At 40.1% G+C, this 144,179-nt stretch overlaps 1 protein-coding gene and 2 pseudogenes across 1 annotated transcript; all 3 read right to left on the bottom strand.

The window, feature by feature from the left end:
* Positions 1 to 31,409: 31,409 nt before the first annotated feature.
* On the bottom strand, positions 31,410 to 32,108 carry LOC142433290 (protein enabled homolog; annotated as a pseudogene).
* A 364-nt stretch (positions 32,109 to 32,472) lies between these two features.
* On the bottom strand, positions 32,473 to 33,126 carry LOC142433289 (uncharacterized; annotated as a pseudogene).
* Positions 33,127 to 37,012: 3,886 nt separating this feature from the next.
* Positions 37,013 to 135,179, bottom strand: PRRG1 (proline rich and Gla domain 1). The gene is made up of 4 exons (XM_075538917.1): positions 135,059 to 135,179; positions 87,632 to 87,682; positions 60,216 to 60,376; positions 37,013 to 41,020 (listed from the first exon to the last, which is right to left on the bottom strand). Exons 2-4 carry the CDS (start codon positions 87,639 to 87,641, stop codon positions 40,535 to 40,537), a joined length of 657 nt encoding a protein of 218 aa, XP_075395032.1. The 5' UTR covers positions 87,642 to 87,682; positions 135,059 to 135,179; the 3' UTR covers positions 37,013 to 40,534.
* Between the last annotated feature and the right edge of the window lie 9,000 nt (positions 135,180 to 144,179).

Genomic DNA, 144,179 nt, shown 5'->3' with positions numbered 1-144,179 from the left:
TATAATATTCAGATATGACCTTTGCTATATAACTTTACCCTGAAAAACATCTTTTTCTGTTTCTGACAAAAGCAATAATATATATATATTTTTACTGCATTTAAGAACTGCTACCACAATTTTATTTATTTTATTTCCAAGAATATGGGAGAATGGTTTTATGCAGAGAAAACATATGTGTTATGTTTAAAAAAAACCCAACTTTTTGTTGACTGAGTAAGTCATCAGAAGCCGGATGATGGGAGGAAGAAAGCCTCATCAGGATTGGAAGAAACCTTATTAACAATCAGAGATGGGTAAATGGTACACCTTCCTTCTTGAAAGTGAGGAGGACTTGAAGCACTTACTGTTCATTATCGAGGACTTCAGCCTTTGGAATGTATTATAACTCAGAGTACAGAAAAGCAAACTCCTCACAACTAGCCTAGTGGATAATATCATGACAAATGGAGAGATGATGAAGGTTGTCACGGATGTTGTCTCGCTTGGATCCACAATCAATGTTCATGGAAGCAACTGTCAAGAGATCAAACAACACATTACATTGGGTATGTCTGCTGCACAAGACCTCTTTAAAGTGTGGAAAAACAAGGGTGTTCATTCAAGGGCAAAGGTGCATCTGACCCAAGCCATTTTCCGTCTTCTCATATGAGGGAATATATTGGACATTGAGCTGCTCTGTACTCCTTCACCTAAATCATAATTTTCAAAACAACACCCCCTCAAAAAATTTGTTCAATTTCATCCATTGCAGTCCCTTTGGTGTCCCATCACTTATTCCACTTTCTTCTTGTGTTTCCTGTTTCCATTCCCCTTTGCTTCCTAACTCTCTGAAATGTTATCTTGGGTAAATATTACCCCTTTGATCTTAAATAGTTGGCTATTCTACCACAGGGATGAGTCACTGAAGGGTGACTAAGGGCTGTAGTCTCAGGAGTCCCACCTGTTTCTATCTAACTAGTAAGCCTGATTGCTTTTATGTTTTGAAGTTTGTCTCACATTTTTCACCCACTCTATCCAGGACCTTCTAATGTTATCTTTTCAAAGCAGTTGGTAGTAGGAGGCAGCTACAATCTAGTTCTTCTGTCTCACGGTTATGAAAAGTTATGTTTGCATTCCCAGCTATTCCATTGGACTAATTATTTCCATATATCTTTTGATTTTTATAACTTTTTTCTGTTTGATGGGAAGAGACTTATTTTGCACCTTAGAAGTTTTACAAACCCAACTTGCAACTCTGCCAAGTAGGATGTAGAACATTGTCTTTGTGAACAATGTTATCCACTAGACTCTGGTGTCCCTGGACACTGTGGTCCTGATACTCATTCCCTGAAGAATTTGTTTTAGTTGTGCATTTTTAAAGAACTATTAATTGACTGTATTGAAATTGTTTACATTGCACTTCTAAAATTAACTTTATTTTTCTTGCTAAATGCCATCAGGTCCGTTCAGACTCAGAACTACTGTATATACAACAGAACCAAACACTGCCCAATCCTGCGCCACCCCCACAATTGCCCTTATATTTCAGCCCATTGTTGCAGCCACTGTCTTAATCCATCACATCAAGGACCTTCTTTTTTGCTGCTGCTACATTTTCTACCATGTTGTAATCCATACTGAAGGCTGCAGTTCTTGATCATCATCAACAAGTGCTTCAAGTCCTCCTCCCTTCTCAGAGGGCAGGCTATTGCTCTGGATGGCCTAGGGTGGTCTAATCAGTGACCCAACTGAGGCAGTTAGTGGAGTGCCTAGTTTATCTACTACTTAAGTGAGAGTTACTTGAGCATTGGATCTTAGGGCTTCATTGCAGGCTGAAGGGATGCTAGGGCAGGAATGTCGTCAGTTGGGGACCCTTATTGTGGGAGGAGGGAGGTGAGAGGATTGGTGCCTGGGTGATTGCCTGTCCAGAGGCACCCACCTGCTGAGGGATGTCAGAAGCGTGGGTAGTCTGGAGGCCAGGTTTGTGTGGCTTATACCTGGTGGTTGTTTAAAGTAAATCTGAAGTCTATCATGAGATGGGTCAGGCTAGTACTACAGCTGTCAGCTTGCCCTCTGTGTTGCTTTGCTAAAGTGTGTGCTGTCTGGGGGATGTGGTCAAGGTCAGGTGTAGAGTACTGGAGAACAAAGTGGGGAAAGAGAAAAAGGAGAGAATAATAAATAAAGAAAAATTGAAAAGTAAAGTTTGGGTAGTGGTTTTATCTACACCAAGCTGCCCATGCAGAGCTTTCTGCCAGAGGCCAGCGAAGCACTAGTCCTGGCTGACTGTATTACCCAAGGGACTGTTCTGGGCAGGAATGGAGCCCACAGAAGCTACTCCTGCTAAAAGCCTATTGTAAATGGAGTCTGTGGGCAGAACTTACTGCTCCCCCACTTTAAGAAGCATAGGTCTATTTCTCTTTATGTTGGAATTCTTGCTCCCAGCAACTGCCTCCTGCATTGAATGAAAAGAGTCAGACCTCAGCGTGTGACAGGTAGGTTTATTGTATCAACCTGGCCAATAGAAACATGTGGGATTGATAAGGTTGCAGTTTGGTTGGAAGGCAAAGAGATACATGATTCTGCAAGGCCCACACCTCTCCCTCTTGATGGCCATTTTAGTTAGTTCACGGCCTCAACTTATGAGCTACACTATCTGTGAGCTACACTACCTGTGAGCCAGCCAGCCCATGAATCTTTTCTCTAGAGCTGGAGGTTCCTTCGAGGCCTGCTTCGCCATGCTGCTGTAGTGTACATTGCTTGAGCTTGAGGCTGGTGGATCCTGTTGTGCATTGCTTGAGTTTGATATTCCATCTGGGCTTGCTTCCCTAAGCTCCTGAGTTGTTGACTGTTGGTGACCTGCCCTGCTGTTTGCTGCCTATGGGTGGACTGCCTGCATTGCCTGAGGGAAGACTCAGCTTTCTCCTTCCTTGACCTTGGACCCAGAAGTGCTCATGAGTTGAAGGACTTTGAGCATATTAACTTCTAAGGAAGTGAGTTGAACTGAGCCCTCTGTGCTGCTGTGTGGACTAATTAGCTATTATATTCCTTTGTGCTGTATCAATCTCTATATATGCATAGTCATAAGTGTCCTGCTTTTGTTTCTCTAGAGCAGTGACTCTCAACCTTCCTAATACCGCAACCCTTTAATACGGTTCCTCATGTAATGGTGGCCCCCAACTATAAAATTATTTTCGTTGCTACACTATAAGTGTAATTTTTCTTCTGTCATGAATTGGAATGTAAATATCTGATATGCAGGATGTATATTCATTGTTACAAATTGAACATAATCAAAGCATAATGATTAATCATAAAACATTATGTAATTATATAATGTGTAATATTTATTTCTAATGACAAATAAGTGAAATTTTGTCTTGAAGCATAGTGAAGCATGGTGTAGCATCTTCACACCATACTCATGTGGGCACATCTGCATGTGAGTGCACCTGCCTGGAGACAGATAGAGGAGCAGTGTCTCGGTTCTTAAGACCATCAGAATTATGTGTTTTCCGATGGTCTTAGGCAACCCCTGTGAAAGGGTCGTTCGACCCCCCAAAACGGGTCACAGCCCACAAGTGGAGAATCATTGCTCTAAAAAACCTACCTAGTACGCTTGGTACCTGGAGTGGATCTACAGCAGTGGTTCTCAACCTTCCTAATGCCGTGACCCTTTAATACAGTTCCTCATGTTGTGGTGACCCCAAAAATATAAAATTATTTTCGTTGCTACTTTGTAACTGTAATTTCGCTACTGTTATGAATTAGGTGACCCCTGTGAAAGGATCATTCAACACCTAAAGTGGTCTACCCATAGGATGAGAAGGCTGATCTCAAGCAACAAGATCATAAATATGGGCTTCTCAAATTGGCTCTCCAGCCTGATTAGGCTTAACAACACTGACAATGCTGTCTGTCTCTACCCCTAAAGGTATGGATAAGTCTGCCACCCTTACTAGAGTGGGTGGTGTTAATCCATGGTGTGACGTAGCAAAGCTAATGTCCACAGTATCACCACCTATAGATGAAGTGATGGTGAGCAGAGAGATTCTGGGTGATTGTGTGTTTGATATCTTCCAGCAGTTTTGTCAGGATGAGAAGTGTAGCTAAGCTGGTTGGCTGGTCCTCCTTACAATAGAAAATGTGGTCAAGGAAAGGGATCATCTCAGAACCTCAGAAGGATGTCTCCATGCCAAATAACAGACCTAAAAGCTTCTGCATGTGCTACAAAGGAGAGTCTTCTCTCCTCTAGCAATTGAGCTGACATTGCCGAAACCCAAATCCAGAGTCTCACATACGAGTAGCTGAATTACAACATCAGCTGAATTGCAGGTCTAGAATAGGGTCTGATATTAAAGTAAGGGCATTAATCAAAAAGAATTGGAAACCTGAAACATGGCATGGAAACATATGAGCTGATGATCCAGAAAAGGAGGACATTGAGCCCCTAGAGTCAACTGAGCCACGCCAGTCAATAGATCCACCCCTCCCACCTAAGAGAATGAATCCACTATTAGTAAAACAACTCACACTTGAGCAAATTAACCAAACTGTTCAAGCTGAAAAGCCAGGTGGCTTTGTAGCGTTGCCCAGGGGAGATACTTTACAAGAGGAAACATGCCCACAACCCATTATTTCCTCTACCTAGAACTATGATTAAGTCTCAGAAAGTTCCTAAGGGAGGTTCAGATGATGACTCAGTATGCTCTACTCATAAAGATCTGCTCTAGTTTTCTAATGCATACAAGCAAAAGCCTGGGGAATGTTCCTGAGTTACTAAGGGTGTGGGGTACTGGTGAAATGAATGTAACATTAGATCAGTCTGAGTTTCCTGATATGGGACCCCTAAGCACAGATTCTTCCTTCAATGTCTCAGCAAGATAGGTTATAAGAAAGATCTAATTGCTTATTTGGTTGGTTAACTGAAGCATGGGCTGCCAGATGGCCTAGATTATACAACTTCAGGTACCTGACCTACCTTGGTACACTGTGGAAGAAGGCTTCCAAAAGCTAGGAATTTTGGTATGTTGGAATGGATCTAGCAGAATAATCCCATAGACCCAAAAAAGGAGTGCTCTGAGGATATACCTTTTACCACAACCACTCCTGTACTTGATAGTTTATGTACACGAGGATTACCAGTGGGAACTTCCCTAAGTGAACTCTGACATTTGCCTACAATGGGGCTAATTGGGCCACTGTGGTGGTAGGGGGCATGTGTCAGGACTGAATCAACAGAGACATGGTAGACATGGTTATTGTAATGGACAGCAAGGCTTCCATAGTAACCAAAGCAACCTGTCTCACGTGGACCTGTGGCATTGGCTACTTAGCCACAGTGTTCCTATGAGTGAAATACATGGGAAACCTACCAAATATTTACATGATCTATACAGCAGAAGAATGCTAGATCAGGTGAACAGCAGAATAGACACCCATGACTGCTCACTCAGTTCCCAGACCTAAGCCAGTTTACAGACTTACAACCCCTTTGTGTTAGTCTGGGTAGACTAGAGAAACAAATCCATGGACACACATGTGTATAAGAAAGAGATTTATCATATCATTGAGTGCACACCTCCATAATATCACTGAGGACAAATGGGTACATAAGCAAATATGGCGAAGAAAGCTGATGGTGCCCGGCTATCAAAAGAGATAGCATCTGGGGTCTTAAAGGCTTGAAGGTAAACAAGCAGTCATCTAACTCAGAAGCAACAAAGCCCATGTGGAAGAAACTTACTAGCCTATGCGATCACGAGGTGTCAAAGGGATCAGGTATAAGGCATCATCAGAACAAAACAAAAAAATCTTACCATAGTGAATGAAGGGGGAAGTGCAGAGTGGAGACTCAAAGCCCATTTGTCAGCCACTGGAGATTCCCTTGCAGAGGGGTCTAGGGGAGGAGATGAGTCAGTCAGGGTGCGATGTAACACTGATGAAGAATACAGCTTTCCTCTAGTTCCTAAATGCTTTCTCCCCACCCCCCCACCCCACCCCCCACTATCATGATCCGAATTCTACCTTGCAAGTCTGGTTAATGGAGAGGGTGTATACTGGTGCAGAAAGGAGCTGGAGGCACAGGGAATTCAGGGCGGATGATACCTCCAGGACCAGCTGTGTAAGTGGCAATACTGGGAGGGTAGAGGGAGAGTGGGTTGGAAAGAGGGAACCGATTACAAGGATCTACGTGTGACCTCCTCACTGGGGGATGGACAATAGGAAAGGGGGTGATGGGAGACATCAGACAGGGCAAGATAGGACAAAAATAATAATTTATAAAGTATAAGGGCTCATGAGGGAGGGTGGAGTGGGGAGGGAGGGGGAAAAAGAGGACCTGATGCAAAAGGCTTAAGTGGAGAGCAAATGCTTTGAGAATGATGAGGGCAATGAATGTACAGATGTGCTTTACACAATTGATGTATGTATGGATTGTGATAAGAGTTGTATGAGCCCCTAATAAAACGTTTAAAAAAAGAGATAGAGATTTATATATAAGAGCAATTGAACATTGAGGAAACATCCCAGCCCAGTGCAGATCAAGTCCATAAATCTGATATTAGCCCATATGTCCAACAGCAATCCGCAAAGTCCTCTTCAGACTCACGAAACACATGCAATGATGCCGAATGCAGGATGATCACAGGCCAGTGGGCAGAAAATCTTTGGATCCAGTGGCATTGTAAGCATCTCAGTGCTGGCAGGGGTCACTATGTGGCTTCTCCGGCTTCAGAGGTCTTGTCAGCTGCCATGTCTCCTAGGGAGTAGCAGAGAGAGAGAGGTGTCTTCCACCTCCAAGGATTAAGTACCAGATTGCCCAGAATTCTTAGGAAAAGGCCATGCTCACACAGAAGTCTCATTGGCTATCTCTAGATTAACAGCCTAGACTCCACCCCTGCCCTCTTAATCCTTAAATTGACACCAGATTAGGTGATTAACACACCCTTGAATGAGGATAAGGCCAGGTTTCTTTGAAGAAGGACCTTGCTACATAACTGAAGGTTTCTACTAGTAGTCTTTCTTCTGGTCTTCCCTCAAAGAGGCTTGCGGTCATTCACAAGAGTGACTGTTCATTGGGGGAAAGGAAATAATCACTCTTTTGGGGGATTACTGGACACTGACTCTTAACTGATACTAATTCCCGGAGACCCAAAATGTTTCAAAAGCCTGCCAGTCACAGTGGGAGCATATGGAGGTCAAGTTATCGATGGAGTTTTAGTTCAGGTACACCTCACTGGCTGGTCCAATGGGCCCCAGAAAACATCCTGCTATTATTTCCCCAGTTCCAGAATGCAACATTGGAATAGACATACTTAGTTACTGGCAGAACCTCCATATTGGATCCCTGAAATGTACAATAAGGGCTATTATGATAGGAAAGGCCAAATGGACACCACTAGAACTGCCTCAGTAGGACAATAGTAAACCCAGAGCAATAATGCATTCCTGGAGGGATTGCAGAGATCAGTACCACCATCAAAGACTTGAAGGATGCAGGGTTGGTAATTCCTTACATACCCCCTATTAACTCACCTATTTGGCCTTAAAAAGTTAGATGGATCTTGAAGAATGACAGTAAATTATTGTAAACTTAACTAGGTGATGACTCCAATTGCAGCTGCCATTCCAGATATGATTTTCATTGCTTGAAGAAGTTAATACATCTCCTGGTACTTGGTATGCAGCTATTGAACTGGCCAATATCTTCTTCTCAATACTAGTCTCAAAGTACCACCAGAAGCAGTTTGACTTCAGCTGGTTGGGTCAACAATATACTTTCACAACTCTCCCCCAGAGGTACATCAACTAATTCACCCTGTGCCATAATTTAGTCAGAAAGGACCTTGATTGCATGTCTCTTCTGAAAAAATGTCACAGAAGTCTATTATATTGATGGCCTATGCTGATTGGACCCACTAAGGAGGATTATCAAAGACTCTAGGTTCATTGGTACAATATCTGCGTACAAGAGGTTGGGAAATGAACCCACCAAAGATTCAGGCACCCTCCACCTCAGTAAAATTTCTGGGGATCCAGTGGTGTGGGGTATGACAAGACATTCCTACTAAAGTGAAGAATAAGCTATTCCATCTACCCACCGCCCTTCTCCAACAACTAAACAGCAGGCACAATACCTAGTGGGCCTCTTTGGATTTTGGAGGCAACCTATCCCTCACTTGGGTGTTCTACTTTGACCTATTTATCAAATAACACGAAATGCCTCCATTTTTGGATGGGGCCCAGAAAATGAAAAGTCTCAGCAACAGGTTCAGGCTGCCACGAAAGCTGCTTTGCCACTGGGATCATATGATCCAGCTGACCCAATGGTGCTAGAGGTGTCAGTCGTAGAATGAGATGCAGTGTGGAGTCTTTGGCAGGTCCCTATTGATGAATCACAGCGTAGACCATTGGGATTTTGGAGTGAAGACCACTATTCTCCATTTGAAAACCAGCTGTTGGCCTGTTACTGGGCCTTAGTGGAAATTGAACACCTCACCATGGGCCACAAAGTCACCATGAGGCCTGATCTGCCCATCATGAACTGGGTATTGTCTGACACACAGTCATAAAGTTGGATGTGCACAGCAACACTCCATTGTTAAATGAAAGTGGTATATATGAGATCAGGCCAAAGCAGGACCTGAAGGGACAAGCTGCATGAAGAAGTGACCCAAATGCCCACAGTCTCCACTCCTGTCACAGTAACTTCCTCTTCCCAATCTGTACCTATGGTCTCCTGGGGATTTCCTTTTGATAAGTTAACTGAAGAGCAGAAAATTCATGCTTGGTTTACTGATGGTTCTGCGCAATATGTGGGTGCCACTCGTAAGTGGACAGCAGCAGCACTACAGCCCCTTGGTAGGATCTCCCTAAAGGAGAGTGGTGAAGGGAAATCCTCCCAATGGGCACAATTTCGAGCAATGCACCTCGTCATTCAGTTTTCCTGGTAGGAGAAATGGCCAAATGTGAGATTGTACACTGATTCAATTAGCTGTGGCTAATGGCTTGACTGGATGGTCAGAGAATTGGAAAGACCATGATTGGAAAATTGGTGACAAGGAGGTGTGGGGAAGTGGTATGTAGATGGACCTCTCTGAATGGGCCCAGGAAGTAAAGGTAATTGTGTCTCATGTGAACGCTTACAAAAGGGTTACCTCTGAAGTGGAGGACTTTAACAATCAAGTGGATAAGACTACAACGCCTTGTGGAGACTAGTTCTCCTTTTTCCTCCACCACTTCTGTCATTACCCAATGGGCACATGAACAAAGTGGATATGATTGCAGGTATCAAGGTTATGCATGGATACAGAAGCATGGGTTTGTACTCACAAAGGCTGATTTGGCCACTGCCACTGCTGAGTGCCCCATCTGCCAGCAGCACAAGCCAACATTGATTCCTAGGTATGGTACCATTCCTTGTGGAGATCAACCAGCAACCTGGTGGCAGGTTGATTACATAGGACCACTTCCATCATGGAGAGGTCATTGTTTGTTCTTACTGCAACAGGCACCTACTCTGGATATGGATTTGCCTTCCCTGCACATGATACTTCTGCCAAAACTACCATTCGTGGACTTACAGAATGCCTCATCCACCAACATGGCATCCCACATAGCATTGCTTCAGATCAAGGAACTCACGTCACAGTAAATGGAATCCACTGGTCGTATCATGTTCCTCATCATCCTGAAGCAGCTGGCTTGATAGAAAGATGGAATGGCATCCTAAAGACATAATTACAGTATCAGCTAGGTGGCAACACCGTGCAGTGCTGGGGCAATGTTCTCCAAAAGTCTGTATATGCTCTACACCAGTGGCCAATATATAGTGCTGCGTCTGATATAGCCAGGATTCATGGGTTCCAGACAGAAGGGGTAAAAGTGGAGTCGCACCACTCCCTATTACTCCTAGTGATCCACTTGCAGCATTTTTGCTCTGGTCCCAGCAACCCTATGCTCTTCAGTCCTGGAGGTCCTAGTTCCAAAGGAATGAATTCTCCCACCTGTAAACACAGCATGGATTCTACTGGGCTGGCAGCTGAGAATGCCCGCTGGCTACTTAGGGCTCCTTATCCCTTTGGATCAACAGGTAAGGAAAGGTGTCACTGTACTGAGTGGTGTGATTGATCCTGATTACCAAGGAGAAATTGGACTGGTGCTACATAATGGAGGTAAAGAAGAATATGTCTGGAATCCAGGAGACCCCATAGGCCGACTCTTAGTGCTACCATGCCCTGTGTTGAAAGTCAATGGTAAGTTACAGCAACCCAATCCTGACAGGATGTATGATGACCCAAACCTCTCAGGAATGAAGGTCTGGGTCACCTCACCAGGCAATGAACCATGGCAAGCTGAGGTGCTGACCGAGGGCAAAGGTAATACTGAATGGGTAGTAGAAAGTAGTCTTACCTATCACTTACAACCATGTGATCAATAGCACAAGCAAGGTTTGTGATTGTCAGTTTATCTTCTTTATATGTGCTTATTGAATGTCTTTGTTCATGTATGATGTACTAGAAAAATTAGATTCAGTATATTTTCATTTATATGTATGATAGATATATGATTTTAGGTGTAAGTTTGATTCATTAATGTCTGAAAATGATATATGGCTAAGGAATTATGTACAGATACCAAGTAGGCAAGGATGGACTGTGATAGATAGGCTTACTGTGACAACCTGGCCAATAGGAACATGTGGAATTAATAAGGTCAATGTTTGATTGGAAGGCAAAGAGATAAATGGCAAGGCCTGCCCATCTTGCTCTTGCTTTCTGGTGATTGGACCAACATGCGGCTACTTTAGCTAGTTCTCTGCCTCAACTTGTGAGCAACACTACATTTGGGACAACCAATCCGTGGATTGTTACACTCGAGCATGAGGTTCCTTCAAGATTGCTTCCCCACGCTGCTGGAGTGTACATTGCTTGAGCTTGAGGCTGATGGACCCTGTCGTCTTGCATCACTTGAGCTCAGTATCCCACATGGGCCTGCTTCACTATATCCTGAGCTGCTGACTGTTGGTGAACTGTCCTACTGTTTACTTCCTGTGGGCACACTGTCCACATTGTCCATTGCCCGAGGAAAGACTCAGTTGTCTGCCTCCTTGTCCTTGAACCCAGCAGCCCTCATGAGTGGAAGGACTTCCAGTACATTAACTGGTCCACAGAAGTATGTCAAACTGAGCCCTCTGGATGGCTGTGTGGACTAATTAGCTGTTATATCCCTTTGTGCTGCATAAATCTATCTATCTATCTATCTATCTATCTATCTATCTATCTATCTATCTATCTATCTATCTAACCATAAGTGTCCTTGTTTTGTTTCTCCAGAAAATTCCTGCCTAACACACGGTAAATAGGGGTATCTGAGAAGGCAGAATAAAGATTCAATGAGTGATGTTTTAGGGGTAGTTGATTTTCACATAATGAATGCATTGTCATATTGTGAAAGTATTACTTGATATAAAAGTAGTATTGTTTGCCAGACAGTTGTTTAATGCTACATCCTATGTTGTGTAAGATACTTCACAGTATTCTTAGACCTGCTTATGTTACTAGTAAACATTGGGTTTTTAGGTTTAAATGTATAATTTATAGAGCAAAACTTTAAATTTGAAATTCACTTAAAATTCTAAGAATTAGCAGGATTATGCCCACTCTGAAGGCTCTAAGCGTCTCTTCCCTTGCCTCTTCATAGCTTCCCATGACTGCTTGAAATCTCTTCTCTTTCATCTCATTGTCTTCTCTCCCTGTGTATCCCAGTGTATCTATGTTTTCACATGGTTGTCCTATATGGACACCAGTCATTGAATTCAATGCCCACTTTAATACAGGAAAACATTGTTAATTGATTATGTCTGCAAAGAGTCTCCAAATAAAACCATATTTTGAGGCCCGAGTTGGCATCAATTTTGAGGGGCATTCTTCAATCTAGTTTACCTAAACAACCCACATACTTATGAGGGACAACAATTTGTTTTTTTCAGCCATCAAGTTTTGGGATGATTTGTTAAGTAGTAATAGATGGTTGACACCGTGTAATTACACCAATCTAATCTTTACACAATCATGAAGCTCTTAACACTGGTGAAGTCTTAGAAGCTTGGAAACACTACATTGGGTAGCTGTGAGCCAGAATTAAGAGCTACAGTAGCGTAGGGGGTTTGTATTGAACTGTTACCCTCAAAGTTTTCAGCTCAAACTCACAGGCTTCTCCATGGGGGTAGTTCTACTCTGTCCTACAGGGTTGCCATGAGTCAAAAAATCAAGAGCAGTTAATTTGTTACTGGTTTTTGGTATGAGTCAGAATTGAGTTAAGGACAGTGGGTTTGGATTGGATAAGAAACAATGGCAGAAATTAGTCGAAATGTTTGTTACACATCACTCATTTTTTTAGTAGTGGAGTTAGAATCCAAATCCCACATTTCCAAATGAATGGCCTTCACCTTTGACCAATAATATATTGGCCAAACACATCAGTGGCCTCATTTTAGTACAGTAATTTTTATGATTTTCTGTATACTATATAGTTAGCTTCAAGAGTGATTTCTTTTCTAAAAGCTGGTAGAAAGAGACATAAAAGATCATCAAATTTCTCTAGAATTTTTAAGCCCCCTAATTGAGTTATCACTCCTCGTTGAGTTATCAGTTATCACACTGTATCTAGCACATACTAGGCATTCTGTTAAATATGTTCAAAACTAATTGATTTACTCATATCATTTGGGTAAATTTTAGTATGGAAAATATTTGAGCATGAAATTTTGATATGTAGAATTCCTAAAAAAATGTATGAGTTATTATCCTTTCAAACTGGTTTTAATACCATAGAGCAGGTGTTCTCAACCTGTGGGTCGTGACCCCTATGAAGGTTGACCGACCCTTTCACAGGGGTTCCCAATTCATACCAGTAGCAAAATTATAGTGATGCAGTAGCAATGAAAATCATTTTATGTTTGTGGGGGTCGCGACATGAGGAAGGTTGAGAACCACTGCCTTAGAGGCTTCTTATGGATAGAATCTCCCTGCTTCTTTAGTACCTATTCTTTCTTCACTTGAGAGCTTTGAGTTAGGCTGGGAAAACTAGGGAAACAAATACACAAAATCTCATATGCATGAGAGAGTTTTATATAAAGGGCAAGTGGACATTAAGAAAGCATCCCAACCCAGCGCTGTTCAAACCCATAAGCCCAACATTAGCCCATATGTCTGACACTGATCCACAAAGTCCTCCTCCATCTCACAAAACACACGCAATGATGCCAACTACAGGAGGAAAGCTGAATCAGTGAGCATGTAAGCATCTCAGCGCTGGCAGGGGTTTCCACATGGCTGCTCCAGCACCCAGGGCTGCATCGGGGTAGGTCCATGCGGCACATCGTTGGGGATGTCTTGCAGGAAGTGAGCCTTGCCAGTTGAAGCAGGGAACTGGCTAAGGCAGCTGCTGACCATCAGAAAACAAGAGACCCAAGAATTAGAAAGGTGAGGCTCACCAAGCCATTTCCCTTTCCGCCCTTCAATTAATCCCACATGTTTATCAGCCAGGTTGGTGCACTAAAACTTAACTATATCAAACTTCATCACCTAATATGCATGATAAAATGGATCAGTTCAAGGAAATAGAGAACAAACCAAAAATTTACTGCCATGGAGTCAATTGCAACTCATAACTACCCTATAGGCCAGAGTAGAACTAACCCGGTGGGTTTCCAAAATTTTAACCCCTTACAGGAATAGAAAGCCTTATCTTTCTCTCTTATAGCTACTGAGTAGTTAAAACTACTGACTTCAAGAAGACAGAAAAGGTAAAACTTCCATATCTAAAGAAGGACTGCTGTTTCCAGCATTGCAAGACTTTGGAGTGAGAGTATCCCATATCACCAGCAGATGTCACCATAGAATAGCATTTAAAGCGTATTGCTGCTTTGAATGGACTTTTGTGTATGCACTTTGAAATACCACTGGAGTAGAATGTATACATGCTGCATGTTCCAGCACTTCTTCTCCTGGGTATTTATCCAAAGGAAACATATACATCTGGTAATAAAATGTGCACATAGCAAATAAAAAAGGAAACCATTTACATTTTTAATAATCATTTTATTGGGGGCACATACAGCTCTTATCACAATGCATACACGCATCCATTGTGTCCAGTACATTTGTGCATACATTGCCATCATCATTTTCAAAATATTTTCTATTTGACCCCTTGGTATCAGCTCTTCATTTCCCCCCTCCTTCCCCTACCCACCCTCCCTCATGAACCCTTGATAATTTATAAAATATTATTATTTTTTCATGTCTTAAACTGATCAATCTATCCATTCAACCACTTACCTGTTGTCCGGCACCCCCTGAGAGGGGGTTATATGTCGATCATTGTGGTCGGTTTCCCTTTTCTCCCCGACACCACCCCCTTACCCTCCTGGTATTGCTACTCTCGTTGTGGATCCTGAGAGGTGTATCTGTCCTGGATTCCCTGTGGTTCCAGCTCTTATCTGTACCAGTGTACATGATCTGGTCTAGCCAGGTTTGTAAGGTAGATTTGGGCTCATGATAGGTGGAGGGAGCATTAAAGAACTGGAGGAAAGTTGTATGTTTCATCGGTGCTATACTGCACCCTGACTGGCTCATCTCTTCCTTGTGGCCCTACTGTAAGAGGATGTCCAATTGTCTACAGATGGGCTTTGGGTCTCCACTCTGCACTTTTCCTCATTCACATTGATATGATTTTTTTCCTGGGTCTTTGATGCCTGATACCTGATCCCATCGACATCTCATGATCACACAGTCTGGTGTGCTTCTTCCATGTGGACTTTATTGTTTCTCAGCTAGCTGGCCGCTTGTTTATCGTTAAGCTTTTAAGACCCCAGACACTTTATCTTTTGATAGTCGGGCACCATCAGCTTTCTTCACCACATTTGCTTATGTACTGATTTTGTCTTCCGCAATAGTGTCGGGATGGTGAGCATCATGTGATGCCAGGTTATTAGAACAAAGTGTTCTTGCATTGAGGGAGTCTGCTACCCTAATACTTAACATATAAATATATGTACATAGATCTTTTCCCCTACCAGTTTATATAAATATACTTATATATGTGCATGCCTTGTACATATTTAGACTTGTATAAATGTCCTCTGCTTCCTAGTTCTTTCCTCTATTTCCTTTTATTTTCCTCTTGTCCCACTATCATGTTCAACCTTCATTTGGGTTTCAGTAATTCCTCTCGGTTACATTGCCTTTGTTTAAGTCCCACCAGCATCCTACATCCTCCTCACCATTAATTTTAGATCACATGTTCCCTTGTCCCTGGGGTTGTTAGCACCCACTTCCTTTCCCCTGCATCCATGTCTCCCGCATCTCCCGGGAACCTTTGGTCCTATTGTTTTCTCCTCCAAATTGTTTATCCCTCCTATCTTGCCTAGATAGATATGCAGAGACAATAATAAGCACAAAAATAAGGCAGAGCACAACAAAACAACAAAAGAAAGCAAACAAAAATCCCCAAATAACAACAAACAAACAAAAATCCACAACAAAAAAAGAAAAGCCTATAAATAATTCCAGGTATATTTGCTGACCTTTAGGAGTGTTTTCTGGTTTAGTTTGATGGGGTGCCACGCCCTGGCCCCAAAGTATTTTTGGTATTCCCCGAGGACTTCATGGCCTTGCTCCCCTTGCTGTTCTGTTGCATGCCCTTAGTTTTTCATCACAGTGTGGTGGGGTCAGATCAGGCACAATTCTCACACTGCGCCTCTGGTGTTGTCCCTCATAGCACTATGGGTCAGTAAGGGATGTCATGTCGCATGGTGGGTCCAGCCCTTTGGTCCGCTCTGTGCATTGGATGTTCTGAGCAAGAATATCGTCCTCAGGGCTCGGTGGGGCAGGATGTGTTCCACTCTCTCCTTCCTTCTTCATTTTCTCCTGTGTTTTGATCAGATGTGCCCCTCTCCCTGAGCTATAGCTTCAAAGGAAAGCACTGAAACATTTACAGTTTTCATTTTTCTCATTTTAAAATTTACCAATATTTTCCTAGAATATATATTACACTTTAAAATATGCCCAAAGTATACCACATGTTATTTTAATCACATTCTTATTACTCTAATTTGAATATGTGTAATTGCCCCCAAACTGGCAGCATCGGAGTATATTTGAATATATGTGTACATGGTACAGTTAACATCACCTTTGTTTAGTTTCAAACCGCAGACACAACATGCAAAAAAATACAAGAACAGCAGTAATATTCAATAAACCCTAGAATGAAAACTACCCAACAGTAGAATGTATAAATTATGGTATCTTTTTGTATATTCACAGAATGAAATATAATGCGATCTACAACTACACACCACAAAATGCAAGCGCTCATGTTTTAAAATTACTGGCAACTTCAACTTGGCTACAGCAGAGCATTCATACCACATGTTGGATATTGGGCAACTGCCCTAGTTGCTTTCCATGGAGTCAGCATGTTGGTAATGTTTTATCTCGGTTCTAGCTCCATGGGTATGTTTACTTCCTGAATGTTGGGTAGATGCTCTGTCTCCCACATGATCCTCCTAAAAAGAGACTAGAAGAGACCAGAGCATTCAATAACAAGGAAGCTGGGACCTGAGTCTCTTTCTCTTTCTTTTCCCATGTTTCCTCTAAGTAAGGAGCCTCCTTCCCTGCTTAGGGCAGATAGTAACTTTCTGTCTTTCTCATGCATAAACACCATATGACAGCTGGAGAACTCCACTGCTATATCTATTCCCATCTAGGAGGGAGTAGGCTGTGCACGGCAGCACAAGAGTGGCAGGTACATGACACCCAACACCAGCTGCAGGAAGCAATGCAATGACTGTGGGGGACTATTACCCACATTTGCAGCAGATCTCCCTGTTCCTTCTCTATATGAGCATGATACTTAGGTTTGGTATCAACTTGGTTGGGCCAGAATTCTCAGTGGTTTCATAGTTAAGTGGTTTCGTCACTCTATAATGCAATGTAACACAATTTAATCACTTTCATAATGGGATCTTACTATGAGCAGCCAATCAGATGTAAGTAGATTAGTGTTGGATGTAAGTTTCTTACTCAGATCACCGCCCAGATACAATAAATTGAAAGGACATTGTCTCAGAAGTATGACCAATATGAGTGGATACTCTGAAAAAGTTTACTTTGCTTTTTGTTGCCTCTGGATCCTGAATCTGCCTCATTGACTGACATTCTTTGGGCTTGAGCCAATGGCCTGCCGTGTTGCCTGCAGATTCTGGGAGTCATTAGTGGCCTACCATCTGACTTGTCGATCTTAGACTCATTCACCTCTGCAGCTATAAGCCTGGCCTGCTCACTTTGGATTAATTGCCTTGGCAGCCACCAGTTTATCCTCTTGATCTTGGGCTTAACAACTACATGAGTCAAGAGAAGCCTCCAGCATAACATCTGACCCATGAACTTATAACCTTCCTGGACTTTGACTTTCCTACTTCTACAATTCTGGGAGACATATATAAGCTTCATTGGTTCCACTTCTTTGGAGAATCCAGCCCAAGACAAGTAAAGCATTTTTCTACTACCTGTATGTGATTTGTTTCTTTGGTTGGCAACCTTGAACCCAGGAATGACTATGAGAATTCAGTGAGCTGTATGTTTTGATGTTGTTGCTGTTTCATGTGTGCCTGTTTCTAGGTATATGGTAGATATTCTTCAATAAAAAAATCAAAGTATATAAACAAGCAACCAATACCTCTGTTGGAAGGCCCCAAGATAATATTCAGAAATATTCTTTGTTTGGGTACTAGAACACATAGTCATTGATTTATCAGGGAAAGTTAGTTTGTCATATGGATATTTCAAGGACCCAAGTATGCAAGGAACTCTTAGTTGCTTGTTCAATAGCTCTGCACACGCCCCCCCCCCCGGAACTGCATTCCCTTGCAGATCTAAAAAGAACTGAAAGCTAAAGCAGCCTCAACTCTTCCATAATGTTTCTTTGGATTGCTAAAGGTTTCAGTCAAGACAGTATAATATATGTATATCATATATTGGCACACTTGTATTTGTATGTACCATCTTTTCAATATACAGGAAATATATGAATGTTCATCTCAGAATATTTTTTCCTGTTAGTGGCAGTTTTTCATTAAGTAAAACAAATGACAAGAACAAATCTGGGTATATTTGATAGAGACATTTTGTGTTGGAATCTCTTCAGTGGTGGTAGTCACACATTCACTATTGAACATTAAAAGCAAGCAAGAAATACAGAAAAACAAAACAAAACAACTCTCGGGGGTTTCCATCTGTCTTGTGTGACTGCTCAGTATGTACTGAGCTCTATTCTCATATGACGGCAATTTTGCAGTTCCTAAGATGGAAATTATATTTGTACTCTAGCTTCCCTTGCAGCTATAGTAGCCTGTAATTAGGTTCTGTCAATCAAATACAGTCAAGCAAGGCTGATTTGGCAGAGCGCACTGTAAGGAAAGAGCAGTGGAATGGAATTTATTTCTTGTCCGAGTGGCCTTGCCCGACAGTGAAACCTGGAAGCCAGGAGCTCTGCGAATACAATGTCATTCCCTGCCCTTGCCGCACAGTCCAGCCATTCTAGCCTCTCTTGGGCTTTTCTCACATTTCCCACCAATCCTTTGCCCATGCTGTGCCCACCATAGGGGAAGGATGCCTACTAAAAAGCCCAGAGGTGAAAGGAGGCCTTTCCAATGGTTTGTGAAGGTGAAGTTCTTGCTGCCTCGTGCTTCCAGCCTTGTGTCTTTGTTTGCCAATTCTGGGATGTCCTACTCTCCACCCTCTTCATCTGCGTGTGTTGTTGTTTTGCATGTCTCTCACGCTAGACAATGAGCTCCTCTGGGACAGGGACTGTGCCCTTTCCAGCTTTCTTCTCTTGAGGCTCACGAAAAGGTCCAGCACAGAGTAATGTTGGATCAATGACTCTCAGAGCAACAAAACCTATTAATTAACTCCACTCATATTGATTTACGGAACATCAGTGTCAGCGGAAGATAAGCAGGCATGATCCCTGTTCATATTTTTCCAGTGGTTTGGCAACCAACCTAGGAAGTCATGCAGTGGTCCTTACACAGAGAACTCTTAGTCTATTAGTAATGGGCAGAAATTTATAGAACAATTTTCTTCCCTACACCCTAGGAGATTTCTGAGAACTGAACCACATAAAATCATTGCCATCAGTCAATGCCGGCTCATAGCAGACCACCCCCCAAGCCCCCACACCCACCCCCTGAAGTTTCTAAGTCTCCAACTATTTACAGAAGCAGAAAGCCCCAGATTTCTCCCACAGCGGTTTCAAACTGCTGACCTTGCTGATCACAGCTAAGTGCTTAACCACTCACTACACACTGGGATTAATTACATTATGCAGGCAGAATTAATCCCATTTACATGACAGGAAAAGAAGTCCTTTCCTCTCTTCTCTCTAGTTTTTCATCACATGGTAATTTCCTCAGTCATCCCAAGTTCATGATTAATGGAAATTTCCCAATGATATGAAGTTGAGAAATTTCAGACACTCCAGCCAGGTTTATGAGCTAGTAAAACCACAACCCTCTCCAGTAGACTATAAAAAGGTGTCTCACAGCAATTTGCTAACCATGGGTGGGTAGTAAACTTCGGTGAACCTAAGCGGTCACTAGTCCTTCCCTGCCACCGCTGAGGCAGGTCCACTAGAAAAAAGGAAAGCCAGAAAGGAAGTCACAATTAGATATGCATCACAGAAAGAGTAGAGGATGGACATCCTTTGGTAGTGGATCAAAGTAATAAAGAGCTTTGAAGAGTGGTAATTTAGATGTGTGATCTATCTTGCTCTTGGTCTCTAAGCAAAAAAAGATTTCTAGCGGGAGATATCAAAGTCTGGGAATAGAGGAGTCTTGAAGGCAAAAAGAAAAGAAAAAAATAGGCACGGGAAGTCCCACCTTTGAAAAAACTTTCCTTAGACACCCAGGCCTCAGGTTTATCTTATCTCTGAACTCCTAGCAGATATATACCGTACATACTCTTGTATAAGCCATGATTTTCAGCGCAAAAAAAGGGCTGAAAAACTGGGGTTCGGCTTACACACAGGTCAGTGGTACCCCAACGAAGTGTAACATCTGGCTACCCCCGCTCCCCCGAGGTAACAGGATGAGAGCCCGTTATGTCGCGGGTGATTGCCTTTTCTCCGCTGTTCATTCAAAGCCCCGCTGACACTGCAGGGCTTTGAATGTTTGTTTATTCACATCTAACCAATCAGAGCCATCCTATGACGTGTATCTTCAAGACCGTGTGCGAAGGATGTGGCATGAATGGATGTCATCTGGTCAAGGCCGACTAACAAAAGGAGGAAATCTCATGAAATCTGACAGAGTTAATAGCAAAATGGGTTGGAGATGCATGGGAAGACATTCCAGAAGACATGGTGCTACGTGCCTTCCAGAAATGTAGTATTAGTAATGCTATGGATGGCAGTGAAGACTGCGCTTTGTATGAAAATGACAGCAGTGATGATGACGGCGATCTCATTGAGGACAGCGTCTATGATGACCTCACACCAGCTGAAGCTCTGCACTGGGGTACGGATGATGATGAGGAATCCAGTTTAGAGGGATTTTAACTCTTTACATTTTAGCTTGGTTGCTGATTGAGCTCAGGGAATAGTACTCTTAAGGTATCATTGTTGATACCTTATTGTTTTTGTTGAACCTATTTTCCACCTACTGTGCTGGTTTGCTAATGTTAAATGACTTGTCCTTTTATTTCTGTTTTTTATTTAAAATAAATATTTAAGTACATTACCCCACTGATGTCTCAATTTTTAGTAATTTTATTTCCATTTGTTTTCATTATTGAAACTCACCAATAGCTTCTGCACTTTCCACCCTAAGTTTATACTCGATTCAATCAGTTTTTCTGGTTTCCCAGGTAATAATTAGGTACCTCGGTTTATATAAGGTTGGCTTATATTCAAGTATATACGGTAATTCATTCTAATCATGTGTTATAATCTACAGTACACTGTCTCTTCTCATGCTCTCTTAAGCTACTTTTCAACTCATGATTTGTTATGTAAGGTCTTGATTTTCTCTCTAACTACACCCTAAGTTCTTTTGAAGTAGAATAAATTAATAGCAACTACTATTCTTTTCAGTGTGTCTTATATGCCAAACGATACAAAGGTAAGTCGAACGCATTGTGAGTAGGGTTCCAGTTTGTATATGCACGGCAGGCTTATTGCAAATAGAACATGTTTAAACATGACTCTATGATCAGGGAATGGCTGCAGACAAGTTTCCTAAGTAATATATTTATCCTCATCTTCTTAGTGTGTCTACAAAAAAGCAGTGTAATCAAAGCAAAGCCTTCTGAGAGGATCTACTGGGTCCATTAAATTCAAAGCAGAGAGGTCAGCTCAGAAGGTTATTGTAACTATTGTGTTAAATTCCAACAGGGTCATTTTAATTGATTTTTTTCAAGGATACTGGAGGATAGGGGTCATATTAAAAAGAAGTTTTAAGAACATTGAAAACTGAGTTAGTGAGGGGAAAGAGCCAGGAAAGTTGCTATGAGGATTTTTCCACCTTCATGATGACATATGTGCTCATTATTTGAGGACAGCAAGGGCTCCCCTAGAATAATTTCTTTTGGAAACTTTGCCTCCTACAAGCTACAGTCTTGATAGTGCCCCTTCAGTCTTCGTTTTGTTCCCTAAACTCAAAGGATATTTAAAAGGAACCCAATTTGAGTCCCACAAGGATGCAACATCTTCTGCTTTGGCGTGGTGAAATTTGAAGAATGCAGAATTCGTTTGGGGAGGACTTTTCCCCAAAGATACATGTAAACATGGTCTTCAGAAGTGTAAAGGTTGGGCAATGAATGTACAAAGGTGGTTTACACAATTGATGTATGTGTGGATTATGATAGGAGTTGTATGAGCCCCTAATGAAATGATTTTTAAAATACCAATAGCTAAATTCAGAAGCCCTATCTCTGATGTAATGAGCTAGATACATTTACAATAATAATTTTAAGATGTAAAAAATTATCTGGAGAAGTTCGATATTCATAGAATGAAAATAAACCTTCAGTTGACAAAAAAAAGAAGTGTAAAGGTCTAGATGGAGGCTATGTGGAGAAACAATAACTACACACATTTCCATTGCACTGAATATGTTATTTACCTTAATCTAAGTGTTTTAATTATACCAATTTCTTAACTAACATAAGATGTGAGACTCTTCTCTTTTTATATTTTTACATAAATGAGATTAACTAATTTGCTCAAGCCCACACTGAAGACTGACATTCAAATCAAACAAACTGACCGAAAGACTCACATTCTCAATTACTAAAATATCTCTTCCTCCTTCCTTTTCTAGGCTCTCTTGCAAAGGCTATAAGAGCCCCCATGGAATAGATTCATCATACATGTCAATTTGTGATAGGCATGGAAATATTTGCTATCTTAATTAATCATGTTCTTCAGTACCTTCATAAACTGACACTGTGCTACATTATATTTGGGCTATAATATTTAATATCTTTAAAAGGTTAACTATGAATGCTATGCCCACTATTAGTAATCTTTGGGAAGATGACTGCCCAATCATTTGTAAGTCTGGCCCCCCAGTTACTTGGTGAATCATAAAGATGACCAATGATTTAGATATAATTATGACTTAATCCAAAAGTGACTGTGAGCTCCTACTCCTCCCTTCTCATGGACAAACCAACTTTAACATACCAGGAACTGATTTATACCTTCAATCTTTGTCTTGTGTTCTCTACTTCTTCAATCGCCTCTAACGTTACTAAGCTGTTTAAAACCGGGAGAAAATTGCCACATTTTTCCTTTCTCTCTGCACCCTAACACAGTGAAAATTCTCCACTTCTTGGGCATCTACCACGCACCAGGCACTGTTCTCAGTCCTGGGATGTAAAATTAGCAAAAACAGATGAACTCTCCTGCTCTTATAACACTAACAAACAAGATATAAGTGACTACATTCGATTCTATGTTCTGTGTTAGAAAGTGCTACGTGCTACGGCAAGGCAGATAAGTGGTACCAAGGACACAGCTTGTAATGCAGTGGCCAGGAGAAGCCTCCACGAGGAGAAGACTTTTGTGCAGAGACTTGAGGAGAGAGGTGATGGTCTAAGTCCAGCAGATAGCTAAGGAAAGAGCATTTCAGGAAGAGGACATAGCAAGGTCCGAGGTCCTGGGGTGCAACTGTGTGTGACAAGTTTGAGGAACAGTGCGGAGGCCAACGTGGCAGAATGGAGCAAAGGGGAGAAGTGGGAGGAGTTGAGGGTAGCAAGGAGAGGGGACAGTCCGTGCAGGCTATTTTGAACTATAGGAAGGACCTTGGCCTTACTGGGTGGAGTGGGAGCCTCTGAGGGTTCTGATCAGAAGAGGGATGTGATCAGATTCAAGTGTTCGCATGCTTCCTCTAGCTGTTGTGGGCAACTTGACCATGGAGGGTGAAGTCAGGAAGCTGAGAGACCAAAGCACAGGCAATTACACGGGCCCATGTCAGGGGCTATGACTGAGTGATGGGGGCTATGACTGAGTGGATGCTGTGGAGGAAAGAGAAGTGGTGCAGTTCTGGATAGAATTGCAAAGAAGAGTAAAGTGAAATGATATGAATTAAATCTGAATCTGTGTGTATATTCAGGGGTGGGGAGTATAGGACACATCTTTACTCCCTTCTCTTCAGAGTCCATAATGGGGTGGGGTTACCTCTCCAAAGAGCCCTGACCTGTTGGCCCTGCCAAAACGACCTTGAACCTCATAGCTACCCTATGTATAACTGAACACAGAATTTAAAAAATGAAGCATAATTGCCTTATATCATAAAATGGACGCATGAATTTTAGGGAAAAACAATTAATAACAGGCACCAAGCTTGGGAATGTTCTAGCCGCTCTGAATCTGGATGTCTGACTGCTAAGCTAACTAGTGGCTTCTGACTCTCTTTTTGGAAGCAGAAAGGAGAGGCAAAGGAAGAGAGCTTTCTGCTGATTGTCCAGTAATCAAGGTCTACATCTGCACAGCGAATGAAAAGAGCTCTAACGAATAGCATCCCTCTGAACCTCCCACCACACAAGCCAAGTCTTCAGGGTAGCTCTGTGGTTTGCCCTGAGAAGCAGCTGAGGTGGATAAGATGGGACCTTCTGGTCAGAACCTACGGCATGTCCAGAAGGAACAGTTCTGTCTTTTGGAGGCAGATGAATACTCAGTGGGAAGGATGTGTAGGGGTGCTCTACCCTTAAAATGGGCATAATAGGCTGTGCCTGCAGCTGCTGGTTGCATCTGAAATTGTTCCTTACTGTACCCTCTGGATTCTGACTCTGGATTATCACACACTCAGCTTTGCACAGGGCCAATCTTCTTAGGCTCCTGGAGACCCAGGAAGTTTAAGCGCCAAGCACTCATGGCTATTCACACTGGATGCCCATGCTACACCAGAATGCCCTGATGGGTTTGGGAAAGACAGGGACCACTCTGTGCAAGTTGCCTGCCCCAGATCATGTGAGTCTTCAAAATCATGAATTGCTTGACCTTCCTGCTGAGCACCAAGGTGCAGAGACCACATAACTCTTTCTCTGTGTGGACCCACCTGAGCAGAACCAGTGTCACCACCACTGTGCCATGATACCACATCTCCAAGAGCGCCCTGAACATTATACCAGTGTGGAAACTCCACTGAATTTAGGGACAGGAAGACTTTAAAAGGAAACACACAGAAGGATCACCATAGACGTTCTGGGATAGAATGGGAGAAAAGAGTGTAACAATGTCTAAAATCAGGCAAAAGATCGGGCTTACTGGATGGAAAGGGATGGGTAGGATCCTTGATACACTGGTCCTTACTCGGTCATGAACTGAACCGAGCGCTGTGATAAAATAATCAAACATTCAATATCAAAGGGGCAGCATTTACCTAACAATACTGTTCAGAGGGTTAGGACAGAAAGAGCAACAGAAGTAGAAAACCCAGGGAGAGATGAGAGTAAATGATGGCCCACTGAGAGAGTTGAAACAAAATGTGCTTGCTGACTGTAGAACTGCTGATCTGCTCTGTAAACCTTCTAGTTTACAACAAAAGATTTTTAAATCAGGTAATTGGAAAGAAATGAATGCATTGGAAGTCATGTATTTTGTAGTTATTATAAATGCATTAAAATTCATAACTTCATTTTAGTTGATTTTATCTAATTTGATAATTTTATTATTATAGTGAAACAGGAGCTAGTTTGTGTTTATCTGAATTCCCTTGAAGACGGGGGGGGGTACAAAATAGAAAATACACATCATTCATCATACCTTCAGTGAAAATTAAAAATAAAGACCATCTGTTAAACACACGCGCGCGAGCAAAGAGGGCAAAGGAGAGGTTGGGGAGAAAGAAGCAGGACTGCAATAAGCATGGAGGGACTAAGATGACAGGAGAAAAGTAACTTCAGAGACCTGGGAGGAAGCATTATCAGGAGGGTGTCCTCTGAAGAGAAAGGAGCCAGGTAAGCAGATACATGGCGCTGTGCAGACTGCCCACCCGCCATTAGCTAGGCTCTGCCCTTTCAGGGCTGCAGCTGTCCATAGGGAACATGCTTCTCTAGCTGGTTTCAAAAGCTTCTCTAGGACTCTACAAGGAGTCTCTTTCATGTGCACATTCTGTACTAATTCTCCCTTCACAGTGGTCTTTCTGTCTGAGCCTTGCCTGGCTCATGTTTGTGAACAGACCTGAAAATAACCACCTATTTTGGCGATCTTCCAGCAAAAAAGCACAACCAGGACTAGGGCTGGCTAGAATTACTTCTACTTAATGTTGATATTATGGAAATATGAAATTGTGCTTAACCCAATTGGACCATTGTTCGGTCAATCTTGTGTTTCGACAGTAATAAGACTATTTAGTCTGTCGACTTGAGAATGACTTTCAAGATCTTTAGATAACTTAATAATTGGATTTATATTTTGAGTTAATTGATGGAGGTTTATATCACTTAAGCAAGTTAAAAAATTGAAACATTGATTACTAACCATGTCTCTAGTTCACATAGATTTCCTCCTTACATATGCCACAGAAAGACTATCTTTGAGTCTTTCAATGGCTATGTTTATTTTCACCACTTTGAGAAGTTGTACAGAGGATGTGTGCCACTGTAGAAAGTTGGGTTACATTTATTTATGAGCCCTGTTCAGTAAAATAACAAGACAGGTTTCCTTGTCCATACCCCTTAATTTTCTCTAGGGTAAACAGAAGTGACTAATGAAAAACTATCACTGATATGCTTCTATGATTGAGGTATATAAAAAGGCATAAATCTTCTGTCCTGAAGTGAAAAAAAACTTATTTGCAATAGAAAATAGAATATTGAAAGATAAATCTAAGAAAGCATTTTATGCCTCAAGCTGACCTGTGAAATAACTGCTTCCAAAGAGATCCTTTCACAGACATTGTAGCTAATATGCTCCAAAGTGACATTTGCAGGAAACTAGGTGGGGTTCACTTCCCTGTCCTTTCAGAATTTTGCACCAGCATGTCATGGTCTGTCTTCCCCAAGAAAGCTTTGATACATTCCTTTTATCATACATTTCACAACCCTGATGTCTCATACAAATACCTAAATTGCCTCCCCGCTGTTAATTGGTTTCCTTTCATAGGACTGGCTTTTAACAAAAGAAGTTACTAGATACTTTCCCTTGAGTAATTCTAAAGTTCTAATGGAGGTGGGGGAAGCAATGTTTTGGTTTTTTTTCATGAAGGATATGGAAGGAGAAACATTAAAATAGTACCAATTGCAGGTCCTCTTAACTGCCTTCCTTATACATAAACCCATATTCCTAACAAAAGCCGAAAATATAATGAAAATGCTGGACTCCTATCCTGTTCAGACTACCGCTTCTGGACTAATTCTGGCTTTGGTGCTTACTGGTTGGCTACAAAACGTGTGGAAAACGAGAGCCAGAATTATTGGTGCCACTGTGTTTCCACTTGCAGTTGTTGCGGAGAGATCGGCCTGCCAACCCAAATGAATAGAAGAGTTAGGGACTGCGCCTGGCTAATGCTTGGAATACTCCATGGCTCTGTAACAAATCCCAATGTGTGGAGTGCACACCAGCCATCAGGATTCTGTAAACATGACCGTTAATGAACATGGTGTGGAAAGAATATGTTCTAGGATTTGCATGTGTTGAAGCACATGCTTCAAGCACAACCCCATCATGGTTTCCTCCATTCTTTGGACTCTCCTGTGAGGGAGGCAAAGGCACATCCAGATATTTCTTTCCTCAGAGATGGTGGAACGGGGCAGAGGGAGGGAGGACAGAAGGAACCCAGAGCAGGACTGTCAGATTGATGATGGAACTCGAACTGTCCCCTCGACAGGACTCTCTTCTATCTTTCCACAAGGTCCAGAAAGGGTGGGTTTTTTCCACCAGACCTTGACCAAGGTATTCAGTGGTCATGCAAGAACCAGACCCATCTGCATCCAGGGATCACAGCTGTTTGTGAGTGGTGTATTGTGGGCCAGACATGGTGTTAATCAGCAGCTTATAGGGACAAAGTGACTTAAGCCTAATGAAAGTTCATGGATGAGGTAACTTGAATTATCCCTATTTTTTATGGGAGGGAACTGCTGCGCAGAGGGAATGAATGAATGCTCAAGATCACATAGTTCGTTAGTGGAGACTGGAATCGTTAAACCAAGTCATGTGATCCCGTTTTTCCAGTCAGCTAGGCAGCCTCTAACCAGTCCTCCAGGAAAAGACCAGGATACCATAGGCAGTGGCCCTGGAGCATGTATGAGCAGGTGAAATCCTCAAATTCTGAGGTCACAACAGGAAGGTTTGATTGTTACACCACTCGATGTGACCCCCACTTTTCAAAACTTAACCCACAAGAGATTTTATAGACTTGAATACGCTTTAAAGTCAAAGCAACTGGGGCAGAACTCAAATAGAACGGACATCAACCTCTCACAGCATGTGTTTAGTCGCTGGGAACTCTGTTTCTCTATGAGTATATGATTATTAGACAGATTTGGAGTTTCTTCTGAGACTGAGTTTGGCAATTGTGTTTCCAATGAAATATATTTGTAACTAAGTCCAGTGATTTAAGACTCATTGGCCTGAATTGCATGTTGTCTCAGCTCAGGTAACATCATATACATAATATTACTATTTAATGTACCAGTGTCCACGAGAGGACAGAATGATGTATTTCACAAGAATATATAATCCCTAAGGTTTAAACCAATAATAAATGACATCGACATGACAATTCATTTTATGTGTTCTCTCTTTGTTAACCCCATAACTCTTCAAGCTTCATGTAAAAGCCCTATCAAGTTCATGCCACCTGGTATGCCGCCCTTAGAAGCCCATTGCCGTCACTGGCATTTAGAAATACTTTGTCATGGAGAAAGCCATTCACACCCCAGCCATGGTCTTCGGCTTCACGCCAATTCCTAACATTAGTCTGAGGGTGTCATCAAACAAATGAAGCCCCCAGCCAACATCCTGGCCTTGACCCCCTCAGAGTCCATGAGGACTTTTCCTCTACCTCCACCCTTTCCCACCTCAGCCACCTCAGCCCACCCCCCCAGCTCCTCTTCCCGCTCTATTAAACGTTAAAAATTGCTCCTTGCTGAAATCACTGATTCAAACAGCCCACACTAATCACCTCTTTCTATAGCACAGACACCACACCTCTAAGGGGGAAAAAAAAAGAGGAGTCAGAAGATGGTGCACACAAACCCTTTAATTGGGTTTGCTGGTGGTAGCGATAGGGGTCAGGTGCAGTTCGATGTCCTTTGAGGGTGGAATGCGGCGCTCAGGATTCCCATTTGGTTGTGGGGCCATGTTATCATCAGTATTTTCTGGACGGTTCATCTCCTCCATTTTTTGGACGGTCTCACCACCCGATACCTGAGCAACCTTCTGGTTGATGTCCTTTTCCTTCTCCACCCGCTCAGTTGTAACACAGGTTGCACGATGGATGCGACGGCGGCTCTGCTGGCCTGACAGCTCCTTCAGGCGCTCAAGCATCGTCTTAGCTAGGAAATCACAGGTAGATGAACTCAGGAGTTAGACAGAGTTGTTCTCCTACAGGAGATGGTCCCAGCAGTTCATGGAGGAGTGTAGATCACCCAGGTAAGATGTTCCTTGGGTTTGACTTAGGTCAGGCCAGCTTGATTGCCCCACTGACTTGAGCCTATCAAGACACCAGTATTTATCCTTGCCCCCATGCCCCTGTGCTCCCGCCCCTCATTGTTTAGTAAGCTGGCATTGTGATGACTGCACATTGTGATGTTATTGGTGTCCACTGGTCCTGTTCGGGGCCTAGAAAAGTCCGTGGTATAAGTCTGGTCACATTAATAGCTAGAACTTCTTTTTGAGAGAATACTAACTTTCAAAGTGACTATATTACTGTACCCAAAAATGTGTCTTTTTAATGGAAACTTTGCTTTGTGTAGAAGACACCACTCCAGGTTATCTATTTTTAGCTTAGTAGTCTGTGAGCCCTTTTTACAAGTCTTTCAAAGTTGTAAGCGACTGATAGACATGCACAATGTCTTCTCCGTAGAGATTAATTTATAATATTCATTTCAACATCAAATTAATTTGCTTGTATCAATTCTTTGGATACTCTTTTGAACGAGTTCTAACATCTGCCCATTTCTCCTGAGTTAAATAGAATCTCTTAACATATTCATTTTACATTTCTATTGAAAAACCCTACCCAAACCCACTTCGGTCAAGAATAGACCACAGTGACCCTATGGAACAAAGTAGAACAGCTCTGTAGGGTGTCTGAGCCTCGAAATCTTCATGGAAACAAACTGCCACATCTTTCTCTCATAGAATGGTGGGTGTCTTCAAACTGCCGAACTTTTAGTTAACAGTCCCAGCTGAATTCACTGTTGTGAGGGTTTCTTATATCTGTAAGCAAGTTTTTTTTGTTTTGTTTTTTTTTTACTGCTTTGGAGATCACACCAAGATGCCCAGTGAATTTGCCTTAGGGGCCAGTGAGCATCCTTGACAGAGAAGGGTGCCTTGCGCATGATTAACGTTTGGGCCAGTCTTTTTACGGCTGTTTGAATCAAGAACATGAACAGGGCTACGTTGGTTCTGCTTTTCTTATTTTCGTTTTCATCTCCATTAAGTTCATGTTTGATTTTTCTCCATTTATAGGTAGAGTATTCCATATTGTTGGGAACAATGGTCGCGAATTTAGTTTGGGTCTGTGCATTTGAAAACCGCTCGAAATAGAGGATGGCTTCAAGAAGAGGCGATGACCATTTGACCTGGTCCTTTGATCCATTTTGAAGTTGTTCTAGTTCTGAATACTTACGGCTTTCCTTTTGATTGAGGTTTTGCTCTGTTTTATTTTGTTATTAGCTTTTAAAAATTTCTTTGCTTTTGTATGTTTTTCAGTTTATGAAATCCATTATGGGTGAATCTATACAGACAGTAACTAGGTTAGTTGTTTCTTGGGGATATGCCATTGGAGGTGGGGGGGAATTGGGGAGCTAATAACAATGTTCTAAATAAAGTGTTCTAAATTTGATTGTCATAATGATTGTTCCACTCATCTTGATATGACTGAACTACAAAATTATATAATATGTGGATTATGACCCAATAAAACTGTTTTTTATAAATAAAGATTGAGGATAAATTAATATCTTTGGGGGAGGGAAATGAAAAGAGTGGATGATGAACATCAAGCTGAACAAGCCCCAAGAGCCCCAAGCCAGCAAAGGCAGCTGCTCCTATTAATGCAGAGCACTACATAAGGAAGCTTCCCTTGATATTACTCAATTTTATTGCTTCCTATTGGTTAGCTTCCTAATAGAGGTGGGGCTAGTTTAGCAACATGGGAAGTTTCATAAATTGGGGGAAAGGTTTACTCTAGCTGTAAGGTCCGTATGAGTCTGCATTGACTTGGGAGCAGTGAGTTTGGATCGGCTCTAGTAGTAGGGAAGGGCAGGGAGGGAGGCTGGGCATCAGAGATCCTGTCACTCTTGATGTACCAAAACCAAACTCACTGCCATGAAGTCAAGTACGACTCATAGTGACCTGATAGGACAGGGTAGAACTGCCCCCTATGAGTTGTCCAGACGTATATTATTTTTGTTACGGCTTTCTCCACTTTATTTTACCAAAGGATTGTAGGAAATGTGTGATTTTTCTGGACATGAAAATATTTCCATGTACTGTGATCTTGCCTGGTGGGGTAATATTTTTGGTTTTGTTTTAGGGAACTCTGATCCGACTCTCTTCCATCTTGTTGTAAAGATCGGGAATAAAAAGCAGCAAACTAGAAGGGAACTAGCTTATTGCTGAGTGAAAATTTCAGAAACAGTTGGTTCTTCCCTCCTTCCAACTGTTCGTCTCCATGCTGTTCACACAGCTCACGACATGTCAAGATTGGTTGGTGCTGTCCACAATTTTGTTTCTGGATATTTCTTTTCTCCAGTGTAAAGTCCTTTCCTCCTCAGTTTGTTTCTCTCTGTAGGGTTTTGCCTTCTCAGTCCCTGCCTGATTGCATCACTGACCTCTTCTTTTAGTTCTGTTCATTCTTTCCCGATTTCATCTAAAATATCCTGCTACAACCTGTAGCAGTCTAGTCCCTCTGGCTGGACTCTATTGACACGGGGCTGTGATGAGGGGGCAGACTTTGGTCTGTGTAAGGTGCCATAGGACCAGCTTGTCAAAAACAATCTGCTATTTCCTCAAAGAATCCGGTCTGGAGACAGCAGGCGACTTGCTGCCATTCATGGTATTTGTTCTTTCCCAAGGTTTTCTTTTGGTTCAGGTGTATTTGTGGGTCCCTTAGAAGTTACAGGCTCCGAATCTTCATGTTTGTCCTCTTTTTGCGCTGCTTCTATTGCTGATCCCTTTTATCAGTCCTTCTCTAGGCCAGCAGAGCAACCATTTCTTCCATTAAAGCACCACTCCCTAAAGGAAGAAGTCTATTTCAAAGATCTGTTTCTGTTTTAGAGGAAACAAAATTCACACCAATGATACCAATGATATTCCCTTTCCTTGGGAAAGAGGCAGCCTCCATCCATAACACTTGTCTCAGTTTTGCTCCGGCAATTGCAGCTGCAAGTTCAGATAAAGGGAGATTGTCTTCCACATGGATCCCACAAACAATACAGAAGCAGAGTGGAGAGGGGCAGGTTGGGTGGTATTTGGTTGGGAAGAGGGAGTGGGGTGTAGGCACAGAGCATTGAAGTGTAACTGGTGGGGGAGGGGGGTTGGAGAAGGATGTAGTCCTGCAGAAGCCTGAGCAGGACCTCCTAGGAGCGGTGGAGGTGCAGGTGGTCCCAAGACAATGCCTTGTGGGGTTGGTATCTCACCCAGCAGAGGCTGCCTGCAAGCCTGGCTCAGAAGCAGAAGAGTCTCCCAGCGCAGAGTTTAGAGGATTGTCAAAAGAGGCAGGGGAAGCAGCATTTGATATTCTCTGTTCTTCTATTCCAACTGTTCTTTTTCTAACTGTTCTTGCCTTTCCAGGTCAAGTCTCTCCAGTCTCTCCCATTATTTCCACACCAGCTCCAGGGTGCTTGCCGCTCCCTTTCTTCTCTCTCTCTCTCTCTCTCTCTCTCTCTCTCTCTCTCTCTCTCTCTCTCTCTCTCTCTCTCTCTCTCTCTCTCTCTCTCTCTGCTCTTGTTCCAGTCTCTGCCTCTTCAGCCTTTCCTTTTCTCTCCTGGAGCTCTCTCCAACCTCTCCCTGCTCCCTGTTCATTTTCTCTCTCTCTCTCTCTCTCTCTTTCTCATTCTCTCTCATGTCTCCCACTCTGGTTTTTACTCCTGCTGCTCTTGTAGTTGCCATCTTTGAATACCAAATTCTTCTTGTGATAGGCTATTTTGAACTTTGGCAGGTAGCCGTGAATTTTGTTTAGGAATGTTGGCCCTGTTTCTTGTGAATTTAACACTTCTAAAGCATGCATCATGGTACTTGCAAAGACATTAGCATTCTCTTTGCTGCCAAAGTGGAAACCATACACCTGTCTAGCATCCCAGCATTGGTGGAAGGTCTGTGTAGGGTGTACTTCAACCCTTTAGGAATGGCACAATTTTTCAGGACCTCATGGTACCAGCAGCTCCCAGGCTTTTTCAGCAGCATGGAGAAGCAGGAGCCCAAGGGGGTTTCTGTCCTCCAGGGGTTGGGGTACACATGTCCAGCTCCTCTTGCGGTCAGTGAGGAAACTACACCATCTCCTTTCGCACAAAGCCAAGGCGCCAGCCAGAGGGTGAGAGGTGGGCAAGAAGAATGGCTGGAGAGCAGAGAAAGGAAGTCCCGAAGGAGTGCCAGAAATTGACTTTGTGGCCACGGCGTGGCACCCTATCAGACTCAACCAGAAAACGCTTGTAAAGGTTAACAAACAGCCCTTTAACAGGCTTACAGGCTTTTCTTTTACTTTTTTTGGTCATTGGTTTTTGTTGTTGCTTTCTTTTGCTCTGTCTTGTTTTTGTGCATATTATTATCTCTGCAGGTCTATTTAGATAAGATAGGCTGGATCAACAATCTGGAGCAGAAAACAACAGGGCCAATGTTTCTGGGGGACATGGGAGAGGGGGAGGTGGGGGAAAGGAAGTGGTGTTAACAAACCCAGGGACAAGGGAACAACAAGTGATCCAAAATCAGTGGGGAGGAGGGTGTAAGAGGCCTGGTAGGGCTTGATCAAGGGCAATGTAACTGAGAAGAATTACTTAAACTCAAATGAAGGCTGAGCATGACAGTGGGATAAGAGGGAAGTTAAAGGAAATAAAGAACTAGGAGGCAAAGGGAATTTATAGAAGTCAAAATACAGGCATGTACATGTATAAATATATTTATATATGATGCTGGGGAAATAGCTCTATGTGCACATATTTATAAGTTTAGTATTAAGGTAGCAGAGGGACATTGGGCTTCCAGTTAAGTACTCCCTCAATGCAAGAATACTTTGTTCTATTAAACTGGCATCCCATGATGCTCACCTACCCGACACGATCCCTGAAGACAAATGGGTGCATAAGCAAATGTGGTGAAGAAAACTGATGGTGCCCGGCTATCAAAAGATATAGCATCTGGGGTCTGAAGGGCTTGAAGGTAAACAAGCGGCCATCTAGCTCTGAAGCAATAAAGTCCACATGGAAGAATCACACCAGCCTGTGTGATCATGAGGTGTAGAAAGGATCAGGTATCAGGCATCAAAGAACAAAAAAATCATATCATTGTGAATGAGGGTGAGTGTGGAGTGGGGACACAAAGCCCATCTTTAGGCAACTGGACATCCTCTTACAGAAAGAAGGGTCTCAGGGAGGAGACGAGCCAGTCAAGGTGCAGTGTAGCAGCGATGAAACATACAACATTCCTCTAGTTCTTAAATGCTCCTCCCTCCGCTCACTATCATGATCCCAATCGTTCTTTACAAATCTGGCTAGATCAGAGAATGTTCACTGACATAGATAGGAACTGGAAACATAGGGAATCCAGGACAGATGAACCTATCAGGACCAGTGGTGAAAATGACAATGCCGGGAGGTTGGAGGGAAGGTGGGATAGAAAGGGGGAACCGATTGCAAGGATCTACATATGCCCCCCTCCCTGGGGGATGTACTACAGAAAAGTGGGTGAAGGGAGATGTCGGACAATGTGAGACATAAGAAAATAATAATTTGTAAATTATCAAGGATTCATGAGGGAGGGGGAACAGAGAGGGAGGGGAAAATGAGGAGCTGATACCAAGGACCCAAATAGAAAGCAAATATTTTGAGAATGAGAAGGGCAACAAATGTACAAATGTGCTTGACACAATGCATGTATGTATGGATTGTAATAAGTATTGTACAAGCCCCCAATAAAATGATTTTTTAAAAGGGGAAAAACTGTTTGATTGTTGCTGCAATTGTACAGTTTCATATGACTGAACTGTGAAGTAGTATGATGTCTGGATTAGGTCCTAATATAATAGTTTGAAGGAAAAATAAATAAAAATTTTAAAATAAAAAAAAGAAGGCTGGAGAGAGTGTGCAAGTCCCACCATTGGCCTCAGCCTCCCCCAGCTGCCGCTACCTACCTCCTCCTTTAACCTTCTTCACTGGGAACTTCGGCCAGTGCAGCCAGCAGCAGCCATGGGAGGAGTCAGAGTAATTCTTTGCGGGACTAGAAAGCCTCATCTTTCTCATCTATGTGCCCCTACTTTAGAAAAGCCATTATCTCTAGTTATGAGTTTCTATCTCCAGATGGTCTTAGTATAATACATTCTAGAACCTGAAAGAAATGCTGAGCTGATTGGCCGAACTTGTTATCCATTGCGCCACCATTCAATCCGATAAGCAATTAATTATAAAATGAAGTATTCCTAACATTTTATAAAATAAATTGAGCTACTTTTGAATGTGCTAAAAGTAAACCTTGTATATTCTCTCCAGGAACCAACTCAGAACCATTTCAAGAATTCAAGTTCGCATGATGTTTGTAAATATTTGGAAAACAAGACAAGTGTGATATAGTTTGGTTTAATTAAAGGTTTTATTTAAACTTGTCTTCTCTACCAGTCAGTCCCTGGTGATACACATGGGTAACACACTCAGGGAACATGGGGAGAGAGTCATTTAAAATCAGGAGAGGTGTAAATCAGATGGTATCTTTCCACCATACTTATTCAATGTGTATGTTGAGCAAATAATCTGAGAAGCTGGACAATATGAAGAAAGAGCATAGGACTGAAGATGCTTTAACAACCTACAATATGTAGTGGACAGAAGTAGCTTACTGAAAGCAAAAAGGACTTGAAACACTCATGAAGATCAGAGGTGACAGCCTTCAGGATGGATCATCCCTCAACATAAAGAAAACAAAAATCCCTACAACTGCACCAATAAGCTACCAACAAACCAATGGTTCTCAACCTTACTTATGCCGTGACCCTCATGTTGTGGTGACTCCCCCGATCATACAATTATTTTCGTCGCTACCTCATAACTGCAATTTTGCTACTGTTATGAATTGGGCGACCCCTGTGAAAGGGTTATTTAACCCCCAAAGGGTTTAAGACCCATAGGTTGAGAACCATTGCAATAAACAGAGAAAAAAATGAAAATTGCTAAAGTTTTATTATTCTTGGATCCACAATCAGTGTCCCTAAAAGCAGCCGTCAAGTAATCAAAGATGTATTGCATTGGTATATCTACTGCAAAAGTGTCACTTGGAGGACGAAGACCTGACTCAAGCCACAGTATTTTCTATCACCTCAAATGCATAGGGAAGCTGGGCAATGAATAAGGGAGATCAAAGAAAAAGTGATGTCTTCGAATTGTGGTTAGTGCAAAGAACAAATATGATGGACTGACAGATGAATTCACAAATCTGTGTGGGAAGAAGTGCTCCTAGAATTGTCCTTAAAGCAAGGTTGGCCTGTCTCACTGACTTTGCACATGTTATCTAGATGGCCCAGTCCTGGGAGCAGGATATTCTGGGTGATGAAGGGAGGAAGAACATTATGGGCGACAGAAATGAAGAAGACCAGCAAGGAGATGGTTTTTGTAATAACAGGCTCAGACATAGAATTCATTTTGAGGATGGTACAGGATCGGGACGTTTCATTCTGTTGTAAAACAGTCACCTTGAGCCAGAAACACCAGCATCTTACAACAACAAAAGGAAGACTACAATTAATCAGAATTTATGTAGCCTGTTTAGACCGAACCATAATATGGTTAACACACTGCAGAAGAAATCACCTGGGTTTAAAAATAGCTTTATTTAGCATACCAAAAACACAGAAACGTAAGAAAACCTTACCTATTATAAACATAAAAATAGTTAAATACCATAATTTAATGTAAACCAAGTATTTTAAAATATTATAATAAAATGCATGCTATTTACACAGGACCAAGTTAAAGCTAACTCCATATTATCAGATCATCAGTCTTGAAGCCATCATTAACAACAAAACATATACAGCACCTCTATTCGCACTGGTCAACAGACACACCAAAAAAGGAAATAAACAAAAATAAAAAGAGAAATCATTATATTTATTTTCAACAGATACACAACTCATAGTGACATGCTGAGCAGAAAGGCACAAAGTGCCCATTCTAGACTTTCAGACCCAACCTCTGCATATGGAGGCTTGTAACCTACTCAGATGGGGACCATAGTCTATTCTTCCATTTAAATACAAGCCAGGTGAGTCTATTTAGTCACCACATAAGAAAGTTACTAAATATATTTTTCAAAAATAAACCTTTATTAAAAACGATCAAAGGTGAGTGTAATATCAGTCAGGTAAGAAAGACAAAGCATACAAAATATATATTATTCCAGATAAGTCCCTTAATTATAACAAATGTTAAGAGACTCCTTTTATAAAACCAGATGGGGTAAAGATTTTTTTTAACTCAAAATCTAAACCAACTAACCTGAACTAATGTTTCTTAAAGAAAGTGGTATTGTGTTTAGCCTATCACTGTCATATGCAAACCACTGTGAACTTTGTGGCTGATGCCAGTTATCATTATGGGCGAGGCATTGTTCAGTTTAAGCAAGTGCCTTTTGTTTCCTGGACCCACATTCGACTTATGCTGCAATTTAGATATCTCTAAGAAGCAACATTATAGCCAAGAATAGGAGCTTAACATGTAAAAATTGCAAGAATTTAGGAATAGAACTTTCTGCTCCTACATTTCATCCTGTGGGTCCCCCCCCCACCTCTCTATTTTTTTAATCTCCAGACCACTTTTTCATCTTAAAATTTACTGGGGACCAAAACCTCAAAGTGCTTTCTTTTATGTGGCTCTTATTTATCCACAGTTATCACAATTGATAATAAAACTGAGAAAAAATTCAAATTCATTTTAAAATAATAAATCTGTTACATGTTAACATAAATAATGTTATGAAAAATATCTATATTTTCTTTTTTAAAAAGGCTTCTGGAAAGAGTGATAGAGTGACATTGTTTCACATTTTTATAACTTTATTTTGGTGAAATGGCAAATGTCTTTGTATTGTTATGAAAATAGTTTCCATTGGCCATATTTTGAATACTGCTGGTTTAGCCTAGTGCTTGACTTTAATAATAAGAAAAAGTCCATATAATAGAAGTCTTAATTTTCATTTAAAAATAAACAGAAAATCTACATATACACACATAAGTCACTAGATTAGAAAAATCCCACATTCAGCTTTAACTAGGCCAAAATGGCCATGCACTTATGGCCAAGTTCAAAACAATATTGACATTTCTGCTAAGACCAGAGAGAAGACCATAAAAGTCATAGAATCCATTTGTTTAACACACCGTATAGACTCGTATCACACTGTATAGACTCGTGTATAAGCTGAGTTTTTTCAGCACATGTTTAATGCAATTTTTATGGTAAAATTAAGTGGCCCAGCTGATATTCGAGCAGGCTTATAGTTGAGTATATATGGTACATGCCTTGGTTTCCTAACATTTCCTTAATCCTGCTTGGACTGGCTGTCTTCTCTAAATTGGCACAGCACTGATATAAAGAATGATAAAGAAGGGTAAGGGTTCAACTAATAGCCCACACATTCAGATTGTGAACATGTTAGACATTTATGAAGCTCTAATTCTGGCTATATGAAGGATCTGTAAATTTTAGGGAAACTGAAGGGAGAAATTCTTCCCAAAGCACTAGAGTGATAACACTACCACCTTACCCACAGCTAGACTTCACATTTAACCAAGTACTTTCACACATACCATCTCCTTTGACCGTTTTAAGCCCCTGGAGAAGGGCAGGAGAGATGGTAGAGGTGAGGGATTTGAGGCTCAGAGATACAGGGTTTGCCCAAAGTAACATGGCAAGTATATGGCAGAACAAAATAATTTAGGTCATATGACTCTGAGTACAGGATTACCCCCAACAGTCTTCTTTCTTTGGTTCCAGGGTGTAGTGGGGGTAGGGATGGGGGAGAGGGGGTAGCAAGATGGAGGCAGGAGAGAATAAAACATTCAAAACTAGTATTTGTTATTTTGCCTCATAAACCATTTTCTCCCAACACTAGGAAGGTTTGGATTGGCACCGACATTTCCCTGAAAGGATCTAATGTATTTTCTACCAGTGAGTATACTATGGGACCTCATATGAAACTGTCTAAACTTTTCCATTCTGAACCAATTTATGTAAGCAGTTCACTTATCTCTTCTCTCCATTCCAAGAGAAGAAGGAAAATAAAAAGCAAGCAAAGCTGATAAAAATACCCAAGGAAACAGAAACCATCATGAGGTCTAGATGGGGTTATAATTAGGCTTAGTGTATATACCTGGCACAACACAGACATTGCAACCTTATCCACAAATGGGAGGGCAATGTAAAAATGACAGTTCTTAATTTAATGGAAAATTGCCTTCTAATCATCTTGAGGCAAAGACTTTAACCTAAACAAAAACATCAATACATTCATCTCAAATATTGCATTCTAACTGAACTCTTAAGTGGTTGGAGAGACTGGTGGTAGGATAGAAAGTAAAATTAGAGTAAAATGACAATGAAACAGTAAAAGAAAATAATTATAAGCACGTATGAGTAAGGAAGTAATCCATCTCCATTCCCTGTCTCATACATATGACGTTGTTGGGTGCCGGCAAATCGGTGTCCAGTTCATACAATCCCATGTGAAAAAGTAGAAATGTCCCATCGACTTTTCTAGGCTTCCTTTTGACAGAAGCAGATTGCCAGGCTCTCCTGCAGAGCTGCTGGTGGGTTCGAACCACAAACGTTTCCGTTAGCGGCCGAGTGTTTAACCATTGTGCCAGCAGGGCTCACTCTAGAACTATTTCCTTGTCAAAGAAACCCCTCCATGAGCAAGTCACTACCAATGTCATGAGACAGTCAGATATGGGAGTCAAACACTGCTCAATTCCCAGGGTGGTGGTTAGCTATAAAACCTGCCAAGTGCTACAAATAACCAATGATTTTCTTGCTACCCACCATAAGTTACCATTTATTGCTCACACCTTCTCTCTACGATGTTTCTAAAATCAAGATTTACTACATGCATTTTTTTCCTTTTAAAAAAAGCCAGTGAGAGAATTCATGCTAACTATATCTTATTTGCAAAATTGAACAGCATGTTACTGGCTATCTATTACACAAATTGATGGTGCCCCTTCCCCTAATTTTTGTGAGTAATGATCTCTGTACAGGTGATTGAGATATAATAGCGCTTTAAGAAACTTGCATATATACTGTGTTGATACACACATGTATATATGTATTACATACATATAGATACATACACACATATATCCATACAAGTGTCACTGCATTACATGAAGACCTCCATGAATATGTTATTTTCTTCACGTTTCCACTAGTAAAATGCGCATAGATAATGACTTTGCAACAAGAAACAAATATAAAGAAAATCAAATCAGAAAGTGTGAAGTGGTATGCTGTAGGAGTCCAATCAAACAAGTCAATGCAAATTTATGTAGTGGTAAAGTGCTAGAAAGTTCTTTCATTAGTAGTTTAAAAATGGTTAACATATAAAGATCTTTGCGGCTTCATTTGATGGTGGTGACCACAGGCACCATTGCAATGGCACTGGCTGAGTTGGAGTTGACGATGTCCTCATACTCCGGGGGTGGGTCTAAATGAGGTTCTGTGTCACTCCTGCGAAGGGTCACCTGGCCAGTGGCCTCCTCATAGGTCGGTGGTGGGTCACAATTGGACAATCGAGTGGAGACAGAATCTGAGCGACCAACTACATATTCCAAAAAGCCTGGAGACAGCCCACTGCTATCATACATTTCATCTGGCTGAGAAGGAGGAGGAATGATATTCAGGTGCTGAGGAAAAGGGATGTGGCCCTCAGTTACTGTCTGTCTTCGAGTTTTGTTTCTCAGGAAGCATCGCCAGATTAGGAAAATGACGAGGAGGATAATGAAGAGGCCAAAGATTAACGGAAAGGTCAGGTAAAACTGAAACCAATCACTACCTCGCTTACTCTCCCCTTGGTGTGCTTTGCTGTACGTGTTCCAAAACTCCTTCTGAAATACAAGACAAAAGAAATCAGAAATTAATATGATGAAAAGGTTGGAAATATCAGATGGCCGAATGTCAACTTTCAAGGAACATAATGAACAACAAAACTCAAACCAAATCTATTGATTCCAGAGCTGCTTGAACATACAACATGCACTTTACAGTCACTGCAACATTGGTCTCGAGTCAAGGCCTCTGTTCGAAGCTTTACATTTGACTAATTGATTTTCAGTTTCACTGTATATCCGCTGCTATCAAGTCAGCTCTGACACATCACAGGGCTTCTTAAACTCTCTGCACTAAAGACCATTTTTCACCCAGGCAGACATAGATAGATGAAATAAGTACATAAGTCAAACACAACTTTTAATGAAGTGAATGGTTAGTACTGTGAAGTACAACATCTAACTTTAGTGATTTTTTTTACTACAAATGCATGAATCAAACGATTCAGTTTTTTTAAATAATATACTTTTTGGAAATTGCTATTGTTTTCTAACAAAAGTTTAGATAGTTGTACAACTATAAAGAAGATAACATTTGACGAGTCAACAGTTTCATGTGTGCATAATTCAATAAAACCAATGATATCAATCATGTGCAACCATAACCAATATCCCTGTTAGCATGTGTTTTCCATTCCCAGAAACACAACAATGATCTTTTCCTTTTCCTATCCCTCCTCTTACTGCGAATCACTATTAAACTCTTAAGTCTATACCTTTGACTATTTTAGGGATTTCATATTAGTGAAATCATACGATATCTGTTCTATGGCTCACTTTACTCAGTATAATGTTTCCAAGATTTTTCCATGCGTTGGCATATATCAGGACTTCATTTCTCTTTATGACTAATATTTTATTGTACATACATTTATCTATTCATATGTTAACGGATACCTGGGTTGTTTCCATTTTGGGCTATTGTGAATAGTGGCACCATGGATATTGGTTTAAACTTGTCTGTTCCTGTTGCTGCTTTCAAGTCTCTTGAGTATATAGACCTAATTGCTGAGTCATATCGTAGCTCATGTGTAACTTTTAAAGACACAGTCATACTGTTTTCAAGAGTAACTTCACTCGTTAGCACACCCAACAATGAGAGTTCCAATTTCCCTATATTCTTAATATTTGTTATTTTCCATTTTAAAATCTTAAGCTACTCTAGTGTGAGTGATGTGGCATCTCATCATGATTTTTGTTTTATAGGGGTGCTAAGAATTGGAATTGATTAAATGTTTTTTTGGTTAATGGATATGACACAGTGAGTGCATCTATCCATGTGATACACAGCTATTGGTAAAATGTCTGATTAGGTACTTTGCCCATTAATTGATTGAGTTGTTTCTCCATCTGTTGTTAAGTTGTAAGAATCCTTTATCTATTCAAGATACTAAGCCCTTATCTGAAATATAAAGGTGCTATAAAAAGTTCATGGAAAAATTCTATTATCTTTTACCAACAAACTTTTTGAAGGGCCCTGTAAGCTTCCAAAATTTAACTCTTTCTATAGATTTCCTTCAATTTGCTCATAAAATCATAGGAGGAAAAAAAGCATGAAATACAGATGTATGATACTTTTCAAAAGTAATATATGTTCCTAAAACTGCATACTAAAAACAAAAAAACCCTCAAAAAACCCTGCATACTAATAACTCTTTTTAGAATTGTCATCTTGAGGGTTTCCAAGTCTGACATTTTAATGATTATAAATATATATTAAAAATAAAATTTGACCAATGCAGAAACATAGGAAAAAGAAAAGTGACCCGTAGTTCTATGAAGGAGTTATAACCATGGTATGTATAAACACTGTAAGCATGTCGGTTTAAATCATTACAAGTTTTATATCTACTCTTTCTCCCATATTTAGGAGGGGGTACCCTCAAAACACCAGAATGGCACTGGGTGGAGCAGAGATTTCAAAGCACACCTTTTTTTTTACCCACTAGGTGAGCATCAAGCAACTCATTCTCTGTTAGTGTACCCTGTGGCGTCGCCTGGGAAGGTTCTCTCTGGTCACAGTGAATTTTTTGTGATGGCTGATTTAAGAGACAGCATATGGCTATTAAATTTTGTTTCCTGCTCAGAAAAAAATGTCACAGAAATTGCTGTGATGTTGAACACAGCTTAGGACGGTATTATGGGTGGGGGGAGGGGGAATCAAGTGTGCAAGTGGTTTTCTCATTTCTAAAAAGGTTAAATGTTGATTGATGACAAACCTCGTTCTAGACGTCCAACAACTTCCGAAACGGATGAAAACATCAACGTGTTCGTTTGGAGTTCATTTGGAGTCCATTCCACTAGGTCACACTGTTAATCAAGCTTTCTATTTAGAGATTCTGAAAAGACTGTGTAACAATGTGCAACAAAAAGGGCCTGATTTTTCACAAAAATGCACCTACTCACCCAGCCATCTCATTGCTCCAATTTTTGTACAAAACAAAAGCATGCCTCTCTGGTCCCATGTGTCTTACTCACCTGACCTCGCTTCATGTGACTTGTTTTTGTTTCCGCGAATGAAGATGGAGCATAAAAGGATAGCGATTTCACACCAAGGGCTCAAGTAGAAAGAAAATGTTTTGAAAACGATGATGGCAACAAATGTACAGATGTGCTTGACACAATGGATGTGTGTATGAATTGTGATACGAGTTGTATGAGCCCCCAATAAAATGATCTTAAAAAATTTAAATACATAGCTTTGAAAAAAAAATTCAGGTTTATTTTTTGGGGGGTACCTCATTGTATACCATCTCATGAGCTCAACCCTAAATAAAAATACAATTTTTATCGATCTGTAATCAAATTGAACTGGAAAGCTGTAATCAAAATTTTAATTATATGCATATGATTTGCCTACACAATAGATAATTATTTCATCTGCAGATAGAATGTCTCTGTTTTTCTTACATTCTTTTCCCAGATCACCACTTCTTTCAACTTACTCAAGAATACCAATAAAAAGAAGTGATTTCCACATAATTTTACAATGTAACCTTAGATAAAAATCAATAAAAAATATATTTAATATTATCCCCGTTACTTAGTGATAATCAAGTATTAATAATATATATGAATAGGACTATTTTATCCAATTATGGCTTGTATAGACTACTTTCTTTGGTCTCTTTGGCATGCTGGGAAATAAAACATTTACAGGTTTTCTGTTTTCCTTGTCAGAAAACTTTTAACGAAAATTATATTTAATAAGGATTAAAAACAAACCAAGCAAAAATGTACTTACAAAACCAAATTTCATTTTCCCCATAGTAACTCACCACACCCAATGTGACGGATAATTTTGTCGATTTGAAGATATATACAAATATAGGGGGCGTATCCAACCTAATAGGTCGCATCCTTGGGGGTGTGGCCTTTGCATAAGGAGGACACTGGAAACCTCCCCCTCTTTCTACCTTTCTCCTTCCTGCTTGCTAGCCACCCAGAGAGCTGCCAGAGCCCTGCCATGTTTCCCTGAACCCTGATCAATGAGCCTTTGCATCGACTGCCTTGTGATCTTCCTGCCTTCTGCATCAATGCATGTGACTGAATGAGTCTGAATAGAGACTTACGGACTAGTATCAGATTTACAGACTTGAGTTGGACTGGGCTGGGGATGCCTTTTTGACATACAATAAATCTCTTTCTTACACATACATGTGTGTGTGTCACAGGTACATTTTGATACCTGGGGAGTGGGGTACTAGAGGAACAAATCATGAAATGCAGAGTGGAGGCTTGTCAGACCTCTGCCTTATAGCAGTTTTTCTTCTTCGGCTGGCTGGAGGTCAGCTATGGCCACAAATGCAGTTTATTCAGTTTTTTCCTGGAAAAGGCGTCAAAAGTAAAAGTTTTGATTCTTAGAAATTGTCTTTGGTTATTCCTAACTCAAATGGTGCATACGAAGGTACTGGATGTTCATTTGTACCTGGGGAATGAGCGGAATGGTGAAAACACCTCTTGAACTTCTTTAAGGCAAGAGCCATACTGTTTAGTCAACATGGCTGTCGGAAGGGAAGGCCAGTTCCTGGCTGATGCAGTCAGAAGCTTAAGGACATATTGCATATGAATGGGATAGTTTAGATAAGATTGAATTTGACTGTTTTAAGAATTGTGTTTAGGATCTGGCTGTACTAGGATTATACTTATTTCTTCTACCTATTGTTGTTGATATAATGGGTGTCAGAAATGATTATTGTGAAGTATGACTAGAGTCTGAAAACCCACTGCCTTCGGCAATTAGATTGGATCTGTTAAATGGGTATAGGAATTGCCAGTGAAGCATGCTTAGAAAGGGTAAGCCCCACCCAGTGCCTTGGTGCTCAGGATATTTGCATTTGAAAAGATTTACCACTAAAGTTGTTGGCAGACTACAGAGGAAAAAAAGGAACCATGAGCTTTTTGAATTTTGAACTAGTGGTTTGGTCCAGAAGCTGGACAGATCTGGAGCAATAAACTCTCCTCTCTGGCAGTTACATATCTTTATGTCAACTTGAAGATATATCAAAGTGTAGGGATGACATCCAACCTCTCAGTCAGGTCACAGCCTGATGTGCCTCCTCCTTGTAGGCGTGGCCTTCTCAAAAGGAGGGCCCAGGGAATCTCGTCTCTCTCTCTCTCTCTCTCTCTCTCTCTCTCTCTCTCTCTCTCTCTCTCTTCACCTCGCTGCTCACTGGCCCCTGAGAGCTGTCAGAGCCCTGTGATGTTTTGATGTTTACATGGATCTGTGTGACTTTGCACCAGCTGACCTGTGCTCATCCTGCCTTCTGCATCATTGTTTGGGGCTTTGTACATCTGAAAAGGGATTTATGGACTAGTATTGGACTTATGAACGTAAGTTGGACTAGGCTGGGATGATTTTTTGATATAAAACTCTTTCTTACACATGTATAAATGTCACTGGAGTGATTTCTCTAGTCAACAGGGCCTAGCAATGTTGGAAATATCATACCTCTTCCGAAATGATGAAATGAAGCCCTGAGTGGTTAAATAACCATAAGTCGGGGTTAACTTGTGAATTGTAGAGATTTGTTTTGAACCAAAGAGGAATAGTATCAGAGCAAATCCACAAATTGGTGACAAATGGAATTAAAAGATAATAGACCTTTTTTCATGAACTTTTTAAAGCCCCCTCATTTCTTTTCCTTTTGCAATCATTTTATTGAGGCTCATAAAACTCTTATCACAAGCCGCACGTCCATCCATTGTGTCAAGCACATTTGTACATTGGTTGCCATCATCATTTTCAAAACATTTTCTTTCTACTTGAGCCCTTAGTATCAGGTTCTCATTTTTCCCTTCCCTCCCCCATCCTCCCTCCCTCATGAACCCTTGATAATTTATAAATTGCTATTATTTTTCCATGTCTTACATTGACCGAGTATCCCTTCACCTGCTTTTCTGTTGTCTATACCTCTGGGAGATATGTGATCATTTCCCCTTTCTCCCCCTACCTTCCCCTTACCCTCCTGGTATGACTACTCTCACTCAATATTGGTCTTGAGGGGCATAGCTGTCCTGTGATTCCCTGTGTTTCCAGCTCTAATCTGTACCCATGTACATGCTCTGATCTAGCCAGATTTGTAAAACAGAATTGGGGTCATGATAGTGGGGGGGGGGGGTGGAGAGGAAGCATTAAAGAACTAGAGGAAAATTGCGTGCTATACCCTGACTGGCTTGTCTCTGCCTTGTGACCCTTCTGTAAGGGTATGTCCAATTGTCTATAGGCTTTGGGTCTCTACTCCGCACTCCCCCTCATTGACAATGATATGATTTTTTTTTGTTCTGGGTCTTTAATGCCTGATACCAGATCTTGTCAACACCTTATGATCACACAGGCTGGTGTGCTTCTTCCATGTGGGGTTTGTTGCTTCTCAGCTAGATGGCCACTTGTTTATCTTCAAGCTTTTCAGACTACAGATGCTGTATCTTTTGATAGTCAGGCACCATCAGCTTTCTTCCCAACATTTGCTTATCCACATGCTTTATCTTCAGCCCCCCCCATTTCAAAAGAGCAAATAATTTTAAAATGTTGTCTTTTTGAGGAAATGACTGTTAGTGGTTGATAAATTATGCATATAGTGGGAGCAAGATTCTATAATAAATGACACATTTTAGATCCATCTTAAATGTAATGTGAAGAAAAGGGGCATGAAAGAGTCTCAGCAGTTTTAGGTCAGGCTAAAATTACACAAAGAAATTCAATGCAAAGGTGCCTAAGAAGTCTGACAACCATTTTAGAGGGAGGATATTGGAGAAGAGTCTGATTCACCACTCATAACCCAAATCCAACTCACTGCTGTTTAGTTGATTCTGGCTAATAGCAATCCTGTGTAGTTTTGGAGACTTTAAATCTTTCCAGGAGCCGACAGTCTCTTCTTTCTGTTGCAGAGAGACTGGTGGATAAACCACCAACCATGGCACTATCAGCACCAATATTTACCTCACAGCACCTTCAGAGAGCTCCTGTTTCACCGCAGAAATCCATACAGGTCAGAATTCATCAGAGATTTGGTTCTCTTTTTATAAACTGTGTACTTCTCTGTTTGGCCTTTTCTCACTAGCATTTATGAACAGAATGTGAGTGTCAAGGTCTGAAAGATTCTCTTCACAACTGGAGAGAGTAGGGCTAAGCAGGTTTCACAATCTTGTATGAATTAACTCAGACCTGACTAGTGAAACTTGGAAGTGGATGGCTGCCCCGATGAGTTTCTACTGCTCTGGAGGGCACAAGAGAAGGTGTGTACAGCATTTGTGTGGCTTTTGCCTTTTCTGGAACAACTACAGCAGGAAAAGAAGGAACAACTCACTTTAAGAGACCCCAAACTAAAGCCACAATTCTAACTCTAGAATCTGCCTTGTCGGGGCACATTTATATTTAAATTAGGGTATTCTACCCAAGGAAGTTGCAAAACCAGCTGTTTTCCAAAATGTTTAGATCTCTTCAGACGCAGGAAGATTTTTAGGGGAAATGAGTGGATTTACACAAATCACTTAAATTTTGGTATTAAACTCTTCTATAAAATAAGAATAAGAAGATCTAACTTCTGAAGTAAATAGAAAATTTATAAAGTATAAAGCACTATAAGGGGCAGTTTCAAGAAGCTCAAAGGAGGGTGAAAAGACGATAAAATTTTTCCCGAAGTTTTCAATTCACTTCATATAAACAGGATATTACATAGCCCCTAGTAAGGTATGAATGCAAGGAGCCCTAGTGGTGTAGAGTCTTATACCTTGGGCTGCTAATCGTGAGGTCAGCAGTTCGAAGTACCAGCAGCTCCACAGGAGAAAGAATGAGACTTTCTATTCCTATAACAATTTATAGCCTCGGAATCCCAAAAGGAGAGTGCTGCTCTGTCCTATAGGGTTGCTATGTGTTAGAATGAACTCAATGGTAATGAGTTTGCACTTCCTTCTTTTTTAAAAAAATGTATAGAACACAATGATAAATAATAGGAAGCATTAGCTATGTTGGCAGGAGTTCTAGTTCATTTAGTTTTATTACCAGTTGAAGACAACCTATTAGGAAAAGGAAACATGGCAAAGCTTTATGGTCCCTTATCTAAATTAATCACACACTACTTCTTTGCAAAGTGGCACATGGTTACATAAAATAAAAGCTCTTTAATTTAGATGTATTATGAAATCTGTTAAGGTCTGGGTTCAGACCTCTCCTTAGCTATAGATTCATTTTCTACTACCTGCAGGACATGATTCTTGATGCTTACCAGGAATCTCAGATATTATCAGATAAGCCTTCCTACCCAATAGCACTATTAGTAACCCAGAACTCAAGTCCAAATCACAAAAATAAGTTTATATTCTCCATCCCCCATTAGGTAGTTCCAGTTCCTTCTGTTGATGAGTCCAAAATCTATCTGGAATTTGTCTCTATGTCTTCATTTCCTCAGTCATACCACAGTTCATGCCACTGTCCCCCATCACCTAAACGCTCTCTCCTGCCCCACATTCCTGAAAGCAGCTAGAGATGCAACTTTTATATTCAGTGAGACTACTCTAGTTTATGTTCAAAACACAAATTGGAATTTATGATTTTGGCCCTTCTACTGAATTAAATCCCACCCCCTTCCCTGCCCCCTCATCTTTGGTAGCAAGTTGGTTTATTTGTAGAAGTGGTCCAAAAGAAAGAACACACTAGTGGACATTTTGCTACTGTAAAGCAGCAACAGAACACATCAAAGTCCTATGAGGCAGAGGTTAGACATAGCTTCTTCATCATTTCTTCATGCAACCTTTGCTGCATGTAACTATCTACTTCTCTGCTGGCTGGTTCTGTAACTCATTTCAAAGGCCACGTAGAACTCACAGACCAAACTGAAATTATGTGGTTAATTACAGAAGTAAAAGGTTACAACTCAGGACCCAGTTCAGAAAGCAGGCAGTTTGAAAGTCTCCAAACTCCTCCCTTCTTTAGAACCGGGCAGCTCTCAGTCTTGCTAACAGACCCCTTTGATACATGCACACCTCTCTGCCTTTGATGTCTACTGAATTCGCCTCTCTGCTACTACCTGTCCCAACTCATGGCCAGTGTAGCAGCCTGCTCGCCACTGGACTCCCTTCTAGAGGGCGGGCGGGGTGCAGGGCATCCAAGGCTACTCGCCTTCTTCAGTGTTACAGCCCTGGACTTCAATTAGAGCTTCTTCGGGGCGGGGGTCTTTTGCTCCATCTCAGTCTCTCTCCCTACTTCTGTTGTGGTGGTGGATTGAAAGTGCAGAACTCCTAGTTAGTTTCAAGGTATGGTGCTTAAAGCAGGACCAGTTTAAATTTGCCTGAAGGTTGGTGCAACACACCCAAATTTTAAGATCAGAGCAAACAATATATTTTGGTACCACATAATTTTACTGGAATAAATGGCATATTGGAAGAGGAAAAAAAATAAAGGAAAGTGAATATGTTATAGCTACAACTACAACCACCCCATCCCACCCACCTTTCTTATACTCATCATCAAACCCACTGAGGAAGAATCACTTCTAGATCATATGGACTCTACAGAACAGAGTAGAGTGGCTCTTAGGATTTCTAAGGCTGTAATCTTTACTAAAGCAGACAGACTGCTCCATCTTTCTCTCCATATGAGAGACTAGTGGATTCAAACTCCAAACTTTAACACCCCAACTCTAAGCTGACTGCTTAACTGGAGGAACCCCCAAGCGCCTGATGTAAATATCTAGGCTCTTATGAAATATCTTTTCCCTTTCTCCACCTGTGGAGGCCCCCAGCTGCCTAAGGGTGGGGTTGGGGGATTCCAGTACTTCCTCCTCCTGGAGACCTGTAGGGAGACTTACCACATTCTTCAAATTCAGGAGTGTTCCACACACAATATTGATCACAAGACAAATCTAACTCTGGAAATCAATTGATTTTATTGGAAAAATAGCAGATTTGATAGAGAAAAGGGAAGTTGAAATCTTGCAATTGCATCTGTTTTCTGTCTCCTCAAAGTCTCCTGCTCTTTCATCACTGCTCTACTTTGGGATCCCCACCCAGACCAGTAATTCACAGTTTTCGGACTGTCACCTTGAGGATTAAGCAGGGATCATAGGCAGTAGTGTTTATTGCCCAGTTAAGTAGGGGTGAGAAAAGGTCACAGGAAGGCAGGGACAATTGATCTACCTTTCAAAGAGTCCTTTTTTAATCTCCTAGTTGACACAGAACCCTCTCCAGTGCTTTTCCTTAGTTGACTGTTTTCTGAAATTTCTCTGAAAGTGTTCAGTTTTCTATTACAGGAAGGTAGCATCTAGTTTTTCTACTTTCCTTGAATTCCTTAGATGACTGTTTCCTGTGTGCTATTGTTGTCTTTTTGTTAGGTAAGCTAGCATAGGCTTGGGGCGTCCATTAACGCATGCCCATTGGTCTGAGCTACGGAAACAAAGGAGTGGCACACTGCACATGCTCAGAGGTTCAGGTTTCCTGCCGGGTACGCATGGGTGGGCGCTGCACCTGGATTGGCCCACCTAGGCCAGGTGAATTAAGTTCAGCCAATGGGGTTGACCAGAGGTCCTCTACAACGCCTCCCCGCGGAAGCATTGAAAAGGCAGGAGCCCGGAGTCAACCGTCAACCAGGGGATTTTGCGTGACTCTGCAGGCAGGCTGCACGTTCTGGAGGAGCCCTGTGGGTGAGAAGCCCTGTGGGTGCCTGTGTAAAACCCGAAACTTCTAATGCTCATAAAACTCACTTGGATCACAAGCCAGGCTTTGGCGTGAATTCTTTCTCGTGCGGAGCCAAGGACTGAGGTATATGTATCCACAGAGAGATCTAACATTTTCTTTGTCTGTGTGTATAATTTTTGTGTTTAATCCAACACTATGACTCAATTATGTTTTTTTACTTCTAAAATTTGAAAATGTTTATTTTCTAAATATGCATGGTCTAAAACATATGCAGTTCTCCTCTCTGCAGGCAGCCTATGGGGCTACTGTTGGCTTTAATACACATAAACTTATTCTCTCACAGTTTATGAGGCTAGAAGTCCATATTCACATGTAATCAGCTATAGAGGAAGGCCCACTTTGTTACTCTTTGTTTCCTTCCAACACCTGTCAGTTTGGTATCTTTTGGAGATCTCCATGTGTATTAGCATCCGTCTTCCCAGGGCCTAGGTGATTTGCACTCAGGGACCCTGATTACAAAGGACCTGCTCCATTCTTTGCTCTTCTTTCTTGGTGGTAGTATGTATTCCCTGCTCTGCTTAATCATCTATCCTTTTTGACCTTGTAAGACAAGCCACGGCCCAGGAAAATTCCCCAAGTATTATATCAGGTCGATGCAGGAATTAAGTGTGGTATATTCCACCCTTATTCCTCTTACAATTGATTGACTTATCACATCATGGGGTTGAGGGCAGATCACCACAAAACTGTCCCACCATTGAGAATCATGGCCCACCCAGGTGACATGTTCTGGGGGGATACAATTCCATCCATGAATAATCAGGAATAAAAGGAAGAGCAAAAGGGAAAAATAATAGTCAAGAGATGGATGAGAAGACCCTTGAAGACATATTCTTTAGAATCACATTTTCTTATCTAAACACGGGACCCTTATCAAGAATGGTCATGCTGAGTTGTTACACAAGTATAAAAACATTTTAAAAGGATTCAAATAATATTAAACATGTCTCCTGACAACATTGGAATTAAAATAATCATAGATAGATAGATAGAGTTAATAGATAGGTGAAGAAAATCCCCAAATATTTAGGAACCAATAAATCACTTGAAAACAAACCATGGATCAAAGAAGAAAAAAAGAGACTTCAATATTACTTCAAACTGTATAAACATGTAAACCAAACTTGTCCACATTTATGGTGGTAGCTAAAGCAGTTCTGAAGTAAAAGTTTGCAACACTAAATTCTTACTTCCAAAAACTGTCTAAAAAATCTAATTTTCCAACTTCAAGGCACTAGATCAAAGAAGCACTAGATCAAAGAAGCACTAGATCAAAGAAAGCCAAACACACTCAAAACATACAGAAGGAGTTAATGATAGATAGCAACAATAACGAGTGAAAATGTGTGTGCCTTAGGATGGGGGATTATCAATAAAATTCAAAGTCAGTTCTGTGAGATTAAAAAAAAGAATTTTTTAGATACACTTTTCAGGAAAAAAGAAATGACACAAACTTCCATTATCAGGAATAAGAACATAGTGCACTACAGAACTTGAAAAGGGATCAGTATTGCCATGACAGACTTAAGACTCATCATGACATTCACAGCAACTGGGAATTATGTCACTGCCCAAATATTAGGGTTTTCTTAGCAAGCAAGAACAAGGGAAGTGGCTGTGAAGTAGTTATCAGTAGTGTCTGTAGTAATAGGAATAGTGTTAATCAATAATCGCCGTTATCAGCATAGAATAAAATAAGGTGCTTACTGTCTGTAATGTCTGGGATTGTTGCAACCGATGATCAGACTGCAATGAGCAGAGGATCTCTAGGTTAAGGGAAGAGAGTAGAAGAGTGGCAAAGTACAGACAGTATATACCATGAAAGAAAAAATAGATATTTAAGTAAAATATACATGAAAATGATCAGGGGATAATTGTTTATTTGGTTGTAAGAGTTTTCCCTATATCCACATATTTTAAAACAGAAAATAGCAAAGTGGAATGGAGCCATTTTAAACAAAACTAACATAAAATCCAGGTTTAAGAGGACATAATTTTTTTATTCTTTTTGTCCATCTTACTCATTAGTATGCACCTAGGTCTTTATATTACAATCTGCCCTTCAAAGTGATAAAAATAATAAAAGTGTAGAAATGAAAAATGCCATTAACTATGTTCGATATAACTCCCCACTGTTCCATCACCTCTCCCTTATCTGACATCTCAAATTGGCACAAAGCATTATCAGTTTATTTAACTTAAATATAGTACCCTTGAAAATAATCTCAACATCAAACAAAACAATTTCATAATTTTCTAAAAGTTCTGAATGACAGGAAATCTAAGCCTATCCCTATATTCCTTCCAAGTTGGCCCAATTATATTGTAAATTCTAATAAATTTTCTTCTCTTTAAGACAGTCTGTCATGATACTTGATCAGTTGTCCGGCATCAAAGAACAAAAAATCATATCATTTTATGCTCACCTTCCCGATATAATCAACGAAGACAAATGTGTGCATAAGCAAATGTGGGGAAGAAAGCTTATCGTACCTGGCTATCAAAAGATATAGTATCTGGGGTCTTAAAGGCTTGAAGGCAAACAAGTGGCCATCTAGCTGAGAAGTAACAAAGCCCACATGGAAGAAGCACACCAGCCTGTGTGACTACGGGGTGTCAAAGGGATCGAAGAACAAAAAAAAGAATATAATAAATGAGGGAGAGTGCAGAGACCCAAAGCCCATCTGTAGGTAACGGGACGCCCCATTACAGAAGGTTCACGGGGAGGAGAGTAGCCAGTCAGCACGCAGTGTAGCAACAATGAAATATACAACTTTCCTCTAATTCTTAAATGCTCCTCCAGAACTATCATGATTCCAATTCTACCTTACAAATCCACTAGACCAGAGGATGTACACTGGTACAGATAGGAACCGGAAGAGTGGCGATACCGGACAGTGGCAAGAAGGTGGGGTAGAAAGGGGGAACTGATTATTAGGATCTACATATAACCCCCTCCCTGGGGGACAGACAACAGAAAAGTGGGTGAAGGGAGATGTCGGACAGTGTAAGACATGACAAAATAATAATAGTTTATAAATTACCAAGTGTTCGTGAGGGAGGGGGGAGGGAGGGGGAAAATGAGCTGATACCAAGGGCTTAAGTGGAGAGCAAATATTTTGAGGATGAGGGCAACAAATGTGCTTGACACAATTGATGTATATATGGATTGTGATAAGAGTTGTATGAACCCCCAATGATTTCAAAAAAGACCATCTGTCTTGTGCCTCACATGTGCCGGCTACAGGTAAAACGGTGATGTATACTGAGTGAGGAACCCAAACCCACAAGTTTCAGTTCCGGTCAAATCTTGGACAGATCATTGGTCTTTTTTTGCACTCACAATAATCATTCAAAGACAGAAAGAATATCACCAATTTTTCCTGAACCAATAAGTGTTGTTCCAAAACACTTTGCAAATCCCAAAGCAGCTTTCAAAAATGACAACCAAGAGTAGAGAGCAACCACCATTTCTTCCTTAAGGGTTGTTAGTGGCAAAGTGAGTTTCTCGGTGAGCTCCAAGGTCAGAAGTTTGGGCTTCGAATTGCTCTGAGGGACAATGATGAGGTGTCGGCTCCCACAAAGATTTGCTGTCTCGCACAGCTAGAGCTGAGGGCCTGCGGGAAGAGACTACGTATAGAGTAGAATGCCTTATGGGCACGAACCAAACCCAACTTTGGGGCTGTCATCAAATAAAACAACAAACTCACTGCCATCGAGCGAAAGATGACTCATAGCAACCCTATGGGGCAGAAACAAACTACTCCTTATAAGTTTCTGAGATTAACTTTTACAGGAGGAGAAAGACCTATCTTTCTCCCTTGGAGTGGCTGGTGGTTTTGAACTGCTGGCCTTGCAGTTAGCAGTCCTATGCATAAACACTATGCCATCAGGGATCCTTGGGCACTGATAGGCAGTGCTAAAATAGCTTTGTAACACTGCCCAAACAGGACCCAGGCTATGGGACCTCATGGCTGACTGGCTAAAGACCAGAGAGAGTTGTGCCTAACGATGTGGCTGAGAAGAAGCACTCCTGACTAAAAATCTTTATCTTCAGTATTTCTGATCCTTAATAAACCCCATAATTGTGAGTATGGTCTGGGAGTTTTGTGTGACCATTGCAATGATCAAACCCAGAGGAGACATAGAGCGTGCCATAGGAGGAGAGTGGTTGCTGTCTGACTTGTAAAAGATGGTTGGAAGGTGAAAGAAAGCATGCCTGGTCTCCATCTAATAGGCATCAGCCCTGGACCAATGTAGAATTTGATTCTGTCTTCCTTTGGTGAAACCACAGGAGATCAGACACTGCCCCCACACCATTTTACAGCGAAGGAAAGTAATTTAGGAAAGGAACAAGAGGTTTTCACACAAGATAGAGATATAAACATGGTGTCATTATCATTTACTGGTGAAGATCAAAGATTATTGCCTTTGCTATGGATTACAATTCAATATGAAGAAAACAAAAATTCTCACAACTGGCCAAATTAAAGAGTATAATGATAAATGCAAATATATTGAAGTTTTCAAGAATTTAATTTCACTTGGCACTCATTGTCCAATAAGCATTAGACTGTGAACTATAAAATTGGCAGTTCAAAGCCACGAACCGCTCCTCAGGAGAAAGATGAGTTGTGTGTTGCTATATAAAGATGTTCAGTCACAGAAACACAACGAGTTGGAATCAACTCCATGGCAGGGAGTTTGGGCTTGGGTTTGTATTTTGAAGCAGCATTCTGGAAATTTAGCAATGCAAGCATCGGGCAGATCTGTGGCAAAAGAGCCCTTTTAATGTTTCCAAAATCAAAGATGTCACTTTAAAAATTAAGGTGCACCTGATTCAAGCCAGGGAATTCTCAATTGCCTTGTATGCATGTGAAAAACTAGACTGAAGAGGAACTGATGCATTTGAATGATGGCACTGGTGAATATGACATTTACTATGGACTGCCAGAAGAACAAACAAATCTATGTTGGAAGTACAGCCAGAATGCTCCTTAGTCAGGATGACAAGACTTTGCCTCACGTATTTTGGGCTGGAGTTACCCAATGCCAGAAGAAGGACATCATGCTTGGTAGAGGGAGAGTGAAAAAGAGAGAGATCCTCGGGAATATTGACTGATAAAGAGGCTGTAATAGTCTTTACCATCGCAATAATTTGCAGCTGGTATCAGATCAGGCCGTGTTTCCCTCTGTTCAGTCCACTATGGGTCAGAACAGACTTGCTGGCACCTGACAACAAAGCATTTTAAGCCAAGAGACTCACAAATATCAATAGAATGGTGGGAACATGCAGAGCAGAGAAGAGGAAGCACTTGAGGGAGATGAAAATTTAAGATAGATATATGTTATTGTTTTATTTTTATAAGATCTATCCAACCTAATGAGAATAATTTTGTAGAGGGAAAAGGTATTGCTGGAAAGTGCAGAGCAATTACTTAAGCAATTCTTTCATAGCTGAAGGAGTTTCTTCTATTTGCTTAAAAGATTTGCTGAACTGTAGGATCCTGTCTGTGAGCCGGAAAATACGCAGAAGCTATGGGATGGATAAGAGTCAGAGACATGAGCGTTAACAGCATTGTTCACCTTGAGAGGCAATGGCAAAAGTCTTTCAAGCAGTAAAAGATGTCAATAAGGTAACAAGATATACAATTAACACATAAAAATCAATAGTGTACAAACCACATATCAGACAATATACTTGTACCTAGAATATATAAAGATCTTTCTAAATGCAACACTCAAAAAATGTTTAAAAAGCAAAAGACACTGAAGAGAATATATAGATGGCAAGTAATCATATAAAGGATGTTCAGCATTCTTTATGCAAATTCAAATGCTAATTAAAACCAAAACGAGATCCCACTACATACCCGTTAGAATGGCTACAATAAAACGTAGTGACAACACCAAATGCTGGCAAGAATAAGGGAAAACTTCCTCATATATTCATTGTTGATGGGACTGTAAAATGGTATCGCCACTCTGGAAATTGGGTTGCAATTGTCCATGCCACATATAAGTTGGGGATGATAGATTATTTCACTCTCTTGAATCTCGTAATGATTTCAGTACTGTAAATGTAGGTTAAAACTTGACAACATTTATGTTTTAGATGTGCAATTAAACATGTCAATTATAACAAAAAGGCTTTAAAAATCAATAGATTTTCATTCACCAATGATAACCAGTTAGAAGATAGTATGGAAGATGAGGTTCCATTTTCAGTAGCAACAAAGCAATGAATACTTAAAAATAATCAACTTAAGAAATACGTTGTGGCACCTACATGGTCAAAGCTATAAGCAATGAGCCCAGAAGTTTTGTAATATTATTACAACTTTTCTGAAAGTTTGGTATTTCTAAAAGGTTTTAATTAAAAAGAATACTATTCGTTGGCATAAAGGATTTTAGCACAATACATTTCAAACAAGTGTGTACTTGCCTTTGCTGTAAAGGAGACCGGTAAAGTCGGATGCAAAGGCACTAGTTTCGCGAGAACTACACTAGATAGAATACTGAAAATTTATATCGAAGAAAGACAATATCATGAATCAAGGGTTTTCTTTTTCATTTTATTATTTGTTTTTAAACCTAGGTTTTAAAAAGTGTTTTAAGTGCTGTATTAGCTAAGATTCTGTGCCAACTTTGCTTGGCCAGGATTCTCAGTGATTTGGCAGCTATGAGATCTAACAATATAATCACCTCCATTGTCAGATCTGCTATGAGTAGTCAATCCACTGACAGGACTCTTTCTCGGGGGAATAGACAGCTTCCAATATAAGCTAACCTTTTGAAAAACATGCTTTCTTTTTGCTGGCTTTGTATCCTACATCTGGCTCATCATCATCTCCAGTTCTTTAGACTTGAGCTAGAAGCCTCCTATGCTGCTTGCCAATTCTGGAACTCATCAGCAGCCGGCTTCTTACCTGCCAACTTTGGATTCATTCACCTCTGCAGCCATAAGCCTAACCCGCTGATTCATCAGCTCCTGCAACTTTGCAAGACAGTGTGACATCTGACCTATAAACTTGGAATTTGCCTGCTTTTGCAACCATGTGAGTGATTTTCTTAACATAAACCTCTTTCTCTATATATATACATATATAAGTTTCATTGGCTTTGCTTCTCTAGAGAACCCAGTCTAAGGCAAGTATATAAGGTCACATTTACAAATAAATGGTGCTTTATGCTATTAACAGACATAATAATATGATTGGTCTAAAAATATGGCTGTTTTAAAAGTCATGTTAACACAAATGTACACATACAAAATCATCTGATAGTGTCTAGAAAGGCACAATATATCATATTTAATTTTTAAATATAATTATGTCAGTATAAGATATTAAAACTAATGTGAAACTTATTTAACTATATGGAAAATATTACATGGTAGGTTATCAAAAACTGCATGTTATAAAACAGTATGCTACAAATTTTAATTCTCTCATTTGAAAATTTTCTAAGCATTAAAAACCAGCCAGAATCATTTATATGAAAATTTAAAAATTGGTGGTGCTGAAAATTCAAGTGATTTTATTCTCTTCATGCTTTATTGCATTTAAAATTTTCTCTACATGAACATGCTTAGATTTTCTTAAGAAGAAAAAAAAACAGTAAGATGTATAAAATGAAACCAACAAGAACCAAGCAGATCCATTAAAAAGACTGAAAAGAAATTAAAAAGTTAATATTGCTTTGTACTTACATGACAGAATTATGATTTTTCCTTTCCCCTTTGTGTTCAGCTGCGTAAATTAAATATGATTTAAAAATTAAATGAACCATCCGTTGCTGTTGAGTCAGTTCTGAATCATAGCCACTCTAGGTGTGTCAAGAGTAGAGCTATAATTCGCAGCGTTTTCAATTGCTGATTTTCTGGAATTAGATCGCCACGCCTTTCTCCAAGTAACTTGGGGTGAACTCAATCTCCATTCTTTGGGCTAGCAACCAAGTGCCTTAACCATTTACATCACCCAGGAATTCCAAAATTAATGAAGCTCATAGCTTATTGATTATAAACAAATTTTGCTTTTGCAAAATTTTGGAAACTCGCAGGCATTCTGAGGAGCTCTGATGGCAACGCAGTTACACATTGAGCGGCTAGCTGCAAGGTTAGCAGTTCAAAAACACCCGCTGTTGGAAGAGGGAAAGGTGGGGCTTTGACTCCCGTAAAGAGGTACAGTCACAGAGACTCGCGGGAACAGTTCTATCCTGTCCTACAGGTCTCTCTCCATCAGGCATCAGCGACCTGATGGAAACTCGTAGAGCAGGCATGCCCCCTGATCAGCTTGTACTTGGGCTCTCTGGGACCTTCTCTATCCAACAGGAATCAAACACTGTTAAAAAAAAACTCTTCAGCATTTTGAGTGTTATATTCATGCTCGAACATTCCTTTCGGGTGTACAGGTGTGGATCTTTACATTGTAGTTTCTGCTGGTAATGGGATTTCTGGCTATAGAGCAGGTCTGTGGAATATCCACCATTGCCCATGCTTTCCAATCCTTGTTTCCCTTGAATAGAATACATAGTAGCATAAAGGGAAGAAAAGATGAGTGTTCTCATAGGGGTGGAAGAAGGAAGTCTGATATATCTTTTTGTGTTCATAAAAGAAAGAAAACATTTTAAAACAGTGCCAGCATCCATTAGCTTCCTGCACATGCTCTCTCTGATGAGACAGAATAAGGTGATGACGATATCTGTAACTTTCTAGAACAAACAAAGCCTTGTATGAAACAAAATAATGCTCCTTTGTGAGGATGCTAAAACTCAGCAGTCTTCTGAAAACTAGGCTTTTAAAAACAGATCACAAGGAAGTGAACTTGGCTGTCTCACCCATGTAACCATTATTAGATGGCACATTCAGATTCTTCACAAATTTAAGTTTTCATTGATAGCAACATACACATTATTTAAAGAATGCAGATTTCAAATATCTATCTACTAGTTAAGCAAATTTATAAAATTTTCAGGGTCATTTTTTAACCAATACACTTACAGTTTTTTCATTATTTTCAAAAGCTTCTCTTGCTTCTTCAAATGTGCAGATTTCTTCTTTGCATTCACGTTCAATGTTGCCTTGCCTTATTTCTTCAAGAAATCCATTAGCTCTGCGGTAGCGCTTTAATACTGCATTGGCCTTTTCTTCTGTGAGGAAAACTAAAAAGAGATGAACAAAAATGTAAATGCAATTTTTAAAAACCCATGTCGCAAGTTAATATTCAAGATGAAAACTACTAGATGTCCTTCAGAATGCCTAACCACCACCCTAATCTTTACGTGGGCCAGTAATGAAGTAACACTCAACTCCAAATGAACCCATCTACTATCTTCTCATCATGTGAGTATGCCCTTTCAGCAGCAGTTGCCCAGGGCACAGACAGTGACATAATTAACTGTGTTATAAACAGACTTAAGCACGTCCCTGCCAACCAGGGGTGTTTAAATATAGTAATAGTGATAGCACTACTTAGACTCATTAGTATAAGGAGACATTCCGAAGCACTGAGCAGCAATAAAATAAAAATTTAGTCTGTCTGTAGACTATATAATTTTCTCATCCCTTTTAATGAAAATAAATAAAACTCTAATGGACCTAATATTACAAACTCAAAATAGCCTCACTTGAATGAAAGAAGTGGTGACAAAACAATAATGAGTAGTAAAGTTAAATTTGGCCATGAATCATTCGAAAGAAACTCTTAACAATTGTAATCTAATTATGTGTGACATGTTAACATAGCCAACTCCATTTCACTGTCTTCAGAAAGAGAAAGTTCTTCTGCATGATTTATAGAGGCATGTCACATAAATATTCAGAGTGCACACTTACCGATACCTGGAAACTAAATAAAGCAGTGGTCATACGTATACTTAAGGAGTCCTGGTGGTATAGTGGTTTACAAGTCAGGCTGCTGACGACAAGGGCAGCAATTCAAAAACCACCAGCCACTCTTTGGGAGAAAGATGAGGCTGTCTCCACCTGTAAGGATTTACAACTTTGGAAACCTTTGGCAACAGTTCTACTCTGTCCTGTAGCTTCACTATGAGTCAGAAGTGACTCGGTGATAGTTGGTTTACATGTCCACTAGAGAAACAGTTTAAAAAATCATTATATACAAATATTTTATATTATATTTCAATACCTTTCATCTCAAATAATCTTGGCTGTTTGGAGAGAGAAATATAATGCCATCAGAATGTAATCTCTGTTAATGCAAAGAGTTCAGAAAATGTCTTAATTTTATAAACTTTTGAAATAAGAGAAGGCACATCATAGATTTTTAAAAATCATTTTATTGGGAGCTCTTACAGCTCTTATCACAATCCATACAAGCATCCTTTGTGTCAAGCACATTTGTACATATGTTGCCATCATCATTTTCAAAACATTTTCTTTCTACTTGAGCCCTTGGTATCAGTTCATTTCTCCCTCCCACACCCTTCCTCCCTCATGAACCCTTGATAATTTATATTTTTTTTCTTGTCTTACACCAACACTCTCGTCCTTCACCCACTTTTCTGGTATTCTCCCTGGAAGGGGGTTAGATGTCAATCATTGTAATCAGTTCTCCCTTTCTGCCCCTACCTTCCCCTTTCCCTCCTGGTATCACTACTCTTGAGTATGTTTAAAAAGAAAGGGGGTAAAAGACTATGTTTTCCAAAGAATGTTTAAAAATTAACTTTTCATTTCCCAGTGAACATTTTCAGCTAAATGAAAATTAAAAACCCAGTAAATACTCTTTGCAGCTTTCATAGTATGCATTTTTCCCACTAGGCAAGCATCAAGCAACTAGTTCTGATTTAGTGCACCCAGTGGCATTACCTGGGAAGGTTCTGCCTGGTCACAGTGATTTTTTTTTTTTTTTTGTGAAAGCAGTTTCACTTGCACCTTGTTTTTCGTTCTGGCTGGAGCGCGGGGCTATGAAATTTTGTGTCCTGCTCAGGAAAATTGCCACAGAAACTGTTGTGATGTTGAACACAGCTTATTAGGACAGCATTATGGGATAATTTAATTGTATGAGTGGTTTTCTAGTTTCAAAAAACGTGAAATGTTGATAGTGACAAACCTCAGTCTGGACGTCTGTCAACTTCTGGACTGGATCAAAATGTCGATGTGTAATGCATTTGGAGTTCATCATATCAGGTCATATGGTTAATCAAACTTTCTATTTAGAGGTTCCAAAAAGATTGTGTAACAATGTGTGACAAAAGGCCTGATTTGTGGCTGAGAGATTACTGGTTTTGCACCACAACAATGTACCTGCTCACACAGCATCTCCGTGTGCCAGATTTTGGGAAAAGCCAGCATGTGTCTCTTGCCCTACACACCTTACTCACCTGACGCTGCTCCATGCAACTTCATTTCGTTTCCACAGATGCAGAGAGACATGAAGACAGCGGTTTGACAGCATAGGAGAGGCGAAGAAAAAAATGAGGGAGGTGCTGTCAGCCATCCAAACAGATGAGTTTGAAAAATGTTTTCAAGAGTGGAATCGCAGATTTGAATAATGTATTAAGTGTAATCGTGAATACTTAGAAGGTGATAATGTTGTTTTGTTAAAAAAAAAAAAGTACGTAGCTTTGGGGAAAAAAATTCTGGCTTTTTTTTGGGGAGTACCTTCTCATATGGTCTTCTATTTAGGTAAGTCTCTTTTGTATGACAGAAATATATATTTCATTTAATAAATGATAACAGATTCATTATTTAGTATTCTATAAATATGCAAATTGATACTAGCTGTATGGCACCTACATTAGAATGAAAATCATAGTGGGACTTCAATAAGTGTTTCCTTCTTTGTGTACCAACAAGGATACCAAAAATAAACTAAGAATGAAACCCACTACCATCAAGTCTATTCTGATTCCTGGCTACCCTATAGGGCAGAGTAGAATCCTCCTTATGGTTTCTGAGCCTGTAAATCTTTACAGGAATAGACAGTCTCATTTGTCTCCCATGGAGCAGCTAATGGGTTCGAACTATTGACCTTGCAGTTGGCACCCCAATGCATAACCTACCACATATCACATGACCTCATTCATTCACTGTCATCAGGTCAATTCTGACTCATAGCCCACCCTATAGGAGAGGATAGAACTGCCCATGTGGGTTTCCAAGAGAAGAACTCTTTATGGGAGTAAAAAGCCTCATCTTTCTCCTATAGAGTGGCTGACGGTTTTGAATCGCTGACCTCGTGGTTAGTAGCCCAGAGTGTAAGCCACTATCCTACCAGGACATCTCCAGGCCTCTTTAAGCTCATAGTCATGGAATATCATTAGAAGAAACTTTTAAAAATATGTAGTCAGAGATATGAAGGAAATTAAAAGGGTGCAATTGAGTTGGAGAATGACAGTGGGGTTTGCTAACAGTGCGTTTTTCACAGCAGCACCAGAATCCCTGGGATGAATAAGTACCACTGATTATTGGCCATATCCCTAGTATTCCTGATGTCCTATTTCTGAGGTGGGGCCAAAAATTTGCATTTCAAATAAGTTTCCAGGTACTTGCTGTTTTGTTGGTCCTGCGACCTTGTTTGAATCAATATCCTAATATGAGTTCCATAGAAAATTAATTCTTTAGACATTGTTTATAGAATATAGGATTTAACTAATTTAAAAGGTTTCTACTGTACATGTAATAAATACATATAAGTAATATACATTTGTGAAGCTCCAGACAAGGAACATGGTGCAAGCATTTGTCATATTTCAATGACTATGGAGCCTTTTTTTCCAAGGACAGTACACTTAATTAACAACTTCCAGCCATTGGTCTTTACTTATACTCTCTGGAATGACATACACGTCTCCTCCATTAAACAGGCCATGTAATACATGAAGGCAATAATGGGGTCCTCATCAATCTTCTCTTTTTCAGTGTAAACATATCTAGATCCTTCACTTACTAGTCATAAAACATGGACATGAGTCTCTGCATGACCTTAGTATCATGAACAGTGTCCTACAATGAGTGCATATGCTCGGTGTGGTCTGACACATGCAACATTGAGAGAGACTGCCATCTTCCCTGTTTTTAAACACGATATATTTTGTTAATGTAGTCTCTTTGAGGGCAAATATCCTGAGGAAAAACCACATCATTAACACTAACATATTTTGAGTTTTTAAAAGGAAAAACAATTCTTAATATTCCTAAGAGACTATCAGTATGATATAGACAGTCTTAATAGAAAAGGACGGTGCAGGAAAACAACTAACTCTTGCAAAATAATTCAAAAGGATTAGAAATTATAAAATAGTATAGAGTAGGATACTTCACCTCTAATCCTAACATTCATTTTACCAAGAGCAATCCACAAATTCCATCCAGTTTTGTTTTTCTTTTATACTGGGAGGTTAGGAAATACCATATTAACAATTTTAGGAGAATTGAACTGGTGAGTAGATGTTCTCTTATTTGGCAAATATGATTAATGAGAAGATACTGGACACTGCCTGGAGCCCTGATAGTGTTGGAGAGTTACAAGCTGGGCTCCTAACTGAAGGTCAGCGGTTTGAAACCATTGAAACCACAAGCTGCTCCCCCGGAGAAAGACCAGACCTCCTATTCCTTAAAGGTTTACAGTGTGGGAAACCCACAGGGGCAATTCTAACCTGTTCATGTAGGTTCAGATGGAGTCAGACTACTTGATGGTAGTGAGTTTGAGTTTTGAGATACTGCCTGGAGTAAGAATGGAACTAGTGGGAATAATAATTACCATAGATGAGGTATGTCTGCCATACATTAAGAAGCAAGGAGTGGTAGACTAGTACTTGCCAATTCTTATCAACTAAACCCACTGCCATTGAGTCGATGCCAACTCATAATGACCCCATAGAACAAGGCAGAACTACCTCTGAGTTTCCAAGACCGTGAATCTTTACACGAATTGAAAACCCTCCACATTCTCCTGTGGAGCAGCTGGTGGTTTCACACTGTTGATCTCTGAGTTAACAGCCCAAACTCATAATTCTCTATGAAACCAAAGCTTCTGAAGGGTCAAGATGTAAAACTAGTATTGATCATTTCCTTGCTTCCTTCACTTTCACAAATCATGAGTTAATCCACAGCTCTCAGGAATATTGTTCATGCCTTAATCACGTTACATGATGTGACAAGAATACAGAATGTGTTTGTACTTTGAGCATACAACATTGAGGTTTTAATTAAATTATAAAGGTATCCCACTAAAGGAAATTAAGATAAACCTAAACCTTTCTTTTATTGTTAGGAAGCACTCTTTTTTTTATTTTAACAATTTATTGGGGCTGATACAATTCTTTTCACAGTTCATACATATACATACATCAATTGTATAAAGCACATCTGTACAGTCTTTGCCCTAATCATTTTTTTCTCTTTTCTTCTTTTACATTTTATTAGGGACTCATACAACTCTTACCACTATCCATACATATACATACATCAATTGTATAAAGCACATCCATACATTCCCTGCCCCAATCATTCTCAAGGCATTTGTAGGAAGCACTCTTTTTAAAAATTTTTTTAACATTTTATTAGGAACTCATACAACTCTTATCACAACCCATACATATACATACATCAATTGTATAAAGCACATCTGCACATTCTTTGCTCTAATCATTTTCAAAGCATTTGCTCTCCACTTAAGCCCTTTGCATCAAGTCCTCTTTTTTCCCCTCCATCCCCGCTCCCCCCTCCCTCATGAACCCTTCATAATTTATAAATTATTATTTTGTCATATCTTGCCCTATCCGGCGTCTCCCTTCACCCCCTTTTCTGTTGTCCATCCCCCAGGGAGGAGGTCACATGTAGATCCTTGTAATCGGTTCCCCCTTTCCAACCCACTCACCCTCTACTCTCCCAGTATCGCCCCTGATACCCCTGGTTCTGAAGGTATCATCCACCCTGGATTCCCTGTGCCTCCAGCTCCTATCTGCACCAGTGTACAACCTCTGCTCTATCCAGGCTTGCAAGTTAGAATTCGGATCATGGTAGTCGGGAAGGGTGCCCGGCTATCAAAAGAGTTAGTGTCTGGGGTCCTAAAGGCTTGAAGGTGAACAAGCGGCCATCTAGCTCAGAAGCAACACAGCCCACATGGAAGCACACCAGCCTGTGCGATCACGAGGTGTCAAAGGGATCAGGTATAAGGCATCATCAGAAAAAAAATCTTACCATAGTGAATGAAGGGGGAAGTGCAGAGTGGAGACCCAAAGCCCATTTGTCGGCCACTGGAGGTCCCCTTACAGAGGGGTCTAGAGGAGGAGATGAGTCAGTCAGGGTGCAACGTAGCACCGATGAAGAATACAGCTTTCCTCCAGTTAAGAAATACTCTTATTAAAGAAAATATTTCTAATTAATTTTGATACACACCCATAATGGGGCCTTCAAAATGTTCATGGAAAAATGGAATTAAAAAGAAAATGGAATTTTGCCACTAACTTTTTGAGAAACACTTGCATATCCATAAAATAAATATTCTTCAAACAATTTAACCACTTTATCATAATGTAAAAATAGCTTTTACTTATGACTTAGTTTCAAAAGAAAATAATGAATAAGTAGCCTCACGGGTAACTCTGCTGCCTTCATCCAAAAGACTTAGAAAATGACAGGGGCAGTTCTGCCTTGGCCCATAGCTTTGCTATTATAATTCCATGATTTTGTATTTTATACTCACTCTGTCAGGTGAACTTCTAAGGTGTGTAGGTGGCACAAACAACTAACCTAAGGAGCCTTGGTGACATAGGGGGTTATGACTTTGGCTGCAAGGTCAACAGTTCCAAACCACCAGCCAATCAATGGGAGGTAAGACACTATCTACTTCCATCAAGATTTACAGTCTCTGAAACCCAAACAGGCTGTTCTATTCTGTCCTATAGGGAGGCTATGATTTGGAATTGACTCTATGCCAGTGGTTTGCGTGTGTACTAACCTAAAGATTGCCGGTCAGAATTGACTCAATAGTGAATTTGGTTTGGGTGGCACTATGGAAGAAAGACCTGGTGATAGGCTTCCATAAAGATTATAGCCAAGAAAATTATGAGCAGTTCTACTCTGTAACACATGGGGTCAACACATGGGCTTATCACGAGTTGGAATCAACTCAGTGAAAACAGGTTTGCTTCTTTTTGCATTAATCAACTCCAATTCCACATTCAAATGTAATACTCCTAAAACCTTTCTCTGACTCTACTCTGTACTGCAACAGAACTGCTTTGGACCCTCAGTACTTGTAAATACTTTTATTATAACAAATAATCAAATTCAATTATAATTTTTTGGAATGCCTACCCACTTCCCTCAAAAATAATAAGCTTCTTGGGGGCAGTGGTCATGTACTGTCAATATTTTTATCCGACCTCTCTGACTTGTCTAACACTTAGGAATGAGCATAGTACAGTGGAAGATTCATTCAGGGTTAACTAAATGTGATGGCAAAATGGAAGCGACAGAGGCTGAGTGACTAGAAGCTGGTATGCCCCTTTATGAAACGGCATCCCAAGTAAGGCCCAGTTAAAAATATACGAGTATAAAATAAACCCATTAATAGGTAAGTTTCTAGTGAGATGGTATTTAATTATCTTCTTGTTAGCAAGATAAAACTCCTTTTTTGAAATCTGCAGAATACATCCTTCTTTTGTGCTTTCTTGAAGCACACTTTTTATTGTTGTCTTTAAGAGCCAATTGATGACCCCATGTATTTAAGATTTGGGAAGCTGCATACCTAACTAGTCAGATGCTTTTTGGTTTGGCAAGAACCCAGGACCAAGTTTCTCAAAGCTCCTGCAGCGAACCTGTGGGGTGGTCTTGTGAGATTTGATAAGGTGCAGTGGAAAGAATAGTTGGTTTCAGAATAGGGTAAAGGAGGATACAGTGTGGAAACAGGTCTGCCTCCTGTCTCTTGGCAAGAGGGAAGTCAAAGGAGGTCAGATACAGGCTCCTTTCTTGTATTGCATAGTCCTTCCTCGATTATTCAATGTGGCTTTATGCACTAGGGAAGTGGCCATGGGTATTAAAATTGAAATAGTACAGCCATTAAACAGTTGAGATGTTGCGGAACTAGGCCTACTCTAGGATAAAGTAAGCACAGTTGAATGAAATATTGGCTAGATAAGTATCTTCCTCTTCTCTCAGATCCTCTGGAAATTTCTACCAGCCCAACTACGGCAACCTATGCCTCAGTTACTGCAGTGAAGCCTCTAGTGGTCTTCGCACTGTACAGGGTGTCAGCAAACCTAGCTTTGATGCACTGTCAGCAACAGTAGCAAGAACATCAAGAGCAGCAGAGAACAGGCCCTTTTCACAAATGAATATAACATTGTATTTGGTACTGTAAAAGTAACCAGGGTTGACCCTGCTAGGCCTCATCTGGGGGTTCTGGACTTTCCATAGCCACAGGGTTAGTCAGGTCAGGAAGAAAGCTATCCTTGTTTTGACAGGGGCTGTGAGTAGTACATGTTAAATGGGTCATACAGAGGGCAAATCCTAGGCTTCACTCCTTCATCCATAAAACAGAAATAATAGCAAAATCTCAGAGTTAAAACTGAGGAAATATACACAGACTGCTTTGCTCAGGGTTGGGAAGAGAGGGAGTGCTCACAAAAAGTACAGTCGTCGTTGTCATCCTACATGTTGCCCTAACCGTTACTGCATGAAATAAAACCAAAGCTTTAGTGAGGTATTCATGAAAATGCAGGCATCGTGAATACAGTTAGAGTTGACAAGCAGTGCATCTGTGGTTACCTGTGTGCTTACATCCAGGGATGTTGGAAACGTGGTGCCACTGACCACGTTGGGGATGAAATGCACTGGCTTTATAAAGTGCTGTCAAAATTCTGAAACTCCCTTGGAGGCGCACTCTACTAGCTTGTCTACACTGTTAATCAAAAATGTATAGGTTGATGGCTTACACTTGATTAATTGCTGCCATAACCTAGTTCCACCTACATGACTAGTGGACTATGAAAATGTTACTAAGTTCTTGTCTTGGCTCCCTTGAGACCAAAGTATTATGCATGTTATCTTAATGGCTTACAGCGTCTTGTGTAACTTAAAAATGGCTGTGGGAGCTGTACCTGGAAGCCTTGGCTATCTCAGGTGGCTTACATTTTCCTTCTCCTGCTGCACCATAGCCATAGGAATTCTTGAGGGGTGTAAACAATTGAGAGTTTGGTATCTAGCCAAAAGATTGTAGATTCAAGTCCACATCACATAGAGGTACCCCACCCTTGAAACCCTATGGGGCAGTTCTACTCTTTATACGTGGGGACATCATGAGTCAGAATTGACTCAAAGGCAAAAAACAATAACAATCATATCATTAGCCATTAATAAACCCTCTAAAAGTAAACCCTGTAGAATGTAATGAGTATTTTCAATTATCCAACACTATGTAAGTACTACTTTGATGATTCATATAATTAAAATTCTCAGAAATCCTTTGAAATATATATTAACTTTTATGACCTTTACTTTTACAATTTCTTGATATTCATAACAAACTCCTAATGAAATATTCTTTCCAATAACTTAAATATACATGTAAGTTATACATATAAATTAAATATACATATAACTTAATATACATAAAGTTCAGTTTTTAAATGTTATGAGGATAACTTAAATTCACTGGAATTTTAATAAATGACAATGAACTCTTTAGAAATATAGACTGAGAATTACATACATGATTGAGATTACATATATGAATAACTACAACAAAGCACACTAAGTAAATAGATTATACTCCATTAATTTTTTTATTTCCAGTTCAGATGGCTATTCAATATTTTACATAATCATCAGCAATATCAGTGATAGTAATGCCTCACTTGTGAAGAAGTCACTCAAACCAGTGTTATGAATATAGACACAAGAGCTTGTCAAGGTCATGCACTATAAAGCTCATCTTCTGCATTACCTCCAAATGAGTCCCAGCTCCCTTAAATCAAGGAAGGCAGAATTTATTCTACCCACATCCAAAAGCCTGGCTATTAACTGTGCAAGTCTCACTATACATTAGAAACTAAAATGTAGAAGGGAGCAGCAGTGGGGTGAACTAGATCAACACACTGACAGCAACCAGAAGCGAAAGCTAATTAATTTGAAGACAAGAAAAATGAAAGATAAGAAAGCTCTTTGAGGGCATTCATTCTGAGTGGGAGCCAATAGCTTCCAAAGTCAAAAGCATTAGACAGTATGTTAACAACAGTGATACTGAATCACCAATAAAGAGCCCTGTCTCTGATGCTCAGGATATTATTTAAGGGAGTAAATTATACGATCTATTTCAGAACTAAAACGAGTAAAAATTATTGCTACAAAACTATAGATACCTTTCTTAAATAAAAATATGAAAAAGTGACCTTATTTTTTCTTGGCTTTATCTTCCATCTATGTCTATACACGTCAGATAGCATGTCCACCTCTCTAAACATTACCCCCAAGAATTCTGTGCCTTTTGCCTTACACCACATAAAACAGCAGTTTTAGAATCGAGGGGCCCAAATTATATTTCTCTTAAATGTTCTTTGAGTTTGAAAACAAACGGAAGTCTGAACGAGCAAGATCAGGGATGTTACGCTGGATGGGGCAAAGCTCCCAATGGAAGTCTCAGAGGACAGCTTTTGCTACTGTACAAGAATGAGTATGTGCATTGTCGTAATGGGGGAAACACTCCTTGGCATAACCTCCCGACCCCTTTCTCACCAACACAGTTTTCCATTTAAAAGAAAAAATCTCCCTAATATGCCATGATCAGCCTATGACCTTGGAGAAAAACTATCCTGATAGCCCTCCACCCTTTGGGACCCCCCATAAAACAGTTGCGATAACCTTGTAAGCCTTAAATTAAGCCGATCCTCTTAGAAGCCACTGTGCTGATTGGAGTATTTTTATTTTGTTTGGTTTTTTGAAGGCACTCTAATGGGATTCAGACAATGGCACTACTAAGAGAACTACAACAGTTAGGCAGACACATGCTTAACACATTTTTTGGAATAAACCCATGCGTGTGTGAGCTAGAATCATAGTTAGCAATACTTTTGGAATTGTCCTTATATTTCCATTAAACACAATTTGTAAAAAAGCTTTTAACTGAAAAAATAGGTTAGCGTCAGCAATTTGCAAAGTGCCTTTTATAAAATAGAAGATTTGTTCCCAGATAGTGCTGTGTAAATATTGGTGTACCACACAGACTGAATCAATAGAGAGTCCACAAGTTACCCAGGAAAAGGAAATTGGTTTCCTTTTCAAAATATACTTCTAATATTTTGTTTAGTTGTGAATTTCTCAGAACTGTATGCAGAATGTGAAAGTTTATCTGTCACATGAAAGCTACCATTTGAGACAATATACTTCAGTGGTCTCAACCCGTGGGATGTGACCCCTTTGGGGGTTGACCGACCTTTTCACAGGGGTTGCCTTTTTCATAACAGTAGTAAAATTACAGTTATGAAGTCGCAACGAAAATAATTTTATGGTTGGGGGGGGGGTCACCACAACATGAGGAACTGTATTAAAGGGCTGCGGCATTAGGAAGGTTGAGAACCACTGATCTAGTTCAAGATCAGAAGTGCTGGTGTTGTAGTGGGCTGCTAACTGAAAGGCCAGCAGTTCGAACCCACCAGCTGCTCCTGGGAGCATGATGTACAAAATAGACTCCATAGCAGTGAGTGTTTTTGAGTTTGTGTCCAAGAGAGCCAATATCCATTTATCACTTTTACCAATGCTATATTACCAACTTCTTTAGAGTCCATTTGAACTCATAGAGCAGAGTAGATTTGTCCCATAGGACATCCAAGACTGTAAATCTTTACAGAAGCAGACCCTTATTTGTCTCCCATGGATCAGCTTGTCTGAACCAGCAATCTTTCAGTTAGCTGCTGAGTGCTTAACCACTGAGCTCCTAGCTGCTATATTAAGGCAACTGAGACTTCAGGATAAGAGACAAGTATGGAATGGTAAAAAGCCCTGAATCATTAGTCAGGATACCTGGATTCCTGTTCCACCTCTGGCACTAAACTGGCTGCATGATGGTACATTTGTTGCCTAACTTACCTGGATCTGTTTCTCAATTTACGAAATATAGCTGCGGTATGTGGTTTCTTAGGTCTTTTCATTGGTCGCAGGAAAAGGATTATTAATGAATAAGAGTGAGAAAGCAGGAGCAGGGTTAGAATCCAAGTCTTTTGAGGAGGATATGAATACACTCTTTTTCTAGCTAACCCTTAACAAGAAATTTATAAATTGGGGTGGGGGAGGAAATTAATCAGGTTCTTTCCTTACCCTATATTATACTGACATTTACTCATGTCATTTAAAAATCTTAATAGGTGCTATGCTCACAATCCCTTGTTTTTTTGTTGGTAAGCCATTTTGATACTATTATTTACTCAGTTGGAATGTATCCCATGACAAAGTTTTTGTTTGTGTTTTCCCTACTGTAATAGCCATTAGGAGCCTTGATGGTGCTATCTGGTAAGCACTAGACTACTAAAAGCAAGGCTGGCAGTTCAAACAGCAAGGTTGGCAGTTCAAACACAGCAGTCACACCTTGGGAAAAGGATTTTACGTCTTTGAAACCCAAAGGGATAGTTATAGGCTGTCCTATAGGGTCACTCACTAGGGAGTCAAAAATCGACATAATAGCAAAATTGTTGTTTTGCTTTTTAATTACTAACTCATAGTAAACCGAAAGGGCGGAGGAGAATTGTTCCATAGGGTTTCTTAGGCTGTAAATCTAAAGGGAAGAGGTGAACTGCTCTATAGGGTTTCTTAGGCGGTAAATCTTTACTGAAGCAGAAAGCCTTATCTTTCTCCCACAGAGTGGTTGGTGAGTATCAATTGTCAATCTGTAGCTAACCCCAATGCTTAACCCAATACACTGCAAGTGCTTCTTTAAATTACTAAGAAGGTGAAAACCATAGACCAGTTCCCAATTTTATTCTATCATTATTTATGGAAATTTATTCCATTAATAGTGAAGTTAAACATATTCCATTTATTTATGCTACTATTTATTGAAATTAAAGGGCCACATTTTAATCATTGGTATATTTATAATTCAGGATTTATTGAATCGTGACGCTCATGTGTGATAACACATTTATCACAACATCTAGCTTAGTTATAATGGCAGGTACTGTGAGCTTACACAGGATTTATGGAGCCAAAACTGATTAAAGAAAACTCAGATATTTATAAAACACTTTGAAATTGCAGAACTGAGATAGGTGGAAGTCTAAGAGTATTAGAGAAAAATTAATTTTATTAATATTTTTAAGACTGAACTTATTTCTTTAGGACTAAGGTAGTATTGTTACATAAAGCATGAAAAAATATTTTGAACTACCAAGAGACATGATAAAATGCCAGATAACATGCAGGTTTTCTGGAATAAGTGTAGATAAAATGCCAGAAATGGATTTCTAGGAGAGAGGAAACAAAGGAAGTAATGTACCTCTGTTGAGTCAATATTCTTTATAAACAAAACTGAAAACAGTTCCCCTGGAGTGGCATTAATTCAATATGGTTTTCTTAAAAGCCAAACTTTAAAACAAAAGACATTTGAATATATGATCTAATGATTTTATCCTTCATAAAGAATAATGTGATGTAGGAAAGTGACCTACCATATTTTCCCATAAAGGAAAGTAGTAAGTCACCATTTTCCTTGAAGGAGGTTTATAATTTATAACAACTCCTTATCAAAAATAATTCTTCATGAAATAATGCCTGGCAGAAATCATCAAGTCACTAGTGATTATGTCAAATAACTCAATGGCAAGGTACTCTAACATATTGTTGCAGTAGGGACAGTCTCTTACCATAAGAATCAAAGAAATATGGAATGAGTAAATGGTCTAGTTTGGGCACAATTAAGCACACCATCAGGTAGACTCACAACCACAGAATTCCAAAGATGTCACTTGCGCCTCAGTTATACTTGGTAGTGGTAATTTTAAAAATATTGGAATAGTTTCATTGACATCTAATTCACATTATTATATAATTCAGTAATTTAAAAATATTAAAAAAGATATGCAATTATAGATTATAATTCTGGGTAACCAAAATCATGAGTTTCAGCAATCTTATACGGTTCATCCTTACACACTAAGTGGTCACAGTGAGGGTCCTTACACAGTGAGGGGCACACTGGAGAGATTGGAAGTTTCAAAACCACAACGTTGTGAAGTGGCTGAATTGTTATGACAGACAAGAAGCACCTGGGTATAGCCATTCTGCTGGTATTTGGTTACTCTTTTTCATATTTCCATATTAATACAGTTTCAATTGGTGGACTGTAGTTAACATTCACATATGGAGATCTACAACTGTCCAGCAAAACAACTAAAATTAATATTCAAACATCACAGCTCTCAACAGTCAAAGGGAACTGAGATTCAGCCAGGGCAGAGCTTTCTAAATTTTATTAGCCATGAAATTCTCCACAAACCAAATCTACTTAGAAACAAAATCAGATGCCATTCAAAATAACAGAGTTTCTCTGACATATGGAATGGTGTTACATACCAGGGCACCTTTTTTTCTTCCCTCCCCTCATGAAGGACCCTCAGAAGACCTGAGGCTTCAGTGAACACACTGGAACCACTGATCTTTCACAGTATCTTCATTTTACTGATAAGAAAATTGAAATCCAGAAGTTGAGAGACATAGCTAAGTACACACAAGTGTCTGATTACATTCCAGTGATCTCCAAAATTACATACTCTTCTCCCTCATACACAGAAATACAGTTTATGAAGGAGTCCAAAAAAAAACACAAACTCGGGATCCCCCCAAGCTATGTATTTAATTTTTTTTATAAAACAACCTTATCACCTCAAAAGCATTCACCATTACACTTAATACATTTATTTGTCAAATATGTGATTCCATTCTTGCAAACATTTTTCAAAGTCATTTTTTGTTTGGATGGCTGACAGCACCTCCCTCATTTTTTTCTTCATCTCTTCTATTGCCAAACTGCTGCCCTTCCATGCCCCTCCTCATTCGTGCAAAAAAAAAAAAGTTGCAGAGTGAGGTCAGGTGAGTAAGGTGTGTGGGGTAAAAGAGGTATGCTGGTTTTTTTTCCCCAAAATCTAGCACACTGAGATGACTGTGTGAGCAAATGCATTGTTGTGGTGGCAAAACCAGGTATCAGTCTGCCACAAATCAGGCCTTTTTTGTCGCACAGTGTTACACAACTTTTTTAGAACCTCAAAAATTAAAAAAAAACTTGATTAACAATCTGATCTGGTGCAATGAACTCCAAAAACATTATGAATCGACATGTTCATCCATTTGATAAGTTGACAGACGCCCAGAAGAAGTTTTGTCATCAATCAACATTTCACCTTTTTTGAAATGAGAAAACCACTTGTACACTTGGGTTTTTCCCATAGCACTGTTCTTATAAGCTGTAATCAACAACACATCGGTTTCTGCAGCATTTTTTCCTGAGCAGGAAACAAAATTTTACAGCCACATGCTGTTCTCTTAAATCAGCCATCACAAAAAAAGAGGCTCGAGTGAAATTGCTTTTATGAAAAAATTTATTGTGACCAGAGAGAAACTTCCCGGGCGATGCCACTGAGTTGCTCAATGCTTGCCTAGTGGGAAAAAATGCATGCTTAGAAAACTCCGGTCTGCCCCAATGCACTTCTGTTTTTTGGGGGGTACACCCTCATATAAAGTATGGCTTATTGCTAAAGGTATCCTTTTCTTTTAAATCAAGGATCCCTGGTGGCACAGTGGTTAAGCACCCATCTGCTAAGTGAAAAGATGGGTGTGGGAACCCACCAGCTACTTTGTGGGAGGAAAGTTTTGGCAGTGCTCTCCTGTAAAGACGACAGCCTACAAACCCCTATGGGACAGTTCTACTTTGATCTGTAGGGTTGCTATTAAGTCAGAATATTCTAAAAAGCAATCGGTTTGGTTTGGGTTCAGTTCTCTAAATCAGAACGTTTAGTTCTTAGGTGATTTTTTTTCCTCCGAGGGATATTTGAAAATATCTGGATATATTTTTGTTGTCACAACTGGGGGAGGAAGGGCTCATGGCATCTAGTAAATAAAGCTCCATGAGTCAACTAAACATCCTACAATACCAGGCAGCTCCAGGAAACAAAGAAGAGTGATCCAATCGCCAATGTTAACAGTCAATGCTGTTGTTGTGTGCTGACAAACTGACTGTAACTCATAGTTACTCTATAGGACAGTGTACATAGAACTGCCCCATAGGCTCACCTAGGCTGTAATCTCGATGGCAGCAGATTGTCAGGCTTTTCTCCTGTGAAGCTGCTTGTGGATTTGAACCACCTATGGATAGCAACTGAATGTTTAACTACTGTGCCACCAGACTACTTGCCAGTAGTCATCACCAAGAAGTATATGCCCCAAATAATTGAAAACAGGTATTCCAACAAAAACTTGTACCCACGAGGAAAACTACAAAACACTATTACAAGAAACCAAAATGACTTCAACAAATGGAAGAATATCCCACGATCATGGATTGGAAAACCCAATATAATAAAGATGTCAGTTCTGTCTAAGGTACTATATAAGTTTAATGCTATCCTGAGATGAATACCATCATCCTTCTTCAAAGAATTGGAAAAGTTGATTACAAACTTCATATGGAGAGGAAGGAATCCAAGAATTAGCATAGAACTCCTCAAAAAGGACAAAGTGAGAGGGCTTGTTCTAACTGACTTTAGCACATATTATACAGCCACAGTGGTCAAAACAGTGTGGTACTGGTATAACAATAGATATTCAGACCAATGGAAAAGAGCTGAAACCCCAGAAATAAAAACATCAGCATACAGACAACTACTTTTAATAAGGGCCCCCCCCAAATCAAATGGGAAGCAGATGCCATCTTCCATAATTGGTGCTAGAAAAAATGGATATCTACTTGCAGAAAAATGAAGCAAGACCCTTACCCCACTCCATGCACAGAATAAAATCAAGGAGGATCACAGTCCTTGAGGTAAAACCCCAAACTATTAGTGCCATCAATGAGGGAATTGGGACAAATCTGAGAAGCTTGGCACAGGGAGTACATACCGTAGGCTTTCAGAAATAGAGAAGAACACAAACACAGAGGAGGCACAAATTGACAAGTGGGATATACTGAAGATAAAACACCTGTGTACAACAAAAGGATTCCCTGAGAGAGCCCAGAGACTGGGAAAACATCTTTAGCAATGACACATCAGACAAAGGCTATATTACTAAAGCTACAATACTCTGCAAGCTTACAATAAAAAATAACTAACTGCCCACTGAGGAGCTGGGCAAAGGACCTGAACAGAAGTTTCACAGGGGCAGAAATCCTAATGGCTAATAAACATATAAGAAAATGTTCCCGATCATTAGCCATAAGAGAATTGCAGTTTAAAACAACTATGAGATACCACCCAACACCCTCAAAGATAGCCCAAATCAAAAAATCAGAAAGTAATTAGTGTTGGAAAGGTTGTGGGGAGATAAGAACTCTTATCTACTGCTGGTGGACCTGTAGGTATGTACAGCCATTATGGAAATCGATTTGGAGATATCTAAAACAGATGGAAACTGAGCTACCATATGATCCAGCAATGCTCCTATTGGGCATGTACACAGAAGAGGCAAGAAACAAACCACGGTCAGACATCTGTGCTCCAATGTTCACTGTAGCACAGTTCACAATTGTGAGGAGTTGGAAACAACCCAAATTTGCATCGACAGATGAATGGATCAAAAAACTGTGGTCCATACATGCAATGGAGTACTGTGCATCCCTAAAAAGCAGCAATGAACGCACGAAGCACATTGTCGAATGGGAAGAACTGGACGAAATCATGCTAAGTGAAGTTAGCCAAGCACAAAAGGGCAAGTACATGAGTCCACTGAGGTACGCTTAAAAAAAGGGCATAGGGGGAAAGCTACTATATACATACATAGAAGAAAAGCTACTATATACACACATCCCTGTTACACACACACACACACACACACACATACACACAAGAGGGGAATAGAACTTTGTACTCAAATCTATATGTTAGGAATTAAGGTTTTATATGGTCATTGAGCCTTGACTCAAGTACTCCCTCAACACAAGAACACTTTGTTCTAATAATCCGGCCTTCTGTGATGCTCACCTTCCTGAAAAAATCACTGAAGACATAATGGGTGCATAAGCAAATGTGGGGAAGAAAGTTAATAGTGCCCAGCTATCAAAAGATATAGTCTTTGGAGTCTTAAAGGCTTGAAGATAAAAAGGGCCATCTAGCTGAGAAGCAGCAAAGCTAACATGGAAGAAGCACACGAGCCTGTGTGATCATGAGGTGTCAATGGAATCAGGTTATCAGGCATCTAAAACCCAGAACAAAATCATACCCAATGTGAATGGGGGAAGGGTATCATTGAGTGGAGACCCAATGCTCATCTGTAGACAATTGGACATCTACTCACAGAAGGGTCACAGGGAAGAGATGAGCCAGTCAGGGTGCAGTATAGCACCAATGAAACACACAACTTTCCTCTAGTTCTTCGGTGCTTCCTTCCCCACAATCATGACCTCAATTCTACCTTACAAATTAGATTAGAACAGAATATGCACACTGCTACACATAAGAGACTGAAACACAGGGAATGCAGGATAGATAAACCTCTTAGGGCCAACAATGAGAGTAGAGATACCAGGAGGATTAGGGGAGGGTGGGTGGAGAAAGCGGGAATTGATCACAAGGATCAAACTATAACTCCCTTCCAGGGGGACGAATAAAAGAAAAGCAGGTGATGGACGATGGGGGATGATGTAAGGTATGGACAAATAATCTATAACTCATCAAGATTTCATGAGGCAGGGAGGATGGGGGAGGAAGCGGGGAAAATGGGGAGTTGATATCAGGAGTTCAGGTGGGGAAAGAATGCTTTGAAAATGATGATGGCAGCATATGTGCAAAATGTGCTTGACGCAATGGATGAATGTATGGATTGTGATAAGAGATTTTAAGAACCCCCAATAAAAGTATTTAATGAAAAAACTTGCACCCCAAAACTTGTATCCACAGCAGCACTATTCAAAGTAGCCAAAAGTTAGAAACAATCCAAACATTCATCAACTAATGAATAAATGACACATTGTAATACTGATACATACTACAACATATATCATGGTGTATGGTTGCATTTATATGAGAGATTCAGACTAGGCTAATCCATAGAACTAGAAAGAAGATCAATGATTGATAAGGGTTGGAGGTGAAGGCTAGGGTTAACTATTGTATAAGGTTTTCTTTTGGAGTGATGGAAATATTTTTATATTAATTAGATAACAGTGATGGTTGCTAAATTGTACTAAGTGCCACTGAACTGCCTACTTTAAAATGGCTATCTATGCTAGGTGAGTTTTACTTAAATAAAAAGACATTAAAAATGTAAAGGTCAATGATTTCCTACAAAGAAATGATGCTTTATAATATAACCTTAATAAACTATACTAAACCAAAGCATCGAAAGTTATTTTCTGAGGTATGATATGGAGGGAAGTGGATCAAAGACAAACAGTATCAAGTGCTGTATATTTTTTTTAACTTCAGTGTTATAGGACAGTAACACTACCCCTTTGGGCTTCTGAGACTGTAACGTACATACCTGAGCAGAATACCTCATCTTTCTACTGAGTAACAGGCAATGAACTGCTGACCTTGCAACTATAAACCCAACTTGTAACCACCATGCCACCAGGACTCCTCATCAAGCACTACAGTAAATGAAAAAATGTAATAATCTGACGGAAGTAGTTTTGAGGTAAATAGTCTTTTTCTGGTAGAGAAGTCTTGCCAAAAAAAATGGTGATTGTTAACTCCAAGCACATTTGTATTATGGTTTAAAAACTGTGAAGTTTTAAGGTAAATTGCTGACATCATCTAAATTACAGGGACATGAATATGTCACCATAATAGAGACACTTTGATCTAATATAGGCCAGTAAATGAAATAATTGGTTATCTTTAAATGTGTGCCTTCAATTTAATTATAAATCAGGGAACTGCCAAGTAAAATTAGACACTGCATTATGAGATTGTCACTTTACCAGGAATTTTCGCTTTGAAGGTTCATTTCTTATTGAAAATATGGAGCTGTACTTCAGAGTTAAAATTAAGATTTGGCCTCAAGTGAACATCAGTTGAGCAGCAAATCATATTGCCTAGGAATTTACTATGATGGCTGTCACTTATCTTTCCTGCCACTGAGTCGTGATATGTAGGGTGACATGTTTGGATTCCTTGGGCTAAAAAGCCAAGTACATCCAGGGACCCAATGGAATTATATTGCCACATTTTAATAAAAGTGAAAGCTATAACTGGCAGCTCTGCCATTATTTTCTATAGCACAACTATTCACTTATACTAGAACATAAAGGGAGTGCTACCAAGAAGTATGAAAAATGAAGATGGAAGCTGATTATTCAGATTTTCTAGACCTAAAATTTTCATCGAAGGTAAGTAACAACTGTCGATGTTAGATGCCATTGAGTTAGTTCCAACTTAAAGTGACTCTGAGTACCACAGAATGAAACACTGTCTTATCTGTGTCATTCTCAAAATTGCTGTTATATTTGAGTCCACTCGTTCAGGTAAAAACTATCCAAGCCAAAAAAATGGAAGAGGAAAAATGTTAAAATGTTTTTGTATGTTTAATCTAATTATTTTCCACAAGTGAAGTCTGGCTATTTGCTGTAACATGCAGCTATTGCAGATGTATTGTGTTCTGTACAACAAAGCACAATTAACCCTTTTGAAAATTCATAAATAAATATGATTTTTATTTTGTCAAGGATGGCTAGGAACACCTTGTGGTTTGCTATTATCGAGAAATGGTGATGAATTTCTCCCAGAATTGCTTCTCTTAATCAAACTATATGTAATTAGCCATCCATAAGTGCCTATTAGACACATAAATACCACAAATTGCTGCTAGAGTGTTTAGAAGATGCAACAGTGGAAGTGCGTTCTAAGGTAAGGGGAAAAAGTCAGATGACAAACAAGTAGGGAAAAATCAAATTCTACTCAAACAACATAACAAAAAAAGAACCCAAATCATTTTTAGCAAAACTCCAAGGCAATTGCTTTGCAGGTAAAGATAATACAAAGTTGGGGTGCTGAAGACTAGCAAAAGCGTAGGGAAGGAATAAAAAGGTCATTTCTATCTTAAGATTAAAATTAAACACACCAACAGTGTTCTGAACATGTATGCATTTGTGAAACTCCTTAGAAATTTTTGGTGAAAATGTTCATTCTCTACTTCTATTTGACATTTAAGTTTATGTGCATATGGATCTATTTTGTGATAGCGTCTGTCTGGTGTTCCATGAAGTAATCTACTAATCTTTATGCTCAGAAAAATCACACACAGACAAAGCACCCACCAACAAGGGCCACTTTCACATGGTCCAGGTAAGCTGTGTCTTAGGAAACCTTCCCCTGGGTATTGTACACTGCAAGCTTCTGAACTGAACTTTCCTATGAGTTCTTATAGTGATATCAGTCAGTAATGCTACACTTTTAATTACTGCAGCACTCTATTCATAGGATTTAGGTGTTTAAGACACAACTTGATACACGTGTTTTAATAATTGCCATAAATGGCTATGTATACCGAGACATGTTTATTGATCACCTTTCCAGTCCCCTATGATGTGAAAAATAATCTGGACAGCAAAATGGAATAGTGTCTGCCCTGCACCATCTGTACAATTTTTGTTAGGTTTTAGTCCATCAATACAGCCACTGTGTTAATCCATCTCCTCAGTGGTCTCCCTTTTTTCCACTGACCCTCAAATTTACAACAAGCCAAATGTCCTTTTCAAGGGACTGTTCTCTCCTGATAATATGGTCAAAGAATGTGAGATGAAGTCTAGCCATCTTCACTTCTAGGGAACATACTGGCTGGTCTTTCAAGACAGACTGGTTTGTTCTTCTGGCAGTCCATAGAACTGGCAATATCCTTCACCACCACCATCACTGAAATGCATCAATTCCTCTGAAATTTTCCTATTCCATTGTCCAATTTTCCCATGCATATAAAGCAGTTGAAAATACTGTGACTTGGGTCAGGCACAGCTTAGACTTGAAAGTGACGCTTTTGCCCTCTAACACTTTAAAGAGGGCTTGTTAATGAAACAATCTCCCCACAGAGGGGCCACAAGGAAGGGATGAGTCACCAGGGAACAGTAAAGCATGGAGGAAAAACACTCTATTCCTCTGGTTCCTTGAGGCTTCCTCACCCCCCACTACCATGACCCCAGTGCTGCTTCTCCATTCAGACTAGACCGGACCATGTACACAGGTATAAAAAGGGATGGGAGCTCAGGACACACAGAATCCAGGAACAGGAGTGGGAATAGTGATACCAGAAGGGTAGGGGGAAGAGGGGGAGTAGAAGGGACAAAGGGGGAACCGATCGCAATGATGGACACATACACCCCTCTACAGAGGGAAGAACAACAGAAAACATGGGGAAGGGAGACAGTGGTTGGTGTGAGATAAATAATAACAATGTACAATCTATCGGGGGTTATTAGGGTGGGGGAAATAAAAAAAGAGCTGATACCAAGGGTTCAATAGAAAGCAAATGTCTAGAAAAGAATGAAGGCAATATATGTACAAACAAGTGATGTATGGATTGTGATAAGAGTTGTATGGGCCCGAATTTTTTTAAATACCTGTAAAAGAATAAAAAATTAAGCTGTCAATAAATAGATAGATAGATAAAGAGGTCTTGTGCAGGAGATTTGCCCATTCAAATACATTGTTTGGTTTCATGACTGTTGCCTTCGTAAGTGTTGATAGTGAATTCAAGTCAAATGAAACCCCTGATAACTTCAACAATATTTTCTCTTTATGTCATGATGTTGTCTATTGATATAGTTACGAGATACTTGCTTCCTTTATACTGAGCTGTAATTCAAACGGAAAGCTGTGGTCTTTGATTTTCATCAGTAACTGCTTCATGTCCACTTGGCTTTTAGCACGCAAGGTTATAACTTTTGCATATCACAGGGGTTAAAAAACCTTCCTCCAATCATAAGGCCTCATTTTTTGTCATAAACTACAACATCTCAGATTATTTGCTAGGCACGAAGATTGAATAAGTATGGTGAAAGGATACAGCCCTGTCGCACACCTTTCCTGATTTTAAACCATGGACAACTCCATTGTTCTGTTCCAAAGGGCGGCCTCCTGGAAAATGTTTTGGAATTCCCATTCTTTTCAATGTTATACATGGTTTATTATGATCCACATATTCTAAATCCTTTGTCTAGTTGATAAAACGAGATTCATCTGGCGTCAGCAATATCTCTCATGTCATGTCCTTTTTGAATGTAGCTCCCTGTCAAAGTACAGCTGCAACCCTCTTTGAATTATCTTCAGTAAAATCTTGCTTGGATATGAGTTTAGTGATATTTTGATGGATAATTTCTGCATTCTCTTCAATAAGCTTTCATTAGAATGGGCACAAATAGAGACCACTTTCAATAGATTGGCCAAGTAGCTGTCTTCCATATTTCTTGCATAGACGAGTGAGTGCTTCCAGCACTGCATCAGCTTGTTAAAACATTTCAATTGATAGTCTCTCAGCCCCCCCCACCCCCGATTAATGCCTTCAGTGCTGCTTGGACTACTTCCTTCAATACTACTCATTCTTTTTTCCTCAATTTTTATTGTGAACTCAGTGAAAGTTGGGCTGCGATCTGCATGATCAGCAGTTTGAAACCACCACCAGCTCCTCAGGAAAAAGAATGGGCTTTCCACTCCCATAAGCAGTTCCAATTTATCAGATTGTTCACAGGGGGTTGCTATGAGTCTGGGGTCCCTTCATAGAGGCGTAATTGCACACATGGCAGATCTCAGTGTTCAGTCTCTAGATTTTCTGGAGAATGTCTGCTGTCGCCCAACTCAAAATTTCTATCATAATTTTTGGTGTAGATACAAATTTACAGAGCAAATTTCCCATTCAGCAAATTTATACACAGATAATTCCATGGCATTAGTAGTGACACCTACAATGTGTCAGCACTGTTCCCATAACCATCTTGGGTTCTTTGTTTCTGATGCCATAGTTTTCTGCTATTTCCTGCCCACTTAACCTGCTTTGGGGAAAGTATTTTTCGCTTTTGGTCTCATATTACTGATTGTCCCGAGGAGCATGTTCCTCCCAAGTGTTATTGTTCACTTGATGGGCCTGCCTTTTATGTGGCTGAAGGGCAAGCTTCGGAAGTGACCACAAGCACCTCACATTTGTCCTACTCCGTTTCTTGGTGGGAGTTACAAAGACTACAGCTAGCAGGGCCATATCAAGTAATAACTGCGCCATACCTGTCTGTAAGATAAGGATAAAAATCCCTGTTAGAAAACAATCATGGGATTGTTTTATATATCAAGAGTCAAACCAAACTCATTGATTTATAGTTAGGAGAGGGTAGAACTATTTCTGCGGGTTTCTGACACTGTAACTCTTTAAAGGATTAGAAAACCTCTTTCTCCTGTGAAGTAGCTGGTGGTTTTGAATGGCTGGCCCTGTGGTTAACAGCCGTGTGCATAACTCACTATATGTCACCAGGGCTAAAGATAACATAGGGGAAGTATCTGTGAGTTCTGGAGTAATCTACGTACGCTTGTTAATATCAAAATCATATACCATTCAGAGTCATAAATACTAAACCCTATCTGAAAATCCCCTGAACTCAGCTGCTAAATGAAAGACTCGCACCTTCCCCAGTCCACCTAGAAGTTCTGGGACAGAAAGGCCTTGATGATCTCTTTAAAAATCAGCCATTGAAAAATGTATAAAGCTCTGATATGCATGGGGTCATTATGGGTCAGTCTCTCCTCAACAGCACCTGTTTTTTTGTTTGTTTTTAGCTACAAATTTATACGTAGCAAATGAGATCTCAATACCGCGTGCAATGGGTACTGATGGCGGATACCCTGATAAGAAATTAAATACTCAAGCCTGTTCTAACCCATTTTGAGACTGTGTCCTCTTTTGTGCCACATCAATACAGAAATGGTTCTTCTAGCATAAGCTTACAAACAATGTCTTCATCTAGTATTAGAGAACGCAAAAAGAAATTTATTCCAATTTTAATGCATTTCCATTTTCCAGCTGCGCTCTTTGTTTTCATGGCTCTTTAATTCATTTAATGACGCTAGTGCCATGTCTTGGCGATATCTTCCTCTGCTGTCCCTTTGTATGATGCATTGAACTACACTTGTGAGTCTGCCAAATCCAGTAAAAAACTTCATTGTACAGTGCCAGAGAAGATAAAAATGAGCCACATAGCATCTTTTCTTCTCTATTTACTGTCACTAATTAACAAGTATAATCAGTCAAACTGACCAAAGCCTTGAAGAGTAGAGGCTAAAATCTCTTTGAGATTCAGGATGTTAAGGATGCTCTTAAGTGGTCAACACCTTCAGGTCACAAGCTTGTTTGTTCCTAAAAGCAGCCTTCTTTGAAGCACTCCCCTTAGCTCATCTCTAGGTTGGAAACATGCCGCTCTTTTGCAGCTTACCCTGCTTTGCCCTCCTCTTCAGAGGGAACACTTTGAATTGCCTGAACATTTGAACAGGGGTTTGCCAAGGTACGTTTTCAAATAAGCACCTAATGATCCCTTTGCTAATAATCTGATGATCAGACTGAAAAGGAAATTAGGAGGGATATGTAGCCCTGAGGAGCCCTGGTGGCTTAACCCATTAGGTTGCTTACCATAAGGTGAGCAGTTCAAAACCACCAGCTGCTCCACATGATAGAACAATGCAGCTTTCTACCCCTATAAACAGTTATAGTTTCAGAAACCCACAAGGGCAGTTCTATCTATAATGTCATCGGGTCAAAAGGAGCTGGCATCGAATTCAAGTCAGTGACTTTGGGTTTGGGTTTGGTATAACCCTGACCAAACAGCTCTTCTCTATACATTGCAATGGTGAAACTCAACAATCAGAACATTCTCCAAATACACCTGAAGCTTTTGGACCTGAGTGTGAACCAAGCCATAAATAGTTACAAGGATATCTAGCTACCTTGATGGGTAGGGCCCTGGATCAAACAGTCCCAGAACTCTCGCCAGTATTTCACTTGTTTGTTTCACTTTATGGTGTCAAAATTTCTAACCCATCTAGGAGGGTGTCAATCCTGAAATGCAATAAAAGCAAATTACACTGCAAACTACATTCTGAGTATACTGCTAAATTTAAGCACTGCTCAGTAATCTTAGAGGAAGTGGTGGTAAAGAAATAACCAGAATCCTGAAGGCAAATAAGTCTCCAACAGTGGAAACGGGACAGGGACTGACTAAAGACTAAAGAAGATATTTTCCAAGATTAATCCATAGCATTTTTGGGTTGCCTACCAGGGCCCAAACCAAAGTGAGGGACACAAGGCCCTGTCAGGGTCAAAATTTACAAGTCCCTAGTCCTAGCCCTGATGCATACAGAAGCATCTAAACAAATAACTTCATCTGACTGTCAAAAGAAAGAACAGTGAAGATGTACTTGTTTAGTAAAAGCAGCAATGGACAGATACCACTGCTCTCTTCCATTACACAGTGGCATCTCAAGCCACTTTCATGTGCATTGTATCATTACGCCAACCAGACCTGCTCAGGTCCAGAAGTGCAGAGGGTCTTATCTCCCCATCAGAGATGTGCAAACAAGTTTAGGAAGACATCAGGATTTGATCAAGTTGGCAGAGTTAAAATCTGCGCTCAGACCTTCGGACTCCACTTTTGTCCTTATGCTACACCATACCCAGTCGCTCACTAAGGTTCTTCTTAGCACCCCAAGTTTTATATCTATGTTGATTAGAAGTATTTATGAAGCCACAGTAAAGGCTCTTTAATAACGTAACAAGATGACTTTGAAAGTGCCTATTGTCCACTTACAAATAACCCTATTGAGTAAGCAAAACATAACCTGAAGGAATTCATCTAGTGGTTTTCTTAATGCCAGGCCTTAAAGTTTTAGAAGACCTAAAACCATTTCCAAATGCTTATAAAACTTAAAAGTCACTTTTGTTGTCTACCTTGCTCTCAACAAAGCTTGGAAGCATAAATATAACTTTGCTAAACACTATTAAGGAGCTAGGATTAAGGCAGAGATATGTAACAGAAAACCTGGGTTCTCTCACCCTGTATTGGGAAGCTATCCAGAGAAAAGCAGGAGCAAATATATTTGGTACTCTGTAATTTGCTGTTCTTTTTCTGCACAGCCATGCTTCTAACAAAAACTTTCTGACACTAGCAAGAAATATCATTTTAAGGGCCCAGAGAAAGTTACAATGGTGTCGCAAATGTACTTTTGTGGCTACAATAAATTAATATGGCAAGTGTCTGAATTACTTAGAAATGGAGAGAAACTTACCCCTTCCCATGATTTCTTGTGGTCTCTGGCAGGTCTCTGGATGATGAGTCCCTGAACAAAACACAGCACATACACACCATCAGATTCTCGGAGGCTTGGTCTGTGCATCTTCCCCTGTAAATAGTTCTAGTCCATTCGAACTCCGTTCAAGCTGATATGGTCAATGTGAGGTTTTTGTTTCAGCTCCAATCACACTCTAATCTTGTCCCCTTATATAAATGTTTTCTCCCTCACAAAGACATCTAACCTCTGAGAACAGAGACATAGCATTATGAAAACATGGGCTTTATGTGAACTTGCTTTTTGACCCTGTATTTCTGGCTGTAGTTTCCGCCCTTCCCAAATAAAAATCCTAAAATTGGCCACTTTCGTCACTGCAATGGACACAGCGATATTAATAACAAGTTATTCCCAATGCAAAGAATTCCACAGTTAGTATTCTTAATAAACAATCTGAGTCAATGAACATGAAATAATGATCCTAGAAATTTTGGAGAAGCCTAAAAAAACAAACCACATATTACCAGTTTAGGAGGGATGGTGGGCATCAAGAAACACTACTTCTGTTTCCAAAAATATTAAAAGGCATACACACACAGACACACACCATCCACACACATAAGCTAATTCATAACATACTCCTTCATGTTCATTTTCTAGAGTTCAAGGATAAAGATACTACGTATTTATTGTTCACCTGCCACATGCTCAACACTGAACTAAGCACCTGAAATATATATAAAACACATCATCTATTGGATGATCCATTAGGAAATGTATAATTTCAAGTTAAACATATTAAACAAAAAGAGGCAACCAGCAAATATTCACATATCAGACAGCCTTGTAACTAGTGGGTGATCCTGGGTACATTATTTTCTGTTTCAAAGTCCTTGCAAAAGGATGGGGTTGAATTAGATGAATATTCCACTAAGTGCCCATTACATGACGGTAAACAGAGTTATTAAAAATGGGTTCTCTACTCAAGTAACTTTAGGACATGCTGCTTTAAGATTAAATAGGTTTCGTTAGCGTAACTTTTCAGCCAGAGCCTTAAAAAAACTACGGAGGAACATGAGAACAGTCTATAGTCGCTTGACTTGCTTGGCTGAAGTCTTTTCTCTAAGCAATATCTCTCAGAACGTCTATCCTTGGGAGCTCAATTTGGGAAATTAGAGGTGAATCCTCTTGAAGCTCTGAAATTTGATAACAGGGTAATTGATAGAATAAAATTAACATAAAATGAAACAAGAAAGAAGTCAAAGGGCTTGGAGTTTCAGAATTTTAGAGATTAAAGAAACTTCCAGAAAGTATCCAGTGGTTTGTTATCACCTCCTTTTTTTTTTTAAGCAGCTGTGGTTACATGTTGGGCTGCTAATCACAAGGTCAGCAGTTTGAAACCATCAGCCACTCTTCAGGAGAAAAACAGGCTTTCTATTCCCACAAAGAGTTGCAGTTTCAGAAATCCATAAGCAGACATATCTTGTCCTATACCTGGTCGCTATGAAACTGCATCAACTCAAGGGCAGTGAATTTGGTTTTCGGCTTGGTCATCTCTCAACACAAAATTCTACTTAGCACAATATGTAAAATTAATTAGAACTCTTCAGGCTGCACTAAGGTAGAAGACCGAAGTCCCACGTATAGGGTCTCCCTGAGGCAGCCTAAATACACCCTTTCAGAAACCCAGTATCCAGGGAAGCAGAGATTGAAATCGAGGAACTCCAGACCCTTTCTCAACTCAGTGCCCTCAAGTTGATTCTGACTTATAGAGACCCTGCCCCTATGGGTTTATGAAATTGTAAATCTTTTCAGGAGTAGAAAGCCTCATCTTTCCCCCAAGTAGTGGCTAGTGGTTTCGAACTGGTGATCTTGCGGTTTGCAGCTCAATGCATAACCCATTACACCACCAGAGGCTCTTGACCATTTAGATGATGCTATTCTGGGAGGGCTTTAGGCAAGAGAAAGAACCCATAAATACATTGAAAACAAAAGTTCTTCATCTATCCCAAGTATCATCTCAATTTTAACAGTAATTATTCCAAATGAGATCCATAAACTATTCATTACTTAAATAGAATTACAAAACCCTCCTTGCTCCAGGAAAAATCGTAAGGCAGATAATGTACTATCATGTAACCCCTGCACAGATGACCAGCCACTAGAGGTAAGCAGGGAAGAGACACGGTTAAATTTGGGTTTTAAGAAGATACCTCAGGTAACAGAAAAAAAGATTTTGAGAGTGGCTGAGGAAACTGAGACTATGATATCAGAGATATTAGGAAAACCTGGCAAGACATCTTGTATTAGATTTCTTATTTATTCTTTAATATTTTATAAAGGCTTTTGGGAAAGCGTCAAGCCTATCATAATTGTATCAAGGGAAACCCCAAAGGATAAAGGGCTGTCAGGATTTTCAAAGGGGAATTGCCCCTGAAGAGGTGAACATAATGGACATAAGAAGCATGAGAGAGAGACAGCTATCTTTCAGGGCATGATGAAATCAAGGAGGCAAAAATCAATATTACCCATCAGGTTTGTTAGAAGTCAGTCTCTAAAAATCAGAATCCTATTGTAAAGACAATTTCCTAACAAAGATGTGGGGCTCAAGGCCAATGTCCTTACAGTCTTAAAGACTCAAGGTACTCCCCACACCCAGTTTCTCGAACTTAGCTTGCCCTTCAGCTCAGCTGGTGTGATCCAGTCCCCATCCCAAACTACCCATTACTTTTAATTTATTTATTTTATTTAAATCATTTTATCAGGGGCTTTTACAGATATGGCAAATCATAAATCAATGATGTCAAGCAAATTTGTATATATGTTGCCATAGTCATAGTCATTTTCAAAACATTATCTTTTTATTTGAGCCCTTATTATCAGCACTGTTTTCCCTCCCACCCTTGTGAACCCTTGATAAATTGTATATACATTCATATCTTACACCATCCGCTGTATCCCTTCACCCACGTTTCTGTTGTTCTGTTGTTTGTCCCCCTGTATGGGGGGGTGGTGGCATTACACATCATTGCTATCAGTTTCCCCACCCTCCTCCAACCCTTCATGGTGCTGTGATTCCCATTACTGTTTTCTGAGGGATTTATCTGTCCTGGCTTACATGTGTCGAAAGCTCTTATCTGTACCATGTACATATTCTGGTCTAGCAGGATTTGTGAGGTAGAACTGGGGTCATGATCGGGGGTGGGGGGCATTAAAGAACCAAAGGAATGTTGTGTGTTTCATCCGTGCTAACCTGCACCCTGGCTGACTCATCCCTTCTTTGTGACCCTTCTGTGAGGGGATGAGTCTTGGGTCTCCACTCCAACCCCTTTCCTTCACATCAATATCGTTTGTTTTTTATATTCTGATACCTGATCTGTGGACACCTAATGATCACACAGGCTGGCGTGCTTCATCCCTGTGGGCTTTGTTGCTTCCCTGCTACATAATCGCTAGTTTAACTTCAAACCTTTAAGACCCCGGGCGCTATATCTTTTAATACCCGGGCACCATCAGCTTTCTTCACAGCATTTGCTTATGCAACCATTTTGTCTTCGGTGATCGTGTGGGGAAGGTGAGTAACACACATAGCAGGTTATGAGAACAAAGTGCTCTTGTGTTGAGCGGAGAATTAAGTAGAGGTCCAAAATCTTTTAAAAGACTTTTTAAAGTAAAAGAAACACACTTAAATATTACAACATCATAAACACAGCTTAGGCAGACATTCTCACTTACTGTTCAATCATTGTCACTGAGTTGATTCCAATCCATAATGACCCTATAGGACAAAGTAAAACTGCCCTTGTAGGTTTCTGAAACTGGAATTTTTAAATTTATGTTTTAATCATTTTATTAGAGGCTCATACAACTCTTATTACAATCCATACATCAATTGTGTAAAGCACATTCGTAGATTCATTGCCTTCATCATTCTCAAAACATTTGCTCTTCACTTAGGCCCCTGGCATCAGGTCCTCATTTTTTCCCCTCCCTCTCCACTCCCCGCTCCCTCATGAACCCTTGATAATTTATAAATTATTTTGTCATATCTTGACCTGTCTGACGTCTCCCTTCATGCACTTTTCTGTTGACCATCCCCCAGGAGGTCACATGTAGATCCTTGTAGTCAGTTCCCCCTTCCCAATCCACCCTCCCACTACCCTCCCAGTATCGCCACTCACACCACTGGTCCTGAAAGGATCATTTGCCCTGGATTCCCTGTGTTTGAAACTGGAATTTTTTACTTGAGTAGAAAGCCTCATCTTTCTCTGGAGGATCACCTGGTGGCTTTGAACTGCTTGCCTTGCAGTGTGCAGCCTAACACGTAACCCAGTATACCATCAGGGCTCCTTTTCTTCCAACTCTAATCCCCCACCCCATACACAGAGTCCTCTGCATTATTTATAGCTAGTAAAAATTCTGTTCATTCTTCAATATTGTAAGTGAAGTTTAGTGAAGCTTGCCTTCATTTAACTGAGCAGAATCTCATTTGAGCTCCCATACAATATCAACTTAAAGGGCACCTCGAGCAGGTGCACATACCTTAGCAAATATAACAGAAGGAAAGCCATCCGTCTTCTATACCTACTTCTCCTTTGTGCATGGGGACAAGATCATCCCTCCTGAGAGTTTGGTGTCCTAAATAAGGCAGGCTTAAGAGGAGCTCTCTTCTCAAGAGTGTTCAGGGCGCATTATACTTGACTACATTTCCATTAATACATATCAGTGCTTCAAACTCCAGTCATCCCATTTAATCAGCTGTATGGCTTTTAATAAATCCATTTATGGTCTGCACTTAAGTATTTAATGTTTCTTTCTATTAGGTTACTATATTACTTAAGTATACACTTAAGTTTTGTCCCACAAAATAGTATGTTAAAAAAAGCACACGTGACGGGGTTCATCTTTTTCGACCGCACTATTTTGTAAATCACGAGCAATACACTTTATGAAACACTATTCATTCCTTTATTTAGTCCAGAAATGTCTGGTGACTAATATATTCTACTTGCCAAACACTAATCTATATTTTAGGAAAGGGGTTCTCAACCAGGGGTCATTCTGTCCCCCAGAAGACATTTGGCAATGCCTGAATCTGTTTTGCACAACTAGGGAGGAGGTAGAATTCCGGGATGCCGTTAAATATCCTGCAGTGCACAGGGTGCCCTGCCTCCCACAGCAGCACCAACAGCAACAAAACCATGTCTGATTCATAATGTTGCCAATGTCAAATTTGGAAAAATCTTCCTGTGGAGACAAAAAGAGAGAAAGGATCCCTGCTTTTTTGTTTTTAAACTGCTTACAATCCCATGACACAATGGTACAGATGGTGCTATCTTCCAACACAGTCAGTAGCCTACCGGTCTCAGGATTTATCTTTTGTGAACTCTGACAGAATATATTTCTGGTGCTGTAGCCTCTTGAAAGAATGCCAAGTTATATCTCAGTGAGGAGTACAGTCAACAGGTTAGAGCAGGAGCTTTGCCACCATGCATACCTGATTTTCAGGCTTGCCTTGCCAATTATTAGCTATCTGACCTGAGGCAAGTTATTTAACCTCTTTAAACCCTGGTTTCCTCAGCCATAATATTCATTAATGATAGCTTTAATCTCACAGGCTTTGAGGGAGACTGTGATGAACCTAAAACAGTTGTCGATGGCCATAAATGCATCATAAACAGGACCTGTTTATGATAAAATATCCCCCTTAGCCGCCCCCCCCCTTTAGAAAGAAAAAAAGAATGTCTCGGTTCAATCAGGTTTTTGTGTTCTATTTTCTGATTGATCAATCTGTTCAATGCAGTATGTGCAACTATTACTCTTTATTTTAAAAGAAAAGGTATTACAGCCAATCTCCCATTTAAAACAAGATCTGGTTCCAACATTATAACTGGGTTCTGGTGTATGGCAATGTGTTAATCTGGATACTTTAGAGAAACAAATCCACAAAAATTCTTATGTGTAAGAGAGAGTTTTATATAAAGGTTAAGCGCACATCAAGAAAACATCCCAACCCAGTGCTGCCCAAGCCCACAAGTCCAACATTAACCCATATGTCCGACACCAATCAACAAAGTCCTCCTCCATCTCACAAAACACACACTATGATGCTGACTGCATTAGGAAAGCCAAATCAGTGAACGTATAACCATCTCAGCGCTGGCAGGGGTCTCTACACGGCTGTTCCAGCATCCAGGGCTGCATCCGGTTAGTTCCATGTGGCTTCTCCTTGGAGATGTCTTGCAGGAATTGAGCCTTGTAAGTTGAAGCAGGGACCTGGCTAAGGCAGCTGCACCCTGGTCGGACCATCACAAAGCAAGAGACCTAACAACTCGAAAGGCGAGGCTCACTAAGCCATTTATCCCTCCACTCTTCAATTAATCCCACATGTGTTTATCGGCCAGGTTAGCACAATAAACTAACTAACTCAGCCAAATACCTCTTTTTGTTAGTTTTCAAAGTTTGCCAAAGGGCAGTGTTTTGAAAGCCTAACAATGAACAACATCTCAGAGTAAACATCTGAGAATAATTGCATCAGCCAATTATGTACTGCAACATTGGATGTATTACTAATGTTAAGATATACAAAAAACAAAAATCGCAAGACAGTCTTAAAGTGATTCATCCTAACTTGAATACATCATAAATTGGGCACTGCATATATTTGAGCTACATTTTCCCAATTAAAATTTGATTTTAAAGTTTTAACTTTAGCGTCATTTATGATTTAAGTCTAGAATGTGCATCCCCAATTCTCAAAGAGCTTCTTCTGCCATTTTGATGTGCCTCATAGTCACCCAATTTTTCCTAGTCTTACTATGACATTGATAACCTAAAAGTACCGAATAATGGTAGTTATTCTTCTCAAAATCCTACAAAAGCCGGTTATATTTAGTTCTTTATTAGTAACCCAAACTGCATTTTGCGTTTTAGTTGGGAGAGAAGCACTTCTGTTTAACTTTGCTTTTTAGCCACACGGTTCCCTCATGGTTGGTTAGGGAATCAATCAGTCATTGCGCACCACTGTGCATCAAGCACACCATCACATTAACCTTTGATGACCCTGTGAAAGATTGTCATCCCTAGTTTCCTGCTCTTCCCTTACGGCCAATGCTCTTCTAACTTCTAGGGGCAAAGGACATTGCCTAGAGAAGAGGTGCTCCCTGGAGTCCATTCCCTCTTCACCTACTTTCTGAAAGATACAGTTCTCTTCAGCTGTGTAAGGAGTCTACAAGAAAAGAATGTATTGAACTAGACCTCTGAGAACTTTATCTCAGCATCTTCTCTGATTCCACATCTATCGCAGTAAGGAAATTTTATATACATTATTTTATCAGTGCTCACAACAACACGATGATAGCCACTTACTGATAAATTTCAGAAACCTGATCTATTTGTGTTCATACAGCTAGAAAATAGCAGTATTATAGGATAATTTTTAAACTTATCTACAGACTGACATCAAAGTGTTCACATAAAATACAAAGTGCTAACATCATAAATGTATTTTGCTCAATGGTGTTCCACAAACAAGTCTGTATAACTCACATCCCTATCAAGATTCAGAACATTCCAAGTTCTTTTAACACAGGCTTCTGACATCAAGTTCTGTGGTACCCATTTTGTTCTATTTCAGATGACTCACTGGGAGTGGGGAGGGGCAGTTTTATAGGGAGTATCACAGGACGAAATGAGGGATCTGGTTTATAAATATGTGAGTGAACCAACTTAGAATTAGGTCCTGCAGGTCTAAGATAACATCTGACTTACAACACTATGACATTTTCCATGTGAGAACCCCTCAACTAAGCTGCTCCTGATTCCCCTCTCTCAGAAAATGTGTGAGACAACACATATTTATTGATTTAAGCTGCCAATTTAGGGATTAATATGTGATGCGGCAATAGAAAAATAATACATCCTTTCTTTAAAAATGTATTAAAGTATAACATGCATTAGGGGTCCCTGGGTAGGACAAATGGTTAAACATTTGAGAATTAGCCAAAAGGTTTGCAGTTCAAACCCATTCAAAGACACCTGGGAAGACTCCAAAGGTCATGGCTTTGACAGCCCTATGAAGAACAGTTTTACTTGGCACACGAGGTCACTATGAACTGAAATCAAGTGGGCAGCAATTACTAACAATAACTATAATAACGTACATACAGAATAGTACACAAATCATAAGTACATGGATAAGTCAAAAATTACTGCTACTGTGGTTCCAGTTCATACATGCATAGACTTATTCCTAACAAAATGTGTCCATACATATTTATAAATCTGCAATCATTGGATGGCTACAGACAAGAGCTCTCGGTGATACATTTGCCTTAGTCTCCTTAGGATGCCTTCAAACAAAGAAACAAACAAAAAGAGTCCAACTAAAACAGGGGCTTCTGAGAGTCTCTGCTGGGCTAGTTAAATTCAAGGCAGAGAGGGCAGCTTAGAAGGTATGGTGACTATATTTTAGAATACCAAAAAGGGTCATTTTCATAGATTTCCTGGAAAAAAATAGTGCGATTATGGGGGCTCATGATGAAAAAGTTTTTAGGGAAGCTGTGCCAATGAATTTCTTTCAACTACAACAACACACCTATTCACTACTCGAGGGCAATAAAGGCTGACCTCTGAGATGCTTTCTTGGAAAACCTGACTCCACCTACCCTAGTTTTGACTTGCTCTCCTTTAGACTGATTTCCCCCCAAAACTCAAAAGGACATTTGAAAGGAACACAATGTGAGTCTCTCAAGGATGCCCAAAGTACCATTTTCACGTAGTGTAAATTAAAAAAAAACAACATAATTCTTCAGGGTAAACACTGGAGAGATAGAAACAACAAATGTATAGACCTAAATGGATGCTATACAGAGAAAAAATAGCTTCATATTTTGATAGTTTTGTTTGTATTGGTTTTTATGACATATCGATATTTTTACTTACCCTTGTATATATTTTGTGGCATTTTCACAACATAAGGACAGCCATGTTATCACCTAGATCAGGATACCAAATAACACATTCCCAGCACTCCGAAAGCTTCTCCTATACAAATACAATTATGGTCTCTTACTAAGGGTAACCACTAGCCTGATTTCATACACCACAGGTGAATTTTTACACATTTTGGAACTTCATATAAATGGGATTACATTTCCTTTTCTTTAGGCTTTAGCTCCTTTTGTTCAACCTATTTGTGAGATTTATCCATAGTGCTACATGTAATTTTAATTCATTCATTGTCACTACTAACTCCATTTTAGGTATGCATCCCAGTCTGTTTAATCACTACAGTATCAGTGGCTATGTAGATTGCTTCCAGCAAAGGGCTCCCATAAATTAGTGTTGTGAACAATCTTGTACATGTCATTTGATGAACCTAGAAGTGAAATGACTTAGTCATAGTGTGCCAATAATCACTTCTAGTCATTACTGCTTTTCTGAAGTAGCTATACCAATTTACGTCCCCAGCAACGGCGATTAGAGTATCAGTCATTTCTCATTATAGTCCCCCCCTTAGCTATTATATTTCCCCCCTTAGCTATTCTAGTGGTTGGGTAGTAGTATCACATTGTACACTTTCCTGATAAGTAGTGAAGTTGAATAGCTCTTTATATTTTTATTGGCCATTTGGACATCCTTTGTGATCAGGTTTTTTGTTTGTTTGTTTTTCCCGATTTAACTATGCATTAATTAAGGACAGCAAAAAGCCAGGGGAATTTCCTAATGGAATCTCTGTTGTACTGTGAAAACAAGTGCCTTTGAGTAGCAGAAAGAACAGTTGTCAAGAAGAAAAAGAATGACAGAACCAATTCATAGCAAGACTATAGTTAGGTGCCTCTTTGAAACCTAGAAATACTCTGTGAAGAGAAACAAGAAAAGGTGCAGGGACTCTCAGAACAGGAAGGCACTCTCCAGATATAGGCTTTTCTGAGGAAAAGAAGGGACACAGACTTTTTTTAACCCTATTATACAGTGTTATATAATTTAGAGCAGGTCTATGCTAGTAGGATAAACAGTATTCTGCAAATGGAAAAAATCTATCATTTTTAAGCATACAAGAAGAAAAATTGTGTGTATATTTTTTCATGTAAACATATACTTATAAATATATATAATTGTATATAGATTCTCATCCTTGACTAGGAAATAAATATGCACTAACCTCCTTTAATCTTACAAGCTTGATTTTCTTTTATGAGTTACCAGAATGTGCTATGACATTAGCTGCTTATTTTTAGTGTACTGATTAAACTTTTATAAGACTCTTCAGATGGCCAAACAGTTAAGGAAGGTTAATATTGCTGGACAAGATCAATGCATAATGGATGCCATGTGTGAGCGGAAAGAATAAACAATGTGGCTTTGGTTTATTATCTTAGGCATACTAGAGCAAAGCGCATCTTAGCCCCAAATGTAGCAAACTGGTGATTTAAATGTGACCCTCTACGAAGTTCAGGTGCTCCAAAATACCTCTTTTTTTTAAGTGAGGCCAGATATACTACACAAATTCAAGAGCTTCATTTTGAATAGGCCAGAAAGAAGCATCGTTTTGCATTTTTACTTCTCCCATTGACCCATTGTAGCTGCATGTGCTAAACAAAATGGCATTAAGAAATCATCAGGTCGTATGTTGGACAAACTTGGCATGCTTCTGAGGCTTTAGAAGGAAAGGGTTCTTTCTATAGTGCATATGTCCACGGGTGTTACATTAAAGCCACTGGAAGCATCAAAGGTGAATGGCCTGATAGACAACTGAATCATTGACTTCAATTCTAAAGGTCTATATTGCAGGATGAAGTTCATATACAAACAAGATTTACCATTTATCCAATAAAAACTGATTCTCAGTCTAGGACTATTCCCTGTAAGCCTCATTATTGTTTTTTAAAGGAAATTTGTCTGAAGAACTCAATTAAGTTGGTAACACTATGCAAGTATGACAAATACATTTTATAAAAGCACCGGTATGGGACTGTTTGTAAGGTGAAATAAAGAGGCCCACGCAGAAGTGCTTCTTTACTTGGCAAAGGAATACCTTCTTCTCGAAAATCAGCCCAGATGCAATTACAAGGATGGATTCCTTGGAGCAGCCAGCTATTACACTGATGTTGAGAGACATGGACCACATGGGCAAAGAAATTTTAAAGCTGAGAGGAAATGCTGAGTTTGATTTGTCTGTCTGTTGCTCTTGTTTTAAACGGTTTTGCTCAATTTAATTGAATTGGAAAGCTATGAATTCTCAGACAAAAAGCAGACGAGAAATGAAGCCAACGTCCTGAAGAGTCCACAAATTAGATAATGAGCATAATCGCATTTGACTAGAAATCACCATCCCCAAAAGGGAGATTTAATTTCATAACCATACCCTACTTTGTTTAATGCAGGCAGATATTATTTATATCTTGTTTGGAGCCCTGTCCTCTTACTCATCACTATGCTTGACAGATATTCCCATTCAAAAAATAAATAACTGAAATACCCATGACGTCAATTCTAAGTCTTAGCAATCCTATAGGACAGAGTAGAATTGCCTCCCAGGGTTTTGAAGATTGGGCTGCTAAATACAAAGGTCAGTGGTCAAACACACCCAGCTGCTCCACAGAAGAAACATGAAGCTAGCTGCTGTTCCCTTATACATTTACAGCCTTGGCTTACTATTACTTACAGTTGATAATGGTCAGATTGGGTCAATATGAGTCAGAATCAACACTATGACTGTGGATTTGTTTTTGATCATTATGGAAGCCGATTGCCATGCAACTGGTGTGAACAGAGCTCTTCTTGACAGATACATGCAAATATTTAGTAAATAAAAATATGTTTTTCAATAACTTGATATTGCATTTTATGTCATTTTCATTCACACATGGTAAAAAAATTTTTCCTATAGAAAAAATATTTTATAAACCTGATTCTTACTTAAGGGCTATATTATATTGATATAGTATAATTTAACCATTCCCTAAATTAGAAAATAAACTGTATCACACCCATACACTAAAAATAAAATAGTCTGTGGCCAATAGGAATTTACTATAATGTTGCTGTTAGATATAATGTAGCAGTGTACATTTTCAATATGAATTATTGTTCTCATTTCTGATTATATCCTTGAAACAGATGAATAGGAGAACCTGGATTTCGTCATCCAGTGATAAAGATATTTTAGCCTTTTGCAGCAAGCATGCATATATTAGAACTTGAAGAGGAGGTTATCAACTCTTCATGCACACGAAAATGAATGTACCGTATATACTCATGTATAAGCCGAGTTTTTTAGCACAAAAAATGTGCTGAAAAACTGGGGTTCGGCTTATACACGGGTCAGTGGAACTGCAGCGAGGTGTAACATCTAACTGTCACCCTGCCCTCCCCCCCCCCCAACTCCCTAAGGTAACACGACAACCGTCCGTTATCTCGTGGGTGATTGCCTTTCTCCACTGTTCATTCACTGACACTACAGAGCTTTGAATGTTTGTTTACTCACATCTAACCAATCAGAGCCGTCCTATGACATAGACAGCTCCAATTCGCAGAAGCACCCATAGTGATTCACTTATACCGGCAGCTGAACTGGTAAGGATGTGTCTGTGTCTATGTCTGAGCCCCATCTCTCTTCTCTGGTTTCTGTGTTAATTCACATCCTGCGTCCCTACCTGCACGGGCTCCACCCCTCCCCTTCCTCCAGCTAACACATTGTGCCGGGGGTGGGGAGGGCATTACCATGAAAGTTCGTTTTCAAAGTCTTGTTTTTTTATCCTATTAGAAATGGATACTCTTGAAACAAAACAAAAACACCGGTCATATGAGGCTGGCTTCAAAATGAAGGTTGGGTCAAGAGCAGAAGAAAGCAATAACAGTGTTGCAAGTAGGGAATTCTGTGTTGACAAAAAGAAAGTGAGGGTGTGGCGGAAAATGAAGGCTGCTTGGAAAAGATTCCCAAAACTAAAAAAGCTCATTGTGGTTTAACATCATTTTATGGGGCTCTAGAGAGTGAGTTGTATGAATGGGTTATGGAGTGTTGTCAAAATGGTTACTGCATAACACGCATGGGAATCCGCATACGTGCTCTACACATGGATAATGATGAAGAATATAAAGCACCAGGCATTGAAAACTTTGCTGCATCAACAGGATGGTATACTCGCTTCATGAATAGGTTTGGCCTACTATGTTTGAGACAAAGAACAAAGATTTCCCAGAAATTGCCACAAGATCTTGAAGAAAAAATTATGTCTTTCCAGTCATGTTTTATAAAACAAAGGATTTATAATTATGACCTGGCAGACATTGGAAATATGGATGAAACTGCCATGACTTTTGATCTTCCAAGCAACAGAACTGTGGCAAGTTGAGGAGGAAAAAACTTTTATCTCAAAACCACAGGAAATGAAAAAAAAACCTCTATAATTGTTCTATCATGTTTGGCTAATGGAACTAAGCTGCATGTTGTCATTATTTTTAAAAGAAAGGCCTTGCCTAAAAAGATCAATTTCCAACCAAGAATTACTGTGTGTGCACATGTTAAAGGCTGGATGGATGAAGAGAGAACACAAAAATGGCTGGAAGAAATTTGGAACCGAAGACCAGGAACAGCCTTAAAGAAAAAGCCATAGTTACTTGTTTGGAATATGTTCAGAGCCCACCTATCAGATGACATAAAAAAATTGGCAAAATCTAGTAAAGTTATTTTAGCCGTTATTCCAGGTGGGCTTACATCTGTAATGCAGCCTCTGGATGTATCTTTGAATAAGCCTTTTAAAGACCATGTGCGAAGGATGAGGCATGAATGGATGTCATCTGGTCAAGCCCGACTAACAAAAGGAGGAAATCTCATGAACTCTGACAGAGTTAATAGCAAAGTGGGTTCAAGATGCATGGGAAGACATTCCAGAAGACATGGTGCGACATGCCTTCCAGAAATGTAGTATTAGTAATGCTATGGATGGCAGTGAAGACTGCGCTTTGTACGAAAATGACAGCAGTGATGGTGATGACGGCGATCTCAGTGAGGACAGCGTCTATGATGACCTCACACCAGCTGAAGCTCTGCATTGGGATACGGATGATGATGAGGAGGAATCCAGTTTTGAAGGATTTTAACTCTTTCCATTTTAGCTTGGTTGCTGATTGAGCTCAGGGAATAGCACTCTTAAGGTATCATTGTTGATACCTTATTGTTTTTGTTGAACCTATTTTCCACTTACTGTGTTGATTTACTAATGTTAAATGACTTGTCCTTTTATTTTTGTTTTTATTTAAAATAAATATTTAAATACATTACCCCACTGATGTCTCAATTTTTAGTAATTTTATTTTCATTTGTTTTCATTATTGAAACTCACCAATAGCTTCTGCATTTTCCACCTTAAGCTTATACTCGATTCAAGCAGTTTTTCTGGTTTCCCAAGTAATAATTAGGTACCTTGGCTTATATGAGGGTTGACTTATATTCGAGTATATACGGTAATCATTTTTCTTTTAAAACCCTACATGAAAGAGACAAGAGAAATGGAATTTTCCTATGGTGAAAAGGAGGATGTCAACAGACTACTGAGTTAAATCATTGTAACTGGATATGTGGGGAAATGACGCAAGAAGTAGGCATGAGGCTAGTCCTTACTTCTGTTAGTTAATCAGTTGCAATACCTTTAAGTTTTATGCCCTATTAAAGGCTTCAGGTGAAACATTCTAAGACTAAGGGAAGCTTGACAGGAAACAGCCAATAAATAACTTGTACCCTCTTTCAGGCTTTCATTGGAGGAGGTGGGCTTTTTTATGATTTTTCTATTTAACCCAGAAATTTTATTCTTATTTATTTCTGAATATCATCTTATTTAGTTAGTACCCTTGATAATCGCCAAATCATGATGATAAACACAAATGATAGCACAGATACAAATTAATCACATCAAATTTAACATTTCAATAAATTCCTTTTATTTACTGTGTTCACACAAAGTTTTGAAAAGACTTATGGAAAATAAAGATCTACAATAAAAATTATTTTTAAAAAATTTAAAGCATTTGAGAAAAAATTAAGAAAAGGAAAAGTCTAGAAGAGGAGAGCAAAAACAAAGTCAGGATGCAGATTTAGATTTAAAAAGCAAACAAAACCTCCAGAATAGTTCTGGATCTTTGTTAAAGGTCAAACAGTATCTCCAGAAAGCCCCTGCCTAGCAAGATCCCAACTCTTTGCAACCCCAAAGGACAGAGTAGAACTGCCCCCTAGGGTTTCCAAGGTTGGAAAGGTTATCTTATCCCCAAGATTACAACAAGTCAATTACTCAATAGTCTTTTAACTTCTGAATCTGAAATTAGTGAGGAAAATTACCCCTGGTGCTCTAAGGGGAACACTGAAATGTATTGTCTTCAACATTCATATAGTAAACACTACACATTTTATAGCATAATTTCTTGCAATTTCTTCACTACAAGTGAGACAATGGCAAAATACCAAAGAAACTAAGTACTCTAATTTCATTTGTAGAGCAGATTGAGTTGAGTTGGTAACACTACACAATGGTCTGCTCGCTGGCTTGCTAAAGCCGGATAGACACAATAAAAAACACTCCAGGACCAGTGGAAAAACTTGTGGCAAAGGAAGCTGGTTCCACCTAACTGATCTTGACCAATGCCCCAATGATCATTCTATAAACAATGCCTAAAAATCTGACTCACTCTGCTGGCCCTTCTCCAACAAAGAGCAGCAGTCTGAAATACCGATAGGCAATTGTATAGTTTGTCCCTAATCCCAAAGGCCATGATGGGAAAAAGAGAGCTACTATTCTTTATTGGAAGGAGCTCTAATGGTTCTGTCAGGTCAGCATTGCCTAATTGTCGGTTCATCAACCCTCAAAGCTAACTCAAATCAGGAGACTTCTCCAGCTTACCGACTCATACTTGGAACCCGCCTGGACTCTGCACTCTGATTGGTCTCACCCACTTCTACAACTGTGTGAGCCATTTTCTTGATATAAATAAATCTCAATCTCTCTCTCCCCCCCTCTCCTCCTCCACTTCTCCATCCATCCATCCCTCACTCCCTCTATACATGCATGGCTTTGTTCTCTAGAGAATCCAGCCGAACACAAAATGTTTATGCACATTTCTCACTGCTTTCATAGCCTACATTCTAGGATAACTGATACCTATTAATAACTTTCCCTCTACAATGTTCGTACCCATTTCACTTTTATCAGTGTACAAAAGCTTCTTTACAGAAAGTAGTTGCTTCATGTTAGCAGTTGGAATATTGGCAGTAAAGAAATATAGTCAGAAGGAATGAAGGGAACCATTTGAGGGAGGTTTATGTCATATAAAAATAAGAACCAAAATGATGGAGATGGGAGTTGTTATTATATTTCTCAATTTTTCAGTATGGCTGGTCTCCCATAATCTTAAAGAGAGGGTTTTGATACTGTCTGTTCCCCACACTTGCCAACAGCAAGTATTAGCATTTTGTTTTTCAACTCTGTGACACCAATAAGCTAAAAATTGGCATCACATTGCTTTATTTTACCATTTCGTGAATATATTTATGATCTAGCTATACTTCCTGTGTTATGAACATACAGCTTTTAAAAGTCTGTCCTTTCTGTTCTTTGTGTGCAATTTATTATCAGTTTTAAAGGCATGCAAGTAGAAAATATTTTTCACAAAAAATAAAACTTGCACCCCAAACAACTGACTGCCCTCCACGTAGGATTTTCAAATGAGGAAGCTTCAGTAAGTTCATGAAAAATTGCATTCATTATCTTTCCAAACCCATGAACTTTCTGAACCCCCCCCCCATATGTGTGGCCCTTATATGATCTCATCCTCCAGGATTACATGGCTTCAAAGCAGGGGGAAAAATCCCCCATTAGGGAAATGGACATAAATTTCCTAGAAAAAAAATGAACTACATGGAAGCCTTCGTAAAAGGTTTCTTCCCTTCCTAGAACAATTGAATGGGAGAGCTGCAGAGGAAATGTTGGTCTCAGGAAAGGAATCTGCCTAACAGATCTCACTATAGGGTTTTCCTGTTAAATAAGGAGAAAGGAATTTATGACAGAAAACAAAGGTGCTTATTTTTGGAAAAGGAAGAAGTCTTTAAATTTCACAGATGTCTAGAGAAACAGTGAAAGATACATGTAAGCTCATATATCCTAAAGCAATGGGGGGTGGGGTGGGTAAGAGCAGGGTCAGCAGCAAAAGTTAGAGGGTCTCCAGAATTCCCAGCTGCCCTCATCTTTGTTCCAACCAGCTTCAGTAAGAGAACTTCCCAGTGATACCCAAAATGCTGAACAGAAATTAAGTAAACTCAGATTCTAAATCAGAGTACCCATGAAGTGCTGCAGCCCCTCCCTTTATCTAATTCAATTAACAGACAAAGGAATGACTTGAAAGCTAACGGACATCCAGAAAGCACAGAATCCTGGGCAGCAGACAGATTATTTATGGAGTCCCCACTTACAGAGTTAAACGTTTTCCATACTGCTGGGGCCATTTTCCTGGAACAGATATTACTGTTTATTTCCACCTCTGACCATGTCCCTCAATTTGAAAATGGCCAAAGTATGTTTAATTTGAAATCATGATCCAAACCACACTTTTAAAATAGACAAAACAAGTTTGAAAAAAATAGCAAGAGATGGATCTTGTCCCTGACATTACCATTAAGATAGGGAGCTCAGTGTTAACACATATCCAATGTGAGACAATTGATTGGGCATGTGCCGGGACTTTTGGGAGACAAAGTCCAGTAATGAACATGACACTAGCCTGCCTACATAAATAATATCCAGAACACGTTTGCCCTCTGCCTTTCGCTAGTAGTTATGAATTGGACTTCGATCTGAAAAGTCAGCTGTTCAAAACCACCAGCCACTCCTTGGGAGAAAGATGGGGCTCTCTATTTCCATAAAGAGTTACAGTGTTAGAAACCACAGAGGCAGTTCTACTCTGTCCTATAGGGTTCGCTGTAAGTCAGATTTGGCTCGATGGCAGTGAGTTTGTTTTGTTTTGTTTTTCTCTAGTATAAACCAAAAACAAACTCACTGCCATCAAGTTACTGCTGACGCAGCAACCCAATAGGACAAGGTAGAACTTCCTCCTTTGAGTTTCCAAAACTGTAACTGTTTATGGGAGTAGAAAGCCTAATTTTCCTCCCAAGGAGCTTGTGGTTTTGAACTGCTGACCATGAAGATCCCAGCCCAATTCATAACCACTACGCCACGAGGGCTATTTTAAGAACTAGAAAAGTTCTCCCTTGTAACTAATGGTGGCCATATGATCCAATCTGGCCAATGTGATGTAAGTAAAAAGTATTTTTCTCAAGAGGATATACTTTGGTCAAATACTTCTGCCATTTGTCCTCTTTCTTGCTGGCTGGAACACAGACATGAGGTATAAAGTATAGCCATTGTGCAATCATGATGGCCTGGAAAAAGAGACAGTCCTTCAGGTTGTTGTTAGGTGCCAAGTCAGTTCAAATTCACAGCAACCTAAATCTAACACAATAAAACACTGACTGGACCTGGGCCATGCCTATAATTGTTATGTTTGAGCCCACTGTTGCAACAAACTACCCTCCTTGAATTGCTACCTCCAATGAAATAACAACACTCTTATCTAAGCTTCTATTTTTAATTGAATTTTCTGCTACTTGCAGCCAAATGCATTACTACTGATACACACCAGAGATAGAGACATGAACAATAATGGAGCTATACACTGTGGTGGAATGAGGCAGAGATATTAAAAATGCAATAAATGCATCAGAGATGCTATAAAAGAAGTAGAGGATATATTAAAGAAAGAGTAGTCAGGTTTGTTGTCTCCAGAAAGGAAGGATAAAAAGGCTTCATAGACAAGGCGACACTTGAGAGCCTTGAATAATGAAGCTGTGGTTGCAGGACTAGAAAGAAAAGAAGATTCCATAATAACCAAAGTAGGATATAGAACATTCCTTTATGAACTACATGATGACTTCATACAGATCTGAATCAAAACTTTTGAGACAAAATTGACATTCTAGGTCCCTCTTTATAACAAGGACACTGAAAATTAAGTCAAACCAGCTATCTACAACTACTGAAAACTTTCCCAGTCCCAAGCCTTTATTTCAATTCCTTTATTTTCACTCTACGATGCCCTCTTCTTCTTGGCTTATGACTCTTAATGCCACTATTAATGACAGTTTAATTCTGTACCTCCATACAAAGTCATCTTTATCAGCCCAACCACGAAATAATCTCTCTGTCCTGTGAATTTCTATAGAATTCGAATCTATAGTACTGATCTGTCAAATATTTCTCATTTGTTCAACAATTTTCAAATCCTGCATGACATTATATTCTCCCTCTATCCCTTTAGGATCTGGAACCTGGCTAGCACAAAGAAAATGTTAAATATTACTTACTACCTCTCTCCCCCATGCTAAAATAATAATAAACAAGCCTAGAATATAATATAAACCTCACTCTTTCAACAGAAAATCATAAGGCATTATGTCACAACACAAAGAATACTAAAATAGAACAAAACTTAGCCATCATGTTGCTTACAGTTTACTGGATATTTTTTAGGCTACCTCAATAAATAAGAGCCCTGGGATCAGTGTTTATGTGTTGGACTGATAACATCAAGGTCAGCAGTTGAAAATTGCCAGCTGATCCTCGGGTAAAAGATAAGGTTTTCTATTCTCATAAACAGTTACAGCCTCAGAAACCCCCAGAGGCAGTTCTACTGTGTCCTCTAGGGTCACTAGGATTTAGAACTGACTGGATGGCAGTGAGGTGTTTTTATTTTGGGGTTTTTTGGGGGGAGTTGTTTTGTTTTCAGTAAACAAAGCAGTCTCAATTTACTGGCTGCATTACCATTTCCCATGTGCATAGCCATAACCCTACTTATGGCCTATGGGAAATACCACTTTCCAATCCCTCTAAACCAGCGGTTCTCAACCTGTGGGTCGCGACCTCTTAGGGAATCGAATGATCCTTTCACAGGGGTCATCCGATTCAAAACAGAAGCAAAATTACAGTTATTATGTAGCAATGAAAATAATTTTATGGTTGGGGGGCTCACCACAACATGAAGAACTGTATTAAATGGTCCCGGCATTAGGAAAGTTGGGAACTACTGCTCTAAACTAAAACCCACTCTTAATCTCTATCATCTAGAATCACCTCACTTCTAGAGCAAAGGTTAGGGCATCATGTTGTCAGTTGTGATCATCTACAATCTCAGTGCAATTACTAACCTGGCAAAGATCCCAGGAGATCAAATCCATCTATTTTGTAACTCAGTTTCAAAACTTCTGGAGACAAGCAGGATCCAAGTACTTAAGAAAATTACCTCACCGTCTATTCACCTCCTTAAAAACACTGGCGAAATATATAACTGCAGCTGTAGCTGCAGGAATACGCATTCTTAGGAAAGGTACTCCTCCCACATACCAATTTAGTTACTAATTTAAGGAGAAACTCCTCTTTGGCCAAGCATTTCATTACAGGAACCTAATGCCATATGCTGCATGCTTTAAAGCAGACTTTCTCCTGTCTTCCTTACCACACGGGCATTGTTAGACATGCAGAGGATCCCTTGAAAATATAGCTCCTTGCCTTCCCATTCAACACAAGCATTCATTTACCTCAGAGATAGGAAGCAAAGACACATGTTAGTAATTGAAGTGGTGTGGCACACACCTTGAAGGGTCCCTGGTGGTGTAGCAGGTGGAACACTGGGCTACAAAGCGCAAGATTAATGGTTCAAGTACACCAGCTGCCCCACCGGAGAGCAGTGAGACTGTCTGCTCTAGTGAAGCTGTAGAGCCTCACAACCCACAGAGGGCAGTTCTACCCTGTACTTCTGGGTAGCTCTGAGTCAGAACCAACTCAATGGCCATGGGTTGGATGTTGGGTACGGAATCAACAGAAATGCTACTGAGCTTTCAAACGAATCAAACAAAAATCGACTAAAGTGTGAGTCTCTCAGAATCACCTGTTAAAAAGATACTGAATCCTATTGGCAGCATATGAGGAGCACTGGTGAAGAAGTGCTTATGAATTGGGTTGCTAACCCCAAGGTCAGCAGGTCAGAACTACCAGCTGCTTCAAGAGAGAAAGACAAAGCTTTTCTACTCCCACAGAGTTCACAGTCTCAGAAACCCACAGAGCCAGTTCTACCCTGTCCTGTAAGGTCACGAGTCAAAATCAACTCAATGGCAGTGTGGTTGGGTTTCTTTGTTTGCTTGTTTTGCTTTGTTTTTGAGATTGGCAGTGCGCAAGAATATCCATAAGAACATTCTTTGGCCTTATGACCTTGTTATTCTGGTCTAAATGTGTTTTTCACATTTTCCCTGTTCACTCATGCAACCAAAGCCTCCAAAGCAGCTTGGGGGCACTGGAATTCAACCCAAGTTACCACTTGAGGAAGTACGAGGCTAGGTACAAGGGTATCCATAGCCACTGGTTACCAGAGCCAGATAGAAGATGACTACCACAGCCCCTTAATGAATCTGGAAGCCCCAAAGTTTTCTCTTGGTTCCCTAAGAGATACAGGGCAGTGAACTGAAGAGAATACCAGAGTACTAAAGCTAAATGCTTGGATTCATCTACGGAAATATGTTATTCCATATGACATCGTGTTTACAATAACCATACTGACAAGTGAATGCCAAATCTGTAATTTTAGAGAATAGACCAATATTGCTGCTTTGATTTCATTCTCCTGCCAGGTCACCTAAATCCAGGTTATAATTAATCATAATGATATCAAAACATCACTTAATCTCGTATAGGTGAATTAACAAGAGGGTAGTGTCTCAAAAGCTAAAAGTAATATAAAATGACACAAGTTGTATATTGATATATTTTATTCTTTGTGTATATGTAGCCATAATCCTCACGCACACTTCAATCTCGTTGTTAGAGAAACTTCATTTGTAGTTTAGGAAACTTCATTTCCTAAACTGTACTCTTCAGGGGGGCAAATAGCCAGCCACTAGGTCTTTGGAACCCTTTGGTTAGCAACGATGCTATGAACCATAGCACCACCAGTGATCTTTAAATTACTTGACAGATTTTCTAAACCTGCTAATTTCTATAGGTACTTTTAAGGTGTTCAACTTACGTTACTTTGACTGTAACTACAAAATGAACTGTCTTATCTAATTCGCTATTCCCTATGGACCCTTTGCTGGGTTTTCATCATTAAAAAATACTGAGTAACACTACATAACAATTCCCAAGGGGGGTGTCTTTTTTTAAAAACACTTTGAAATTCATGACTGTAATGTATAAGAAGAAAAACATGTAAATAAAAAATGTTCAACTAATTTCACAATTGTTATTATTATTGGCAATCTTCTCAGAGAAATATTGTACCCAACTAGCATTTACTGAATATTTAGCTTTATAGCTGGCATTGTACTAAGCCAAGTAGAATCTAGTCTTTGATTCAAAAGAGCCATAAACAAAACAAAACAAATAACAAACAAAAAAAACAGTTGCCCTTGAGTGGATTTTGATTCTGGATGACCCATGTCTTACAGAAAACTGCTCCATAGTATTTACTTGGCTCTGATCTTCAGGGAAGCAGGTCACCAGGCCTCATTTTTTCAATGCTGTTCAGTAGATTCCAACTGAAAACCTTTAGGTTAAGTAGTAGAGTACAAACTGCTTGAGTAGTCCAAATCAAAACACAAAAAAAACCCAGCAATCAAAACAAACAAAAATAAGCAATTCAAGTTCACAGCTATTAAGTCCATTCCAACTCATAGCCATCTTAAAGGACAGAGTAGAATTGCCCATGCCAGACCGCAAATTTTAAGGGAGTTGACAGCCGCATCTGCTGACCTTGAGGTTAGCAGCACAACCTGTAATATAATACACCACCGGGGCTCCTCATAGCAGTGCCCTTTAAAGCAGCCATAAGCAGGTTTTTACAAATCTGTAGGCTTGGTGAAGCTACTATATTTTCAACATAATTCGGGAAAGTGCGATCATAAAAGTTATTCATAGTTCCCAAACTATTCTGCTTGTCTCAAAAATGTCTCCTGCCCTCTTTGTGTGAAGAATAGGAGGCCACCTTTATCAAGTGCCAACATTCAGTGAAGATCAGCATACTCTTGGCTTCTAAGCGCTTTGCCAGAAAAGCAGGGTTTCTTTCACCCTGTCAAGTAAATATTTAAAAAACAACATAATTCCTGTTTCTGGATATGATGAACTAAGGACCCTCAGACTTCCTCGCTTCTTCACACATAGATCCGTGAGCACACGTGCCTGCACACACAGAGTAAACAACTATAAAACCTGCATACAACAGGAAGAGAAATGAACTTAGGTACTGGAGAATGAACAGAAGGACACAGACTCTGACAGGAAAGCCAGGACTGTTGGAAGTGAGACAGCCAACTACACAAATTAAGTTTGCACCACCTGACCTTCTAGAGCAAAGAACAGCAGTGGGGCACATAGGGAAGGGGGAACATTCTCATCTTTCCAGCCTGGCAAACCAGCAAGATCAAGTTGAAAACATACTGAACAGAGCAGGGGGATGCAAGAGGTAAGGAGAGCCATAGAAAAACACCTCAAACTCTGTATGCCCACATCTCTGAACCCTGAACTAAGCTTGCATGGACTATATGCAATGAAAAGGAACGAACTGTGAACGGAGACTGGAGCTGCCACCCTGCAGGTACTGACTGATGACTGAAGAAAAACACAAAACTCCCTGCCATCTAGTCAGTTTGGGGGCATGGCATGGTTTTTTTGTTTAGGGCTAAATGCAGTTCAAAGGCACATAGGACAATAGGAACATATGGGAAAACACTACAGTCATTCAGGTCTAGAGAACCAAATAAAATGAATCCAACAAATCATTAAGCATTGAAGAGGAAGAACCAAACGGTAAAGTGCCTTAAACCCTGTCTATCCACATACCTGACTACAACCTGAAACGGGCTTGTCCTCAAACAAAAGATTTTAACAGAGATAAGAGGCTGCTATGCACACACACACACACACACACAGTTAACTGATGATGTAGTGAGTTACACATTGGGCTGCTAACTTTAGAGTCAGCAGTTTGAAACTCTGAGCTGCTCTGCGGGACAAAGATAGGGATTTCTGTCCCAGTGTCAGGGCCCAGTGGTGCACTGGCTGTGAGTTGGGCTGCAATCCACTTCAAAACCTGCCTGCTCCCCGAGAGAAAGATGGGCTTTCTAATCCCATGAACAGTTAACAGTCTCAGAAACTCACAAGAGCAGTTCTACTCTGTCCTTTAGAGTCTTTCCAAGTCAACATCAACTCTACAGCACTGAGTTTTCTGTCCCAGTAAAAATTTATAGCCTGGAACCCACAGAGGCAGTTCTACTGTCCTATAGGGTCACTATGAGTCAGAATTGATTCAATGCCAGGGAGTGAGTGACCACAAGAAACCGTTTACTGTTCAAGCCCAGCCAAGAAAATTGCTGACACAAAGTTAACAATACTTAGTAAAGAAGAATTAAAAAATTCAGAACCCTGAAAAAGTATCTTTCATACAACCCCAAAGTACCCAGCATGCAAAAAAACTAAGAAAATGGACACAATATCAAGCAAAAGGAAAATAAATTAAAACTAATCCCAAACAAGGACTTTAAAATGGCTGTTATATCCCCCTTCATAAAATATGAGAAAATGTTTCAATTTGTGAAAACCTCAGTAAAGAAATGTGAAGTCTCAGGAGTGAAATATAAGCAATATGGGGAAATTTTACAACAACAAACACACAATGGCTTAAAAAATGGCAGAGGAAGAATAAGCAAATTTAAAGGTAGGGCAATAAAAAACGCACAAAGAACAGACACAAAACAGACTGAGACCAAATGAACAAAACCTCAGGGGTCTCAGCTCATCGTGTTAAATGTCCTTGAGTTGGCTCCAACTCACAGCAACTGTGGGGATAGCAGAATAGAAGGCTGTTCATTCACCAGTCCTGTGCCATCTTCATGAATGTTGCTATGTTTCAGCCTAGCTCATCTAGGGCTTCCTAGATTTTCACAGACCCTTTACTCTGCTAATTATGATGATCTTTTCTAGCAATTGATCTTATTCCTGAAGACCAGTCCAATGTCCTTGTTTCTTAGTACCATCCTGGCTGAATCTCTTCTTAAATTAATTTGTTCTTCTAGCACACTCACAGCTATCAAGTTACTACCAACTCATAGCACCTCTATAGGGCAGGGTAGAACTGCCCTGCACCTATGAGTTTCTGAGACTGTAGCTGTTCATGGGAGTGGAAAGTCCCATTTTCCTCCCATGAAGCAAATGGGGACTTCAAACTGAGGAACCATTGAGGATCCCAACCCAACACATAACCACGAGGTCACCAGAGCTCCCCATTCTTCTGGCAGCCCGGTATATATTCAAGTTTTCCACCAATGTTACAGTATTAATGCATCCATTTTTCTGTCTCATTTTTCAGTGTCCAGCTTTGGTAAACATATGAGGTAATTTAAAAGACTATAGCTTGTGTGAGGAATACTACAGCCATCAAAGTGGCATTTACTTTTTAATTTTTTTAAAGAGGTCTTTCGCAAAAGATAAATGCAATAATATACCGTTTGATGTCCTTATAGCTGCTTATGTGGATGCTAATTCTTAATCAAGTAGAATGAAATCAGACAACTTAAATTTCTTCTTCATTTATTATGATCCTGTTTACTAGTGTAGTTGTACGAATTTTCTTTTTCTTCAAGTGCAGGTATAATCCACACTGAAGCCTGTAAATATACGTTCACTTGGCCAAATTATTTTCTCAGTATATAGAGTAACTAAGTATGGTGAAATGATATAAGTTTGACACACATCTTTCCTGATTTTAAGTAACACAATGTCCATGTATTCATCAAACAAGTGTCTCTTGGACTATAGATAGTTTCCACAGGAAAACAATTAAGAAAGTGTTCCAGAATTCATATTCTTCACAATGTTATCCATAACTAGTTATGAACCACAGTCGAATGTCTTCCCATAGTCAATAAATCACAGGTAAACATCTTTGTGATATTTTCTGCTTTCAGTCAAAATCCATATAATATCAGCAATAATATCCCTTGTTCTACATCCTCTTCTGAATCCAACTTGAACTGCAAATTTCAGGTCAATATATGGCTGTGGACATTTTAAAATTATATCTCAAGTGATAGTTCAAATAGTGATACATAAGTGAAATGAGAATACTAGAAAAGAGAGAGAATGGCACCAGAAGAAAATATTTCAAGTACTGTATGAACATTTCTCAAACTTGATTAAAGACAGCAAGTCATAGATACAAGATTGTAAATGAACACTGATCAAAATGAGCAGAGAAGCCCATGCTGAGGTACATAATCCCCCAAATTCAGCCTTGCTGCTACTGAGTCAATCTGACTCACAGTGACCCAAGTGAAAGTATTGTATCCTCAGAAACCCTCAAGGGAAATTCTACCCTGTCCTAAAGGGTGACTAGGAGGTACATAATAAACAGTTATAAATCAAAGATAAAAAGCAAATCTTAAAAGCAGCAGCCAAGAGAGAGAGAGAGAGAGAGAGAGAGAGAGAGAGAGAGAGAGTTGATCATCAGAAATCATGAGGTCAAAGGAGAGTAGAACAGCTTCAAGCATTAAACAAGACCAGCAGAAGTCCGATTTGCTGCACTGAGGGCCCGAAAGTACCATGGGTCCTCAGCAGCTCTACTGGAGCCAACCACAAACATTCCACCAGGGTTTCTACTCTTGCCACATCTGCCCAAATGAGTACAATCTTATCTAGATATGTGGCTTCAGTATATGTTGCTAGAGGTTCCTTGTAATTATCAGGATATATACAGGTTTCATCAAGTTGCACTAAGTGATTTTTCTTAGATTATCCAAGACATGTACCCACCAAAAGAAACAATACAAACTCTTTGCACATGAAATAAAAAATTTTCCATTAGAAACAATGTCAACTCCATAATTCTATATGCAGCAATCTATGAAGTATGAATCAATGATATTTTCAGATAAAAGAAAACTGAAAATATTTTTGCTAGCAGAGCTGCATCATAACAGGTAACAAAATAAGTGTTTTAGCTGAAAGGGAAATGAAATCAGATGGAATTGTCATCCTCAAATATTAATAACATATATTGAAAATGGTACATCCAAAAGGCTGGCTTTTGTGGTGTGGTTTTTTTGTTGTTGTTGTTCTTTCTCTATAAAGCAAGAAAGTATTTAAAATGCAAATGATAACCATGTAATGTGTAAAAGTTTATAAATTGTTAACATCTTCCTTCAAGTCCTGTTATTAGCTAAGTAGACTGTGAAAAATAATGACTGCATAATTCCTAGGGAAGTCACTGTAAAAAATAATATTAAAAACTAATAGCTAAAATGTCAATAGGAAGAATAAAACAAAATTCCAAAAACATGTCCCAATGAAAATAAAGGAGGTGTGGACAAGAGGAACAAAGTGGGGGGGGGGGGAAGGGGGGAAACAAACAGAAAACAAGTCCAAAATAAAACTATTACACTCATACAAAATCATACAGTAAAGATTCCAAACCCTTTACCATAAGGTTAATTCCAACTGAAAGCAACTATGTATAAGGTATCCAAGGCTGTGAAGCTTTACTCAAGCAGACAGCCTCAACTTTCGTCTGAGGATCAGCTGCTGGGTTTGAATACTTACCCAACAGCACCACCTAGGTTCTTTTAAAGATCATTAATCAACTATAAAGACTAATCAACACTCCCATTAAATGGCAGAGGTAGTCAGAATGTTAAAAACAAACCATCAAAGCACTATATGCTATTTATAATGAGTACAAATACAAACCCAGGTAAAATGTGCATTGATTTAAAATGTATACATTTTCATATGTATATATTGTAAAGAGTTAGCAAAAGGCTGAAGTGGATATTAACATAAGGAAAATAATACAAATTGCAAAACTGAATGTATTATAAGCTATAACTAAGGACACTGATAATGATAAATGAGTCAATTCAACAGGAAGACATGACCACAAAAGTTTTAAAATGCATGAAACAAAAATTGAAGGGAGAAAGTCCACAATCAAAGCTGGAGATTTTAATTACCCTCTCTCAGCATATCAATGAACTAGAAATAAATGAAAACTAAGAAGATCATACAAAACTGACAGCCACCTTGATATACCCTCAAATGGCAGGATACACATTCTTAAGTACAAATGGTACACTTCCCAAAAGAAATCATATTTTATCCCCTAAAAATAAATCAACAAATGTTTTTTAATCTTTAAACCTACTATCATACAAATCAAATTATTTGCAGACAAGAAAATTAAATTATAATATTATAATACATTTTAGGGTAAGCCAAGACCACCCTCAAGTTTAATGAGTCAGAAGATTCCACATTAGATTGTACTCATGGCTAAGATTTATTTTAGTAAAGAGTACAGAATAAAAGCATCTGGAAAGAGATATGCTTTGGATGGTGAGCCATGTGCACAAACACATGCCAAAAACTCAAAACTAAACTCACTGCTTTCAAGTTGACTTCAAGCAACTCGACAGAACAGAAACTGCCCTATAGGGTTTCCAAAGCTATAAGTCTTTAGAGAAGCAGGCTGCCAAATCCTTCTCCCTTGGAGCAGCTGTTGGATTTTAACTGACAACATTTTGGTTAGTGACTGAGTACTTTAATCACTGAAACACCAGCATTCACTAAACACCCACCAGTTGCCTCAAAATTACAAGCAACAATAAAAGTGCTACCATGAGATTCTATTACATGATCTGACTAGATGATACGCACAAGACACAATGATGGCAATTGAAAGTCATTATTATTTCTTATTAGACAGCAAACAAGACCAGTTTGCTAATAGGAAGCAAACAGCAGACAACAGGAACAGATTTGTGGTGAACCAATCCCATCTATCCCTACAAGTACTCAACATACCGCTGTATGTGAGGAACCAACTATGTTTAGCCAGGACTCACTTATCATCCAGAAATTACCCATGTCCATTTCTGTATCACTGGCAGACAAGCTGTGTATCAGTTGTCAGCAAGTATCTCTTTCCCCTTAGCAAATATATGTACCGCTGACCAGGTTAGGGTGGGTACAATATGACTGTGGTTCAAGCTTTTCTTGGCCAAGCCTGTCTCTCTTCTGTTTTCTTGTCCAGCTCTAACTAGCTCTCAAAATAAACTCATTTTGCTAGCAACCCCTGTATGATACATGCCCAAATCTCTGCTCCACTGGCAACCTACTGCCCAAAGGGGCCCGCCTGTTAATTACCTGCCCAGAAGTACCCAGTTAGGTTCCACGGGTTGATTCATCTACCACCACGGTCTTCTCAATGGGCCAAACCTGCCCACTGCCACTCATCTGCTGCTTTCTTGGTTCCCACTACTCACACCACTGCCTCTCTTCCTGCCACTTTGCTCCTCTGTACTTGCTATGATTTCTCTCAGTATTCAGCCTTATGTTCTCAGTAAATATTACCAGTTCAGAGTCCCCTGTCCGAAGGATATATGCGCCTCTTGGCTCTCATTGATCAGGAAGCCTCCAAAACCTATGTGACATTGGAGGTTTATATAAGACCACTCCTCATCAATTTCAGTGGGTGATTTTCATAAACCCACTAATCCTTTAGGTTGATCATAAACTGACAAATACTATTGTGTAGATTTTCCAGGCACTTATGGAGATTGTAAACCGACCAATCTTTGGAACAATTGTAGCCTAAACAATCATTTGGGGAGAATTACAAGCCTGAGGCCAGAAAAGCCGTACAAGAAAAATCCCACTCAACCATAAATGAAAGTCAGAGTGGTCGGACACAGACTTTAAAACATGCTTCCTGGTTAGTAGCAAAAAACAGGGGCATGAATGTAATATCTCTGCCTTGGAAAGACCATTCAAGTGTCAGGATTTATAACTTTTATGGAGGGCAACCTGATGGCACCTAATAATCCTGTAGGTATATCTTTCTACACAACCAAGTCATTGTAACTACAACAAGAGCCCCAGCAATACATCAAGGTACACATCAATGATCTTAATGGTTATAATAAGCAACTGGTAACCATGTAGAGCACAGTATGTTGCCCTGTATGTACACAACAAAAATTAACGATTGAAATCTAGATCCTTCAGAGAACCACATTCCCGGACTGAGAGGAGTCAATCATGGTTCCAGGCTTCCTTGAAGACATGAAGGAATTAACAACTAGACTTGTTAACACTTTCCTTACAAATATCAACATAAAAACCATAGATATTTAGAAAGTAAGTAATATAACTCTAAATAATCACTGGCTTGAAGACTAAATTCCAAGGGGAATTAGATAATATTTTGAGCCACATAATAATAAAAATATAACAGCAAAATCTGAGAAATGCAATTAAAGTAGTGCTTAGAGGAAATTTTACAGCCTTAAATGTCTATATTAGAAACAGCACAAAAATCAACAAGTATTGCTAACATTTTTCCAAAATGATATAAATGGAAATTACAATCCTTTTTCGATTCCATTTTTCCAGATCTAATTCCAGAAAGGGAATATTTTATTCATCCTTGCACAGTGAAACATTTGGCTTTCTTGGAACCGAAATACCACAGACTCTGAGCAAGAAGTAATCACATGCTTGAAGTGCATCTTTCCAAGGAGGCCCAACCACTAACACTATGTTTCATTTACTACCACTCTAAGGGGGGTGGTGTGTGTGTGTGTGTGTGTATGTGTTTGTGCGCACGCACGCACGCACGTGTGCACACATGAGAGAGAGAGAGAGAGAGAGAGAGACATGCTTTAGCAATTTTTAAATCATTTTACTAGGGGCTCATACAACTCTTATCACAATCCATACATACATCAATTGTGTAACATGCTTTAGAATTGGTATGTCCCTTTTAAGTGTGTAGCTAAAACTTTCTAATAAGTAGTTGCTGGTACTGGCCTTGGAAGTGTAAGAAAAGTAATACAAGGTAATTCCAGTTTTAAGTTCCGGCTCCTTCTGTGTACTTGTCGCACTGGAGTATTCCATGGTGCATACAGTAGCTGAATGGCTGGCCACTGACAGCCACACTGTGTCACACAGTCAAGCATTCCCAAAGGAGATATGTGATATCTGACAAGGTAACAAGTATTACTACTACAAATATTAGTTGGCTTGCCACACGTCCATAGATTTGGTTGGTCAGGAGACAAGAAGCCCAAATGAATCCAAACAATGGACTGCTCACCTAGACAGCAAAGCAAAATTAGCCTGGTGTCAGGAATCTAAATCCCCAATGCCACAGTATGAAATCAACTAGAGGGGCTAGATGACAAACGTCCAAGTATTGGGCCAGGTTGGCCACTAAATCCAACAGAAGTCTGCAGCTGTACTCCTGGGATATGTTGGAAGATGCCAAACTCACCTACTACACTTGAACTAGGAAATGGGTGAGAAATGGCCTTGTGGCAGTTTCTTCAAGACGGGAATGAGAAATTGCCTTAAGGTGGATCCTCATGACGCTGCGTATCTTCTCTTGCTTCAGGAGGAATCACAAGGCATTTTGCCAAGACTTGAGGCAGACTTGGGTCAAGCACTGCCAGGGTGGGGTAGCTGAAGATGCACAGGGTGCCCTGTAGCAAAGCTTTCCTCATACAACATGTTGGACCATAGGCTTCTCTGTGAACCAGAAGTAATAGAAAGATCATGCAAGTTAATATTTTTGGAGCACTACGCATTTCAGTTGGGCCCTTAATTAGTTAAAAGAGCAGAGTAGTGGAGTAAAGTGAAGGTGATGTTTTTGACAGACTATTCTCTGTCATTTATCCACAACACTAATGGAATTAACCATTTCAAATGCAGACAGCCTTGAAGCCGGCAGACTATTTGAGGAAAGTGTATGAAGGTCACAATGAGAAGCACTGGAAAGAAGCTATCTGGCTTCTCTATCCATTCACCCTTGGACTCAAGGAAGGATACTCGTGGGGTCTGATATTTCTAGAATGAATGTTGCTGTGTCTGGCCAAACAGAGTAAGGTCAGATTAAATGAAATGTTTCTAACACAATCCATGTGCGATAATCAGAACCATCTACCCTAGGCGGCCCTGAGATTGTGGAACAAGTGCAAATCAGATCGTAGAAACAGTGTTCTACAGTCCTGCCTACATGGGGAACGCCAACCTAATGCATTTGAATCACATCCCTTTACATACAGAGATTGGATAATTATATAACCTAAAACCTACTCCACTCCTATCAAGTCAATTAAGACTCATAGCGAACTTATAGAGCAGAGTAGAACAACTCCTATGGGTTTCTGAGGCTAAAATGTTCCACCAGCGGCAGATCTTATCTTCGTCCCTGGAACAGCTGGTGGTTTCGAACCTTGACGTTAGCAGCCCAATTCGTAATCCACTGTGCCACCAGGGCACCTTATGAATGACTATACTGCGACTAAGATTTACCTCTGCCACAAAAGAAGGCTTGACTTGCATTACTTTAGGGTTAAGCTTGGCTTCCATCAGTAGCATACAAAAGGCTACATTAATTATTCTTGGAATAAAAATAATGTAATGCTCCACATACAGATCTATGTAACATGATATGTGTAAGAAGGGAGCCCTGGTGTTATAGTGGTAACCCGCTGGGCTGTGATCCACATGATCAGCAGGTTGAAACCACCAGCTGCTCCGTGGGAGAAAGAATGGCCTTTCTAGTCCCCTAAACAATTACAGTCTCAGAAACCCATTGCAGGTTGCTGTGAGTCATGTGAGTCAGCATTGACTCAGTGGCAGCGAGTTTGGTTTTCTTTTTTATAGAGCTATCATCTGACTTAATCAAGGCTGGTGAGAGACAATTCAAATGCAGCTCTAGACAAACAGGTCCTACTCAGAGTGCTCCAAATGAAAAAAGAAAATAAAACCACATGCCATTGTGGTAATAGAACAGGAAATATGAAACCACCAACTGAAGCCCAGTGACTGGCATAAAAAGGAAAAATCACAGATTGGCCAGAGAAGTAAGTAAGAGTGAACTCTACTGACACTGTCCAGACTCTCTGCGGGGGTTGAAAAATCTCCTAAACTTAGGGCCTGTTGCTCACAAAAGAAAGAGAACTGGATAAAAATCCACCAAAACTGTGAAAGAGCTTTAGTGGTTTCAAAGTACAATGAAAATTCAAGAGAACATTACAATGTTCACTAGTAAAATGGGGTACAAATAGACACTGAGATAAGCTAAACCTATCATGCAGAAGAAACTCTCCAGGAGTAGTTAGGCATATGATTGGTGTTATTACATGGCGTCTAGTTGGTTCCAACTCAGAGCAAAACACTGCTAGGTCCTGCACCATCTAATTGTTACCATATTGGAACCCATTGTTGCAGCCTCTATGTCAATCCAACTCACGGAGCCTCTATGCAGCTTCTATGTCAATTCACCAAGCATGATTGCCTTCTCCATATATTGGACCATCCTAATAATATGCCCAAAATACCTGAGAAGAAGTCTCACCATCATGCTCCCCTTTTTTAAAGAACGTTTATCAGATCACCACCTTTGTGTTCAACAACTTCAACGACTCCTCAAGCCTTCCAACAGCTTGCTTGGTCTGTCCCACCTCCACACACCTCCACATATCCATATGTTGTTGATATTGTCCTTCTTTTCTATCCTTCCTTTTAAGGAGGATTCTGTCTGTTTTTTTTCCAAGATAGATGTGTCTGTTTTTCTGACAGTTCTTAGTATAGTTAATATGCTTCGCCAACATCATAATTCAAAAGCATCTAGTTTTCCCTATTCATTGTCCAAATTTCACATCCATGCGGCTAATAAAAATATGACTTGAGTCAGGTTCCCCTTAGGCCTTAAAGTGACAACTTTGTACTTTAACCCATTGAACAGGTCTTTTTCCACAAATTTGCCCAATGAAATATCTCATTGAATTTCTTAATTGCTGCTTCCATGAGTACTGACTGTGAATCCTAGTAAAATGAAGACCAGGACTGAATTCTACAAGAGCAGCTGGATTCCTGCTTACACCTGAGCTGCTTCTTACCCGGAGGTCTTCATCCCGAATATAGAGCTTCCTTTCCATTTAAAAAAAATATTACAATCAGAGAAGTTGAGGTAGTGGGCACAGGGAGAAGTTCTGTTTTAAACATTTTAGTTTGCGGTAAGTGGTCATGTATGTGACCCTGGATCTTTAAGGAAAAATTTTGGCTAGATATACCCTCAACACCCCCCCCCCAAAAAAAAAAACACTGCAGACAAGTCAATTCCAACTCATATTGGCCCTACATAGGGTTTCCAAGGCTGTAAGTCTTTAGGAGAAGAGACAGCAGACAACATTACCTTTCTCCTAAGGAACAGCCAATGAGTCTTTCTAGTTAGAAGTCCAATGCTTACACCAGAATGGGAAGTTTCAATATGCCAAGTAAGACTAAAGTCTTTAGAAGTGATGGCATTATCCAGGGAAAGGCCAGAAGACAAGGAAGGTGTTTTCGGGAGTAAATGAATGAGAGGTCAAGTAAAATGAAGCAGGTACATATAGCATTCTTTCGGAAGCAGAGTTCATCATATAGTATCAATTATTCTTCAAGGGACTGACAGGAAACAGCATCTATTACAGTCTCTCTTATTCTTCACCAGCAGACTGGATCTATGACTCAATATTAACTATTGTTTTCTTAGAAAGGTAGAGTACATAGTCTAAGTCAATAAGATTGGAAGGAATAACCTCATAAACTCAATAAATATTTGTTTAGTACTTAGCATATGCCCTATATTTTCTTAAGACAGGATCATTATCTTTATATCCTCTCTCATTCATTCAATATTCATAAGATTATTAATTAATGTGCTAGACCATAATATTTGACAATTGGAAAATGAGTGCTCAATTTACATTTTCTCTTCCTAAACACAACGTTGCCTTGTGTTTATCATATGAACCTGTAATAGGAATAGGCAGTGCAAAGTATGCTTCATGCAATTGGGATTCCAGATGGATCTCCGAGCTTTACTGTCAAAGATACTTGCATTGGAATTCCACACTACCAGACCTCCAAAACGAGTCCTGGCGGCAATGTCATGCAAGTGTTGGAATGCTAACGGTTAAGTCTGTGGTTCAAATCCACCAGCTAGCTCTTCCATAGGAGAAAGGTGAGGCTATCTGTGCCTTTTAACGACTTGCAAATCCTATACAGGGTCACTATGAGTCATACATAACCACTTCGATGGCAGTGAGTTTGGCTTGTAGTTTTGGGATATACACCCAAAATGACCTTGAGTGCTTACATTTTGTGAACTGTAGTGTCCTCCCTATAAAGTGGGGATCAGTTGTCATCCACCTTACCCAAAACCATACCAAACTCACTGTCAAGTCAATTCCAACTCTTAGTGCCTAGAATAAAACTGCCCCTGTCAAATGATTGGGGCAGGGAATGTATGGATGTGCTTTATACAATTGATGTATGTATATGTATGGATGGTGATAAGAGTTGTATGAGTCCCTAATAAAATGTAAAAGAAGAAAAGAGGAGAAAAAAATGATTAGGGCAAAGACCGTACAGATGTGCTTTATACAATTGATGTATGTATATGTATGAACTGTGATAAGAATTGTATGAGCCCCAATAAATTGTTAAAATTTAAAAAAAATAAATAAAATGTAAAAAAAAAACTGCCCCTGTGGGTTTCGGAGACTAAATCTTTACGATAGAATGCCTCATCTTTTTCCTGAGGAGTAACTGGTAGTTTCAAACTACTGACCTTGTGATTGCCATCCTAATGAGTAAATAGCCCACTAAGCAAGCCACCAGGGCTCCTTTTTATTGTGTAATAAAAATAACGAAAGCAAAATATTTGGTACAACATAAATTGGTTATTGTTGTTGGTATTATTATCAATAAAGATAATGTGTGTGATTAAGAACTACATGAGAACTGAAGAGAAAAAAAATTGTTGGGACAATCTCTGGAAAGGTGAGCTATCACTATACTCTTTTGAAGGGCAGGTCTTTATAAAGTATGTTTGGACTGCAGAAGGAAAAACAAAATCCACTCAGAATTTGTGCCAGGCCCCCTCCTGGTTTGTGGAGGCTCCCACTGAAGTCACTGGCATTCTAAATCATAGTGACCCTCTAGGACGGGGTAAAGTTGCCCTAAGGATTTCTCAGACTATAATTCTTTATAGAAGTAGAAAACCTTGAGATTTTCCTATGGAGTGGCTAGTGGTTTTGAACTGCTGACTTCGCAATTAACAGTCCAACTCATAACCACTACCCACTTGCTCTTGTCGGTCTGTTTGAAGCAGAATAGAGCCTGCCTACTCACTGTAATGGAAAGAGTCTAGGTGTAGGCAAACAAAGAATTTTAAAGCTCAAAGAACACATGTACTTTTGCAACACAGTTCAGACTAATGCAGCAAAAAATTTTAAAAGTTATATTTTCAGACTGGCTACTTATCATGAATTAGATATTAAAGAAGGATAAAATGACATAGGAAAGTAAATACATCTTTGTCAAAATCATCATTCTGGTTCCATGAGTAATACTAATACAGGGAAAGAAACTTGGAATATATTCCATTAACTTTTCTCTTTTTTTGCAGTGACAGCAAATTTTAAAACTCGGCATATGTTTCTAACTTAGCCTCTTTCCCTGAAGCGAACATGTCAGAGAGGATTACTGTGGTAAGTTGCTCATATGGATTTTTTAAAACAGAATTGGAATGCAGAATGCTGGAAGCCAAACCACAAAAGAACAGGCACATTGGAGATAGATTGGAGCAGATACACAAAACATACAATGCTTTGCCTAACTGGGCTTTGACACTGAAAAAGGAGGGCGGCTCCAGAAAATAACCCAGCTCTTCTAAGACACCATTTGAAAAGAAGAGAAGGAATAAAAACAGGGAACTTACTCCAAGTCAGAGATTTAGAATATGAACACAGTTTCAAAAGAAACCCTAGGTTTTAATTCTGAGGCACTCAAAATTTTGGCACAGTTTCTTGCCAACCTTTTACAGGCTATAATGAGTAGTACCAAAAATTCAACAGCAGTATTTGAATAAGCTTGAAAATAACTACAGTAATTAACACACACACACTCCAAAAAATAAAATAACGCAACTTAAAAAAAATTAAATGCTCTGGTTATCCCAGCCTTGTGGCACTGCATTTGATTTTCACTTGGGTCATATTTTTGAGAAGCACCATGTTTCCAACTTGCAAATGGTAAGGCTAATACAACCTTTATACAAAGAGGGGCCTCAATAAATGCAGAATTAAGGTTTGACTGATAAAGTATAAAGCAATTTGCTTAGGAGATCCTAAGTGTCAATTTGCAGTGACAGTATTATTTCAGCAGTCCTGAAGCTTTTCAGGTTAACCAGATCACTTTGCCATTGTAAGAAAACTGCTCCAATACCCAGAGTTTGCCTTTCAAGCCATTTCAAAATGTGAAAAGGAACCATCAGGAGCTAACCTTTTCTTCAAAAGCCCCCAAAGAAAGTTTTTTTTTCAAAAAAATCTTGTCTGTTATTCCCATGGCACAGTGGTTAAGAACTCAGCTGCTAATCAGAAGGTCAGTGGTTCAAATCTACCAGCTGTTCTTCAAGAAGGTGAGGCAGTCTGCTTCAGGGAAGAGTTACAGCCTTGGAACCCATGGGCATTTCTAATCTGTCCTATAGGATCCCTATGAGTAGGGACGGACTCAATTGCAGTGGGTTTGGTTTTCTGTTTGTTTTTGGTGACTCATCATATGCAAGTTAACACACACCTATGCACAAATGTACATCAATTTTCCCTTTTTCATTTTTCTATTCTCAAAATAACTCGTAAAAAAGAAACTTTGAATAAGTGTTCCTATAACTAAAAGGCGATATATGAGAAATTTCTTAGAAATATATTTTATTGAAACACAATCTTCAATATTATAACCAGAAGAGGGGAAGGAAAAAACACCCAACTCCACTACTATTCAGTCAATTCCAACTCATTGTTAAAATATAGGACAGAGTAGGCCCGCCCCTTTGAGGTTTCTGAAGCTGTAAATCTTGAGAATAGAAAGTCTTTCTCCCCAGGAGCGGCTGGTGGTTTCAAACTGCTGACCTGTGGTTGACAGCGAAATGAGTAACCCACAAAGCCACCAAGGTTCTTTTCAAGTTACTTTGGTGAAATAAACATTTTATATGTGAAATAACATGCTTTCTCCTAGCTCTCAATTCTGAAAGGCGACACTTGATAGAGTTTCTCATTTTTCCCCTCCCCAAGGAGAACCTGTACTGAGGTAATTCAAAGCATAGTAAGCATTTGAAATGAAAATGAACTACGCTTCATTATTACTCTAGATGCTGCCTGTGAAAAGGCAGCACTAGCACTACTCCACTACTCGGGAGCTCGAAGTGTAGAATCTCAGGGCGTACCCCAGAAGGGCTGAATCACAATCTGAATGTTAATAAGATCCCCAGAGGATTTATGTGCATACCCAGGTTTGAGATGCATCAAGTAGATGATCTATCAAATGCAATGTTGAGCAAAAGAAGTTATGTACAGATGCATGATTTCATTTATATATGTTTAAAACAAGCAAAATTAACTGATATTTGGAGATAGTAATTAGATGGTAACCATCTGAAGAAAAACAAGGGTTTCAGATTTTCTGGAGCCATGGAGGCTGAGTAAATCTTTGAAACTATCTCCTTGAGAATATCCTTAAATTTTCCACCAAAAACATCTCAGGAAATCTAAAAACCAAACAATAGTTTTTAGCTTACCTAGTAAAAGAGACCTGCCTTGATCACCACACTCTGAAAAAACTCTCTCTATGGGATCATATTGACAACAGTAACTTGGAAGATTATATAGGGGCCTTAGGGGGCAGTGAGTTGATGTCAGTGGAGATGAAGGAATCAGAAAAGGAGGGTGAGAATAGTTGTACAACTTGAATAATGTAATCAATGTTACTGAAATTATATACACAGAAACTGTTAAATTGGCATGCTTTGCTGTACATATTCCCAACAAGTTTTTTTAATTTTATTGAAAGCAAGGGAGTGACCTTTTCTCTTCCCTTGTCCTGATCCAATTTACTTCCAAAGTTGTCAATACCACCATACCACCTACCAATTCCTTCAGGCCAGACCTCTCCACTGACTTCCACCTGCATATCAAATTAAAAAACAAACGAGAAATTGCAATCAAGTCAATTTTAATTCATGGCAACCCCAGATAGTCATCTGGAATTCAGTGTGTCCAGTATTCAACTCTTGGTCTTCCCTGTCTCAAACCTGCTCTTCCCACAATCTTCCCTACCTCATCCAATGGCTACTCTATCCTTTCAGTTAAAAAAACAAACCAAACTCATCACCATCAGTCGATGTCGTCACATTGAAACCTATGGGGCAGGGCAGAGCTGACCCCTGTGCTTTTCAGAGACTAACTGTGAATGGAAGTAGAAAGCCCGTCTTTCTACCACAGAGGTGTTGGTGGTTTTGAACTACTGTCCTTGAGGATCACAGCCCAACTCATGACCACTTGGCACCAGAGATCCTTCCAGTTACTTGGGTCAAAATCCTTGGTATTGTCCTTGACTCTCACCCTCTCCCTCACACTGTTTCCAATTCATTAGGAAATCCAAACACTTGCTATAATCACCTCCACCTTGGTCCAAGCCAGGATAACCTCTCTTCAAATTAATCTTTCTGTTCTTGCTCCCTTTATACAGCATCACAATTGATCCTGAAAAACAGAAGCCAGATACAATCACTCCTCTGCTAAAAGCCTCCAATGCATTGATTCCCTTGTCCCTCAGAATCAAAAACATCCTACTAATGTTCTTCTATAATGACCTTAAAGGTCCTTCATGATTGTCCCACTCTCCCACACCCCTTCTCACACCGCTCACTGCTTCTTATTATCCATTTATCTCCCTCATGTTGCTCTAGGCACTAGGACCTTTTCACTAATAGCAAAAAGGTCTCCCAAAGGCCTCACCTCAGGACTTGGGTACTTCCTATTTACTGCCTTATAAAGCTCTTCTCACAAATCAACAGCTCTCTCAGCTCCTGCAGGTCTTTGTTAATCAGTGAAGTGCTTTCCAATTACTACCTTCCAACACATCCTATTCAACTACAGGGTGCTTTCCTCTTCACCTTTCCTGCTTTTCACTTCTTCAAACAATAAACTAATCGACTTGATCTATAATTTTACTTATTTACTTTATTTATTGTTTACCACCTGCAAATAGAATGTAAGGTTCTGGAAGGCAAAAATTTCCAATGAAATACAACTGGCTGGGTTTTGTTGTTGTTTGGTTTGGTTTATCTTTATTCATGGTTGTATCTTCAGTGCTAGAACAATGTCTGAATAATTGATAAGCACACAAATATTTGTTGAATAATTGAAAGAAAAGGAAATAAAAAGATATGATCCCACACACGGTTGACTTACTCTTTTCTAAAAAGTCTTCTAAATGTGAACTACACATGAACAATCATGTATAACTACCAAATGTAGCCAGTTTTTCACCTACATTAGTAAACTTGACAACCTCAACCTAATGCTAATTAATAGACTACTTAAATTCCACTAAAAACAAAAACAAACAAAAGCAAAACCAACTTCCCCTAAAGAATGTTTCTTTCACTCCCTCCCTTTAGATTTCTTTATCTTCATTCATTCTTTTCTCCTAGAGCGTCTGCTTCCATACTTTCCTGCTTTCTGGACCCACTGGAATACTTCATTGTATTGCACCTCCCTCTTTTGCATTTTGCAGCTATTTCAGTTTTTAAAAATGAAGAAAAAATTTAAGTTGTCAAGGATTTCATCTTGCTTGAATTCACAATCAATGCTCATGACAGTAGCAGTCAAGAGATCAAGACAGTAGCAGTCAAGAGATCATTGGGTAAATCTACTACCATCCATTTGATCCCCACGCATAGTGACCATACAGGACAGAGCAGAAAGGTTTCAAAGGGAGTAGACAGCCTCATTAGTCCATTGTGCCAAGGCTCCTAAACCAAACCAAAACCGAAACCAAAACCCATTGCCACCATATTGTTTCTAACTGATAGTGACCTTATCGACTGCATCCATGACTCTAAATATTGAAGGGAGCAGAAAGCCTCATCTTTCTCCCACTGAGCTGCTGCTGGGCTTCTGTTAGCAGCCCAACTCCTATTCTACATGGCTACCGAAACCAATCAGGTCCAACTCATATCGAATCTGTATAGTGTAAGCATAACCTTTACATGCATTGTGGTGGGGTGGGGATCAGTCACTCTCTTTAGTGTATTTGTTTTAGTGTAGTGGTATGAAACCAAGCCCCGTATCTCTCAGAATTACACCCGCAATCACTCATCTTCTCCAATAGGCTTTTCATTTCCCTTTACATTCCAATTTTCATGATCCCTTAAAATCTTCAAACTCCGTCTTTTTCTTTCCATCTACCATTACCAGCAATTTGTTGACAAAAGTATTTCATGTTTCACTGTCACCCTTTCCTGACTATCATGGCTAAAAGTGGTTTTTAACCAGAATTTATACCAAAACCTCCTAAAATGTCTTCCTGCCTTGAAATTCTAATTCAGCCAGTTTACATTGAAGGACCTGAGGCAATGGTTCTCAACCTATGGGTCGTGACCCCTTTGGGGGGGGTGTCAAACAACCCTTTCACAGGGGTCGCCCAATTCATAACATTAGCAAAATTATAGTTATGGGTAGCAACAAAAATAATTTTATGATTGAGGTCACCACAACATGAGGAACTGAATTGAAGGGTCATAGCATTAGGAAGGTTAAGAACCACTGACCTAACGAGACCTAGAGAAAAGCAAGGAGCCCTGGTAGTGTAGTGGGTTATTCACTGGGTTGCTAAACGTAAGGTCGGCAGTTCAGATACACTAGCCACTTCAAGGGAGAATGACTGGGCTTTCTACTCCCATAAAGAGTTAGTGTCAGAATACCAAAGGGGCAGTTCTCTGTCTTACAGGGTCACTGTGAGCCAAAATTGACTTGATGACAATGAGTTTGGTTTTGGGGGCAGCAGCCTTGGTGATGTAGTAGGCTCAAATTTGAACTACTAACCCGGAGGTCATTGGTTCAAACCCACCAGCCACTCCATGAGAAACATGAGGCTTTCAGCCTCCACAAAGATTTGCAGTCTCAGAAGCTCAAAGAGATGGCTCTACTGTCACATCATGCTGCTGTGAGTCAGCATCAACTCAGTGGCAGTGCGTACGGTTTGGTTTTTGGAAGCAGTTATACCCTGTACCTCATGGTGTCAGCATAACTGATTGGACTCAATAGTAACTGGTGGTGTGTTTGTGGTTTGGTTTTTGTTTTTTCTTGGGAAGCATAGCTAGGAGTCCCTAGGTGGCACAAATGATTTGCAATCTGTTACTAACAGATTGCTGGGTGGGTGCAAACAGGTTGACAGTTTGAACCCACCGGGCGCGATGCCACCAAAGACAAAGAAAAGGCCTGGCAATCTGTTCCCATAAAGATTACAACCACAGAAGCCCTATGTAACAGCTGTACTCTGTAACGCACGAGGTCATCCTGAGTTGGAATTGGTTTCAGGACAACAGGTGTGGTTTAGGGTGGTGCAAACAATGAACATTTAACTAGCCAAAAGGGTGAAAGCCTAAGTCCACCTAAAGGTGCCTTGAAGGAAAGACATGGCAATTTATTTATGAAAAATCCACCACTAAATGTCAACCAGAGAGCACAGTTCCACAGTTCCCATGACGACCATGGCGTCCCCATCAGTTAGAATCAATTTGAAAGCAACTGATAAGCAAACATGTTAGCAAAACCAGCTCCCTAAGACAGTCCAGTACACAAGCCAGCTTAAGGCCCACTGTTTAAAATCTCTCCAACCTCACTATCTAACACTCACAGAAGAGTCCTGGTGGTATAGTGGTTACAAGGTGGGCAGTGATCCGAAAGGTCAGCAATTTCAAACAGCAGCCACCCACTCCTAGGGTGAAAAATAGGGCTTTCTACTCGAGTAAAGAGTTACAGCCTAGGAAACACACAGGCAGTTCAGCACAGTCCTGCAGGGTTGCTGTGTATGACTTGGCATCAACTCAGTGGCAATGAGTAACTACTGAAATTGCAGGAATAAGAGTACAAAATAAGAGGAAGTCAGGCGCCGCTCAACTTTTGTTTCTACACCTGAAACACTCCAAAAGCAAACAACCAGAGATGAATTGGTAAATATAAAACTAATGATCTGCTCTGTAAACTTTCACCTAATTTACAGTAAAAAAAAAGTCAAAAACAAAACAGAAACCAAATAGACAAACTAAACTTCTGGTCATCAAATCCAACCACCTTCTCCTTATTTTATACTTCCCAAACTTTACATAATTTCTGATACCCTTAAGCTATCTCTTTTCTTAATGTGGACTACTCGCCTCAACTCGTTTGTATGCCATGTTTACCTGTGCTCCTCAGTATGATCCATGGGCCAGTAACAGCACCATCACTAGGGAACGTAATAGAAATGGAAATGGCCAGGCCCCCATCTCAGATCTACGGAATCATAAACTCTGGGACTAGGGCCCAGAAAACTCTGCATCCTTGTACTTATTGTGCACATTAACATTTGAGAATCACTATGCTAGCAACTTATTGTGCACATTAACATTTGAGAATCACTATGCTAGCAACAAAGTGTGGAAATATATGGGACAGTGGTTTGGTTTGAAATATTACTCATATAACCCACAAGGTTAGCAGTTTGAAACCATCAACTGTTCTGCAGGGGGACAGATGGGGCTTCTTACTCCAGTAAAGGATTACAATCTCAGAACCCACAAGGATAAGTTAGTTTGATCTTGTCCTATAGGGTCACTATGAGTCAGAATCGACTTAACAGCAGTGAGTTTTTGAGTGACAGATTACAGAGGATGGGTAGCAAAGATGGTGTAGCAAGGTATCTGGAGGTTGTGTCAAAATGAAATACAGCTTTTATCCTTAAATAATTCACAATCTAACATGGGGAAAAGACACCAATAACTAAGAAAAAGATAAACTATGATATGTGTGAGTTGAGAAAGAGGTTATTGTATTAGTCTGGGTACTTTAGAGAAACAAATCCACAGAAACTCATGTAAAAGAGAGTTTTATATAAAGGGTAAGTGCGCATCAAGAAAACATCCCAACCCAGTGCTTCCCAAGCCCACAAGTCCAACATTCACCCATTAACCTATCTGCCCAACACCAGTCCACAAAGTCCTCCTCCATCTCACAAAGCAGGCACAATGATGCCAACTGCAGGAGGAAAGCTGAGTCAGTGAGCATGTAAGCATCTCAGCACTGGCAGGGGTCTCCACAGGGGTGCTCCAGCACCCAGGGCTGCATCAGGGTAGACCAATGTGGCTTCTCCTTGGGGATATCTTGCAGGAAGTCAGCCTTGCAAGCAGGGAACCACTAAGGCAGCTGCACCCTGGTGCGACCATCACAAAGCAAGAGACAGGAGAAGTTGTTGAAAGGCAAGGCTCACCAGGCTATTTATCCCTCCACCCTTCAATTAATCCCACATGTGTTTATCGGCTAGGTTGGCACAATAAACTAACTCAGTTATTAATGGTTGCGATAGGTCTGTTTTGTTGGATTAACCAGTATCCAATCCTTATTCATTTTAGACTAAAATATCAACTATAATTATTTATGAGGGAGTCAATTTAATATGGTGAAGGAGGAATATGATCATTCTTTGTGAGCCAAAGCCAAAGTCTAAGCACTACTGGAAATTAGAGAGATGGCAAACAGAAAGGATGGTAGAAATGGTCAGGACAAAATAGCTCTCTCTAGCTTAAGCTTCAGAAGTAGAATACAACTGACTGTGTGTAATACCTTCCTCTAGTTCTATTAGTCTTCAGAAGATGCCTTCCAAAGTTGATTCACCTTAGTCAATTCTGGAAGCACTCTATTTGTATCTTTCTGGAAATGGTTACTCTTCAAGTTTCATGTGGCCTTTTCATTAGTTTCTGTTCCAGCATTAGTTTCTCATTAAATTCTGCCTTATTTTGAAAGCTATTTTCCCCTAGATATGCAGAACTTTTAGAATAAACTATGGTCTAATATGTGAAAACATAGTTGTCTTATAATTATCCCTTCTATAATCCATACAATGATGCTCAAACCTTAACTATTATTTTAGCCTTCTGAATTTCTTCTATTACACAATATGTATTACTGTTTTTCTAATGGCATTTATCAGTATCCCTAGTGGCATGGTGGGTTATGCATTAGTTTTCTAACCACAAAGCCATCAGTTCACACCCACCAGTAGCTCTATGGGAAAAATACAAGGCTTCTGATCCTGTAAAGATTTACAACCTCAGAAAACCAAAGGGCAGTTCTATTCTATCTTATAGGGTCGCCTCAAGTTGAAATCTGTCTCCCATGAAAGGGCTGCTGAGTTTGAACTGCCCAGGTTAGCAGTCCAACTCTTATGTGGCAATGCCACCAGAGCTCCTTGCAATATCAATAGTTAACAACTAATGACAAGTACAGTTATTAGGGTCTTACGACATACTAAGAAGCCCTAGGCATAAGGGTAAAGGGCATCTCTCAGGAGCCCAAGAGAAAGGTAAGGCCAATGAAATCTACTTCCCAGAACATGTAATGTTCAATTCATTCTGGGGAAATGGGCAACTTTTCCCAAGTAAATTGTGGTTGTCTTGAAGGGTGGATAGGAGTTCATCAGGCACTGGAAAGAGGAAAGAGCATCCCTACACACCCTTCCCCACCCTCGCACCCCACCTCAGTCCCAAATTTGGTAATGTTAGCAAGCATACTATCACTTAAAACAAGAAAATAAAGAAGACACAGAAAAAAATAAAAATTAACCAAGACTAAAGCCTTCCTAATTGGAGAAAACAAATTCCATCTTTAAGTACGCTTCAAATCTAAAAGTAAATGTTTATAAAACATGATTCACAATCTTGGAAAAGGAGTAGAGAAGGAGGAAGTTCAACTTGTGTTCTACTAAGCTAAAATAAATGAGTACAAAATACCATCTATGCTTGGGAACACAGCATATTTTTCATTAAAAATGCTGTTTGAAAATGAAGACCTATGAGACCTTCAATTTTACAGTATTTGTCCAAGTGGTTTATATTCCAAATATCATTTTTAAGGATATTTAGGTGGTCAGCAGTCCAAACTACCAGCTACTCTGCAGGAGGAAGACGAGGCTTTCCACTTTAGTCAAAAGAGTTACAGTCTTGGAAACCCCCAGGGTCAATTCTGCCCAGGAGCCTTTTGCAAGTCTTCCCCCACCCCAAATAATCCAGGCTTCACTGCAACCATCAATGATAATACCCTCATCAACCATTCACTCACCCTTACGTGCACACTTTCACATTTTTCCAAGTTTAGTTTCACACTGTAGACAGCACAAAGCAGATTTAAGTCTATTGGACATTTTACCCTTTCATTAAATTATTTCCTCCCGAATTCCATTAGTTTAACTTTTCTCTGCAAGGGTCCAGTAGGGAACACATCAACAGCATATTTACAAAGGCAACCACAGCTAGTCTCTCTCTCTCTCTCTCTCTCTCTCTCTCTCTCTCTCTCTCTCTCTCTCTCTCTCTCTCTCTCTCTCTCTCTCTCTCCCTCCCTCCCTCCCTCCCTCCCTATCAAATCCCTCTTGGTTGGGGGGCCTTCTACCACAGATCAAAATCAGCAGACCAGGAAGAAGAAAACGGAGGCAGGAAGGTTTGTTCCCTTCTTTCCACTCCCTGAAGCCAGCTTTCTCTAAACTCCCCAATCCCTTAGGGCCACACCTTAACCTCACAGCCCCGACCCCCCACCCCATTCCATACAGCACCGCCCCCGCCGCTGCTGTCACTCGCCACTGCTTGGAAAACAGTCCTAGCTTTTGTCAAAATATCCACAAGCACAATGGACCAGAAGACGGACACATTCCCAGGGGCTGGGTGAAGGAAAGTCACACAAATGCCACACCCTCCTTAGCACTAGCCTGGGGAGATCTCCAAATCGTCGCCCCCCCCTTCCGTCCCCCTCCCCCTCCAGGGGCGTTCCAGGCAACTGAGTCCCCAGGGGCAGAGCAACGGGGAGGGAGGGGCCGGGACGCAGTTCCTGGGCAGCAGGAAAAAGGGGAGGGGGAGGGCTGAACTTGAAGCTGGGACACCCTCCTGCGCCCTCGCCGACCTCCCGGTGTGCGGCTGTCCAGCCTCCAAAACGCCTTCCTTCCATTTTGCTCCTCGCACACGTCTTCCCCCACTCCCGCCACCGCTCTGCTCACCACGCGGCCTGAGCGCGACCGTTCCAGGCAGTGCCGCCGCGCCCCCACCCCCTTTCTGGAGTGACCAAGGTTCCCCGCTCATTTATCCCCACACGTCCTTCCCCTCCTGGGGCGCTCTACTCCGGCCATGGTCCCCCGCGGGGTGTCCACTCACCACGCGCCCCGCGCCGCTACTTCTCCCTCCACCAGCTGCCCGCTGCGCCTGCGCTCCCGCTGCCGCCAACCGAGCCCCAGGCTGGAGCGGGCCAGCAGAGGCGGCTGGAAGTGGCGGGGGCCGGGCCGGGGCGGGGCCAGGTGGGGTGGGAAATGAAGGGCGGGGCCAGGAGCGGTGGGACACCAAGTGGCTACTCTCTGCCACAGCCTCTGGGAAGCCTGAGCGCTGGAGGTATGAGGTATCTCATTCGGGAAGTCTTTTTTTTTTCCTTCCCCTACCAGTGACAGAGGAACCATTGAAGTCTCTCTGCACCCAATTACTTACCCCACAGAAACCTGTCTTGTCACAGGATCTTTATGCTTCTCTCTCAAGCCACCTGTGTGCCCACCAACTGCTCCTCCCCACATATTAGCCCCCTTGCCCCAATCTTTTCTTCTCATCAGCCCTCAAGGGATGAAGCACATGGACATTTCTCACCGCAGATCACTTGGGCAGGGCATCCTCCTCAACACGCCTCTTTGCGGTGTGCGAAGCCAGATTCTCCTTGGTCGCTATCCAACCATTGCTCGCTGTTTTACAGCCCAGGAAGTTGCCCTTTCTCTGAGGACAAACTCTCTTGCCAGTTTCTGGGACAGCAATCTGCATTTTCTACCTAAACTTACCCAAATATCTTGGGAAGAAGAAGAAAAAGGATTCTCAATTAAGACGGTTTTCTTTCTGGCCCTGTTACAAGAACCTTAAAAGTTGAACCTTCTAAAAGCCCCTCTGAGAAACAGAAATTTCAGTCTGTGCTGTGTAGACATTGTACTAATGGTTGTAGGCTTACAGGCACTTCGAATTTTAAAGAGACGGACTTGATTATTATTCCATGCCACATGCATACTTAGTTTTAATTGGATGCTCTCCTGTTTAGAATCTGGTCAGCTGTAGAATCCCTCAAACACACCTGAGTGAACCCAAAGAGAAATGGACTGTGGACAGGAGGTGATTTATTTCACGCTATTCCCTGTCTCTTCTCTTTACTTTAGTTAGCCTAGAATGGAGAAACATTTGATTAATTAAAATAAAAGAAGTCCCACACACCAGTAGTCCTTCCCAACAAGTATTTTGACTGTGATGGAGATATTTTATTGGTGAGCCTGGTAATTGTCTTGAAGGTCTGAGTATCCTCAGACTCCTCTCATCAATATTTTTGGTTCCATTAAAAGGACTTATCCTATTAAGTTCACTAATAGAATGCTTTGTATACATACGGTGCTTGAGAGAGACTAGGTTTGTTGCTATGGGTTGGAACTGACTCTGGTGTTCAGGTGTTTCAGGGTTTTTTTTGCTTTTAATAGATTGTTCAGTTCATTTCTTTTAAAAAATTCATTTTATTGGGGGCTCATACAATTCTATCACTATCCATGCATACATCCATTGTGTCAAGCACATATGTACATTTGTTGCCATCATCATTCTCAAAAATTGCCTATTTTGTCAGATTATAATCAGAGTGTTAAAAACATAAGTTGCAGTAGTTTGGCAAAAAAGAGAAAGTTATTGTGTAACTCAAGGTGAGAAAACCGGGTCCAAGATTGGCCTTAGGGACAAATGAAACCAGAAACCAGGAATGCCTAAAATTCCAGCTCATTCTCTCAACCCTACCACTCTCAGACAGGGTCATTCTCTCGGAACCCCAGAAAGGCATGCTCTGCAAGTTTGGAACAACCTGATAAATTGGTGTCTGATAAATTGTGAGCTCACACTTGCTAATGGAAAGTGTTCCTCTCTGCTTAGTTTCCATTTTCATCCACATGATAAAGTGGCCGATTAGGAAGGACTAAGTAGAATGCTTCTTAGACACAAAGATGGGGAGAGTTTGTCTCAAGTACTTTAGAGAAGTTATCAGGAGTCTCAGGAAAAAGACTTCACACTTGATAAGGCAGAAGGGATATGAAAAAGAAAGAAGACCTAGGACAAGATGGATTGACCCCGTTGTGAAGATGGCATAGGACTGAGGAGAGTTTCTTTCTGTTACACACAGGATTGCCATGAGGCAAAGCCAACTTGTTGGCACCTGACAAAAAGAAAGAACATACTTACTCCTGGAGAGAAAGTGGATCTGTGACATAGAGTGGCACCACAATAGAACCCTATGGGTGGAAAATACATAAATAAATGGATAGATAGAAACTTTCTAAATGAAAACAAAGGGGAGAGGGGAGGTGTTCTTTCCATAAGAAGGAAACGGTGCTGCATTTAGGGAATATAGCCTTGGATATATCTATATATCTTTGATTATTCTATATATCATTAAAAAATATAGATTTTTGGATATATCTTATATATCTACATATAAAACGAGAATAGCCGTTTCTATTTTTTTAATTTCTAGAATCTGCTTACCACAAGGTCAGCAGTTCAAAGGTGCCAGCAGCTCTATGGGAGAAATAAAGGTTTCTACTACAGTAAATAGTTCAGTCTCAGAAATCCACAGAGGCAGTTCTGCCCTACCCTTCAGGGTCACTATGAGTCAGCATCAACTCAATGACAGCTTTGTGGTGTTGTTGGGGGATTTTTTGGTAATTATATTGGTTTCATACCAATTCTCACTAAGTTCGCGTTTATCCATGATACCAATAGAGCTTCTATGCCTTGATTTTCATTGCCATCAAGTTGATTCGGACTTCTGGCTAGTTTATGTAGGATTTCTGAGGCTGCAAACCTTCAGAAGAACAGAGAGCCTCGTCTTTCTCCCTCTGAGAAGCTGGTAGGTTTAAAGTCCAACCTTGGGGTTAGTAATCCAAGACTTACCTGCCAGTGCCACCGGAGTTCCTGATTTGCAACCCTAATTCCACTGGCAATTTTAAATTTACTTTGTGCTGCAGCTTTAACATACATGAGACTTTCACAGTTGCTAGAAATTAAAAGGTGGACGTGTTTGTAGTGAAGGGTGATGATATTATTTTACTTAACACTATTTTTATTTTCATAAAATCACTAGAGCCTAATTCAGTGGTTCTCAATTGAGACATTTGTAACACACACACACACAGACACAGTAGTATCTGGAACCTACTCATTATGATTTAATTATACTAGAATCTGTTACACATTCAGCTGGTTGGATCAGAGTTGAGCATCTCAGCCAAGTTCAGGCAATCTGAGAATTTCCCTGGAGATTTAGCAAGGGAGAGTGGTGTAGGGGATTGATAACACAGGGAGCCGGGAACTATGCCATATGGTTCAGTAGGAGCACAGTCAAAAGAAGCAGAGAAAACACATCTAGGTGGTGATAGTGGGGCTGGGACAGTGGGTAGGAGTGGAAGATAAGGAGAATTTGAAAGGGAAATGAGGTTGAATTAAACTAGCGCCTGGACGCTCTATGATTGTCTGACTGCTGGTTACACTGGTTTCTAACCTCGGTTTCTCTAAGACTGCTTTCATTGAGGAACCCTGGTTCCCTAGTAATTACACAGGTCAGCAGTCGGAAAGCACCAGCTATTCTGTAGGAGAAAGACCTGGCTTTCTACTCCCATAAAGAGTTACAGTCTCAGAAACCCACATTGACTCAATGGAAGTGAGTTTGGTTTGGATTGGGTATCCTCATTTTTAAAAAAAGCCCCTCATTTTATTGAAGGTAGCTCAAGTTCATTTCTCTTGCATAAACCTTGACTCATAACAACCATCCTCATAGAGTTTCCTTCACTATAATCACAAAATGAATTCCAACCATCCACCTTTCAGTTTGCAGCCAAAATGCTTAACCACTGACCTTTATTTTATTCTGATTACTATTTTTTAAACATTTTATAAGGGACTCATACAACTCTTATCACAATCCATACATACATCAATTGTGTAAAGCACATCTCTACGTTCTTTGCCCTAATCATTTTCAAAGCATTTGCTCTCCACTTAAGCCCTTGGCATCAGGTCCTCTTTTTTTTGCCCTCCCTCCCCGCTCCCCACTCCCCACACCCTCATGAGCCCTTCATAATTTATAAATTATTATTTTGTCATATTTTGCCCTGTCTGACACCTCCCTTCACCCCCTTTTCTGTTGTCCATCTGCCAGGGAGGAGGTCACATGTAAATCCTTGTAATTGGCTCCCTCTTTCCAACCCACGCACACTCTGCCCTCCCAGTATCGCCTCTCACAAGCCTGGTCCTGAAGGGATCATCCGCCCCGCATTCCCTGTGCCTCCAGCTCCTAGCTGCAGCAGTGTACATCCTCTACTGTATCCAGACTTGCAAGGTAGAATTCGGATAATGATAGTTGGGGGTGAGGAAGCATTTAGGAACTGGAGCAAAGCTGTATTCTTCATCGGTGTTACATCACACCCTGACTGATTCATCTCCTCCCCTACACCCCTCTGCAAGGGGATGTCCAGTGGCCAACAAATGGGCTTTGGGTCTCCACTCTGCACTCCCCCTTCATTCACTATGGTAAGATTTTTTTCCTGATATTGCCTTATACCTGATCCCTTTGACACCTCGTGATCGCACAGGCTGGTGTGCTTCTTCCATGAGGGCTTTGTTGCTTCTGAGCTAGATGGCCGCTTTTTTACCTTCAAGCCTTTAACACCCCAGACACTATCTCTTTTGATAGCCAGGCACCATCAGCTTTCTTCACCACATTTGCTTGTTCACCCACTTTGGCTTCAGCGGTTGTGTCGGGAGGGTGAGCATCATAGAATGCCAATTTAATAGAAGGAAGTATTCATGCATTGAGGGAGAGCTTGAGTAGAGGCCCACGGTCCTTCCGGCACCTCAATACTAAACCTATAAATATAGGCACATAGATCTATGTTCCCATCCTCATATATATTTGCATATGTGCATGTCTTTGTCTAGACCTCTATAAATGCCCTTTGCCTCCTAGTTCTTTCTGCTATTTCCCTTGTCTTTCCTCCTTCCCACTATCATGCTCCATCCACACATGGGTTTCAGCTCTACCTCTTCGTTACCTTACCCTTGATCATTCCCTACCAGGCTTGCCACACCCACCTCACCACCAATTTGGATCCCATGTTGTTCCCTTGTCCCTGGGTTTGTTAACACCACTTCCTTATCCCCCACCTCCCCCTATCCCATGTCCACCTGGAACTGTCGGTCCCGTTGTTTTTCCTCCAGATAGTTCATCCAGCCTATTTTATTTAGACAGACCTGTGGAGATAATAACATGCATAAAAAAAAAGACAGAGCAAAACCAAGGAACAGTATACAACAAAACAACAACAACAAACCACTGACAAAGAACAAAACAAAACACATCAAGAAAGAAAAGCTTGTAGTTAGTTCAAGGATCGTTTGTTGGCCTTTAGGAGTGTTTTCCAGTCCAGTCTGTTGGGGCACCACATCCTGGCCCCAAAGTCCACTTTCAGCATTCCCTGGGGACCTTGCCACTCCATTCCCTTGCTGTTCTGCTGAATTCCACTAGTGCTTCGCCTAGGTATGGTAGGATCAGGTCAGGCGCAATTCCCACACTGTGTCTCCGGTGCTATCCCCTGCAGGGCTATGGGTCAGTGAGGGACGTCATATCTCATAGTGGGGCTGGCCATGTGGTCCTCTCTGTGAACTGGCTGCTATAATTGGGGTCATCACCCTCAGGGCCTGGTGGGCCAGAATGTGCTCCACTCTCTCCGATTCCCCCTTCATCTGCTCTTATTTCTCTGATCAGATATGATCCTCTCCCAGAGCTGCAGATTCAATGTCATCCTTTGAAACAAATTTTTCTGGGGGGAGGGGAAGGCATCCACTTAAATTTGGTACTGGGGACAACCTCCCAGACCTCTTCACTGGTTCCCTACTCCACGCCAGAATGTTGCATTCACACCTTGAGGCACTGGGTTGAAGTCTGGTCCCTCTTTCCCTGTGGAGATATAAACAATACCCTCCCCTTGGGTGGGTTAGCGCCCCATGCCCCCGCTCCCCTTTTCTTCCTTATATTCATCCTCTTTTTTTTTCTTTCCCCACCTCCTCCCCAGTTGTCTACCATGTGCATCCCTGGATTTGATCTGGTCTCTGCCATACTACACAGTCCTCACCCCAAGAACGTTTGTATACAGTAGCTTTTTCCCTATGCCCCTTTTGCATTTTTTTTAATACTTACCTCAGCGGGCTCATGTTGTACTTGTCCTTTTGTGCCTGACTTACTTTGCTTAGCATGATTTCCTCCAGTTCTTCCCATGCCGCTATGTGCCTCATACATTCATCACTGCTTTTTAGTGATGCATAGTACTCCATTGTATGTATATACCACAGTTTTTTAATCTAATCGTCGGGTTGATAGAAATTTGGGTTGCTTCCAACTCCTTGCAATTGTGAACTGTGCTGCAATGACCATTGGAGCACAGATATCTGGTCTTGGTTTGTTTCTTGCCTCTTCTGGGTATATGCCCAGTAGGGGGATTGCTGGGTCATATGGTAACTCTATTTCCATGTGCTTTAGGTATCGCCAGATTGATTTCCATAGTGGCTGTACGTACTTACAGGTCCACCAGCAGTGGATGAGAGTTCCTGTCTCCCTACAACCCCTCCAACACTTGTTGCTTTCTGATTTTTTGAATTGGGCTACCTTTGAGGGTGTCAGGTGGTACCTCATTGTTGTTTTAATATGCATTTCTCTTATGACTAAATATCGGGAACATTTTCTCATATGTTTGTTGGCCATTCGGATTTCTGCCCCTGTGAAACTTCTGTTCAAGTCCTTTGCCCACCTCTCAAGTGGGCAATTAGTTTTTTTTTCTTTTTGGAAGCTAGCAGAGTATTGCAGATTTTAATAATAAGGCCTTTGTCTGATGTGTCATTGCTAAAGATATTTTCCCAGTCCGTGGACTCTCTTATTATTCTCTTGGTGAGTTCTTTTGATGTACACAGATGTTTTATCTTTAGTATATCCCATTTGTCACTTTGTGCCTCCTCTGTGTGTGTGTCCTTCCCTATTTCTGATAGCCTGTGCCAAAGTTCTCCAGTTGGTCCCAATTCCCTCATTGATGGCCCTACTAGTTTGGGTTGATTACTATTTTATGATAGGCTTTTTTAGTTAATAGATAAGGTAGTTTAAGAAACACGTTGTAAGAATTTGGTTCTACTGGTCTTCAGTCAAACTTACCAACACCCTCATCTCCCAATATCTCCATATTCTCTTACTTCTTCCTGATAATAGATACTCAACGGGTTATAAGGGACCAAACAGGTTATCTAAACCTTGTCCTCATTTTGTAGTTCAATCTCCATAAGATTTATCAGTGCAAAAAAAAGATTTATCAGTGAGGTATAGATTCAGTTCTCTACCTGATTGATGTCAAGTCAATTTAATACATTTAAAATTATATCTATCTATAAAGTTATAGTATGTGTACTATATATAAATACTCTTTATATGCATGCCAAACTATTATATACACAATATAGACACCATATTGTAAATATAGATCACATATATTGTATCTATATCATATATCTGTGTCCTATGAAATTCTTCCAAAATGGAAATCTAATTTTACCAACACCATTTGTTGAAAAGACTGTTTATTTCTTCCCCTTTGATTTATTTAAGCCCTTTGTTATACACACACACACATGTATATAAAATCATCATCAATAATCTCCCATCCTAGGTTTCCTGGTCTTTAATTTTGACAGATACTTTTATAAATATAAATATGATCAAACTATTCTACTGCTTAAAATCATTTCATGATTCATATCAATTTTAACATAAAACATAAACTCTTTATATGCACAGTTAAATCCTTGATTATGGGGCTTTAGTTAGAACTTTGTAAACTCATACCTCTACAGATGCTAAGCTACTCTATGCATCTTCCTTATTCTTTCATACAACTCGAATTTTTCTACTCTGAGCCTGAAAACACCAACTCACTCTTAGAGATCGAGTTCCAAAGAAACTACGGAAGCAAGCAAACAAAAAAACTCAACAACTATGACAAAACAAAACAGAGACAAACCTCAATCAAAAGAAAGTAGGGAGCAATCAAGCTGAATATCAGCTAGGCAGACTAGCCCAGGGCCGAGCTTAGCCCTTGAGCCCCTCTGTTGAACCTTGATCTGGGGGAGGACAAAGGTCCCCTCTAACTGGAAGGCACGAGGAAGGAGAGGAGGAACTTGTCCAAAGTCTATGAAGACCCTCCTGGCCTGGCTAAAGTGCTTACCCTTCAGAGAAGGAGCTGAGCCTTTCTGCACAAACCAACCTGTTCATTCTGCAGGGTCACCCAGGGTGGACCGATTTTTGCAGTACTTCACATATAGACAGACTAGGAGGAAAGCTCTGGCAATTCCACTTCAGAAAATAAGCCAATGAAAACCTTATGGATCACAGCAGAATATGAGCCCCCAAATTGAAAGACATGCAAAATACACAAATGGGAGCATAGCAATGATCTTGATGTTAACAAAGGTCAAATCACTGTTTTAGAAACCAAACATGAATTAGATACATTTGAATTGCTGTGTTAGGGAGCGATTTGACTATCAGAAGAAAGAAGGAAGCACTGGAGAGGGATGTTATTGTTGGTCAAATGAACAGAGAGGGGAGTGAAGACCCATAGTGCGATGGATTAACACAGCTATGTCCAACAATGGGTTCAAACAATTGTGAGGGCAGTGCAGGACCAGGCAATAGTTAGTATTATTTACACATATGATCTCAGAGTTGGATCCGGCTTGATGGCGATTGACTATAAAAACCCTATCAGAGAGGCCTTTACTTCCCGAATGCAAAAACTTACTACATAGCCCAAAGAAATCGACTTTGATGGTTGCCCTTTATAAGGAGGGAAGAAGAACCAATGTGCTGGAGGGCGTGATTGTTAGGTGTTGTTGAGTAGGTTCTCCCTCGTACCAACCCCATGTCCATGAGAATGAAACACTGCAGAAGACATAGGCAGTTCCGTACAATATTGTTCTCTCTGGGGCCATTGTAATCACTGTGTTGGCTCATCTTGTCGAAGTGCTTCCTTTTTTTTTTTTTTTGCTAACCTTGTGCTTTGCCAAACATGGTGTCCTTTTCCAGGGACAGATCTCTCCTGGTAACATGTTAAAAATACATGACCTAATGTCTCAACATCCTTGCTTCAAAGGAGCAAGGTTAGAGAGGCTTTAACATGGATGA

The sequence above is a fragment of the Tenrec ecaudatus genome, chromosome X (assembly GCF_050624435.1).
Source record: "Tenrec ecaudatus isolate mTenEca1 chromosome X, mTenEca1.hap1, whole genome shotgun sequence".
Taxonomy (NCBI): domain Eukaryota; kingdom Metazoa; phylum Chordata; class Mammalia; order Afrosoricida; family Tenrecidae; genus Tenrec; species Tenrec ecaudatus.
The sequence above is the reverse complement of the archived record's forward strand: the minus strand, read 5'-3'. Positions and strand labels throughout refer to the sequence as shown.

Excerpts from the sequence above, each read along its gene's own strand:
- PRRG1 (XM_075538917.1), bottom strand. Across the intron at positions 41,021-60,215 it reads TTGAAAATAATGAAAAAACT|AAGGAGTTTTGGAACACGTA; the intron begins GTAAGTGTATTG and ends CTTGTATTTCAG.